General features: G+C 38.5%; 2 protein-coding genes and 1 pseudogene across 7 annotated transcripts; 2 read left to right on the forward strand and 1 right to left on the reverse strand.

The window, feature by feature from the left end:
* The first annotated feature begins 356 nt into the window (after positions 1 to 356).
* Positions 357 to 11,762, forward strand: LOC148094485 (UDP-glucuronosyltransferase 2B31-like). Of its 2 annotated transcripts, none has more exons than XM_087816668.1 (6): positions 357 to 1,095; positions 2,856 to 3,004; positions 5,581 to 5,712; positions 7,625 to 7,712; positions 8,561 to 8,780; positions 11,483 to 11,762. In XM_087816668.1, exons 1-6 carry the CDS (start codon positions 372 to 374, stop codon positions 11,760 to 11,762), a joined length of 1,593 nt encoding a protein of 530 aa, XP_087672794.1. In that variant the 5' UTR covers positions 357 to 371. The 2 variants fall into 2 exon arrangements, with proteins under 2 accessions (XP_087672794.1, XP_087672797.1); XM_087816671.1 differs by having other exon boundaries at positions 372 to 843.
* A 26,171-nt stretch (positions 11,763 to 37,933) lies between these two features.
* On the reverse strand, positions 37,934 to 71,444 carry YTHDC1 (YTH N6-methyladenosine RNA binding protein C1). Of its 5 annotated transcripts, none has more exons than XM_087827136.1 (17): positions 71,282 to 71,444; positions 61,546 to 61,647; positions 60,849 to 61,177; positions 60,330 to 60,726; positions 55,467 to 55,556; positions 54,963 to 55,016; positions 54,315 to 54,409; positions 52,531 to 52,639; positions 52,325 to 52,442; positions 48,496 to 48,580; positions 47,377 to 47,543; positions 44,781 to 44,863; positions 43,545 to 43,581; positions 43,409 to 43,472; positions 43,236 to 43,298; positions 41,513 to 41,647; positions 37,934 to 38,919 (listed from the first exon to the last, which is right to left on the reverse strand). In XM_087827136.1, the coding sequence occupies exons 1-17, from the start codon at positions 71,307 to 71,309 to the stop codon at positions 38,695 to 38,697; spliced, it is 2,181 nt and encodes a 726-aa protein (XP_087683262.1). In that variant the 5' UTR covers positions 71,310 to 71,444; the 3' UTR covers positions 37,934 to 38,694. The 5 variants fall into 5 exon arrangements, with proteins under 5 accessions (XP_087683262.1, XP_087683280.1, XP_016068694.1 ...); XM_087827154.1 differs by having other exon boundaries at positions 43,409 to 43,448; positions 71,282 to 71,443; XM_016213208.2 differs by lacking the exon at positions 71,282 to 71,444 and adding an exon at positions 70,750 to 70,807.
* Positions 71,445 to 101,835: 30,391 nt separating this feature from the next.
* Positions 101,836 to 101,924, forward strand: LOC148094486 (U6 spliceosomal RNA; annotated as a pseudogene).
* The last annotated feature ends 11,151 nt before the right edge of the window (positions 101,925 to 113,075 follow it).

The raw sequence follows: 113,075 nt of genomic DNA on the forward strand, positions 1-113,075 counted from the left end.
GATCGGTTAGTGTTTTCCTGCCATTTTAGAGACTAAATATGAGGAAAGGGGGAAGATGTCAAAACACTTGTACAATTTTAAAATGTCACAATTAAACATGAGCTAGTTTCCAAAAATAAATAAAACCTTACGTTGTGTGTGTGTTTGTGTGGAATCTAAAACTACGACAACGGAATGAGATGTTTTTGTGTCATGATTGCCTAACTATTAATCTATCTTTTGCTTTTTCCACTTGTGATCCAAATTCTATGACTGCTTTACTTTCAGGTGTAGCAGTTATATTTTAACTTTCTGATCAATTTCTCTTGGACATAAGCATGAACCATGGTAAAAGGGACCAGCCATTTGAAAAGAAACACTGCTCCACCAGGATGCCTACGAAGTGGATTTCCGTTCTGCTGCTGCTACAGCTGAGCTGTCACATTCGCCCTGGGTGGTGTGGAAAGGTGCTGGTGTGGCCCACAGAATATAGCCATTGGATGAATATGAAGACAATCCTGGATGAACTTGTCCACAGAGGTCATGAAGTAACTGTTCTGACATCTTCAGCTTCAATTCTTGTTGTTCCCAATAAGGCATCTGCTATTAAATTTGAGATTTTTCCTACATCTTTAACAAAAGATGATTTCGAATTATTTTTCATGCAGCTAATCAATAAATGGACATATGATCTACCAAAACATAGATTTTGGACACATTTTTCACTAATGCAAGAAATGTTTTGGGAAGGTTCTGAATTTGCTGAAAAGCTCTGCAAAGATGCTGTTTTAAATAGGAAACTTATGACAAAACTACAGGAATCAAGGTTTGATGTCGTTCTTGCAGACGCCGTTGGACCCTGTGGTGAGCTGCTGGCAGAACTACTTAAAATACCTTTGGTGTACAGTCTCCGCTTCTCTCCGGGCTACACAATTGAAAAGTATAGCGGAGGACTTCCATTCCCTCCGTCCTACGTACCTGTTGTCTTGTCAGGATTAAGTGATCAGATGACCTTCATGGAGAGGGTAGAAAATATGATATACGTGCTCTATTTTGACTTCTGGTTCCAAACATATAATCAGAAGAAGTGGGATCAGTTTATCAGAGAAGTACTAGGTAAGCCACATCTTTACTTGAAGTCTTAACTTTCCTAGTCCTTGGAAGGTGAGTTTATATAAATATTAACTGAACGGAATTTGTCTTTTATAAGTTAAATGATTATATAATAACATATAATGATCTTTAAATCTCACAAATCCAGGGTGTCCCAAAAAAATGTATACACACTTTTTTCTGATAGCTCAATTGATGTTTCTTTCCAAATTTAACACATTGGAATTAATAATTATTCAAAGTGTGTATATATATATATATATTTTGGGGGGGATACCCTATATTATAGAAATGCTTAAATTATGAGGTTAGTTTGAACCCTGGGTTCCACTAGTATAGAATACTCCAGGAAGTCAGAGACCCCAAATTGAAGCACTGGGGAGTTCTTTAAGCAATCACATATCCATTCTTCTTTATTTGCTTGTTAATAATAGGCTTTATTTTATGGAAGAGTTTTAGGGCCACAGCAATATTAAGTAGAGATTTCCCACATATGCCCTGACTCCTCTATTGTCAACATCCCCCATTAGAGAAGGACATTTGTTTCAACTGATGAAAATATACTGACATATCATTATTATCTAAAGTCCAAAGTTTATATTAGGGCTCACTCTTGGCGTTGTATATTCTGTGACTTTGAACAAATTTATAATATCATGTATCCACCATTATAGCATTGTACAGAGTAGTTTAACTGCCCTAAAAATCCTCTGTGCTCTGCCCATTTGTCTTACACATCAATTTTACTATAATTGTTTCATCTTTAATAAAGGTATTGGAAATTTCACTAAACATCTTCATCAAAGCACAAATGTAGATTGCGGAGTTACATATTTCTAACACAATGTCTACGGATCATTGGGGAAATTGTTTCCACTTGTTTCTCCTCATTTTTCTTATTTAAAAATTAAACTGTTTTGCCATATTACCTGAAGAATTCTTTGACAATGGAGAAATAGAATGGCTCTGTCTCAGATTAGGGAACCTACAATTTGAAGTTCCTAATAATTACATTTCTTCACTAAGTGTTTATAAATCATCTGTTTTAAAGGCCTAAAATCTTGTTGAAGGGTGGATAATTTGTTTTATGTCTATATTTTTTGAAACCTATATTTCTCCATTAAAGACAAAATGAGCCAAAATTAAGGGTGAGCACATTTATTTCCATACTTTGTGAAAATTTTCCAGCTGCTTTTTGCAAATATTTTTATTTAATACACAAATATTATTAAGCTCCTAACATGAACCAAATGCAATAGTAGCCATACTCTCAAAAACCTCACAGTTTACTTGTAAAATCTAGAAACAAGGAAGTAGCTTGCTAAATTGTAGAATCTAGACTGAGTATTCTAGGGAAAGGCATTTCTGTGTGTATAGAGGGGTTAATTGACTGAGGAGTTGAAACCTCTGTTTACATTTGCATTAGTTAATTTAGAAGCTTTACAGAGTAAACAAATGAATGTTTCATTCTTTACTGCTTAGATAAGTAATTGTTTATGATTCTGAATGTACTGATGTAACATCAGATATGGGAATCTGATGTGACAGAGAGAAAAGTCTATATTATATATATACACATATATAATGTACATGTGTGTGTTTGCGTATACATATACGTATATGTATATGTATATATTTTCAAGCCAATCACTTTTATACATCTTTGGCTATATTACTACAAGCTCCTTTCAGAAAATCACCCGGTATATTCACATTACACTACTCTCATTTTCTCTGCCTTTGTTTTTGCTTTTTCCCTTCAGGAAGACCCACCACATTATTTGAGTTAATGAGTAAAGCTGAAATGTGGCTCATTCGAACCTATTGGGATTTTGAGTTTCCCCACCCACTCTTGCCACATTTTGAATTTGTTGGAGGCCTCCACTGCAAACCTGCTAAGCCTCTGCCTAAGGTGAACCTATTCATGTTTGTTTTACTTTGTTTACTTTGCACTTCCAGTAGAAATGATTCTGTGTTCTTCATTTGGGAATATCCAATCACACTATGAGAGATATGGGAATCTGGGTAAAGTGACCTGCCAATTATACTCATATTTCTATACTGTTTCAAGAATCTGAATGATATTATCATTACAGAATAAAGAATTATACTTGGGAGACTTTGGAAATAGGGTCAGTTAAATTATGGTCTTCATTATTCAACACATAAGGAAGTGTGAATCGCTCATTCAAAGAATATTCTTAAAATGACCAGCATAGTCCAGAGATAAGTGCTGAATATACAGAGAAAGAGACATAGAAGCATGGAGCAGACTGAGGGATCTCAGAGGGAAGGTGGGGAGGGGGAGGAGGTGGGGAGAGATTAATCAGAGAACTCATATGTTTATAAGCATAACCCATGGACACAGACATTGGAATGGGGAAAGCCTGGGGGTGGGGATGGATGTGGGGTGGAGGGGATCAGTGGGGATAAAAAGGGGACACCTATAATATTTTCAACAGAAAAGATTTTAAAAAAATTAAGTATGGGGGGAGATTATTTTCATGTGAGTCAGCTATAGGAATATTCTGGAGTGCAAAATTCTCACAAATTGTTAATAGAAAACATAAGATAAAAAGAATTTTTATGCAAAAGAAAGAAAGAAAAAAGAAAGAAAGAAAGAAAGAAAGAAAGAAAGAAAGAAAGAAAGAAAGAAAGAAAGAAAGAAAGAAAGAAAGAAAGAAAGAAAGAAAGAAAGAAAGAAAGAAAGAAAGAAAGAAAGAAGAAAGAAAGAAAGAAGAAGAAAGAAAGAAAGAAAGAAAGAAAGAAAGAAAGAAAGAAAGAAAGAAAGAAAGAAAGGGAAAGAGAAGAGAGAGAGAGAGAAGAGAAAGAAAGGGAGAAAGAAGAAAGAAAGAAAGAAAGAAAGAAAGAAAGAAAGAAAGAAAGAAAGAAAGAAAGAAAGAAAGAAAGAAAGAAAGAAAGAAAGAAAGAGAGAGAGAGAGAGAGAGAGAGAGAGAAAGAGAGAGAGAGAGAGAGAGAGAGAGAGAGAGAGAGAGAGAGAGAGAGAGAGAGAGAGAAAGAAAGAAAGAAAGAAAGAAAGAAAGAAAGAAAGAAAGAAAGAAAGAAAGAAAGAAAGAGAAAGAAAGAAAGAAAGAAAGAAAGAAAGAAAGAAAGAAAGAAAGAAAGAAAGAAAGAAGAAAGAAAGAAAGAAAGAAAGAAAGAAAGAAAGAAAGAAAGAAAGAAAGAAAGAAAGAAAGAAAGAAGAAAGAAGAGAAGAAAGAAAGAAAGAAAGAAAGAAAGAAAGAAAGAAAGAAAGAAAGAAAGAAAGAAAGAAAGAAAAAAGAGAAAAGAAAAAAGAAAAGAAAAAAAAGAAAAGAAAAGAAAAGAAAAGAAAAGAAAAGAAAAGAAAAGGAAGGAAGAAAGGAGTAGACACAATTCCTACCCATAGAAACCTGGCATTCTACTTGGAAAGGCAGAATATAAGTAATAAAAATTGTGTGAAGGGTATTATAATAAGGTAAGACCAAAATGCTAGAGAACACCCAGCTGGGATTATAGAAAATATTTCGTATCGTTGATAATTATGTGGGACCTGGAAGATGTGCAGTGAAAGCAGGAAGGAATGGGAAAGAGGAAGACACTAAAGGTAAAGCAGGAAAAACAATGACAATTCCCCAGAAGTCCAATCAGGAAGAGGCTGAATAAAGAGGCAGATGACGCTGGAGAAGTGAGTTAGAGATAAGTAATTACAAGGACTTTGAAGCAGCTAATGAAAACATTTGGAAGCCAATGAAAAGGAAAAAAGGAAGAGATATGATCAGACTTCCTTTCTTAAAAAGCCCTCAAGATACAGTCACTGGATTGAATTGTACTCGGACTAGAGTGGAAAGGCAAAGAGGGGGTTGTTGCAAGAGTTCAGGCAAATAATGGAAATCTAGACATTAAAGATGTGACGACACCTACTCTTATGATATCAACTTCATATATCTATTAGGAAGAAAAAAAATTAACATGCATATGAAATACTTAAAATATCTCTGGCACATAGTGACACAGAGTAATATTAAATATTGTTACTATTGTTGTTTTTGTTACTGTTAAGAATATTATTGGCCTGGCTGGGTAGCTCAGTTGGTTAGAGCATCCTCTGGATATGCCAAGGTTGTGGATTCAATCCTAGTCAGGGCACATGCAGGAAGCAGCCAATGAGTGTATGAATAAGTAGAACAACAAATCTCTCCTTTCTCTCTCTCTCAAATCAATAAATTAAAAAAGAATATTTTTCATAACCTAATATATGTCAGCCTATAATTCCTCATTTAATAGATCAAGATTATATTTTCTATCAGAGTCACAGAGAACACATCCTGTGAAGTACTTAAAAGTAAACGTATACATAATTTGGTAATCAATTGAGCAAGTTGAAATACTACACTACACTAATAACTCCTTATAATAATTTTCTCTCTTTACTTGTTTGTAGCAATCCTTTCAATAGTGTTCACTGTGCTGTTGCTCTTTTGTGATGGTTAAATTCTTCCCTCACAGGAAATGGAAGAGTTTGCCCAGAGCTCTGGAGAAAATGGTATTGTCCTGTTTACTCTGGGGTCAATGGTCACTAACATGACGGAAGAAAGTGCGAATATGATTGCATCAGCCCTTGCCCAGATTCCTCAAAAGGTTAGATAAACTACCTTAGAGTAGAAAACTAATGAGTGTGTTAAACTCTGTAAAGCGTCTCGGATTACAGAAATTGCTACATGAAAGGTAAACTATCATGATAGCTCCAATTTATCTCAGATATCAATTTGAAAAACACAATACCCATGGCAGGTGCTAAAGCAGTACAGAGAGTATTTCTGATGGACAATAACTTTGGCATTAACACTGTGATCACAAAGAAGCATATTTAAGAGGCATAGTGTGAAGTCTGGTGTTATAATAGTATCGTAGGCAGGTAAAGATACCACCAAATTCTATCTAGTCATTTGCTCCATTTTCTTGCAGGATTCCTAGGGTTCTGTAAACACTACAGAAGTTCTCAGAATGGAGTTAAATTTTAACAGTGACATTAAACGGGGAATGACAACAGCCTGAAAGGCATGACACAGTTCAGGCTTGACAGGTAATCCAGGCCTCTCTCTCTCAGTCTTCCTGAACTTGGGGTTAGGCCTATTCAGTGTTTCAAGGCGATATTCAGAGAAACGATGCCCAGGGCTCACCAAGCTGCACCCAGGGACCCAAGCCAGCCACAGTCATTTAGGGAAAGAGAAAAAGCAGCCTGTAAAAAAGACAGAGAAAACCTCCCTGGTGGCTGGGATCTGCTAAATTCTGAAGCAGGAAGACATAAAAGAAAGGCTGCAGGTGGGCCCAGCCCACAAGGTGACCCAGTGTTTATAAATGGGCCCCAAAGCAACCCTCAGAAAAATTACTTCTCATGATTGAGGGAGAGGGAGGGAATATAAAAGAGTCCACCAGAAGCCAGCCTAGCACAGACAGTTCCAGACGCCCTCCCCACACCACACACTTCTCCATAAAGTAAGAGAAGAATCGATTATTCTAATACAGAGAATACCCTTGAAGTCCCTGGGCATTTCTGAACCACTTTCAGTTTCCTAACTAATGTAGCTCTCTCCTTATCACGCACGCTAATTGGCTGAGAACTGAAGTAATGTTAACACTCACACAGCAAACAGATGTATAATCCAGCTTAGTAGTGGACTTAGAAATTGCTTGACCATTTATAAATAATTAACCACATTAATCAGTGTTGTCAGTACACTGCGGCACATTCTGAAGTGCTAAGAGTCAATCGAATAAAATGCACCACCATCATCATATTTGATCTTTTCAACAGACAGACTATTATTTATGAAGTGCCAATGGGCTTTTCATTTCTACATTTTAAGAAAATTTTCAATCCCGGCAAGGGTGATAATACTGGATTTATACAAAAATTACCACTTGGAAGTGGTGATTAACAAGTAGCTAAACATACTCATTAAACAGAAATTATTTATTTTTAATAATAAACTGTTAAATGGCATTTAAATTAAGTGATTTAATTCTCACAAAGAGCTGATTGCATTGACTTTGTAAATCATATGATGTAAGACTGCAATAAAGTAACTTATGAAAGTAGTGAATATAAGTAAAGCACTTCTCCATCATTCAAAAAGAAATAAACAGGTTAACATTAAATCTGGAAGATGAGAGCAGGTATAATAAATAGTTAAAATCAATGTGTAGATTATTAGTAATTTGCTGGGTTTTACACTACAATTATATGACTCCCTAAAAACTTTATCTGCAAGAATTGGTCATGGATCATCGCATTTGTCGAACTCCTAAGTGTGAAATGTCACGGTTGCGCGCATTCGTGACTGAATATAAAAATAAGTGCAGGTCGCACGAGTGAGTGGTCCTGTTGCATCAGCGTGTCATTGGGCCTCATTATCTGACGTGTCTGGCCCTCATTTCCTATCTGTAACAGGCAAGGCTTTACCCAGATGCCCCTGAATCTGTTTAGAATTCTAACATGATATAACTGTAGTTTGACTCAAGAAATATGTTACTTTCTTTACCCTAACAGGTTATATGGAGATACGATGGCAAAAAGCCAGACACCTTAGGGCCAAATACTCGGCTCTATAAGTGGATCCCCCAGAATGACCTTCTTGGTAAGATTCTGGAAAACACTGAAATCGGTCAGTTCAGCCAGAATGATAAACAGGTCACTAGGAAGGACATTTATTGAACATTTCTTACTGAAAACCTCAAAAATAAAAATCAAAAATGTCCCAGTATTTATGTCCCGGTCCCAGGGGAAAAGGGTCAGCTGTAACCGTTGGCATCTTATTTCACAGTCACGTTCCTTAGGGCCACAGACCACATGCCTTTGTTTCCTGTGTAACCACCCCTCGCAGAGCACATCTCTACACTTTCCCGATTATCTCCGTCTCCTATTCTCTCCTTACACCTATCCTTTAACCCACTGCCCCTGAAAAAGATCAGCTCCTCTTGTATTACCAGTGACTCTCCATTTTCCACTGGGAAAAAGCTCAGAATCTCCTTCGGAAGTAATAAGATATTTCATTATAAAGTGCAGCCTTTCCTCCCTCTGATTCCTGTGCCACTGCCATCCCCTTGCCTTCTGCCTTGACTTCTACATATCACACTCAGTGACTTCACTACTTTATTAAGAGAGTATATTCTAACATGCCACACCACTTTTCTGTTTTACATACTTTGTTTTTTTAATCCAGAATATTTTCTTTCAGTCTGTCCACTGGCAATTTCTATTCATTTTTGAGTCACAAGAAACACTTTGATCTATGAAAGCCTTCGCTGTCTCTCCAGCAGACTTAGGTGCCTCTTCCTATGAGTTCAGAAAGACATTTTAATTCAGTCTGAAGTGCAGACCAATTTGTTACTAAATACGTTGTCTCTGTCAGTGCCTTTATTGCCCAACTCTCATTTTATTCCAAGACTTACAGTTCATAATTTGCTGACATTCACCCAATCCTAGGTCATCCAAAAACCAAAGCCTTTATAACTCATGGTGGAACCAATGGCATCTATGAGGCGATCTACCATGGGATCCCTATGGTGGGCATCCCTATGTTTGCTGATCAACCTGATAACATTGCTCGCATGCAGACCAAGGGAGCGGCTGTCAGATTGGACGTGAACACTATTTCAAGTACAGGTCTGCTCAATGCATTGAAGACAGTCATCAATGACCCTTCGTAAGTATCACATATTTTTACTTATAGATAGGTGTTTTGCCAGTGATGCATATGAGTTTTATTTTACATTTAATAGGCTAATTTTGACTTTATTAACATGATTTAACTCATCTTCAATCTACTTTTATTTTTAATCGGACATCTACTTCAGTTACATTTTAACACCATTGATTTAATAAGTAACCAAATAATGCAAAACTTTTGTAGGAAATTACAAATAGGACACATTTTAAAAATATGATAAAACCACAGACAGAAAGAATGATAAACTAGAAGAAATTGCATAAATTATATCAACTCACTATGTAAAATTTCTGAATTTATAAATCTCTTTTTGCCCCAAAACTTATCTTATTGTCATTATTTTAACAGATTTTATAATAAAATATAATTTATATATCATAAAATTTACCTGTTTAAAGTATAAAATTCAAATATATACAATTTGTTTACAGAGCTATAAAACCACCACAATAGTATAAATTTAGGACATATTTATCACACCAAAATGGAAATGTCATATGCCTTAGAAGTCACTTCTCACTCCCATCACTTGCCCACCCCCCGCTCAAGCAGCAATTAATCAACTTTCTGTCTCTAGAGATTAGCCCTTCTGGATATTTCATACAAGTGGAATCATATAATATCTGGTCTTTTCCAACTGGCTTCTCTCTTGTAGCTTTGTGCTGCTGAATAATATTTTATTGTATGAATATAACTTGTTTTATTTATCCATCTATCGGTTCAGGGGCATTTTGGTTGCTTCCACATTTTGCTATTATGAACACATATTTTTGTGTGAACATCTGTTTTATTCATTTTTGGGTAGATAACTACAAGTGGATTTGGGGTCATGTGATAATTTTATGACAGACTGCCAAAATGACGTCTAAAGGGATAGCCCCATTTTATATTCCTATCAGTTGTGTGTGAGGGTTCCAAGTCTCTACATAATTGTGAATGCTTGCTGTCATCAGTCTTTTTTTTTAACTTTTATTGTGCTTATTGGCCATTTATCTATCTTACTGTGAGAAATGTCTATTTCAATACTTCTCCAATGTTTAATTGGGTTATTTGTCTTTACATTATTGAGTTATAAGAACTCTTTATATACTATAGATACAAATACCTTATCAGAGATTTGATTTTTAAATATTTTTCCCATTCTAGGTGGTTAATTTTTCATCCTCTTATTGGTATCATTAAGCAGAAAACGTTTTAATTTTGATAAAATAAATCTTTATTGATTAAATTTGCGATACTACAAATAAAATAACATTGTGAAATGTGTAGTGCCTAGCATGCTGACCATCATTTGAGCATCTATTACTATTATCAGGATTATTATATTAAAAGGGAAACACCTAAGGGATACTTCAAAATGTATTATCAAGAAGAAAACAGTAGTACAGTTGAATTGGAAGTACTTTTAAAAGAGGAAAGAATGAATAAGAAAAGAAACAAAAAGCAATTTGGACAAATAGAAAAGAAAGGTAGGGTAAGTCAATAGATTCAAATGTAAATATGTCAGTACCTATAGTAAATTGAAACAGACTAAATCATTAAAATACAAAGATCGTCAGACTAGATTTCAAAAACTAATTGTATATACTATTTAAAACACAAGCTTACGTGTTGTTTTTCGCTCCACCTGAGGTCACCAGTCTTCCAACATCACCTTGTGTCCCTGCCTCTGCTCCTACAACTCCAGCACCAACACCAAACCTTAAGACAGTAGCAATTTCATCTCTTCCAATGCAGACAACAGGCACCCAGTCTATTACACCACAGGAAACAAATATGGCCAGCTCGTCATTGAACTCTTGACCAACAGAAGGGAATAGCACTATAAAGCATTCAGATGGTGGTTGGCAATACAATGAGCCTCACGTGTCTGGAACAAAATTCATGGATGATCGCCAGTGGGGCACTCTACCTTAGAAGCTCCTTTACTGCCCTGACACAGCTTCTTACTTTGGCTGCCATAATTCCCCAAAATAGAAGCAGCCTGAGGGTGTTGCAGGAAAAACTGTTCCAGGAGAGGAACAATGGGAACAGAAAGTGCAAAGGTGCTGACCTGAGAACACATTTGCAGCTTTGATGAATAGATCACTGTGACAACAATAGTGTGCACAGGACAAAATGGTAGAAGAGGTGGCCAGCCTATAGGGCCAAGAATAGATTTGGATTTTATTCTAAGTGTGATGAGAAGCCAGATAGGAATTTTGAGCAGGTGAGTGTCATACTCTGATGGGTTTCAAAAAAATTATTTTGGCTACAGGGTTAAAAATAGAGCTATGAAGAGAAGTACAGAGACTTGTGAGGAAGCATTTCTCCTGTCATGACACAGTTCCTCTTTAAAAACTTCCAGAGCACTATCCTAAATATGCATTACCACCATCCAACATATAGCATATAGAATGGCTCCTATCACTTCCTCTGCTAAATAAATTAAGTAAATAAAAATAAATAAATAACTTTCCCACTTTATCTTTCATCTTTACTGTTTAAAATATTTTTCAATCAGAAATTTTTAATTTAGAAGTCAAACTTTGAGACCCACATAAAAATATACTGCTACTTCTGTAATTCTAAGGTATGTATTTTAAATCATTTGTTTGACAAAAACTCTCTATGGGTTTGAATTGGTTAGGCAAATTAATTTACTTTCAGTGTTGACATCTTTTGTGTTTCTCCTTTAGATATAAAGAGAATGCAATGAGGTTATCAAGAATTCATCATGACCAGCCCATGAAACCTCTAGATCGAGCAGTCTTCTGGATCGAGTTTGTCATGCGCCACAAAGGAGCCAAACACCTGCGGCCAGCCTCCCATGACCTCACCTGGTTCCAGTACCACTCTTTGGATGTGATTGGGTTCCTGCTGGCCTGTGTGGCAACTGCCATATTTGTCATCACAAAATGTGTTCTGTCTTGTTGCCAGAAGTTTGCTAACCCAGGAAAGAAGGGGAAAAGGGAGTAGTTGTTTCTGAGGCCTGAAGCTGATATGCCCCATAGATGGGACTCCTCCACTTTATTCTAGCACAATGAAGTTGTGATTTAAGGATCCCCTCTTCCTGTGACAAAATGACTTTTCACAATTTAGCTTCTCAGATCAAAATTTGTTGTCAAGTGATTTAGATCAAAATTTATTTCCAAGTGATTTACCACCTGTTTGAACTAGAAATAGTTCATTCCAAAGAGAAAAATCTTGGAAATAATAAAAAAATAACAACGTAAATGGGCTTATATTGAACTTTATTCCTCTAATTCACAAGCAATACCAACAAAATTATTGATTCTAACAGTTTCACATATTGTGCATGTACACAAAAACATTAAGAAGTCTACTCATAGCATCCATGTCTTGCAGACACTCAGAATATTTTAACTACATTTTGGTGCAGAATTTTTTAGGTAAGGAAACTCAATCATTGGAATTCTGTGACAAGATTCACCCTTTCGTTTCATTTTGGGAGACTAGTAATGCTCCCTGGCTTTTCCTGTGCATCCAGCATCAGGATCACTTCTTACCTAAAGACATGGCGAGTCATTTGCCTTCATTCAGTTTAACTCACTTTTCAGTGGAATGTTTGTTGGATTAGAAATATAACAACTGCTATCTGCTTCCTATTATAAAATTGAGCTATTTATGAAAACCTTTATTTCACAAACTAAATTATCTCTTCCTCATGGCCTTTATTTACCCAATTGCTTTCACTCTCATATTCAGCCTTTAACAATGGATATAAAGTCTCCATTGTGGATTAAGATAGTATAGAACCTACACTCCTAAAAGGATTTATTGAATTTTCATTTTCTGTGTGTGTGTGTGTGTGTGTGTGTGTATTTCAGAATAAGATGCAGCATCACTTATCTACTGACAGAGATGGTGTGAAATTAAATGTATTTGTTGAACATAATTTGATATAATGACAATTATTCCACATGACCATACTAGATCAGCATGTCCATCTCATTCTTTTGTCTCTTTCCTCAAGACACCCTTGCCCCATTCCTCCCATAGCTCTTCTATCTAAATATTCAATTCTTTGTCATGACAAAAAAAATTTATCATTTTTATTAAACCTAGGCACACTCTGACTAGCATATCAGTAACAATGAGAAGAATACAAAAACTATGTAAGTTTTATGGAAAATTGGTTAAAACAAAACAAAGGAATCTAAAGCTCCCCCCCCCAAAACCTACATATCAGGACAACACTTTATGAACAAATTGGTCTAAGATAGGAAAATCAATTAGTAATCTTTATTAGTCAAGAAGACCATCAACAAAATCTTGCAACATTCTCCAAACTAAGGCATAAAATTTATTTTGAAAACAAATTAAAGCTTTGATGATGGGGAAAATACAGAAAAAAACTTACCATAGAATTCTCCATGCAACTCCTCTAGATAACTGACACATTTTAAAAGACAAATGGAACTAACATAGGGCTGTAGTAAATAATATTATTAAATCATGCATTGAGATTTAAATAATTTACCCTAATAGGTAACAGAAAAAGTTTGGGTATTCATTGTATAGTGAGAACTACCATAAATCTCTAACAAAAAAAATCAAACAGTCCAAACTGCATCTGTGAAAACAGATGATGAATATGAGTAGGAAATTCACAAAAGTAAAATGGTCAATAATACATACAAGACGACAAAAGCCACTGATGTTTCAGAAAACAAAAATTACGTCATGAAATTATTTTCCTACAGATAATTTTCCAAACAACTAATCTGGTTAAACTATTTTTGAGGAAGTATAATGTGTAAAGACCCTATGCCTCAACTTCCCCACCAGTGAAGCAGATAAACTAATGGTATTAACTACCTCTTAGGTATATAACTCAACAGAGATTTTTTTCCAAACATCATAAAAAAAGCACAATGAGAAGTGATAAGAGCTATTGTAAATAGTATTAAAAACTGTTTCCCATGACCATACATATTTGAGTAATAATATTAACATTATCCACCCTATGTAAGAAACAAAGAATGCCATAATGTTTTGGGATCAAATAATTTATATAATAACCATTTATTTATTCTGGGGCACATAAGCTTCAGTACCATGTAAATCTCAACCTCACTTCTCAAAAAAACAAAACATTAATTCAAAGAATCAGTAAATGTTCACGTGATTAAATGTCAAGTGGTTCTTTAAATTTAAATCCAATCAAGATTTCAAACTCTTAGAAGACATGGCTTTTTTAATTTAATTTTATTTTATTATTTTTTTTGAGAGCAGGGCTTAATTTATGACATTTTCCCCAACATAAAAAATGATTCAATTTATCTGGTAAAACAATCTTATTATGACCCTGACCAGGTGGCTCAGTTGATTGGATAGTTGTCCCATACACCACGAGGTTGCAGTTCCATCCCTGGTCAGGGCTCATACTAGAGGCGATTGATTGTTGTTTCTCTCTCACATTGATGTTTCTTTCTATCTCTCTCCCCATTCCTCTCTCTCTCTAAAAATCAATGAGGGGAGGAGCATATCCTCAGGTGAGGATTTTAAAAAGTCTTATTATAGATTAGCCACCATCTCTCATCTTTTGTCACCCCTCAACTCCCCCAACTGGGGAAGCCACCATTTATTTACCAGTATTATGGTTACTATTTGAAGCATCTACATTTATTTCAGATGACAATTTAGAGAAGCGGGAAAAAATCATGTAATTTCAGGTACTGTGAACTTAAATGTCATCTTCAACAGCAACGAATATAAAGTAACTGCTTCCCTTTTTGAACTTAGTGTTGCTCTTTTTCTTCTTCATTTTTAAATTTCAAAAGAGGTCACAGTTCTATAAAATTTGGCCAAGTGTAGGGCATTAAAAAGTTCTTATTAGAAAGTGTCAACAATCTCAGTTTTCTACCAGATGGGTAGGAGACTTAATTTAATCAGGCCTTTTGCAGCTTGGAAGAGAGGAATAGATGAAATGAGTAGGTTTCCATTCTGTGCAGTTACTCTGCTCTTTTATTGTCAATGTTGTTACACTGGGTTTAGTCTCTCTGTGGGGCCAAAGACCTCTGGCCTCACATTTTATTAAAACTGGATTCAGTGTAGCATGAAGGAGCATTAGATCTGAGGTGGCAGTAAGGTGGCAACTCATGGAAAGAAGAGGCTTTTCCCCCTTTTGTGAAGGTCATGGACATGCCAAGGGCGAGGGAATGTAGAAATATCCCAATCCCCTTAGGATGAAAGCCAAGTGAAAATGAGTACCCAAAGGTGACATTTTTACTTTAAAAGTACCAGAGTTCCCAAAAATATGTTAGGAATTTATAGGATGAGGGAATAGAAAACATTTCTTCCTTTCATTTGGGGAAAAAATTATAACAAAATTAAATGAAAGCAATGGATGCTCTTGTGCAAAGTTTTGTGTTTAGACAATCCCACCCACTAAAAAACGACATCTTTAGTCAAAAGGAAGCTTTGTTCAATTCTGTTTGGACAAGAAGCTTTTTGTGAATTTGCTCAGGAGAATAACTCATCTTTTTAACAGCAACACTCCTTGAGTAGGCTACTGTTTACCCAGATGTTATGGAAAATATTGTGCTGCTAAAGAATAATTTGCAGCATTCTTTGAATAGTTTACTCAACTTTTCAGAAAGCCTAAACAAACTAGGAATCAGAATCTTTTCCCATTAAAACCTTGTGCTTTATTAAAAAAACACACACAAAAAAAAAAAACAAAAAAAAAAAAAGAAAGAAAACTTAGAACTAGCAGACCAGCTAATCTGTAAGAAAATATCTTACAGAATTTGAATTTAGACTTTAACTATTTAGAATTCTCTATTTAACACCTAAAAAGGCAATACTTACAGCATTACAAACTTTTAATGCTCCATTAGGGCAGTTATGATTACAGAGTTTCTTTTTTAAAAAAATAAAAGGCTATTTATGATTGATATAAAAGACCTGTCCCCAATAAATTAGCTAAAAATCTGTAAAATATAAATGGATAAAGCAGAGTTTATAGACTTAGAAAGCTCTGGTTGAGATCAAAGAGCTGAGTCTTAGACTTGACATTGCTCATGGTCATTGGCATGCCTTTTTTTTAGTTGATTTGAGAGAGAGAAAGTGTGGGAGGGAGAGAGAGAGAAAGAGAGAGATTTGTTGTTCCCCTTATGTTACGCATTCATTGGTTGCTACTTGTGTGTGCCCTGACCGAGAATCAAAACCACAACTTGGCTTATTGGGACAACACTCTAACCAACAAACTACCCTGCCAGGGTCATCACTTTGCCCAATTACTTATAATTATTAATGCTATTCATAATTATCAATATAATTCACAAGGGTTTAGATATGCTTTGGCCTGTTCTAGGGTTTGGTTTAATCTGGAAGCCTAAATGCCTTGAAATATATGCATCTGTATGTTACCTTTGTGCTATAGATATTCATGAATATCTTTTCTCCAAGCATTTATTCAATAAAATAGTAAAATAACTGTCATGAATAATTAGGTTATGTTCAGTTATGTCCAAAGTACATGAGTAAAATTTTTAAAAGCTTATTTGAATTGATTAATGTGAAAAAAGTCCTCACTATGGATGTAAGAGTGATGATCTCAAGGGTAGGTAACATGCATAAACTTACACAAGGATAGAAGGAAAAAACACCACACCAGCCTCACAGAAAATGCTAAATGGAGTTCTTCAAGCTGAAATGAAAGGATGGTAATTAATTCTGAATTAATGCCCATGTAGAATGCAATGTTTACTAAAGACTAAGACAGCTCTGGCTGGGTGGCTCAGTTGGTTAGAGCATCATCCTGACACACCAAGGTTGCAGGCTTGACCCTGGTCAGGGCACATACAAGAAGCCACCAATGATGCATAAATAAGTGGAACAAGGAATCAATGTTTCTCTCCATCTCTCTGCCTTCCTTTCTCTACAATCAGGAAATTAAATAAATATATATATATATGTAAGGCAAATATGTTTTCTTCTACATTTAAGTATATTCTTTAGTATTCTTAACTATATTCTTTAACATATGTTCTTAAAACCCAACAATAAACACAAAAATTGCTGAGTAATAATAAAGAAGGGTGGGCCTTTAAAGAGATGTTTCTCCCTGCCACCACTGCCTTGCAGAGTCACTCCAGTGTTCTCTACTGATGCAGCTTAACGTCCATCTGGCTGGCAAAGGAGAAATATTTATAGGGTCCAGATTTAATATCACAAAGCTGAATTTGGAGCTGAGACAAGAAATTGAAAACTGGTACAGCACAAGACAATATTCCAAATTTCTCATTAGCATGCCAAATGCTACCTTTTTGTACCTTTGGACACTGCATCAGGTAAAATTTAGGTAAATAAGAGACATGGTTTTCTTTTAAAATGGAGTTTGTGAAAGGGGGATTATAAACAGGTGCTCAAAAAGGTAGGCTTAGAGTAGACGCATTCAGTTTGTAGCCCCACTGGTGGTAACTTCCCCCATCTCTAAATGGGTGGTCAGAATAGATGCACCGGCAGGCTGGAATCTGGGTTTCAGTATTAACTAGCTGTCTTGGTAGAGGGAGTCCCTTCTGCTGGGCTGGTGCGTAGCCTTCAGCTCTGCACCCACCACCAATCTGTTCAAACACCATCCAACCAGCACTAGAATGACCAGTTATTTGGTACCTCTCCTATAGTGTATATTAATTTTAACAATCCAAAATATGTGGAAACGCATCTCATTGATTTAATTGGCAAATCCCTAATTATTAATCTGGCCATCTTTTTGTGGTTTTGTCCATTTAAAATGTGTGTTATTTTGGGGGAGAGGGAAAGGGGTAGTGCTGTGAGAAGCAGCAGAGGCCCCTTCCCCCAGCCACAGACTCGATTTCCTCCTGAAATCCTGCGGAGCCAGCTGGGAAAAGCCAGAGAAACACACCTGAGTGCACGGAGGGCGAGTGGGGAGCACTGAGGAGACATCACGGAGTCCGGTAAGAGGGGGCGTAGGAAGGGGGAGACCCCCTGAAGCCCGTGCTGGGCGCCGAGCCCCGAGGCCTGGACGCTGCAAAGCTCCCCCCCTCGGGAGTGCGGACGGCCTCCAAAAGCGGGGACCCCACACCCGGAGCAGAGAGGGGAAGGAGCGCCCCGCGCACAGGGCAGAGGCACCTTCCCAGGAAACAGAGCCTCTGATGGCGGCCGGCGCCTTCCCGGGAGACAGAGCCTCTGATGGCGGCCGGCGCCTTCCCGGGAGACAGAGCCTCTGATGGCGGCCGGCGCCTTCCCGGGAGACAGAGCCTCTGGCGGCGGCCGGCGCCTTCCCGGGAGACAGAGCCTCTGGCGGCGGCCGGCGCCTTCCCGGGAGACAGAGCCTCTGGCGGCGGCCGGCGCCTTCCTAGGAAACAAAGCCTCTGATGGCGGCTGGCGCCTTCCCGGGAGACAGAGCCTCTGATGGCGGCCGGCGCCTTCCCGGGAGACAGAGCCTCTGATGGCGGCCGGCGCCTTCCCGGGAAACGGCCTCTGATGGCGGCCGGCGCCTTCCCGGGAGACAGAGCCTCTGATGGCGGCCGGCGCCTTCCCGGGAGACAGAGCCTTTGGCGGCGGCCGGCGCCTTCCCGGGAGACAGAGCCTCTGGCGGCGGCCGGCGCCTTCCCGGGAGACAGAGCCTCTGGCGGCGGCCGGCGCCTTCCCGGGAAACGGCCTCTGATGGCGGCCGGCGCCTTCCCAGGAAACGGCCTCTGATGGCGGCCGGCGCCTTCCGGGGAAACAGAGCCTCTGGCGGCGGCTGCGACCGGCGTCTAATGCCCGGGGTGCCGACCACAGGGAAGGCGGTCCCAAGGTCTGTGGCACCCGAGTGGTAAGGGACCAGAGGACTGTGCTGAGCACCTGCACATGGGGACCCTCTGCCTCCCTGTGGGGCACTGTGTTGAGCCCCAGAAGGCACTGAATCTGTCAGGTGTGGGGGAGGGGAGGAGCCCTCCCGCCCTGAGCTCCCATGGGAGAAGCTGGGATCTGCGACCAGCCCTGAGGGTGTCCCCCCACCCTGAGCTCCCATGGGAGAGGCTGGGATCTGCGACCAGCCCTGAGGGTGTCCCCCCGCCCTGAGCTCCCGGTGGGAGAGGCTGGGATCTGCGACCAGCCCTGAGGGTGTCCCCCCACCCTGAGCTCCCGGTGGGAGAGGCTGGGATCTGCGACCAGCCCTGAGGGTGTCCCCCCACCCTGAGCTCCCATGGGAGAAGCTGGGATCTGTGACCAGCCCTGAGGGTGTCCCCCCGCCCTGAGCTCCCGGTGGGAGAAGCTGGGATCTGCGACCAGCCCTGAGGGTGTCCCCCCCGCCCTGAGCTCCCGGTGGGAGAGGCTGGGATCTGCGACCAGCCCTGAGGGTGTCCCCCCGCCCTGAGCTCCCGGTGGGAGAGGCTGGGATCTGCGACCAGCCCTGAGGGTGTCCCCCCACCCTGAGCTCCCATGGGAGAGGCTGGGATCTGTGACCAGCCCTGAGGGTGTCCTCCCACCCTGAGCTCCCATGGGAGAGGCTGGGATCTACGACCAGCCCTGAGGGTGTCCTCCCACCCTGAGCTCCCATGGGAGAGGCTGGGATCTGCGACCAGCCCTGAGGGTGTCCTCCCACCCTGAGCTCCCATGGGAGAGGCTGGGATCTGCGACCAGCCCTGAGGGTGTCCTCCCACCCTGAGCTCCCATGGGAGAGGCTGGGATCTGCGACCAGCCCTGAGGGTGTCCTCCCACCCTGAGCTCCCATGGGAGAGGCTGGGATCTACGACCAGCCCTGAGGGTGTCCTCCCACCCTGAGCTCCCATGGGAGAGGCTGGGATCTGCGACCAGCCCTGAGGGTGTCCTCCCACCCTGAGCTCCCATGGGAGAGGCTGGGATCTGCGACCAGCCCTGAGGGTGTCCCCCCGCCCTGAGCTCCCATGGGAGAGGCTGGGGTCTGTGACCAGCCCTGAGGGGCGCCCCAGCTTTGCTGAGACCAGCGGTGCGGGGAGCTGTGGGGAGCTGACTTTGGGTCCCCTCCCCTGGGTGCCTTGGTGCGCAGGCAGCAGGACCCTGCAGGGCGGACTCTCTGCCTGGGTGTTGCTTTGTGCGTTTGCCAGTTTGATTGCGGACCTGGTTCCCACCTTCCCGGCGTGCACTGGGGGACAGACCAGTGGAGGCTGCCATTGGCGTCTCCGCAGTAGCCGGTCTGAGGGGCGGGCCTGGTGCGACCAGCCAACCAGAGCTGAGCAGGGAGGGGCGGAGCCTGCCGGCCTCTCCTGCAGCCGGGAGCACCGCCCCCAACAGGAAAGGGGCGGGTCCCGCTCACTGAGGCCCCAGATATCCCCCAGGGCACAGTCCTGAGGGGGAGGGGAGAGCAGCTCACAGGAGGACATTATAAGAATAAGACTCTCAGGGACTGTTGTTTGGGAACTGGAGGAAACGCTGAAAACCCCTGCTGGGGGCTGGGCAGGCAGAGGGCTCACCAGAATGTGTTTTTAATCGAACCCACTGAGCCCAGGCTGCTGAAACGGCCCAGACAGAAAAGGCAACAGGCTGAAATCAATCTGAAGCTGCAGCAGGACAGAGCCTGGGGAGCTAGAATCAGAGGACAGGGTAGGGACTGAGGAACTGGCGGTGGAGCAGAGACTAACTCCTGCAGAGTAAGCGCCTGACAGCGAAACCTCTAAGGGGAGTGACACCCTGAGCTACACTAGCTACCCTGCACCCTAAAGACTCTACAGAAGACTCTGGAGTAAGACCAGGCAACTACAAGGATGCGAAATAGCTGACAAGAGGAGGTGGTCCACAGAGAGCCTCAGATCAACCATCTACCTAAGGACACCAGAGCCAAACCTAGACGGCTCCTCACATTGGGTGATACACAAGCACCTCCCAGGAGAACTGAAATCAGCACACAGAACAGTGAGCCTCAGACAACATGAGCTCCCCAGAAGAAACCCACCCGATTGACTGTCTTTTCCCCCCTACCCCCTTAGGAAAAACAGAAAGAAAAAAAATTTTTTTTCTTTTTAAATCTTATAATTTTTTTTTTAATTTTTAAAATTAATTTTTTAAAAATATTCTCTTGCTTAGCTTGTTTTTTTGTTTTGTTTCTCTGTTTTGTTTTATTTGCTTTTTTTTTTTTTATCCTTCCACTATCAAGATTTTCTTGATATTCTCTGCTGAATTGCTGGGACTTTATCATTATAACCAACAAGTTTACTGCTTTTCTCAATAATTTTCCCCAAATCTGTTATTGGACTCCCTCCCTGCCTGTGCTTTATGTCTCTCTATCTCTCCTCTTGATCCATTGGCATAACTTTATTATTTTTATTCTTCTTTTCTTTTGTTTCCCTCCCTTCTGTCGTCCTGTCTTTTTGTTTGTTAGTTTCTTATTCTCTTTATTGTATTTTTATCTTTTCATTTTCAACTGTTATCCTATTCCTAGTCTCTCCCGTAATTTTTTGCTGGCCCTACTGTCAGAATCTTTTCTGGGCCCCTTTTATCTCCCAGTAGCTTCTCTATTTTTTACATTTTAGTTTAATTTATTATTACTTTTTAAATTTGCATCAGTATTAACAATATACTTTTCCCTCTCTAGCTTTACTTTTCTTTCTTTTTTTACCTATTTTTTTGGCTTTACCATTTGTGTTCTCCCTTCATTCTCTCAGTTTTATTTTCACTTGGGTTGTTTTCATTGTGATTGTCAGGATATGTTGTAAGATACCCCTTGTTTCTTGGAAGTTTAGTTGGGTATTGTCCTGCCTTGCCAGCACCTGTACAACAACTTACATGATGTGGTTGGGGCCGAGATACACAGTTAGCCAACCTGAGAAGAGAGTTCCCCCAATGATGGATCAACAACAATCTAGACCCAATCACAACAGAAAAGTCCAAAGAATCCACAAAAGGAACACCCACAAAAGGGACATGCCTAGAGCAAAGAGCTTAGAAGTATAAAGAAAACACACCTCTGGGCTCCACTGGACTCACACTACAAAATCCCTCCCCATAAAACTAGGAGACAGCAAATATATCTGATATATAGATACAAACACTAAGCCACCAAAATGGGGAGATAAAGAAACAACCCACAAACTAAAGAAAAGGAAAAATCGCCAGAGAAAGACTTCGATGAGATGGAATTAAGCACGTTATCAGAAAAAGAGTTCAGAGTAATGGTTATAAAGATGCTCATGGAAATTAATTAGAGCAAGGCACTTGATGGTAAAGTCAAGGAACTTTGTGAAAACATGAAAAAAGGGATACATATCACAAGAATCAGGCAGAAACAAAAATACTATATCTGGTAACAAGAATACACTGGAAGGAATTAAAAGCAGGCTCAATGAAGCAGAGGATAGAATAAGTGACTTAGAAGATAAGGTAGAAAAAAACAATCAGAACAGCGAAAAGAAAGAGCACTTAAAAAGCATGAGGACAGTCTAAGGGAGCTTTGGGACAACATGAAGTGAAACAACATTCACATTATAGGAGTGCCAGAGGGGGAGGAAAGAGAGCAAGGGAAAGAGAACTTGGTGGAAGAAATAATGATAGAAAACTTCCCTAGGCTGGCGAGGGAGAAAGCCACACAAGTTCAGGAAGCAAAGAGGGTTCCAAACAATAGGGACCCAGAGACCCACTCCAAGACACATCATAATTAAAATGGCAAATGTCAAGGACAAAGAGAAAATATTAAGGGCTGCCAGAGAGAGACAAGCAGTGACCTACAAGGGAACCCCCATAAGGCTGACAGCTGATTTCTCAACAGAGACTCTTCAGGCCAGAAAGGAGTGGCATGAAGTTCTCCAAGTAATGAAAAGCAAGAACATGCAACCAAGATTGCTTTATCCAACAAGGCTATCATTTAAATTTGAAGGTGAAATAAAAAGCTTCCCAGACAAAAAAAGGCTAAAGGAGTTCAGTACCATGAAACCAGCATTGCAAGAAATGCTAAAAGGACTGCTCTGAGAAAAAGAAGAAATAGCGAGAGAAAGATACACCAGCATAAAAGGGGAAAATGGCATTAAATAAGTATATAAATAGTAACCTTAAATGTAAATGGAATAAATGGTCCAATCAAAAGACATAGGGTAGCTGAATAGATAAGAAAACGGGACCCAAATATATGCTGTCTACAAGAGATCCACCTGAGAGCAAAACATTCACACAGGCTAAAAGTGAAGGGATGGAATGAAATATCCCATGCAAATGGAAAGAAAAAAAAAGCTGGAGTAGCAATACTTATTTCTGACAAATCACTACGTAATACTAAAGGGATCAATACAACTGGAGGAAATAACCCTTATAAATATATATGCACCCGATATAGGAACAACTAAATATATAAAAAAATTTCTTGGTGGACTTTAAGGGGGAGATTGACAGCAACACAATCATAGTGGGCGACTTTAACACCCCACTGTCAGCACTGGACAGATCATCAAGACAAAAAATCAACAGGGAAACAGACTTTAAATGACACACTAGATCTAATGGATTTGACATTTACAGAACATTTCATCCTAAAGCAGCAGAATACACATTCTTCTCAAGTGCTCATGGAACATTCTCAAAAATAGACCACATGTTAGGGCACAAGGCAAGTCTCTACAAATATAAGAAGATTGAAATCATATCAAGCATCTTCTTGGATCACAATGCCATGAAACTAGAAATCAACCACTATAAAAAAAACTCAAAAATATTCAAACATATGGAGGCTAAATAGCATGTTATTAAACAATGAATGGGTTACCAATGAGATCAAGGAAGAAATCAAACATTTCATGGAAAGAAACAAAAATAAACAGACAACAACCCAAGATCTATGAGACACAATAAAAGCAGTCCTGAGAGGAAAATTCATAGCATTACAGGCCCATCTCAAGAAACAAGAAAAAGCTCTAATAAACCATCTGACACAATAACTAAAAGGACTAAAATGAGAACAGCAAGAAAAGCCCCCAGGAAGTAAAAGGAAGTAAATAATAAAAATCAGAGCAGAGATTAATGACATAGAGACTAAAAAAAAAAAAAAAAAAAAATACAAAAAATCAATGAAACCAAGAGCTGGTCCTTTGAAAAGATAAATAAGATTGATGCACTTTTAGCCAGACTCACTAAGAAACAAAGAGTGAGGACCCAAATAAATAAAATCAGAAATGAAAGAGGCAATATAACAACTGACCCAACAGAAATACAAAGGATTGTAAGAAAATATTATGAGCAACTATATGCCAACAAACTGGACAACATGGGGGAAATGGACAAATTCCTAGAAGCATACAACCTTCCAAAGCTGAATCAAGAAGAGGCAGAAAACCTAAATAGGCCGATAACAACTAATGAAATTGAAGCAGTAATCAAAAAACTCCCAGCAAACAGAAGTCCTGGAACAGATGGATTTACAGGCCAGTTTTACCAAAGATTCAAGAAGAATTACACCTATTGTACTCAAACTATTCCAGAATTTCAAGAGGAGGGAAAACTTCCAAACTCTTTTTATGAGGCCAGCATCACTCTAATCCCAAAACCAGATAAAGACACTACAAAGAAAGAAAATTACAGGCCAATATCCCTGATGAACATAGATGCTAAAATCCTCACTAAAACACTAGCAAACCGGATCCAGCAAGACATTAAAAAGATCATACATCATGACCAAGTGGGATTTATTCCAGGGATGCAAGGCTGGTACAACATCTGCAAATCAATAAATGTGATACATCACATAAACAAAATGAAGGACAAAAATCATATCATATCAATAGACGCAGAAAAAGCATTCGACAAAATCCAGCATCCATTTCTGATAAAAACTCTCAGCAAAGTGGGAGTAGAGGGACCATACCTCAACATAATAAAGGCCATATACAACAGACCTACAGCCAACATCATACTCAATGGGCAAAAACTAAAACCATTTCCATTAAAAACCGGAACAAGACAGGGGTGTCCACTTTCACCACTCTTATTCAACATAGTACTGGAAGTGCTCGCCATAGCCATCAGACAGGAAGAAAACATAAAAGGTATCCAAATTGGAAAGGAGGAAGTAAAACTGTCGTTATTTGCAGATGACATGATATTGTACATAGAAACCCTAAAGACTCCATCAAAGTACTACTAGATTTAATGAAGAAATTTGGCAAGGTAGCTGGATACAAAATCAACATCTGGAAATCAGTGGCATTCTTATACACCAACAATGAACTTTCAGGGAGAGAAACTAAAAAAGCAATACCATTTACCATCGCAACCAAAAAAGTAAGATACCTAGGTGTAAACTTAACCAAGAATGTAAAAGACCTGTACTCAAAAAACTACGTGACACTGAAAAAAGAAATAGAGGAAGATTTAAATAAGTGGAAGAATATACCATGCTCATTAGTATCATTAAAATGTCCATACTACCCAAAGCAATTTATAGATTCAATGCAATTCCTATTAAAATACCAACAGCATATTTCAGACCTAGAACAAACATTTCAAAAATTTATATAGAACCAAAAAAGACCCTGAATAGCTGCAGCCATCTTGAGAAAAAAGAACAGAGTGGGAGGGATCACATTACCAGACTTCAAACTGTATTACAAAGCCACTGTAATCAAAACGGCCTGGTATTGGTACAACAACAGGCATATAGATCAATGGAACAGAACAGAGACCCCAGACATAAACCCACGCCATTATGGTCAGTTAATATTTCACAAAGGAGGCAAGAGCATACAATGGAGTAAAGAGTCTCTTCAATAAGTGGTGCTGGGAAAAATGGACAGATACATGCAATAAATAAATAAATAAATAAAACTAGACCACCAACTTTCACCATACACAAAAATAAACTCAAAATGGATAAAACACTTAAGTGTAAGTCACAAAACTATACAAATCCTGGAAGAAAACAGGCAGTAAATTCAGACATCTCATGCAGTCGCATTTTCACTGATACATCTCCTAGAGCAAGAGAAACAAAAGAAAAAATAAACATATGGGACTACATCAAACTAAAGAGCTTCTGCACAGCAAAAAACAAACAAACAAACAATAACAAAACAACAGCCTCAAAACACAAAGGAACCCCACAGTCTGGGAAAACATATTTGCCAAGGATGCATCTGATAAGCGACTAATTTCCAAAGTGTACAAAGAACTCATACTACTCAGCAAGAGGAAGACAAACAACCCAATTAAGAAATGGGCAAAGGACCTGAATAGACACTTCTCCAAAGAGGACATACGGATGGCCAAGAGACACATGAGAAAATGCTCAACGTTGCTAATCATCAGAGATGCAAATTAAAACCACAATGAGGTATCACCTCACACCTGTCAGAATGGCTCCATCAACAAGTCAACAAACGACATGTGCTGGCGAGGGTGTGGGGAAAGGGGACCCTAGTGCACTGCTGGTGGGGATGCAGACTGGGGCAGCCACTGTGGAAAACAGTATGGAGTTTCCTCAAAAAATTAAAAATGGAGCTTCCTTTTGACTCAGTGATCCCACTCCTAGGAATATACCCTAAGAATCCTGAAACACTAATCAGAAAGAATATATGCACCCTGATGTTCATAGCAGCGCAGTTTACAATAGCTAAGATCTGGAAACAGCCCAAGTGCCCGTCAGTAGGTGAGTGGATAAAAAAGCTGTGGGACATTTGCACCATGGAATACTACGCAGCTGTAAAGAAGAAGAGTCTCGTACCCTTTGGGACAGTATGGATGGACCTGGAGAATATTATGCTAAGTGAAATAAGCCAGGCAGAGAAAGACAAACATCACATGATCTCGCTTATATGTGGAATAAAGAACTTAATAAACTGATGAACAGATTCAATGACATGGAAGCATAGATGAGACTGATGAATGTCAAAGGGATGGAGGAGGGCGAGAGAGTAACCAAAGAATGGATGGGTGGAGGGGGAGAGAGTAACCAAAGAATTTATATGCATCTATGCACAACCCAAGGACACGGACAATGGTGGGGAGAGGGACTGGGGAGGGGGGTGGGACAGGGTGGAAGGGGTCATCGGTGGTAAAAAGGGACACCTCTAATATTTTGAACAAAAAAATGAAATGAAGATTAAATAAAATTATTATTTTTTTTTTCCATGCATGGCACTCTTTCTCCTGTGGTGTTTTTCTATTGACTCTTTTTAGTGTAGAAAAGTTACAAAGGATAAATTTTTTAAAAATCTAGAATCCTGGGGTCATGGATGACAGTGGCTCAGAGTGACAGGCAAAGAAAAGATCAGTAAAACTGGTAAAAATTAACCAGGAATCCTGGGTCATAGACGATGCGCTTTGAAGCCAGGTTGATCAATCCTCATGACATGCAGGTTGCAAGAGGATGGAAGGACGTAAAAGTTGAGGCAAAAAATTAATCAGATTAGAAATAGTCCAGTAAAGGTCAGGAAGACAGAAACAAGAGAGCTTTAGAAATACAGCAATTAGGAGGGCTCCAACGCAAGGCACTGGCAAATAACGCTTTAATCAGTTTACTGGAAATTCTAGATCCTTCAGGTCTAGAAGTCTCTGTCAGTCAAGATGGTCAGGAAAACAAAATTTACTAATTCTCTCTATAGCTGATCTTGTTCACCCCACTTACCCATTTATTTCATATAGTCAATTGTATATATAATCGGCGAATGTATTTCTAATTTTTAGAATTTCTAAATGGTTTTTATATTCATCTTTCTCACCTCACTTTGTTCTTGTGTTAACTGCTCTTTCGTCTCTGAATATTTTAAACATGCTTATTTTTATCTTATTTTCATTTTATTTTGTTGTCCTCTTCAAGGATATTTTTTCCATTGCTTTTCAGAAAGAGGGAAGAGGGAGAGGGGGAGAGGGAGAGAGAGGGAGAGAGAGGAAGGGGGGAGAAAGAGAGGGAGAGCGAGCGGGAGCGTGAGAGAGACATCGATGTAAGGGAGACACATGCATTGGCTCCCTCGCACACATGCCCCAACCGGGGCTGGAGATGGAGCCCGCAACCAAGGTACGTGCCCTTGGCTGGAATCGAACCCAGGACCCTTTAATCCGAGGGCCAATGCTCTAACCACTGAGCTAAACCGTCTAGGGCTAAACATACTTAATTTTTAAATCTCACTCTGATTTTTGTCTCTATCTGCAATCCTTAGCTACAAATCACCCTTTTTGTATAGTCATTTCCTCATATGGTTTTTATGAATTAATTTTCAATAGATGTTGATTTCTGGACATTCCACATGTCCCCTGCATTGAGAAAGCAACCTTCAAAATGGTTTTTCCTCTGCTACCACAGAGAGAATCACCAGGTTCCATTGAAATTTAAATTTTTTTTTTTTAGACTAAAGTCACTGCACTCTATAAATTTTGGTTCCTATGGTGAAGGCTCTTATTTTTTTTTATTCCTTTCCAAAGCCACTTTTTAAGCAGATCCCACAAACATCTATTCAAAGAATTCACTCTTACGCTAACAATTGATTGATGTACTTTCTTGGTTGTATGCTTGGCTGTGGATATTGTTCTATGCGGCCTTTTTTTCAGGACGTGTATGCAATTGGAGCAGAAGTGGGAAAGGGTTGAGTTATTTACAGTCAGCTCAGTCCACTACACTGAATGGAACTCTTAAATATGTGTTTGTGGGAGGGGCATTCCTTTTCAATTAATCATTTTTTTAAAATTTTAATGCATTAGTCAGAGACGTCTCATATACTTTAGAATTTGGGATTTAATCTGTAATGCTGCAAAGGTCAGTTTTATAAAATGTTTCAGGAGTACTTGAAAAGAATGTATGCACTCTATTTGGAACAGCAGGATTCAACAAATGAATCTTGTTACTTTTGTGGCCGAAATAATCAACCTTCAACTTTTGTTGCCAAAACCATCAACTTTCATGCTAATTTGTGCTTGGTCTATCAGTTTCTGAGGTACATTAAAATATCAAAATTTTTCTTATTTGTTAATTCTTAGTAAATTCTATCCATAGAAATGTTTCTCTGTATCACATTTAATATTGTGCATCTTTTATTCTATGTTGTTTGATATTAATAGTATTAACATCAATTTTCATTTAGTTAGTATTGGCTAAATACATATACTTATATGTGTGTGTCCCAAAAAGTGTAAACACACACTTTGAATAATTATAAAGGCAGTGTTTATTAAAATATATTTCATTTTCAATATTGAGCTATCAGCTGTTAAAGTGTGTATACATTTTTGGGGGACACCCTGTATATATATGTAATATGAAACAATTCTAGGTCACTTTGTATAAGTTATTTCTATTTTAAACAAAAATAAAAGCTGGATAAAAATATCTGAAAATCTCAGTTTCTTAATAAGTTTACTTAATTCATATTTAAATTAATGTTAATGTATTACATTAAATGTAAATGAACATATTACATTAAAAATTAGTTTGCACTTATCTGTAACAATTTAAGGTTTATTTACCATGTTTTTGTTTAATGCATTCTACTTTTTCTGCTTTGTTTTTTGTTAGAATGATCAAGATGTTTTTATTTTCTAAGCTGCCAATAAAAGTTATACACACATATATTTCCCAACTCTCCCTACGAAGAGGGCCTAGAAGCAATGATATCCCCGTAGCAATGAGCACACCTAGTATCCAGATCTTAGTTTCTAGATACTATTTCCTCAGTAAGAGGAATGATGGCTTTTTGGACAAATGAATGATTTTAGTCCTGAGGTAAGAAAAGTACAAGATGTGCATGATATATCTCATGGTATCAGAAAATAAAGTAGTACACAAAATGATGAAACACAGGTCAGAAGGACATGGGGAGAAGTAACTAAAGGAAGTCCCAGTGAGTCAAATGTGGAATGATTTCAGCAACAAAATGAATGATGACAGTTACAGATGATAACCCAGAGAACAATTTTTTTTTTTTAAATCCATACATCTATAGTGATAAAAACAAAAATAAATAAATAAATGGAGGAAAGGGGGTGTTTTGCCTCATGGTAGTCTTTTTCAATTAATAATTATAGAAATTATTAATATAAAAATCACCACTAGGCAAACACCATCTTAATATTTGTTCCAGAGGAGAATTATGTATCAATGAATACTAAAATTGGAGAGCAAAAGCATGACGATGAAAAGGATATTTACACAGTCTCAAAGTATCTCCTTACAAGATAATTTTGAAAGGAAAAATCATAACTTTACAGTGCAGAGAACTGCAGACACCTTAATCAAGTGATCAAAGTTAACATCGCCACTCATAAGATACATTAGTATCATATGCCTCCTAAAAACGTACTGAGAAGAGCGCATCAAGCATACCTGTGGTATTCTTACCAGAAATGCGTAACTTGAATTTAATAAGGAAACATCAAGAAAAACTAAATTAAGGGTCATTCTGCAAAATAACTGGCCAGTGATTCATCAAGTGTCAAAATTAAGAAAGACAAAAAATAAAAAGACCACGAGGTTATCCCAGATTAAAAGACTAAGGATATATGACAAGGAAATTCAACATCTGATCCTGGCTTGGAACCTGGTGCAGAAAAAAATTATTGAGAACAGAAAAGCCTGAGCTAGACTCTCATACTGTGGTCCCTACACCATACCTACACCCCACCTTCCTGCCCCCCCCCCCAAATTAGAGTCCTTTTCTAAAGAAATTTAGATAGTCTGGGATGAAATAAGTAACTGGAACTGATGTGAGAGACAAGTAAAGCCTTTCTCATTCTGACATTTATGGGTCCCCTTCAGTAATGTCCAGTAACATACTCCACATAAAAGTCAAAGCCAGCCACGGAGCAAGTCCTTCACAGGTACAGAGATTCCAGTGAGTCATTCTATTGCCTCATTTTTATTTTTTTTAAATGTTTTTATTGATTTTTTTTTTTTTTAAGAGGAGGAAAGGAAAGGGATAGAGAAATAGAAACATCGTTGAGACAGAAACATCATTGATCGGCTGCCTCCTGCACGGCCCTCCTGGGGATCGAACCCTTAACCCAGCATGTGCCCTGACCGGGAATCGAACTTTGACCAATTGGTTCCTGGGATGACGCTCAGCCACTAAGCCACACGAGGCCAGGCAATTGCCTCATTTTTAAATATAAACATCCAACCAGAGATCAGCAAACATTTGGAAAAAACAAAATGGCAGAGTAAGGCCAAAACTGATACACACACACACCAGAATAAACATAGTGAACAAGATAATTTTTAAAAAGAAAGTTTAATCTTATTAGTAACCTCAGAGGTAGTGAAAAATATTTCATCCATATAGAGTAATATACTGCAAAATGAAACGAGATAAGGGGTCTTGTCTACTTCGTACCTATTATACCCCATCCTCTACCTCTTCCACCAGTTTACCCTTTTTTGCTGTGGCAAGGAGCTTTACAGTTACAATGTGAGAGCACAGGCCGCTCACTTCCTGCACCATGGCGTCTTTGACATCACAGCATGCATTTGCTGAGGGAACACCCCTAACACCCAGGCATAACCTAACCATGCCCAGTAGCAGCCCTCTCCCAGCCTCGGGGGTCATTTGCAGGTATATACCAAACGGCTTCTCACTGGGTCCGTGGGCTTAATTCCAGTCGCTCACCATGACCATTAGCTGAGTAACATACTTCCTGTTTCATCGCTCCCGGACCCCTACTCCTATACCCTAGGCTTTTTCAAAATAAACTCTTGAATTCTAATTCTTTTCTCAGGCTCTGCTTCCTGAGGACACCGACAAAGTCTGCACCAAAACTGGTTCTAATTAGTAGACCTACAAGATGAGACTTGGGAATTGCGTAAGTCACTGAAACAGGCAATAACAATCTCATTGCTGGTAACATGTATGGTGATAACTCCTAGCACTCTGTAAAATCACAATTTATAAGATTCAGGGGAGCGAGGAATTGGGGTGAGGTACATGGGAAGGTAAAGTATTGACTTATGGACAGTATGGAGAACAATGATAATTATATAGTTTATAGAGTGAAAGGGCTTTATTAACAATCTTAGAACCTTATAAAAACAGGCTGTTTAGCCCTGGCCAGTGCGGCTCAATGGTTAGAGCTTCAGTGTGCACACCTCAGGGTCGCAGGTTCGATTCCTAGTCAAGGGCACATACCTGGGTTGCATTCCTCACCCCCAGTCAGGGCACATGTGGGAGGCAACCAACTGATGTGGCTCTCACATGAATGTCTCTCTCTACCCCCACCCCCCCACTCCCTTCCACTCTCTAGAATCAATGGGGGAAAAATATCCTCCAGTGAGGGTTAACAAACAAAAGAACAAAACAAAACAAAACAAACCAGGCTCAGTGTAAAGAAATACCAAAATATGCTCTAAAAGTAAAAAATGTTCATTGACAGTGTTTAGAGAGACTTTTCTTCTGCTTAGGTAGGAAAAGAGTGAGACCCTGAGGACTGGGGTGGGGGAACAAGCCTGAAAATCTTGAATTCTCAGATTCTTCTTGGTTCTGCTTCTGAGGATAGTGGAGACATTTCTATTAAGGGTCATGGTAAGGTCGCCACTGAACTTAAAGCTATGATTATCACATGGTCGTTTTGGACTCCTCATATCAGTGGGAGAGTAGGCAAAGAAAATAGTTGTCAGTGGGGACTACTGACCCTGACAACATTAAGGAACTAGGATCACAATGACATGATAGGGAAGGAAGGGCCTTATCCAAGCCCCAGGAGATGCAGAGGGGTGCCTAAAATTCAGAGGGGTGGTAACACAGTGCCGAAGGATGACTCTAAGAGTATGCTTGTGGCAACCATGACCCAAGAGTAAGGTACCTTAGGAATAAAGGTTCATGCCTTCCAATCAGACTAGCAATTTAGAACATACCAGTAGCTAGCCCTGAAAGGGAAATATGGAATTTGTAGTAGAGGAAGATGATGATGAATACTAATTATTCCCTCAGGACAAGACACAGCAGTGGCGATAAAAGCCTGTTTTTACCAACTTTTCCTTGTAACTGTTGAATTTGGCAACTATATTGAAAATTCTGATTGGACTTAAGTGAGGGCACCAAAAGAGAGCATTTCAAAGGTGAATTACATTGATCTTTTTGCCCTTCTCCTGTCTCCACTCCTCCCTCCTCACCCTTCCAACTTCCTTCAGCCAATGCACTGTCAACTAGCTTCCTTGAGGAGATAAGACACTGGCACTTTTCAGCGGCACTGCACAATCTACTTTCTGCTCCTGTCTCTCCTGTTACTATGTGGGACATCTGTGAGAAACTGCATTGATTCTCACTAAATATCAAATTAGTGCAGCGTTGTCACCATATAGGAGATAAAAGCCAGTAAATACATTCTCGCCTCTACCGTTGTTCAGGTGGACTGATCTGAGGAGTGTTCTATGTACCACTTCAGATGGCCCCAGCAGGATAGAGACCAATTATCCACAGCAATAACCAGCTCAGTCATGCACCCTGGTACTGGCTTTCCCTCCTTCCTTGTTCACTTGCCTTGTCCCACACTCCTGTTTTACAGGATCAGTTCCAGAAATAAAATACTAGTATGCAAGCCCTCCACTTGGTTTCAGCTTTCTGAGGGAAACTAGGCTAAGAGAGGTATCGTTAGGAGATAAAAATAGTTGCTAAAATTAAAATACATAAAATCAAAAGAGATGTTGAAACATGACATAAAGGAAATCTCCTTGGGAAAAAAGACATAGAAAATCAGAACAGACCCATTACAATGAATAAAATTGAAGCAATAATCAAAAAACTCCCAACAAACAAGTCCTGGGTCAGATGGCTTCACAGCTTTTTTTTTTTTTTTTTTTTTAACCAAAGATTCAAAAAACTAACACCTATTGTTCTTAAACTATTCCAAAAATCTCAAGAGGAGGAAAGACTCCCAAGTACATTTTAAGTGGTCAGCATTATCCTAATTCCAAAACCAGATAAAGACACTACCGAGAAGGGTAATTACAAGCCAATAACCCTGATAAACACAAATTAGCAAACTGGATCCAGCAATACACCACAATAAAGTGGGATTTACCCCTGGGATGCAAGGTTGGTACAATATCCACAAGTCAATTAACGAGATACAACACATAAACAAAACGAATAAAAATCATATTATCATATAAGAGATGGAGAAAAAGCTTTTGACAAAATCCAGCACCCATTTATGATAAAAACTCTCAGCAAAGTAGGAAAAGAGGGAACATACCTCAGCATAATAAAGGCCATATATGACAAACTCGCAGCTAACGTCATACTCAATGGAAAAAAGGTAAAAGCGTTTCCTTTAAGATCAGGTACAAGACAGGGATGTCCGCTTTCATCACTCTTATTTAACTTAGTATATAGTACTGGAAGTCCTAAGCACAGCAATCAGACAAGAAAATTAAATAAAAGGCATCCAAATTGGAAAGGAAAACGAAAACTATCATTATTTGCAGATGACATGATACTTTACAGAGAGAACCCCAAGAAGTCTACCAAAAACTACCACAATAAATCAATTCAGTAAAGAAGGATACAAAATAAATATTCACAAATCAGTTGCATCTTTATGCACTAATAATAAACTATCATAAAGAAAACAATCCCACTAAAAATTGTATCAAAAAGACATAAAATACCTACAAATAAATGTAACCAAGGAGGTAAAAGACCTGTACTTGAAAAATGTTAAGACACTGAAGAAAGAAATTGAAGATATAAATAAATGGAAGCATATATCCTGCTCACACTTAGGAAGAATTAACACTGGTAAAATGTCCATACTATCCAAAGCAATCTATAGATTCAAAGCAATTTCTATCAAAATACCAATGGCTTTTTTTTTTCCACAGAACTAGAATAAATAATCCAATAATTTTATATGGAGCCACAAAACACACCAATAGCCACAGCAATCTTGAGAAAGAACAAAGTTAGAGGAATCACACTACCTGATATCAAACTATACTACAAGCATGGTAGTGGCATAAAAAAAGACACATAGATCAATAGAACAGAATGAGAGCCCATAAATAAACCCGTAACTATAAGGCCAATTAATATATGACAAAGGAAGCAAGAACATACAATGGGGTAAAGACAGCCTACTCAATAAATAGTGTTGGGAATATTGAACAGATACATGCAAAAAAATAAAAATAGACCACCTTTTCACACTACACAGAAGGATAAACTCAGAATAAAGACTTAAATGTAAGACTGAAAACCATAAATTCCTAGAAGAAAATACAGGTAGTAAAATCAGGGACATTTCTCACAGCAATATTTTTTTGACATCTACTCAGGTAAGGGCAACAAAAGAAAAAATAAACAAGTAGTACTACACCACATCAAACGAAAAAGCTTTTGCACAGCAAAGGAAACTAATAATAAAATGAAAAGACAACCTAACTGAATGGGAGAACATATTCACCAATGACACATCCAATGCAAATTAGAACCACACTGAGGTATCCCCTCACAGCTGTCAGAGTGGCTATCATCAATATAGCAACAAACAATTGTTGGTGAGAATGTGGAGAAAAAAGGAAACTCTTGTGCACTGCTGGTGGGAACACAGATTGGAGGTACCACTATGGAAAAATAGGATGGGGATAACTCAAATTGAAAATGGATCTTTATTATGACCCAGTGATTCCATTTCTTGGGATATATCCAAAGTAAGCCAAAATACTAACTCAAAAGAACATATACATGTCTATTTTCATTGTGTTATTTACAACAGCCAAGATATGAAAGCAACTGAAGTGTCAATCAATATACAAGTAGGTAAAAAAGTTGTGGTATATACATACAATGGGTTATTACTCAGTAATGAAAAGAATGGAATCTTACCATTTGGGGATAGCATGGACAGACCTAGAGGGTATTCTGCTAAGTAAAATAAGTCAGTCAGAGAAAGAAAAGTACCATATGATTTCACTTATATGTGAACCCTAAAGAATGTAATAAATAAAACAGAAAGACTCATAGTTACAGAGAACAGACTGATGGTTTCCAGATGGAAGAGCACTGGGAGCCTGGGTAAAAAACATGAAGGGATTGAGAAGCACAGATTGGTAGTTACAAAATATTCATGAGCAGATACATTATAGCATAGGGAATACAGTCAATAATATTGTAATAACTATGTATGCTGTCAGGCAGGTACTTGAAATACCAGATTACTTTGTAAAGTATATATTGCCTAACCACTAGGCAATACATGGGAAACAAATACAAAATAATATTGAAGGATCTCTTACCCTTTGGGACAGCATGGAGGGACCTGGAGAGTATTATGCTAAGCGAAATTAGCCAGTCAGAGGAAGACAAGTATCACATAATCTCACTTATATGTGGAATCCTATCAACAAAATAAACTGACAAATAAAACAGATCCAGAGACAATGAAGCATGCAACAGACTGATGAATCTCAGAGAGAAGGGGGGATGGGGAGGGGAGAATCAACCAAAGAACTTATATTCATAACCTGTGGGCATAGACAATGATGGGGTGAAGGCCTAGGGAGGGGATGGAAGGGGGGAGGAAGGGGGTTAATAGGGAAAAAAGGGGGAACATCTGAAATACTTTCAACAAAGATAAATAAAATTAAGTTACTGGGTGAAGACAGGAAAAAATGTTAATGAGACACTAAGTTTCTTAACACCCTAAATACAAAACATAGGTTAACATCTAAATGATTGGACACTTGAGAAAAACTCTCCTTAGTAAGGACGCTTGAAGGAAATGTTTAATATCCTTAGAACCTAGCATCATCATTTAGAACAATTTTTTATTTTTCCCAAGAGATGAGGTAGCTTCTCCAAAAATATCCAATTATATAAAAATACGGGTAGAATCTTGGCTCTATCAGCTACTACCTTGTAATCTTGGGCAAGTTATTAGCTTCTCTGGCCTGTCTTCCTATCTGTAAAAATAGAAAGTGGGGCCCTGGCAGACATGGCTCAGCTGGTTGGGCACTGTCTTATGTACCAAAGGGTTGCTGGTTCCATTCCTGGTCAGGGCACATGCCCAGGTTTTGGGCTCGATCCCCAGTTGGGACATGCAGGAGGCAGCCGATCAATGTTTCTCTCTCCCCCCCCACTTCCCTCCCTAAAAATCAATTAAAAAAATCTTAAAAACAAAGATAGGAAGTGGGATGTTACATGAAGATGAAATATGTCAGTACAAGGAAGCACAAAGTGCCTTTGCATACTAAGTGATTAATGTGGTTTATAATTTATGATTACTATTATTTTAGAAAAATGACTAATTCTACTTACCAGCTTAACATTTTGGTGACTCCTCTACATTTTACAAATTCATCAGAGTTTAAGAACTTTAAAAACAAAACAAAACACCTTACATATTAAAACTTGTGTAACTATCTGATGAAACGATTTACCTTATATTACCAACTGGTTTAATTAAAGGCAGTGCTGAAAACAGAACCAAGGTTTCCTAACACCCAGTTTTTTTTCTGCCACATTTCAAGATTTAAAATAAATCCTTAGGCTTTATTTTTCAAATAGGTAAATAAAACTACGAGTAGTGAATGCATGGGAAAATATTCTAAATGACAGTGAGAATATAAAAGCAACCTGACAGTTTTAAATATCCTTCAAGAGTGAAGTTCCTGTGTTCCCCTGTTCAGACCAATAAATACAGATTAAATGTAAACTTGAGAGCTATTATAATACTATGAAAAGAGGAAAAAAGTGGTCAAATTTCAAATATTCCAAGGTTTAATTATTCAAGCTAAGAAAGGCCGAAATTTCAGGTATAACCTAAGAAACTGAAATGCAAAAAAAATCTTTTTTAAACTGCTTTTCTGTGTGGCTCTCTATTTTTACATGGCTTGTTAAACTGGGAGGAACTGACAGTTAACTTAGTATCTAACTAACTATAAGAGGGTTACATTTAAAAGTAGAAAAATATCCATAAATTAGTTCACTTAACAAAGATGATTACAACAGAAAACCTGAAATAAGAAATCACTCCTGTGACCAGAACAGATCCTAAAATGTTATCAGACGAATAAATGCTTAACCAAAATATCAACATAATTCCACTGTGTACCATTAGTTCTTACATTAGAAATAGAAGTAAGCTTTTAATATAATTGGCTTAGGTCAATCATTTCTGCTAAGCTACACAAAAACAGGCAAATGGGGTGCCTACAATTCCTAAACACAAACATTATTTCATGTCTTTCAATGCATACGAAAACAAACTTACATCGAGGCAAGAAAGAAATACAACAGATATTCTCAATCTTTACCAATTTATTTTATACAAAACAGTAGCAATGTAGAATATGGGAATTATCTTCTGTTGCCACACACGCAAGTTGTGAACATTCCAAGCCAATGCTTACAGTTCGGAGGGAAAGGCTAAACAATAGCATCAACCATGCTACTGAACATAGGAAATTTTTATTGAAAAAGATTAAAAATTAGATAGCAATGTCTTCATAATATTGCTCTCATCATTGAAGACTGAAGAAAAATAAAAAGTCGCTTAAGGTTAAAAAAAGGGAAAAGAAGAAACCAAGAGGCTGCTACAACACCGCCACAGTCAAGCCATCATACTTCAATAACTGCACACTCGATAGCAGCATTATCTTCACTGAACCGTGTGCAACTACACTTAGGAACACATCGAAGCAAAATATCCTGGCAGTCATCAATCAAAATTCAAAAGAAAGAAAACAAAAAAAGTAACTCTAGAATGAACACACTGTAAGTAGATGAACGTTTATGGAGAATAAATCATATCTACATTCTTGGACTATTCCATTCTGCCCCAATGAAAGTGTCAACTCAAACTGTCAACTGTGCATTTTTTGGAGGATTTGCGTTTTTCCAGTTCTTATTATACTGCATGCTTGGAACAAAGAGGGTCATAATAAATCCTTCTACACAATGAACTTTAAGTAGACAGCTGAAAATAAATTTACTACTTGTAAACACACACAAAAAAAATACAAGATTTTTTATCTTTAAACAATCAGTGCTTCCAAAGCGCATTATCTTCTGTATCGACCTCTCTCCCCTCGGTCTCTGTCCCGATCACATAATCGTTCTCTTTCTCTTTCTCTATCACGTCCTCTGTCTCGCTCTCTGTCTCTTCTGTTATCTCTGGGGCGGTCTCGCTCTCGTTCCCGATCTCTTTCACGGGGTCTACTTCTCCGACCACTGACAACAGCTTGTGTGCGACGAAGGAAATCATCCACCCTCATGTCATAATCATGCTAAAAAGGGTAAAAGAAATTGCTTAGGTATGTCAAAAATTGAATGGAATTTATGAATTCCTATACTGTAATTATTGTCTTGTAGAAAGAAAGAATCTAGAGAAATGCACTAATGCAATAATTCACAGAATGTAATTCTGACATTTAGAAACAGGACTGGTGTTTTAACTAATTAGAAACCTACAAAAGGATTACACCCATATCTCGTTGAAAAATCACTTCATGCAGTTTCTGGATGTAACTTTAATGACTTTCCCATCCAATCCCTTTAAATACGATTTAGGCCAAAGTAATCATCTACTAATGACCATAAACCACATCATGCATACAGGCTGACAACTATGCTAAATGTCATCAAAGTTTTTCTGTAACAGCTAAATCCTAATGATAATTTCCTCCTTTGATTCTACAAACTAACATGAACCAAACTCTACCCTCTTAAAGTGGAATTAGAAATTCTCACATTCCAAATTTTCTTCCAAACTAAACCATTGTCGATGACAAATATTTTATGAAATTTGATAGGATTTTAAGAAAATATGTACTTCAAATAGGATTCTGGAGTCTATTCCACACAAAGCTAATAATACATGGAAGGCTAAGGGGAATAAGGACAAAATGAACAGCTGTCTAAGGGAGCTGCAAGTTGTCACTGTCATTACTTCTAAGCTAAGCCCTTGCTCTAGCTTTCTACTCTTACTTCTCACCTTTACTTAGTGAACTTAGTCTCTTTTCCAAAGTAAATGTAAATATACAGAACAGGAGATTCAAAAACACAATTCCACATTACCTTTCATATATAATGGAAATGTGAGTATTATGTAAGCACTAGTCAGCTAGGATTCTTAAACTGTTTTACTGAATATTAAGGTCCTAACATGATATGATTTGGGGATTATCATCTCTGTTAGGACAAAGCAGTGATTTTCAACCAGTGTACCTTAAAACATGTAATATCTGACTAGTCAGGGGCACTGAGTTCTTTTCTCTTAGACTGTCAAATAAAAAAATGACAACAGCCAACATGACAAAAGTCACCCAGAGTAAATGCCCTGTCTTGAACCATAAATATATAGGTCATATAATAGAGCTGCATCTTATTGGTCACATCACATAGTAAGGTTGCATCTCATGGGAAAATTCTTGGTACCAGAAATCCTTATATGTAAGTACAGGCACCTGATTTATTTATTTTTTAAAACATATCTTTATTGATTTCAGAGAGAGGAAAGGAGGGGGAGAGAGATAGAAACATCAATGATAAGAGAGCCATTGATCAGCTGCCTAGCCTGCTACCTGGGCATGTGCCCTGACTGGGAATCGAACCCCGATCTCCTGTATCCTAGGTTGATGCTCAATCGCTGAGCCACGCCTGGCTGGGCAGCACCTGATTTTTTAAAAAGTCACTCTGGAGTAAAAAGGGTAGGTAATTACTATTATTATTACTATTATCATTATTATTTTTGTAAATCAAAGTGAGACCTATTTTTTGTCAGATCAGCAAAAAATACTGACATGCTGCAAAATTTTAGTAGTTAGTTTGTTTGCCATGAGATGAGAAAGGCTGAAAACCACTGGGATGGGGACATAAATGACCACAGATGGAAGCATCCCAAAGACAGGCCAGGCTAGGGAGCTGGCGGGCAGGCAGGCCCTCTCAAAAACGCACACTCTTCATTTAAGTGGGAGGATACAAGAATGGTTCCTTAGCCCAGTGTTGGGGGTTAGGGTTGGTGGGTGAAATCGCAAATTGTATATCCTATTTTAACAATCAAACTACCTTTCTAAGGCTACCAAACTTATATACAAAAGAATTATGCTAACAACTGCCAGGAGACAATTTCACTTTTAAAAATAAAATTACTATTAGGAAGAAAACTGATACCATTTAATAAAGTCAGCCTGACTAGTATAATAAAAACGCCAAAAACTCAAACTAGAGATTATCTTTCATTCATCTTCTTTTGAAGTGATCAAAAAAGCTTTTGTATCAACCATATCAAAATACTAGAACCAGTAACTACTAAGTACAATTTACTACTCTGATGCATTTCTTAATGTTTGTCATTTGTTAGCACCATCATAAGAATCAGAGATAGAGGTGAAACAATTCACTTGGGTACTAGCTTTAACAAAATTTGGTAGAAACAAATGACTGTATGAGGCTGGAGGTTTATCTGTTAACTAACTATACACCGTCTATCCTATGAAAATTAATTGAGTCACAATAGACAAAAAGCTTAGAAATACTATTTGCAATAATATTAATTACACAATTATAATTGAAGACACCAGTACAGAAAGGAAATATCCTAGTATACTATATACCCCTAGGACATTACCTAAGAGCTGCATGTAGGAGTTGCCTCAACTTAAGCAATTTGTGTTTGATCAGTAGAACAAATATAGTCTATCTAAATAATCCAAAGGGCTTAGCCTCTTTAAATAAAAAGAAATTGTGAATTACTCCGAAACAATCTGCAGTAAGAATATGAAACGGTTCACCATTCAATGTAATATGGTAGTTTCCACATTTATTTATCTACAGAATTCTAAGTAGTTCCCTCACACTTTTGCCTTCCCATGTACTTACAACTCGTTTGTCTCTGTATCTTGCTTCATGTGGTACTGGATGATGTCCTGAGTAAGGAGGATGAGCTTGAGGTGGTGGAGCATGGTGCTGATAGTAAGGATGGTGTGGAGGCTGTTCCATTCCAGGATAAGGAGCCTAAAAATGAATTAATTAAAAAGCCCACTTCCATAAACATGTACCAAATATCCTTATAAACAAACTAACCACTCTTAGAATTCCCCTACCCAAACCACCCATCCCAAACAATTTATACTAGCCACCTACTTTGATGGCATAAAGGTTATTCAAATACCCTTTATTTGCTTGTTGATAAACTCTAATTACACATCTTTTAAGATTTAAGATTTTATACAGTATCATTTAAATACTAAAAGAGTGATCCCTTACATACTATGAGTCGGCACTGTCCTAAGCACTTTACATATCTCATTTAATTCATGGCAACCCTTTGAGATAGGTACTATTACTCCTATTTTATAAAAGGGGACACTGAGGTACCAACTGGCTAGGTAACCTGCTTAAGATCACATTGCTAATAAAGGGGTGAAACTGGGACACGACATGAGGCATTCTGGCTCTAGAATCAGTCATTTTAACCATGATGTACAAATCTAACCTTCTAGGAGCTAATGAACTTTTAAATTGATAATAAACCAAGGGCAAATCAAATGTCACTTCCCTTGTTAGTGCCAAGATGTTATTAATATTAAATATTTTTATTTTTTAAATTTTCATACATCTCTAAAAGGAAGAAAACACCTTATAATTCATGTATCTGTATACAGTACCTTAAGTAAAACAAAAGTCAGATGAAGAGGCCACATTACAGGTCGTATTAATTTTTTCTTTTAAAGCAGGGGTGGAGAATGTCCAGCCCGCCCATGGCAAAATCATTTGGTCTGGCCTTGCCAAGGCAACCACAGGTGGGACTCGAAATTCAATAAATCTAGGAGCTTTTTTCATAGCTAATTTTTAAGTTGATAATTTTATATGGCCCACAAATGGCCTTGGCAGAAAAAAGTTTCCTCACCCGTTTTAAAATCTATTTAAATTTCCAAGTTTCTCATTTCTTGCGAATTAATGCTTCAGCTATCCTCAATACCTTAAAATATACTCCAAGAAGAATATCGTTTTCTTAAAGGAAAAAAGTAGAAATTAGGAACAGGGTTTAATTAACCTTATTTTATATGAAGAATTTACTTAACATTAGGACCAGGCACTATCCTAAACTTTACATGTATTTTTTAAGTTTAGCTTCTCAACAATCGTATTAGACTGACACTATTCCATTAAATTTTAAGCAATACAAGGATAATGTCCTTTTTGTTCACCGGTATATACCCAGAGCAAGCACAGTGCCTTGTAGAGAGTAGGTACTAAGTATTAGTTTGATGAGCCAAAGAATGAACGAATGCCTACTGAGTTTTACATTCAAGGAAAACTAAGAAAGAAATTATAAAACTTGCCCAAGGTAAGAATTGAGAAGGTAAGGTATATAAAAGCCAGGGAGAGTTTGTACCACTAGCCACTACAATAATAAACCATAAACCCTTTATCAATTATTAACACATTATTAAGCCTATTATTAACACATATCTAGTCAATTCGTTAGTCTTTACGTAAGTCTCTTAATAAGTAATTTAACAATCATATTCCACGTAAGCACTCAAAATATAAGAAACTGCAAATAAAGTTAAATAACTTGCAAAAATAGAATACAAACCATTCCTTGCCAAGGTGGTGGTGGTCCCATGTTATGAAATTCCCTCACATAATCATTGTAGGACTAAAATAAAAGATGACAATGTCAATAAGAGATAAAAATAAAATTCAGAACTACAAAATAAATCGGACCCTAATTTTATGTACATTTAATATATGAAGTGAAATGCTTACCCCATTTAAAAACACATCTCGGCGAACTCCTGAAAATCGTCTGTTGGGAATAAGATTTGTGAAACTAAATTCAGGTAATTCACAAACTAGTTCCAAGAATGCAATTCAAAACTAAGCAAGAGTGAACCCAACTTACCTATCTACTTCCTGGTATCGTGGGTCCTTTAAATACCCTGTTCAAACATCAAGCATTTTAGTATATCAAATTTATAGTTTTTATTATGGCATCATACTTAAACCTTCCTTACCACTCATCTCAATTCTTCCCATGAATATAGTGATTCTAGTAAGTGATACTATTATTATATTATTCCATTTTCAGACTTTTCTTCTCAGATTACATGATAATCTAGAAAGTAATAATTTACTGATACCACAGAATTATAAACTGCTAAAGAGATTTTCCTATTGATCTTCTAAATCCACACCCCAATTTTTGCTAAATAGAAAATTTCTTCATTCTGCACCATAAGGAATTTAAAGGCAGAGGAAGTATCTTGAGGACACTGTAACAGAATTTAAAACAAAGGTTTACCTTCTACTTCAGTATACACAGTCTTCCTAAGTCAACCACAGATACTTTTTAAAAATGCAAACTTAAAGGGAATAATAACAAAATTGAAAAAATAAAGATGGACACATTTTAAATGAAAGAACCATGGCGATAATATTCTTTTCCACCTTCTTTTCTTAAGGATTCAGCAAATTAAAACACAAAAAATTTGAGTAGCCACGTTATTGGAGAACAGCAGAATTTCACTCTGTGATATCCCTTTTTGGAGAAGAGTAAGGCTTCACAAGCCACTTGTTATGTAACAGCGCTGTAGTACTCACTAATACCAATTTCCAAAGAGCTTTAATTTCTACATATGTATCACTATTTAAAATAAATACCTTCTTGTAAGTACACTTTCCCTTTTTAAAGTTCCGTTAAGGAAAAGACTAATTTAAAAGCTGGCTTTTAGATCACAAAATATTTCCCATTCCTCTCTAAAAACATGAACTCAAAAATTTTTATTTGGAAAAATATAGCATAATTTGTTTCTAATCAAAACTACATACCACATGAAATACTAAATATCATAGGGAATAAAAAGCATAAGAAGTGTAAGAGCATCGTTTTCTCTAACTATAAATTAGCAATTTCAGGTAATTAATAGATTTATGATGAGTCACACTAGAATAGGTGAGACAACCTTAATAAAGGAGAGGAAGAATTACAAGGTGAGGATTAATAATTTCCTAAAGTTCGAATAGCCATGTCCTAGTTTTCTCACTTTTAAAACTATACATATCACAACAGAAGTTTCTGTGTTGTTGTTGTTGTTTAGTAATTTTAAGTCAAATATCTGCAGGATTATAAAATATTAACCTGGTCTCTGGTGAAACTCAGGGGCATAGTCAATCCTTGGTTTCTTTCTGCTGTTATGAATATCATAATCTTCTGGTCGACGCCTATACAAATTAGACATATTAGAAATTAAACCAAAACCTGCTGGGAGAACAAAGAGCAAAGCAAGAGTTTCTGACAGAAATAAAGAGAATCGCCCATTATTTAACACCCAATTTGTGGTAAACAAATAATCTTAAAATTTCTAAATTTTAATTCCTCAAATTACTATAAATCAATCTTTAAATGTATTGCTGGAAGTAGATACTCTCCTGCAATCCTCATGCTATGATGGGATAGGTGGAAAGAGTAATCTGCTCAACATACATAAATCACAGTTTAGTATTCTAAACAAAAGTAAATGAGCCACCCTCAAACTAATGTAAATATCCAGCTAAACAATTAATACACTTTCCCAAATAAAGTATCCGTTCAGGTGAAAAAGAAAAAAAACAAAACAAAAACAAAAAACCCTATCATCATTACACAATAGGTAACTTTAAAATCTATATATTTAAACTTACTAATGTCATTGTAGGATGTCTCAACAAAATTAAGAATTTCTTAAATATTTTTCTTCTGCTTTGCACAAAATTGTACTTTTCACATCATCATACAGAAAATTTGATACTTATTAAAAGTGACTTTACAGGAAAGCTTTGATAATACTATAAAAAATAAACTTCTGTATTTAGTAACATTTAAAAATTAAGGGAATTTCTTCCAGAGACAATACCTTAAAATAAAGCTGGCAAGTAATGGGGCAGAGTTTTAACAGAGTTCATAAAAGAAGTTCAAAGTGTCTTCTTTAGAAGGGGAAATTTTACTCTCTGGGTGTTGCTCTTTACTAAATCGTCCATAAATCTTAATGGTTAATGTAATACATCATTAAATATACTTCACTTTACTTAGCATTTAAGAGAGAGCTACACAAAATCTTTAAAAGTCCAAATTTTTTAAGTAATAAATATATTTTTACCCTTAATGTCTAATAAACTCTATCAAAAACTCTGTCAAATAACCTGGCATCACTAGTTTTCCAGCTATTTCTCTGAATATTAACTGCTTTCATTAACTTTTGAAACACAAGTTCAAGCAAACTATAAGTGCAATAACACCAAGCCCCACCCCCAACAGAATAACACAGTTGCATCTACAATAAATAAGACTATGAAAATTAAAAGCTGGTTTAAAAAATAAACATACCGCTTTCTTGTAGTTTGGGGAGTGCATTTACGACCGGTATAAAACATGATAGTAACAGTTCATATAGTAGTCCAACTACTGACTTTAAGCTGTAAGCCACATACATATATGGAGGCCCTGGCAGGCTTGAGAGAAGGTGTAGTGGTGTAATAAGTATAGTTTGCAGTCCATTGCAAAACTGAGGTAAAAACTTCAGTTGTATGTACTGTATTGCACTGGAAACCTCTTAGCTTAAAACTTCAAAAGACATCTTGGTGCTCAGTCCTCTTAGGCCAAAAATAAGGGGGCTCTGCCAGGTTTCCTCCTACCTACTTGACAGTGTCCTTTTTTTAAGCTCAAAGAAATGGGGACTCTTGTTGGATTATCTGTACCTACCACAGGATGTTTCCATCAAAAGGAAACTTAACCAAAGGTTTCATCCCATCAACCATACATCCAAGAGTCTTTAGCAGAATATTTTAGATTAGCTGTATGCAAATCTATACAGGGGAAGGTGTTGGGTAGAAGGGCTTAAATCAGTCCTTTGCAAAGACTTCTCCAATTCTGTAACAAGTTAAACCCCCTTTTCCTGGAAAATGATGTTTAGTTCATAAAGTAGTGATCAATAAGCATGGCGATCCTCTAAAAAACACTTTAAGTCCACAGGTACTGCCAGCATCTGGAAAAGTTGTAAACAGACACAGCAACAGCCCTTCTGTTTGGTTTGTTGCCGGGTCTCCCAGGGCCACTTGATCCCCTTTGGAAAGGACCTATTGTTTTCAGAAGCTCAGCAAGATGTATGAATTCACTGGGTACATGTTAGAGAATATCTGGCAATGGGGTTAACACATCACGGTGGTAAAATCTGAAACAGTCCCAATAATGCTCCTCTTGAATATCAAAATAACTTAAAATATTTATCCTCTATAATGAGGCGTCATCTTCTGAAAAAATATTAGTGATCCTTTATAAAAGTCCCATATCTCATAAGGCTTATCCAGAGACACACCTGCAAGAAAAGGCTTTTTACAAAATATTAACATTTTTTGCGAATAAAGATTTCCTCCTTTCTAGCCTGTTCTTAGCAACAAAGGCCTACCTCGTTTCAATTTTATACATTGCATTATCAGAATATCAACTAATCTAAACTGGTTATTACTTTTTAGCAAATAATTTTTTCTGTATAAGGAAAAATCCCCATTTTCCTCTTGAAAAATGACTGAGACCAAGGTGACCATGTGAAATCCTCAATGAAGCCACAAACTAGTCCATGCAGCTTGATTTGAGGATTTTCTCTTTCTTCTTTATCGCAGGGCAAACTTGACGAATCACATTCCTCCATCATGTTATTCTGATACATGTGCCTATTATCAGTCCAAAGAACGTTTCTAACCTTCCCACATCCCGGACTGGTTCTCGACGGGATGGACGTCCTCTTGATCGGGGCTGAGAATGCATTCTTCTCTTGTGACGCATTTTATGAATGACCTGATACAAGTCAATACTTTCATCAGGGGGAAATAGAAGACAAAGCTGGGTTCCACATTCGAGTTCAATTTCCTAGAATAGAAAAGTAGTAAGTTACAAGATGAAAACAAAAGAAACTTTCAATAAAGTTGTATTTTTCTTGATGTATAAGAACAAAAACAGACTGTTTTGAAAGCTTCCTTCCCAAAGTTGGTGATCAAGTGGGATTCCAATAAACTTCCTTGGAAGGTTTAAATCTTTGAAAAGTGTTTCATGTATTTAATAAAGGTAAAACTAAAAAGTGCAGAACCTCCAAAGTTAAATATACAAATGCAGTTGCTTGAAACTCTGAGACACCTGCCCTCTGCAATTTATTTATTTGTACAAAACACAGAAATATCAGGACAGTGGAGGAAAAACATGTATGTTAGTGTATGCCAACAACTTTGATAATCATAAACTGCTAAATGCACACTGAAATACATTAGATTAACTATGAAGGCATACTAACCTATGGGCTTTTACAAATTAAGTTTATTTTCCAATTATCAACATTTTCACTTATAAGCAATGAAAACTACTCCTGGTTCAAAATTACCTCAGAAAACTATGACAGTCAAAGGTTTGGGTTTATTTTAAATAACTGTACACTTTTAATTTCATTTGTGGACTTGAAAATCTCAGTACATACACTGAACTTTTTATAAAACTTCCTTCTATTCAGAAAACATAAGCAAACATGTTAATCGGCATTCCTTAAAGGTATACAAAATTCAGAATATCAGTAATAAAATAATGAAAAGCCATTTAAAATCAGGACAATTCTCTTAAAAACTTTTCCTTCAATTGTATTAATGAAAGTACCAAATAAAGCTTCTAACATCATGGAGGTCTTATTAATCAGTGATAATCACAGTAATCATAAACGTCAAATAAGAACATTTTCCCTTAATCCTGCACACAAATTCTTACACAAATGGCTTAAAATATCCTTCAATAAGGATCTCAAAAAGGGTTGATTAAAGAATCAATTCAAACAACAAACCTGTCCATCACGTCCAATCTTTACTGGTTTATGTTCATTCCAAGGATTGGTGAGATGAGCCGACTTAGTGAAAGGTAACTCACGCCTAAATACAAAGTAGTAGTAATTACATTCTTTTGCAAATCCTTTAAGGACCTTACAGTACCTTCAGCAGTATATGTTAATCATGGTTTAAATGTGACTAAAATTTAAAGAATCACTTAGACTGGTAGAGCTTATTCCCCAGAGAAGGAGCCCCTTCTGAGATGCACTCTTTCCACATTCTCCATTTTCAATGTACTCAAAAACACCTAAACCATAGTGCTTAAGAACATGAACTTGAAAACCAAGACGGTTTGGAACTTGAGTTCCAACTCTCAACATCTCAGAGCCTGAGTTTCTTCGTCTTACTAACAAGGATATCACCACCTACTTCATATTTGTTATCACCACCTACTTCATATTTGTTTTAAGTAGCTTGCAAATGAAATGACATAAAATTTTTAGTATGTTTCTTAATTCTGTGTACTCAAAAAAAAAAAAAAAAAAAAAAAAAAAGGTGTACTTTTTATTAACTGATCAACAAACAGCTAAATCTTAACCAGGTAGTTAATACCAAATAAAAATAACCCCTATCCTTGTTTCAGGGCACCTTTCACAGATCCAAGTGTCTTCTCCCTTTCAATATGGTAATTAATTATTACACATTACTCACAGAATGGCTCATAATACAAGTGTCTTATAAATCTATAAATTTGCATGTATTAATTATTCCCTTCTAGTATTCTATATAATTTTAAACAAACTCTAACTCCTCTCTGCGCCATAGGACAAAATGGTCTCACTATTTTTGTAGTTCTTATCAACCTAGCACAGTGCTGAAAGCAAACATGACATGTAATAATTACTTGTTAGTTGTCAAAGAGTAAATAAAAATCAACAGCATTTGATAAGGTTTTACCTATTTGTGCATAAAATGAGTACTGCTGAATTAAACAAATGCTTTAAAGAACTAGTATATCTACAAAAGAAACTGCTCAGCCAAAGTATATACAGAGATGAGTAAGGTAAGAGCTGTTTCCATTGCTACTCTTTTTCCCACAGCTACCCAAGAATAAAAAACAAGCACCACACAGTCACTTTGTAAGAGTTAGTACAATAGATAGGATACAAGAATTTTATCTTGTTTTTAATGTGACGGTCATATCTCTTTTGGAGAGAATCATTATCAGAACCTGCTTCCTGGAAGAAGTGACGGGTATAAGCCTGAAAGACAAGTGATTTGAGAAACGCCTTATGGAGAATGGTAAGGCAGGGCTATGACACTTAAAGCCATGAGAAGGGCTTGGAACAAAAGCAAAGTGGAGAAGAAAAAGCATAAGCAAGTAAGCTGATCTAGTGGACAAGCTATCCAACCACGTATTTTAATCTCGCGTGAACTTTCTTAAAGATGAATACTGAATGCTCAAATTTTATACAACATTTTTAACCTTACAAAAAACTCTGACACTCACAGGGAAAGAGAAATAGATCTAAAGTCATAATAACAGGAGCCATGCTCTGTGGTGGTGGGGACATCGAATGTATAAGGGAAGCGGACAGTGAGGACGAGCATGCCTACTAGGGAGTACTAACAGACTGGGTTCCTAGTCTAACACACATCTTACTTCACACATCAAAAGTAGTACGAGAGTGCACAAAACCTTAGTAAGATGAATGGGTTGAGTTTGTAGCTCTTCTGCTGCTAAATACATTTCAAGCAAGTCGGTAAAATGTTCAGTAAGTCAATGAAGAGGAATACAAAACCAATAATCTATGAATAAATTAAGCCTGCCTTCTAAAATTTAGAAACAAATTTGCTTATCAATAATTGGAAAATAATGTCAACAGAACAAGTCACATTCAAAACAAAATTTGCTGCAATTAATCTAAGACTGGGAGGTTATTTTTCTCCTATTCCTAAGAAAGTATCTTCTCCAAATATTTCCAGTGACACCAATAATGGTTCTAATCATAAAAACAAGACCAAAAAGCTTGTCCTTAGGCCTTTACCGTTTTATTCATCCAAAAAATAATAATGATGTCTATATCTCTGTGAGAAATAACTGGCACCTTGTTGTCCCTATGAACAAATTTTTAAATTTTATAAATTATCATTTAATTATAACTTAATTACAACTTTAAACAATTATAAATTTTATTTAAAAAGTCTGGGTGCAGTGGAGGAGGATTATCATCCACACTCTCACCACCCTAACATCAAAGTCCAACAGTAAAATTTTTTTCATGTGTTTTATCTTCCTATTTTGTAACGTGGACAATTATTTCTGCATATTACATTTTAGTAACAAAGCATAATTTAATTAACCAATTTCCCATATGGGAGAATTTAGATTGCTTCTAATTCTTCTCTCTAGAAAGTAATGAAAGGACGAGTAATGATGATACTTTTATGCATATAGCTTTCTGCTACTCTATTAACAATCAGTCTAATATATTATTTCCACTATATCATTGCCCACGTATTTTCAAAGTTCCTCACTGTCCCACAGTAAAGGTTTAACTCCTTAGGTTGGCTACATTACTCTTTATCTCTGCCTTTTGGTCTTCTGTTTTTTTTTTTTCTCTTTAATATCTGCTTCATAAAAAAGGTGGCTCTCTATTCTACCCACATACCACCCCCCCACCCCCCCCACCCCCGGTTTCTGTTTTCGTGTTCTTCCTTGTGTTAGTCTGCCTTCCTGAATATGAATAGCATTTTACTTTCCTTCTTATCCAACTCCATCATCCCCATCAAAATCCAACACCTAAACTAACATATAACTTACAGAACATTAGCAGGGTCTCTTTCAGGTAATTTTTATTTAACTAAAATTAATTTTATAAATAATAGATTAGCACACACCATATAAAGTTCACTTAAATAATTAGCTCTATATGTGTTTAAATCATTTTCTAGGCCTACAATGGAGCTGCTTCTGCCCAGGGTGGCATGTCAGCAAACTGAAAGTTAGATACACTTGGATAGGCTTTCTCCACCCAAACAAGGTTGACAGTGTGGAAATAGCCAATCAGGTATTTCCTACTTGTCTCTTCCTTGTTTTTCATTCTTTATCCTATAAAAGATTTCTGCCTTCTACTCCATTTTGCAGTTCTCCACAGAAGACTGTCCATTTCATGCAGTGTTATAAAGTTTTGTTTGTATCTACTCCATTTAATTCTTTAACCATTTTTTAAACAATGTACGATTATTCAGTAAGAACATAATAATGGTAATAACTCAGTGCTAAAAATAAATCTTTTTCTAATAAACATATTTAGATCTAAATGACTCCAGTTTCCAAAAGATCAAAATGCCAACTCAGCATGGTTTGCTAACTTCCTTAAAAAACACAATTCTTACAGAACTAAATTAGTCACCTCTAAAATGTTAGCAAAGTCAGAGTATTTTCCCACTCCACAGTAAATAAACATGTTAAATCACTAAAATTATATAGATATATGCCAGATAACATTCCAAACGACTGTCTAATTCATGATAAATTTATTGCTACATTACTACTACAGAGAATAAAGTACATAAAACACTTGAATAAACAAACCTTTGCACTTTGCATCCTATATTAGATTATAAAGGTAGTAAACAAGACAAGCTAAACATATTGTGATTTTTACTTTAACACTGTTCAATTTTATGATCCAAATCAGTCTAGAAGAAACCCCCCCCCCCATCCCCCCAAAATAACCAGAGAGAATGATAAATTAAAACTAAACAACTGTGGAGTTTTAACATTATTTCCAACTGGTAGCCCATTCATTCAAAACAAGGGCAACTTTAATTACAACTTACCTGCAAATCCAGTCAATTTTAAAGACACCTCCCAACATTTTGGCATTCATTCCAGCTGGAAGCACCCAATGTATAGGAGATCCTCCATGATGTGATTCCGAAGAAAGTCTTGCAAATCCTAAAGGAATCAAATCACAACATAAGATAAAAATGCTAATACAGTATAATCAATGTTTTTATATATCCAAATTATTTTTATTCTTTACCTTGAAATTTTCCACTTTCTCTGACAGAAAATATTAAGATAACACTCCTTGCAGATCTGAATGCAGCATTTAATTTCTTCTCATTTACTGGCAGCGTGGACCATACACCCTATACAAATGATATTAAGACCATACAGATTGTAATTAATGTAAATCTTCCATATTTCAGTTATATTTGCAAAAGACCAAAGTTACTGATACTGTTGTACTTTAAATTTAAGTAAGCTATAATGAAGAAAGGTCTTATTTATCAGCTGTCAAAATAATGTAATATATATATGTTTTAAACTAGGGAAAAATATGGAGAAAATCAACAATGTTAGCAAAATCATGACTATAGTAAACACATGTTGGGGGTGGGGGAGAATTCAAATCTTATGGGCTAGAATTCTATGTAATAAAAAATCACCTACAATTATTTTAATATAGCCATTTACTGTGGTAAAAACATGCTGTTTGGAGGTGAAGCACAACACATACAACATTTTTTTTGTCTTGAAAAACTATGACTAACAAAATAATTCAAAATTACCGTATTAAGTAAAAAATTTGTCATATTTCTAGCATTTCTCCGTTTTTCTACTGAAGTTCAAATCTTTATGTATCCATAGTTTCACTGAAGAGGACTGTGGTCTTTACACAGAGCCTGAACATAGTTAATTTCCGAAGCACTTAATTAATCAATTCTTTGTTCATGAAGGATTAAAAGAGAGCCCAGTCAGGCGTGGCTCAGCGGTTGAGCATCGACCTGGGATCCAGGCGATCGGGGTTCGATTCCCAGTCAGGCCACATGCCCAGGTTGTGGGCTCGATCAATGACTCTCTTATCATTGATGTTTCTATCTCTCTCTCTCCCTCTCCTTTCCTCTCTCTGAAATCAATGAAGATATATTTAAAAAAAAAACAACAGAGAGGCAATGGTAAGGTAGGCAACAGCTCTAATTCAGCTTAACCTGCTCATACAAACTAAATCTCACGCACACTAAGTGCTTAATTCTGCCTAAATCCACTCCAGCTGAAGCAAAGAATAAACATCTACTAGAGAGCTATTTGGGGTATTATTCTTTCCACATGAAAAGTTTGATGGGTAAACCTCGATTTAAGTTACAAATACAGAATGTTAACACTGATAGAAATATGGTTAGAAAAAAGTGTTTAACTTTAGTTTTTAATTTTCCAAAAAACAGAAACTGTATTCATTTTAAACCAAAAACAGAAAGATCTAACAGTTGGTGTAACAAATCTGTTTTTTGTAGCAAAAACATAAAAAGAAAATTATTATCTTACAACATCCTACAGCAACTGGGCATATCCTTTTTGTAAAGCCTGGGGTGGGCCTTTAAGCTAACTCTTTCCTTTTCCTCTAAATCCAGTGATCTTACTTCTAAAAATAAAAGAAACTCTCCATAAAGAAATGAATTCTTTTCAAGAAGATCTCAAAGTGTAAAAACAAGCATCAACATAAAGCAAAAACTGGTTAATCAAAGGAACTTGTAAAAAAAAGCAACTGAATATAGAAACACGAAAACCAACAGAAACACATCTTCTACAGTACAAAGTAAAATACACACATATCGGATATCTGACTTCTAAAATCATCTTTAAAAGAAAACTAAAATTACTATTAGGCTGCCTAACCAAGCACAAAGCAGACCCTAAAGTGGCACAGGGCTCTGGATCTTTAAAACTTTTATGAAAAATGACAGTACCTTATGTTTATCAATTTGAATTTCCCATTTAAAATTTTCAAGATTAGGATAATTTCAACAGAACTGATGCTAATACCTTAGCTTTGGCAAGAGACACATTCTCATGGTTGTTACTCTTTATGAGAAAAAATCTTGCATCTTGTAGGACATATTTGAGTTTACTCGTTTGATCTGGAAAAAAAAAAATCCAAATTGATTAATGACAGGTCATCATCACACAAAGGGGTTTAAGTTGTACTAGCTGAAATTAGCCCTTTACAACCCAGGTAAACTTTTAAAACTCATAGTCACCCATTCAACCTGTAAAGCTAAGCCACAAGACATAATAAAGCAAAGCTAAGAAAAGAACCAGCATTTTGCAAGAAGGTAAACCTAATCCAGTGATGTTCCGATATATCAGATTCATGCTTAAGCATGATAATGGCTACAAATTTTATAGAGTTCTCTCACAGATTATTCTTTTAAAGATTGATAATAGACTATTATGCTATTAAAAAAATATAGACCAACCACTGCGCCCCCAAACTGTAACATATCCTGAGATGTTTGCTATTGTTCTAAAAGATATACATACAGTAAAATAGAGCTCTATGTAAGACATTATTTTTTCATTAATATATCAGAACATTACTATATTAAAACCAACTATTAATGGAGAACCAATAAGGCAAAATAATGGCTTTATGCAGCATGCAATGAAAACAATTTCAAATTTAAATGATACCTTTTCGGACAGCACGAACGGAAGATGATAATTTCTCATGCTTCTTTTCTGAACCTGTATTTAGCCAAAGTACATTTGTTCAGATTGAGCTTTAATAGAGATAAGACAAAATTTCTACAGTCTTGTCACATAAAGTTCCCATTCAAGACAAATTATTCTTCCTGGCGCACCCACACACACAAAAAAATACTTCTCAATGTGTACGAGTGTTTTGCTTTTTGGGTTGTTTGGATTTTTTAAAAATATGTATATTTGAACAGTTTCCCACTCAGAAAACTAGTCACTGAATCATCATCTTCCAAGAAAAAAAAAAAGTGAAATTCCACTTAAGCAGTAACAGAACAGGATTAAAATAATAAGAAAAAGCTTAGTTTTCTCTAGAATTATTACACTGAACATGCCACCAACAAGATCACACTAAACTACAGCCTCCACACACTTTCTACAGCAGATTACATTAGAATCAGTCAGATATGGTCAGAAAACAAGGTAAAATGAGAATACCTGCATAGGACTCTGATGCAGAGCTTCCACTTCTATCAAAAACAATTGGAGAGATGCCTCTAGCTCTCTTTCTTTCCTTCTTTTTCTCATCTAGAAAGAATTCAAACAAGATTTTTAAAATCATCACAATATAGGTAACAAGAATGTACCATTTTTTTTTTTTTTTGCATAATCCCTAAATATTAATCATTGCTAATCTCTCTCCACTGATAACTCCATTACCTCAGAATGAGGTGTTCCATTTCAAAGACAGTGTTAAAAACTATGGACATTTTGTTGTTTCTTGCACCAATTCCAATCAAATAAAAATACATCACTGTGAACTATTTATCCTATATATAAAGGTGGTCTTTAATAAAGTTTTCCAAGAGGGGAAAAAATATGCAAAGCAAACCCAACTTTTCTTTCAATAAAATTTATTGTATTCCTGTCTATGTATTAGGTTCCACTGTTCTAGGTCCTCTTTTTTAAAAAAGGATACTATCAGTCTTCATCACAATCCCAACTCATTCTATCTTAGATGTCTAAAGAACTCCAGACCCAAAGCTACTCAACTGTAAAAAAGAAAATAAAAAAACACTGTAGTAAACTAATGACTTCGTTCTGGTGGCCACTGCTTGCTTTTGTGTCTTCCATTCCGCTTGATCATTTCCTTTCTGGATTACTGCTCTTATCTTCAAATTCAATTTAAAATTTATTCCTAAAATCTTAATGATACCCTATGTATTTCTATAAAAAAAGACAGGAATCTTCAGTAAACATAAAAGTTTGTATTACCTGTCACAGAACCATTTCAAGGTCAATTTGGAACTTTATAAACATGTAAATGAGGACCTAAAATGGAACAAGGTTCTCCTGTCTCTGTTTATTGGTATTTTAATTATACTATTAAAAGCTCCTTTAGTTTTCATCTAGGAGATAAAATAGGAATATGAAGAGAGAAAGTGCATATACATACACACACACCCACACCCACGTATGCAAACAAAGCTGAAAAATAATCATCAATGATCTTGCATACAATCTCCTATTATATGACTATAAAGTTAACTATTTTAAAAGCTTTTAATAAATTATCTCCCTTAATCCTCCTAACAAGCTCATGAAATACACAATGTCATTATTCTCACTTACAGAAAAGGAAACTCAATTTAGAGGTGGTTAAGGTAACTTGGCCAGTGTCCCACAGTTTCTGGGTGGCAGAAACTAGTTTCAAATGCATGTCCTGTAACTTGAAAGTACAAACTCTGAACTCTATTCTTATTGAGCCAATAGAAAATATATTTTACTACTATTTTTGAAAGGGGATTCTAGGTGTAAGATGGAAAATACCAAGAACATCCTAAGTTCCTTTTCCTTTAGTTTAAACATCTTTCCCTTTGTAACTTACTAACAGCTACTTCTCCAAATAGATTTAACAAGAAGCTTGTAAATGATGATGATTTTCCTCTTACAGCTGAAAGGGAGAGCAAAGCAGCACATAATGGAACAATTATAAAGCTAAGACCTTTTAAAACTAGCAATCATGGGGGCAAAATGATTATTTCCAATAAACAGCTACAGAGAAAAGCATTTATTTCCAGGCTTGCTGCCTCTGAATAATGATGCCTAACTTTGTGAATAGACTGAACCTTTTAGTATAAAATGACTGAGAACCTCATCCAAATAGGTGAGAATGGGTAGGGGTGGGGGGAAGGGAGGAGTGTGTATGTGCGTGTGTTCATCTCTTTCTAAAGCATTTCGGTTTTATTCGCCTACTACATTCTTTTCTAGTGCCTGTCACATAGCAGACACCAGATTCACTGAATCAATGAATAACACATCCATATGGGATTAAAAACATAAAACGTTGTTGAAAACTTTTTACATATTTCAGAAATCCTAGCATATATATTTTTTTAGTTTCATCATCTTTATTGTTGAAAATATTACAGATGTCCCCTTTTTACCCCCACTTATCCCCTTCACCGGGCATCCACCCCACCCCCAGGCCTAGCATATTTTAATTTTTCTTCTGAATAGTATTTAGGAGTCTAACCATTATTAATTGATCACTAAGGATGATACATCTCGTTATTTAAAACAATATATTTTTGCCCGGCCGGGCGTGGCTTGGCGGTTGAGCATCGATTGACCTAGGATCCAGGCAATAGGGGATTGATTCCCGGTCAGGGCACTTGCTCGGGTTGCAGGCTCGATCAATGACTCTCTCATCATTGATGTTTCTATCTCTCCCTCTCCTTTCCTCTCTCTGAAGTCAATAAAGATATATTAAAAATAAATAAATAAATAAATAATAAATAAATAAATGTATTTTATGGGGGTCAAATATATGGTGATGGAAGGAGACTTAATCTTTGGGGAGTGAATATACAGATGCTGTATACCTGAAATGTCTACAATGTTATTAACCAATGTTATCCAAAAAATTTAATTTTAAAAAACTTGTATGGTTCAAAGTACTAAAAGGATCTCTCACAAAGAAAATGCAGGGGGAAAAAAAAAAATAAGAGCACAAATAAAATCCTGTCCAACTGTTTTTATGTAATGTTAAATCTACCATTACCATGAGAAATCTCCAAGCATTTTTCATCTTTCTTTGTATAAGTAACTCCACTGCTCTTAAGTTTATGATCTCCTCTCCCATCTATTATTCTCAGGTCAAAAGTACAATAAAAGTCATCTAACAAGCAAATCTTTAACAACCATCAAAAGTGTGTCACTTTTGTAAAAAAGTTAGTAAAAATTCTGAGGAAAAAAATAAGGTAAAATAAACTGAAATCTAAAAAAATTCATGGCACAGAAACTAAACTGTAATCCCTTGTATTTAAAAACAGACATTGCCCAGGCAGCGTGGCTCAGGGGTTAAGCATCCACCCACGATCCAGAAGACTGAAGTTTGATTCCCAGTCAGGGCACATGCTGGAGTTGCGGGCTCAACCCCGACGTGGGAGCTGTGCAGGAGGCAGCGATCAATGACTCTCTCATCATTGATGTTTCCATCTCTCTCTCTCCCCCTCTCCCTTCCTCTCTCTGAAATCAATAAAGATATATTTTTAAAAAACCAAAATTCTAAATGTTAATAATAAAAAAATTAAAAAATAAAAATAGACATAATCAAGGAGCCTCAAATCCACCTCATTATTTCTTTTACACATTATAAAGAGAAACTACTCCATGATAAAAATAATGCTAAATATATTCTAAATACAGTCTCTAAAACATATTCCACATAAGGGATCATTGAAGGAAAATCTGCAAATTTTCCTTTAATAAAGAAAATAAACTGTTACAGGTATCTTTTTTTTAAACTAACATATATACATAATATATATTTTATATCTATATATGTGTGTATATATACAGATATATCTATATCTTCTATTAAGTTTTGAAACCAAGGTTTTATAAAACTATCAGCTACCACTCAATTTGAAATATCTTTTCTACAAAAATATAAAGTATTACTAAGTACCTTGCTACAGAAGCTTGTTAAAAATGTAGATTTCAGGTCCTACCCATTTCAATAAGTCTCCCTTGTATGACTTAAACTAGACAAACATTCAAGTCTAAGAAATAGTTTCTACCATGGACACCAAAGAGAAGATTCCTATAATAAAATGTTTCTAACACCATGGGTGTTATACACATTCTCCAAAATAAATGAACACTTATTCATACTGCCAATGCAATTTTTGGGTTCTATGCATTATTAAAAATTATCAAAGATATAGTCCGTAAGTTTTCAAAGTTTTATATGAAATCCAACTACTCATCTATTTAACTCTTTAACTTCTTGCAAAAACCTTTTTAAATTCCCTTTTAAAACTCTAGTGAGCAAAAGGCTGAAAGCACTTCAGTTGTCAATCACTAGAAAGTAGCTGGCTATCTGCTTTATTATCTACTCTAACAGGAATATGATTTACTAACAATATACCACTAAAATAATAAAATTCTGTAATAATAAATATGTAACTGTCCCATGTGTCAAAAGAATAGGATTATTCTTGTATTCCAATGTTTGGTACTTTTTGTTTATGTAGCAGATCTGGCTGCACCTTTACATAAGACAAATGTGACAGTATAATCTTCATACAGTGGCCAAAGCTCTTTGAGTACTCTGACCTCTCCTTTCTGAATATCTCCCCCAAAAGAGGCCCCTCAGCCTAGTGACTGCAACCACTTAACATTCCTACATTTACATCCCATGGACCAAATAGGGATAAAGTGGTAGGACATGAAGGAATAAAGGAATGACCCAAGATGGCTCTTACCCAATCTCTCCACAAGAATTTTATACACTTTTATTTTCCATCTTGTACCTTTACACCTAGCCCTCTGGACCCTGCACCAGTCAGTCAACACACAGATAGAAAACTGAAAGAAAAGTTTGTGTTCCCCAAAGAAAGAAATAGAGCTGTTTCAATTTCTACTGCCACATGATGAAAATCTAGAGGCATTTAACATGGAAATACTTTAATACCTACTGGGCATGTTCCATATGAATACCCTTCAAGTACATCAATGTTTACACAAAGCTGTTGCTAATATGGAAATCTAATAACTTATACCATTAAGACCTAAAATACATTTCTTTATGGAGAAACAATCCAACTTGTTCATTTATAATCTGATACAATCAAGCTGGGAAATGCCTTTACAAAAGTATGTAAATCTTATTCAAACTTACTTATAATACTCAAAAGCTTATAATTAACTATAAAAAAAAAAAATCACAAGAGAGTCTTATTAACATCCTCCATCTCCTCAAAAACTTTATAATTCAACTGAAACATGTTCAAGAATAAAACCAATTAGATCAAAACTTTTTTTAAAAGACAAGCTTTTGTATGTAGACAGTACCTGATCCATCTGTGCCTGAACCAGACCTGACAGACCCATCCGTGAAGGAAACGGACTCCGAATCAGAGTCGCTGGCCTCACTCCGCGTGTCGTAGTCGTTCCCTTCTTCCTTCTGCTCTCTCTCATCCTGCTCGTACTCCTCTTCCTCCTCCTCCTCCTCCTCCTCCTCCCCGTCTTCGTCCACCTCTTCGTCGTCCTCGGCATCGTCTTCCGCCTCCTCCTCCTCCTCCTCCGCGTCCTCCACTCCCTCCTCCTCGTTCTCAGTGTTGTTGCCCTGCTCATCGGAAGAGCCACTGCTGCCAGTTTCATGGTCAGAGCCATACTCTTCAGAGTTCACCTCATCCTTAGAAGACTGGCTCGATCTGCTTGCCCGTCTATCCACTTCAAGCCCCATTCTCTGATGTTTATAAAGAAAAAGGCAATCAGCAGTCATGTAACAGACAAGGTCAGAGTGAACAGATAGTTCTAAAGCCTCGAAAGAACTGCTCTCTGCTTTATATGTGAAATAATGTTTACTACCTCAGAACCATCTGGTGTAGGGGATTTGGCCCTCCTTTCAGGATCCCTTTTCCGGAGGGAAGGTTTTTCCGGTTGACTCTTATAAGGTTCTCTGGAGGCACTGCTTGATAGACGAATCTTCCGATCAGCTTCTAGACGCTTGTTTCTTTCAGATCTTTGATATTCCTCATTTTTATACTCTGTGACTGACTTTCCCTTTGTACTAACTATTCTTTTGTTATTGCTAATAGATGAGCTCAGTGGCTTAGAAATCAACTGTCTTGAATGAACAGAGGGCTTTTGTCGTTTGATGTCAGTAGATTCCATTCGGTCACTTTTTCTTTTTGATCCTTAAAAACACAATTTAAAATTACGTATAAAGATGTTTAAGTATTCCATTTATTTCACCAAAGATTAACAGATGCTACATATCAGAGAGTTGAAAAAAGTCTCATTTAAAATATCTTCTGAAATAACTTTATTCCAAAGTTAATGATAAAGAAAACATAGCTTTCAAACCTTGTAATAAATTCATCTATTTGAGATGTTTCACACATTTGGAAAAAAACTATTATTCATGTGGAACTGGATACCATTGTTTATGATTGTGCTTTTGCTATAAATGCCTCAAGAAACAAGCACAAAAGCAAAGTCACTTCCTTAAGAAATTAAGTCTCTATATACAATGTTATTTTAACAAAAATAATAAAAACCTTACCCTTTTTTTCGTTTTTATCTTGTTCACTCTCTGGATTATACAGTTCATCATCCTGTTCTGGTACTTCCGTCAAAATATCATCTAAAACATTAAGTTCTCCATCTGAAAGCAAGAAAATTAAGATAGGGAAAACCATTATTATTAAGCTTTTTTTTTTTTTTTGAGTACTTACTATGTTGAGGCTACAGAAGTACAAGAACGTTTATTTCAGGATGAAGACATAAGAGTAATTCCTATAAAATCATACAAAGTAAAGGACACGACACAGAGCCCTGCTACAAAGACAGGAATATACACTCCATAGAGTATGAAAGGATATATTGGGGTACAAAAAGAAAATGTTAGAACTTTTATATTTGTATCTCATCCTTTAATTTCTAGATTTTGTAACTGCTTAAAATGTGTACAAATTAGTATGGAAATACATGTGTATAACTTATAAATATACCTTTACCAAGGATTGTATACTCCCCGCAAGAGACTGACTACCAAGAGAAAAGCTGGCCGAGTCCAGCATAATCAAGTAATCAAAGTTATCATCATCAATAGTGGGTCAAATCAATATCATGGGCCTGGTATGATGCACTGAGAATAGAACAGTAATTCTGTGACAGCCCTATGAAAAATGCAAAATTTAAACCTGTATGTGAGGAAACATCAAACAAACCCAAATTAAGGGACATCCAAAACTGTCAATGTCATGAAATCAAATGAAGTACTCCAGATTAAAGGAAAGTTACACGATTAACTGAATACATCCCTTGGTCTGAAACATAGCTGGGAAACTAATAAACTCTAAATATGGTTGGTAAATTATAATAAGTATCATTGTTAATTTCCTGATTTTGATAGTAAGTACTACAGTTAAGTAAGTAGGTCCTAATTTTTAGGGAATACTTAAGTTTTTAGGGGCAAACAAGCATCATGTCTGCAATTGACAGTTCAGAAAAAAACTGTCTGCATGCATATATCCACATATATGGGGGGGAGGAGGGAGAGAATGTGAGAGAGAGTGAATATGAATTAAAGAGAAAGACAAATGTGGTAAAATGGTAACATTTGTGGAATATGGCTGAAAAGTACAAGAAAATTTATACTATTCTTATAGCTATTCTGTTTGTCTGAAATAATGTTAAAATAAAGTTAAAAAAATTGATGTGCTACACAATCAAAAACATTTGAGGCTGCTGGTATGGCCCTATAAAAGCATAACTTGTTCAGCCCAGCCAGCATGTCTCATTGGTTGAGCATCGATGGGCCTATGACCCAGGAGATCAAAGTTCAATGCCAGGTAAAGGCACAAGCCTGGGTTGTGGGCTTGATCCCCAGTAGAGGGCGTGCAGGAGGCAGCCGATCAATCACTCTCTCTCATTACTGATATTTCTCTCTCTCTCCTCCTCTCCCTTCCTCTCTCTGAAATCAATAAAAACATATTTACCAAAAAATAAAAGTGTAACTACTTTTATTAAATAGTAAAAGTTTATTTTATTAAATAAATAAAAGGAAACTACTGCTGTAACTGACATACTATTCAACAACTATGAAAACTAAGAATTTGGTTTTGTCACCCCATTCTCACCCTCACTCTGTCCAACAGGACAAAGTAAATCTTAGAAATACAGGCAAATATTTACATTAAACTGATTTTTTTAAAATGGACTTAATCTAATGGTAAAGGTTTTCAACAGTAAGCATTCCAGCATTAAAAATATTTTTCTCAAATTTAGGGTGTGGCAAAGAGAAGTGTAAAGTCATGCAAACTAATGACATAGAACAATTATATTTACGGCTCCAGCCAAAAAGCAAAGCCCCTCAAAGAACAGGCAAGGGTTATTAACCTGAGGTCTATAAGTAGATTATATGGGATTCAAATTTCCCCAAAGGGTGACAGAAATCAATAACTGAAGAGAGAACAGTTAATGTAGGCGTGATAAGAAAAAAAAGCAAGGTTAGGTAGGATACAAAAAAGGTAACATTTGGAGTTAGACACAGTTGCTATTTAAGTACATCTGAAAATTACATATTCCTGGAATGGCACAGCAATTTATTTCTTTGATGGTAAAATGTTTATCTGTACTTTACCATTTTTCTAAAATAAATACATACTATATGGATTTTTAAATATTTATTTACTTACTCTTTTAAAAGTTATTTAAAATCAAAATATGCCAACCAAAAGGCTTCTCTCACCTTCTGGATTCACTATTTTCACTAGAAGGAAATTCTCTCAAGATCTGAATGGTGGCAAACATAATTATAGACTTTATATTATAAATAAAAAATGAAAACATATAATTTGATAGAAGAAAAGTCCAAGTTTTCCAGATATTTAATAATTCTTCGGTAAAAGCTCTTTAGTCAGTTAAAAAAAAAAAGTGAGTCCCAAGAAATCTTGACAGAAAACATTTGTAGAAACAAAAAGAAATAATGTAAAACTATCACCAACAAAATAGGCAAGTAAGCAAATACAGTGCTACTTCTTTTCATATTACTAGTTCTTAATTAGAAATACAAACTCAAAAGCTTAAACCTTCACATGAAATTATACATTTATTTGTGCTAAATCTAACCGAATGAGAAAACTATGCAGTTTCATTTAAATCAGCTTATTTTTCAGACATGCTTAAATCATGGTTTCCCTACTATTAAAAGGTGAATTTTTGTTTTAAAAAGTTGTAACAAATAATAAGTAAACTTCAGAGATTAACTGCAGTTTTAGAAAGCACCTACAAACTCTTAAAAAACAAATATTAAACAATGCTTTCTTTTTAAACACTGTAATTTTCGCATATATCATTTGAAACACATAAGGTATGTTTTATCATTCATTCCTTTGCAGATAAAGAAATAGCAGCTCATAAATTCAAGTTGACCAAATTCACTTGTCTAGAAACAGATATGGGTCTAGAGTTCAGGCTTTCTAAATCTAGGGTTAAATTAGATAGGGAACATTAAAAATACCTTTAAACAAAGCGTAAGGAAACAACAAAAATGCAAATTATTAAAAGGCAGTGTGCACCAGATTAATTTCAAATTAGTGCACCAGAAAGCTCTGTATTACCAACATTATATAGCATCTAAAATTTACTTTAAGATCAACCACAGCACCCTACTTAATGGTCCACACATTTTTATCTGTATTACAGTTCATAACAACAATCAGCTGTGGTTTTATTATAATATTGGCAAACTAAGTAAGACCTGCAGGACAAGTTCAGCACGAGACTTGTTTTTGACCAACAAGAAAAGAAAGGTTTCTGTTATTTTTAAGGTTCTGTTAAAAAAAATAAAAATGGTAAAGAAAAACATATGACAAAGACCTTATGTGACCCACATAAAGCCTAAAATATTATTTACTATCTGGCCCTTTACAAAAGTTTGCCAACTCTGATATAAATGACCACTTTTTTTTTTAAAGATTTTTTTTATTATTATTGATTTTTAGAGAGAGTTAGGGAAGGGAGAGAAACATCAATGTGAGAGCCGAACATCGACTGGCTGCCTCCTACAGGCCCACTACTAGGGAAGATGGTGCCTGCAACCCTGCATGTGTCCTGACCTGGAATCTAACTGGTGACCTTTCAGTGCAAGGGATGATACCCAACCAACTGAGCCACACCAACCAGGGCTAAATGACCACATTTTATGCTACTTTTCTTCATCATTGAAACTACTTACTAATTTACTGATATATGATACATAGAGAAAAGATATTTGGATTTGGAACTAAGGAAATCCAGGTTATCATTTAAGAGCTAGATATCCTTGGGAAAATCCCAGTCTGAGCTCTAGTTTCTTCATCTCTGATAAGAGGCATTTAGAATAAAAATATCAGTATTTGGAGAAACTGGAGGGCAACTATCTGAATCTTCTGGTGAGTTTTTCAGCCTGTAGGCCTTCTCCTATTACAACCTGTAGGCCTTTTCCTATTACTATCAGATTCTAATAAACCTTGCTTGCCACAAACCATTTGTTAATGACTAGGGTAAGTCCATGATATACAAAATCTAGTCTAAAACAAAACAAAATCTTTTTTTCAATAAGAAAAATAAATATATGTTCTGGTTATCTATTGATGTATAACATGCTACCACAAAATTTGGTGTTTTAAAACAATACAATCATTTATTATTATTACTTATGGTTCTGGAGCTCAACCTAGGCAGGTCTCTCATATGGCCACAGTTAAGAGTCCAGGGCTAGAATCATCTGAAGTCTTGCTCATTCTACATGTCCGGCTGGCACCTACGCTGGGAAGACTCTAAAGAGCTGGGGCATCTAGGCATTTCCTTCTGTGGTCACTCTCCCCCATGGCAGCTTCAGGGTAGGCAGGCCTCTTATATGGTGGTTTAGAGCTCTGAAGATGTACAGACCCCAACAGAGAAAGAGCCAGGCAAAAGCTCAGCAACATTACCACAGTATTTTATTCACAAGCAATCACAAAGTCTACCCAAATTCAGAGATCTAAGACTCCACCTACTGTTGGAAGAGGTGTCAAATTCTTTGAAGATGTTTTCAAAACTACCATCTATGTTGTTTTGCTTAAAAGTAAGGATTTAAATTATAAATAAAGGTGTGTTTTTAAAACCCAAAATCTGGTTTTAAAAGGTGAGTTTATAGTATTGGTTTATAAAGCTAACTTAAGCTGCTTCCTCTAAACCCCCCCCTTCACTGGCTAGAAAAAGTACACTTAGTGTATATTTTAATTCATTTTTTCAATTTAGAATTAGTCATGATAGTAAAGATTATTTTAATATTTTCAGAAGCCACTGCTATTACAGACCAATCACTGGCGTATCCTTTTTGAAAAAATTAACTCTTTTGAGAAATAAAGTAACATCCACAAATTCTCTATGATGACTTTAAATTACTTTAATAAATGCTTTAAATCACTCTCTGTCCTGAAATTTAACTTTATTATTCCGCATAGAAATATGGATATATTAAATTACTTCATAGTAGTTTGACAGAGGAACCCATCTAAGATTATTAAAGAAAATGAAAAAAGGATAGCAAATGCCAGGTTAAGAATAGTTCTATGAACATACAACTCACATGCTATAAAATAACTCTAATGCAGTATTTCTATGATAAAGCACTTCACAGTAAGTTTTGGTAAATCTATATAAAGAACTATACAGTCCTATAAAAATAATTTTAAAACCTCAACAACTGTTTAAGATGCCGTAACAACATGTTTTTCACATGTCAGTGCAATAAATTAGCTCAAAAGAAACACAAAATGCTTCATTAAATAGTACATTCCCATTTACAGCTAAAATTCAAATCCATCCAAAAGTTATACACTAACAGACAATAAGATGAATCTAGCTCTTGGACACTTTCTTTTTGAAAACGCTAAAGACTTAAAATAAAATTCCAAACCCTACATTTTTAAAGGACTATTTGATCATTAGGGGCCCAGATTCTGACCTGAAAACTGCCAGCTGGAGCAGTCTTAATAGTGTTCTAATTTTAAAATACAGACAAGGTAACATACGTGAAGGTCTGGCATGAGAAAATCTGGGTTTATGCCTAGTAAATCAGTGTATTTAATACTGCCTGAATATGGACCATGCTTGCTCCTTTATTTATTTCTCAACATATAATCACCATCATCTATTGTATTAAACAACTACTTTATCTGCCTGACCCTAGTATGCACATAAGCCTGCAACTCCTAAATAACACTGATGCCAAGTAACTGCAAGTCAATTAGAGGTTCAGTTCAATAAATACTGAGGCACAGGGACACCAAACTCCAGTTTTAGTATACATGGTACTTTGTGAAAGAGTAGTAGTGCTAAAGGGGATAATTCTACTCAACTCCAGTGGATTAACTGCCTTGACAGAATGTAAGCATCACATTGTCAGATCTTCCAAATTTTCAAGAGAATTCCCAAATTCAGATTTTTATTTGGTATTGTCTGACTTTTAAATGTTGCCTCAATTAAAAACACAACAGGTTGCTGCTAGCTCGAGTCTTCTGTGGAAGTGTAATCATCTCTGAATGTTTTGCATTCACAATATATGATGTATATGGACTTCATTTAATGCTCACTGGGGCAAGCTATCAAGATCTTAGTTTTTGCAAACTATGAGATAAAGGTACAGATTCAGAGGTACAGGAGGCAAAACAAGGAAATAAAAAGAATCATCATTTTCAGAGCTGTTCAAAAACTGACAAGATGTGAGCAGTAACAAGGCTTGAGTTTTGTTAATTGACTGGGGGATTTTTGTTTGAGATAAACATGGGAACTTAAAAGCCTAACTGGCTTTCAAAGTAGTTTAACCTTCAGAAGGTTACGTATGTAACAATTCCAAAATGAAACCCACAGAAGAATTTAAATGACTTGACTAAAATCTCACAACTCTGAATCCAAATGTAGTGCTCTTTCCACTCTGATCTTGGAATTCCTGGCCCAGGAAGGTCACAAACTCTAGGGATATCAGTGTAGAAAATTAACCTGTATCTGAGACACAGTCCTTTTTTTTTTTTAAAAAACCCCAGAAGCATCTAGGTCAGCAGATACAAAGTACTATTTATTTCAGGGTCCAGCATCAGATTAAGACCTAGAGTATTTAAATAAAGAAAACTGGCGGGTAAGTATACTCTACATTTTGTTTTCCAACACAGGGCGCCAGAGTACACTATAGTTTTTATTTTAATTCATTTAATATAGTTTTAGTGGGGCTTGGCAGTGGAACAAGATTTCCTGAAACTTATTCTGTTACATTTTACATTAGACGGTCTCTCAGTCACTTTTTTTGTCACTCGAAACTGTCAATCCTCTAAATGAAGTGTAGAGATTTGGATTTCCCATCCCATCCATATTTCTTGTCTTCCAAAAAGCATACAATTAAAGTCTAAGGAGAGCATTTTTAATTTTTTATTACACTTCTATTATGGATAATACAAATACGTTGGAATACCAAACACACCCTATACTTCAAGAAAGTTAATCTTATCCTAAGAATATACTATAGGGAGGGCTATAGTATGCATATACATATGTGTGTGTACACATAACCGCCTGTACATATTTATATGTACTTGACTGCATGAGTGTGCGTGTACATATATAATTCAAACTCTGAAACTCTTAGATTTGGACATCAATAGTAAAAGTCACATAACTACTTAGTTATTAATGAATTCCAACTTGTAATGATTTACAACCACACAATTACTGTACACCAGGAACGTGGTGAACAAGACATATTCCTGACCCTCATGGAGCTTCCAGTTTGGTAATGTAGAAAACATGTTACTTACAAAAATGGTAATTCATGATCCACATTTTCGATATATTAAACTTTGATAACTATTCTTTGGAGAGAATGTTAAAAGCTTAAGAAATAAAATGTATACAAGATGTTTACTTCCTCATAGAAAAACGGCATTTAACATCAGTTCTAACGTCACAAACATTCCAACTTCTTTCAAATATACTTTTTGGGCAAATAACCACCACAAGAATCAGAAGGAACTGGCAATCTGTACAGTTACATAGGCTTCAGCTTCTAAGTATGGGTACTGCAGAAGCATTATAGAGCTTAATTTCTCTTTTTATTATGTAGCTGATGTGCAAAGCCCAATAACCAAAGGACTCTATGACTAAAAATCTTTTAACTGTGATTAATAGCAAGTTTCTGCAGTTTAAACTCATTTATCAAAATCTTACACCACTTATGAAATCATTTAGAAGGGACCTAAAGCTTATGACATGTCTAAGATTCTTACAAGGCTTATCTTTATAATTTCCCAATATTTCATGTAAGATGACAGACAATAGGTAGCTTCACCACTTTTTCTTGTTCCAGGATGAGAAGGAAGAGTCAAGCATCGATTCTAATTCTGGCTATTACTTTAGCTGTGTAACATGATCAAATGAGACACCCTGGGCCTCAATTTCCTTATTTGCAAAATGGGTTATTCTAGAAAGCTTCCCATTCCAAAATTAAATAAGCAATTCCAGTAGGTTTGTATTTGCTAGCTTTCCCAGTAAACTCGAAACACTCATCTTTGATCTATACTATAAAGATAAGCACTTATATCAAAAGTTTTAAAACAGGTAAATTCAATTATGGAAATTTAGTTTAAAAAATTCATAAATGTGAGGCGTTTCAGAAGATGGACAATTTATTCTAAGTACTACTATTAAGTAACACTACTACTTCCCAATTATAGTTAAAAGTATATGTATGTGGACTCTATTTCCATCAATAAATGCATTTCCAAAACAAAATACTTAAAACATTGCCCACTCTTCCTCCTCAATGTACATATTGCTATATCTACTCTATTACTGACTTATAACTATGTTTCAACAATGAATTGACAGTAGAGTATTTGGTTCATCTCACCCACCAAAACCGCCATGCGCTCCCCAAACAGCTCACAGATTAAACTGACACAATCAAATGTTGACTGAATTATTGATTAAAATAACGTTGTTAATAGCTGACTTTACCGCTAATCAAAAGCAGTTTCCTTTATTCACTAACACTATGCAATCCTATGTTCCCATTCCTTCTGGATTTCTCAAAAAAGTAGGGATGGAAATTTTTTAGGATTCAGTTAAGGGAGGAAAATTAAACTACTATATCCTAATCATTCAACTGCTTTAGGACAGGAACAATATCTTAAACATATTCCCACCCACCCCGCTTCCCTTCCTTGACCCTATCCTGGGGCAGTTTATTGCAGCATGAAGACTTCTTTCCCTGAAGAAAAATTAGAAAAGAGCACAGGACTAATGCAACTTGACTCTAGAGCCCACTTAACAAATCTCCACCCCAAATTAATTAGGCACACAGAAGGGCAGATCTGTGACATACAGGACAGCAAATGTGCCATATTTTTACCAACTATAACCTTGCTAAAACTACCACGGAATCGTAGGGTTGTAAAAGAACTTAAGGCAGCATCTAATCTGGACCACTCTGCAGACACGTACTGATCCAGAACCTACATCGACATCTCCAGGGCCTGGGAGGTCGGGATTTCTGGACATGACAGTCCATCCTGACCCCATCAGTTCTGCCTGTATTTTGCTGTAATGTTCTCCCTCCAGCTCTACAAATCACACCCGTTTGTTCCTGGCCGTACCCTCTGGGAGCTGCGCACAACGTGTTTCTTCCGTAAGAACAGTAGCCAGGAATTTTTTTTTTTTTTCCGTAGGGCCTAAATCATGTAATTACCTTTTCGAACATCGTTATCTTCCATAACAATTATTCGAGGAGCCCAACTGGCGATTCTTCCCACTTCGCCTGCTGCACGGGCACAGCCAGGAGTTGCCCGCACACACTTCCCGGGGCCGGTGAGCACCCAGCCCCTGTGCGGCCCGCTACCGGCGCCCACTTACCGGGCTGCCGGCCGCGATCGCGGCGCTACGGGTTTTCGAAATGTAGCCTCACAGAAGGCGCTGTTCCCCAAACCGCATCACACCCGCATGGTCCTAGCCGGAGCGTACCCCAGGGCCGCACCTCAGCACGGGCCTCCCGCAGCCGCGCCCAGGGCGACGGGGCGGAACGTGAAGCGGGACGAGGGCCCGGGAAGCCCTAGGCCGGGGACGCCGGGTCCCACGCGGGCCCAGGCCCCGCAGGCCGCTCTCCGCCGAGGCGCCCGGGGTCTCGGCCGGGCCGCGGGCCCCAACCCCCGCCCGGCAGCCGAGGGCCGCCGCCGCCCCGCTCCCGAGCCCCGCCTCCGCCCGTCACCTTCCCCGGCGCTCACCTTTCTCCTCCCGGCTGTCGGCCGCCATTGCTCCGCTCCTGTTTCCGCTGCTGCTGCCGCCGCCGCCGCCGCCGTCAGCTCGACGCGGCTCGCGCGTGGGCCGCAGCCGCGGCAGCGGGAGCCCCGGCACGTCCGTCAGTCCGTCCGCCGGGCTGCGCGCTTCACGCCTGGGCCGGTCCCGCTCGCCTCTCTCGACTCGCCCTCGTCCTCCCCCTGTCTCCTTCTCCCTTCTCCCCTTCCCGCCTAGGCCCAGCCTTCCCGTTGGGGTTCGGGGACGGGAGGGGGGTGAAGGGGGAGGGATGGGAAACAGATGGCGACGGCGGGCGGCGCTAAAATGGAGCCTGCTTCCTGCGTGAAACAATCCGCTCCCAAGATGCCCTGCGCTGTTTACGCTCCCGTCCTCCCGGGCGACGTCACAGTGCGGAGAGGGGCGGGGCGGCGACGCGGGCGAGGGAGCGTGACGTAACGTCGGCGTGCCGCCCCGCCCCCGCCGCCGGAGGCCAGGGTGAGTCTCGCCGGGGAGGGGTCGCCCGAGTGGTTTGCCTGCCGCCTGCCGCCCGGAGGGCAGGGGGGCTCAGGAGGGGCTCGGGGGGGCTCGGGGTTCTCGCCCCGAGCCTGCTGGCGGGCCGCCCAGCCTGCGGGCAGAGGCGCCTCCCGCGGGCCCCCCGCGCCGCCCCTTGGGGCCCGGTGTGCTCCCGGGCTGCTGTCCCGCGCCCTCGGCGGCCGCGCGGTGCGGGCTGCGCGCGTCCCCGGGGCCACCGCTTCAGTTATTTGGGGGAAGGAGCTCTAACGCATTTTAGTGCTGCACTCTAATTCACGCGATAAATTTGATCTAAACATTTATCGAGGCTCTGGGGTGCACAGTGGATTGAAACAGACTATTAAGAAATTGAAACTATAGAAGTGACCAAAAATTACTTAGCTACGTAAAATAGTAAAATACGCAAGAAAAGTTTTAAGTTCGTTTTCCAAAGGAATGAAAATGTAATTTTGTTTCACTGCTCCATAACTGTGTTTACAAGGGAAAGAAAATTTGAAGGAAAAAAAGTTACATTGTTACATGAAGACAAATAGTTACGTGCAGGGAGTGAGTCTGTCGTGTCTCCGTGCTTGGTGGGCATTGTAACAAGTGAAAACCTAATTGAACTCGGTGGGAAGATTGTAAGCGGTGGGAAAACACGAAGGGAGAATTGTTTGGAGCCATCTGGAAGGTTTTCAAGGAAAAGAGAAGGAAAATCAGTTCAGTGACTATAAAACCCAACTATGTATTGGATGCTTAGGAATTAAGGCTTAACAGGACAGTACTTCTGCCTTTAAGAGACAAGTTAACAGGAAATTACTGTGTAAGAATAATAGCTGAAAACTGTGTGTTCCTACTCTGTGCAGGTACTGTTCTGAGCGCTTGGTCTACACAATGGGATTTGACCTTCCAAAAACCCAATTAAATTATATTTTACATAAAGGGAAAGTGAAGTAATATGAAATTAAGTGCGCACGGTGGGGAGTGTAAGTAACATAGTTCAGTTCCAGGTTATTTGGCTCCAGTGGGCCCACCCTCTAGATACTACCTGTTCCCTCAGGTAGAGCAAGCTCAGGATGTCATTGGAACCCTGAGGGGCTGTCACTCAGCCTGGGGAGGGGGTGCAGAACAGAGTCAAGGAAAGCTTTCTGGAGAAGGGAAAGACAAAGCCTAGTTGAGAATAAAGTTTAGGTGAAGGGGAGACAGGATAGGGGTGAAGAGCAGGACTGTTTTCATGTTTTAAAAAAAGGGTGAAGGGGGTCTTAGGTTCAATTCAGGTTGATAGTCAATGGTTAGGTAAGAAGAGGCTGAATCAGTAAAATTGTTCTAATATTTCTACTTATTAATTCAATTAGTATTTATCAAATCCTTATTCAGTCCCAAATATTGTTATAGGCACTGGAGTTAATGTGTTTATATGTATGTGTATGTATATGTGTGTGTGTATGTTTGTGTATCTGTAGTTAGGGAGACAAGGCGTAAGTAAATAAATTAAAAATCATGATGAATTCTATGAAAGAAGATGCTAATATGGCCGGGGGGGTGGGGGGTGCTTTTTATGTAGGAAAACTAAAGGCTGTCTGAGGAGGGGAGGTTGAGACTGATACCTAGAAAAAGGTGGAGGTAAGAGTCTTCCAGGCAGAGAACAGCATGTACAAATGCTCCTGGGGAGAAAGAGGCCCTCATGTGGTCAAGGATCTAAGGAGAATGCCAATGAGTTGGAGCCCAGATCTTGAGTGAGAGGGCAAGTGCCTGAGATAATATTTGAGGAACAGGCCACATCTTAGGAGTAAAGACCTAATCAAGACCCAGCTTAAAACAAAAACTGCAAGATCTGCAGAGGGACAGGATTTCAAGGCTAAGCCCACTGGAGGATGGGAATGGAAAGTATCTTGGGCTTTTCACAGATCCACACCTGTAAAATGTAAAACCAAGCCTACACAAGTTCAAAGTGACCAGCATTCCTCATAGGAAGAAAACAAAACCTAGACTCTCTGAAACATAGTTTCACAATATTCAATATTCATCAGGCCAGGGCCAGGTCATATAGCACAGGTTGCAAACTGGTTCCTACTGACCTAAGACTTTCCTTCAACTAGCAGTATTGTGTACTCTTATTGAAGTTGAATGCCTTTGATCAGTTTATGCCTTTTTCACTGAGTCTTGGCCTTCACCATCCCTCTCAATTGCCTTACCCTGGGTGAATATTACGGATTGAAGCTTATATCTATCAAGTGTGTGGATTCAGGGGGGAAAAAAAGGCAGTTGGATTTTGTTGCCCTGGAAAGGTTATTCAGAGCAAGGAGCAAAGGAAACATAATCCACAGTCTTTGAGAATATCATTGTAGGGAAGGCAAACGAACAATATGAGCCTAGAACATCTTGTCATACCAGAAAGAAGTGATCAAAAAGTGCTAGGGTCTTATCAAAATGACTCAAAAGAGTTGCTAACTAAACTCTCCCACTGGACAAATATGAGATATTTGGACCTTCTGTAAAGGTAAAACAGCATTGGATTGAAACATATCAAATATATTTTATTCCAAGAATTTATAATAGTTCAAATTTTTTTTTCAGCCCCCTTTGAGTGATTTTAGGGAACAGTTCATTATTTTGAAAACTGGTAAGCAAAAAGAAATCATTATTTACCTGTCTTTTCTATTAGAATTATATCTCGGGGTTACCAAGCAAGTAGGTGATGAAGGGAAGTTTCTCTTTATGAAAGTATTCCAGCTAATACATGGCCAGGGTGAAGTAATGATAGAACTAGGACATCATCACTGTATATCCATTAATGAAATACAGATCAAAGCAATGGTGGTTAACGGCTGCTAATTAATATAACAAAAAAGACAACCAAATGTTATGTGAAGAATTATCCCACCCAAATGCCAGTAGTGCTCATGCTGAGAAATCATGCTCTGGGGCATGGGCAAAGCACAGGTGAATATGTTGAGCAATTCCACACGGATATCATTAGCAAAATCCACACAATAGGAAATTATGGAATGAACAAGCCAGTGTCTTTTTGTTTGTTTGTTTGTTTGTTTTGTTTTGTTTTTAAATATATCTTTATTGATTTCAGAGAGAGGAAAGGACAGGAAGAGAGAGAGATAGAAACATCAATGATGAGAGAGTCATTGATCGAGCCCGCAACCCGGGCATGTGCCCTGACCGGGAATCAAACCTCAGTCGCCTGGATCCTAGGTCGACGCTCAACCGCTGAGCCATGCCTGGCTGGGCACAAGCCAGTGTCTTTAACAACAAATTGCAAGAAAGGAGGAAAGAAAGCCGGAGGAGTATATATACAATCAATGTCTGTCTCTCACATCTACGTTTTTCCTCTCTCTCCCTCTCCCTCTGCCACTCCCTCCCTCCCTTCCACTCTCTCAAAAAATCAATGGAAAAAATATCCTTGGGTGAGGATTATAAAAAATAAATAATTTATGAGAAATTTAAAAAGTATAAACCAATTGCAGCACATGAATATTATGGGTTGAATTGTATCCCACAAATGTGTTGAAGACCTAACCTACAGTACCTTGGAATGTAACCTTATTTGGATATAGAGTTGTTTCAGTTGTAACTAAGATAAGGTCATAGTGGAGTACGGTGGACCCTTAATCCAATATGATTAGTGTTCTTTTCTTTTAATATGTTTCTTTATTGATTTCAGAGAGAGGAAAAAAGAGAGAAACATCAATGATGACAGTCATGGATCGGCTGCCTCCTGCCCGCCCCCTACTGGGGATCGAGTCCGAAACCCAGGCATGTGCTCTGACTGGGAATCGCACCATGACCTCCTGGTTCATAGGTTGACGCTCAACCACTGAGCCACGCCAACCAGGCTGATTAGGGTTCTTATAAGAGAGAAGGGAGAGCAAGAGGCATAAAGGAAAATACAGCCATGTGACAGTGGAGGCAGAGATTAGAGTGATGCAGCCAAGGAATGCAAAGGATTGCCAGCAAAAACCAGAAGCTAAACAAGGCAAGGAGGATTCTTCCTACAGGTGTCCGAAGGAACACAGCACTGTCCACACCTTAGTTTCAGACTTCTATCTTTAGAACTGTAAAATAATGAATTTCTATTGTTTTAAGCCACCTGTTTCTCGTACTTTGTTACAGCAGTCACATGAGACTAATACTATGAACCTTATTTGGGTACCAACATGAACACACATGCACACGCTCTTACACATGTACATATCAGCAAGCTTTGAACACTGAGTGAATGTCTGATGACTTTGAAAGAACTGTTAATTTTTTTGAGTTGTAATATGTTTTTAAAAAGGAATGTTTAAAAGGAAGAAAAAATATAAAAGGAATGTTTATAATTTGATACTAAAATATTTGTAGAAGTAATGATAAGAAATCTGGAATTTGCATCAAAATAAACTGGTAGAGGGAAGGATGATACGGGTAGGGGTTGTAGATGAAATAAATTTTGCCCATGAGTGGAACTGGGTCATGTATATATGAATAGACATACTCTCCTTTCTATTTTTTAAAAATATTTGAGATTTTCTTTAATAATTTTAAAGAAAGGAAGAGCAAGAGAAACCAGCCAAGAAAATTCTGGTGCTATCAGAATGGCATTTTCCCTATTCCATATTTATCCTGTCAGTACTAAGAAGTAATTAAAAATAAGCTTTAATGTAAATATAATTATATATTTAAATTTTTGTTATTAAAATAAGGTTATACTTTTTAAAAACACATGTTTTAAAAATGTTCTTTTATTTATGTTGTTTAAAAAGGAAAGTTGTGGAGGTTATAAAGAATTGAACTCTAGATTTATTGGACATTGGTTTATTCAAGTAAATTATTGTGTAGTGATAAAGAGCAAAGACTTTGCAGTCACAATGAGCCAGTACAAACTCTGGATCTGCCACTCACTAGCATGAGGCTTCAGAGAAATTAACCTCTAGTCTATACTGTCTTTATAAATAAGGGTTTAGAAATTATTTTCAAAGGATTGCTTTAATTTTAAAAGGGTTAGAAAAAGGCATTTAAGTGTTCAGTCAGTCGGAGCTACTGTTACTTTTATTATTTCAGTAGTTCAGGAAAGATGGGTTGTTCTACCAATTATCATCGGTAGTACTAGAAGATGTAGTACTAAAAAACTAGATATTTGGCTTAGTTATGGATGCAAATAATTTCTTGAGTAAAGATGGGTAAACTAAAAATGTACATCCAAAAATTGTGTTCAGACCTCAGGGATCATCACAATATTGTTTTAAAATACAATACAGCTTCTGAAGAGGGGAAAGTTCCTTTTAAACTGATGGTAATGAATTGTAAATTGAGATTAAAAGAGTTTAGGTAGCAATGAAAAGTGCCCAGAAGTATCCGTGTACAGAGTAGAACTATGAAAGGATTACCAGGTTTCAGCTCTTATTACGGTGATATCAGAACAGAGACACTAAAGGACAAAGCTAGGGAAAGAGCAGTGGTAGGGAACTGTGGAGATCTAGCCCTTCTAGGGAGACGCCTCATCAATATCTTGTAGTACGCCTGATAACCAGCTGAGACACCAAAAAGGCCACACCATAAGAATAAGGATTTTGGCCTAAAGTTTAATCATGACTTACTCTATGACTGAAACGAACACCCAGCAAGATCCACAGGGAAAACAAAATTTGAAGGTTGAGAAACAACTTGGGCTTGCCCTGGCCAGTGTGGCTCAGTTGGATGAGCACCACCCCATGCGCCCAAAGGGCACATACCCAGGTTGCCGGTTCAGTCCCTGTAAGGGAGGCAGCCAATCGAAGTTACCACAGATCTTCACCTATTGAGCATAAACATCCTGCAAGCTGGACCTGGGCCGGAATAGATTGCTCCCCACAACCCTCCTTTAGAGATTGTATGATCATAATCAATGTTCATCCTGACGTAAATCGGCACCCCAACCCTGCTCTGGCTTAGTCCCGGTTCCTGGAACAGGCCATTGTCGTCATCTGGTCAAGCCTGTAGTTTCCCTAACCCGGTAGCATTAACATACTGGTACCCAGGACTGGCCCCTCCACCTGCCCCGCCTTCTACCCAATATGATTCTTTGGTGCCTGTCAAGAGGCTTGGAGGATATCCACTTGGTCTTGCAGCCCCCAAAACGCACCTTGTATGTAGATTTGCCTTAATAAACTCTGCCAGACGGGAGTGGCCTTCCCCTTCCTTCAGTCTGTCCCCGCCATCGGCTTACGGAGGTAGATTTTCAGTCTCAGGGTTTTCCCCTAGGTCTGCCTGTGCTAACACTTGGCCTTCACATTCCATCCCATCTGTTTACTGCCTGTGTGAACCACTGTAGGCTAATGGGCGAGCTAACGTGGTTGGACCTGATTTGCTGTTCCTGACGCTGTACCCAGGCCTGGTAAGCATGAGGTCTTTCTGTAAAATAACGCACCAAGCGGTCTAGCATAGTAGCAGAAAATAATAGCAGGGGAGGTGCAAACTTTCAGTTATATGATGACTACATTCGGGAAATTTAATTTACATCATGGTGACTATAGTACTGTATTATATACTTGAAACGTGCTCGCCCGGCCGGGCGTGGCTCAGCGGTTGAGCGTCGACCTAGGATCCAGGCGATCAGGGTTCGATTCCCGGTCAGGGCACATGTCCGTGTTGCGGGCTCGATCAATGACTCTCTCATCATTGATGTTTCTGTCTCTCTCTCTCCCTCTCCTTTCCTCTCTCAGAAATCAATAAAGATATATTTTAAAAAAAGAAACGTGCTGAGGGTAAATCTAAGTGTTCTCGTTACATCCAAAAAATGGTAACTGTGTGAGGTGATGGATGTGCATATTCACTTGCTCATGGTAATCATTTCACAGTGTGTATGTATAGCACATCTTTCACTTTAAGTGTATACATTTTCTATTTGTCAATAGAGCTGGAAAAAAGTTAAAAAAATAAAGAGGGATTGTTTGTAGTGTAGCTGCTCCTCTCTGAAGAACATCTGTCGAGGACCTACACCTCTCAAGGGCAACTAGACCTTCCTGGCCTGACCAGAGAAGAGGGTAAATGATGGGAAACCTGGGGAGGAGAGCAGAAGGCTAGAAGAGGGAATTGAAGGAAAGCCTTAGAGAAGGGAACCTGCAGAACCCACCTGAAGGAGGTTTAAAGATAACTTGATGCGAATCATTGATCCTTGAACAACATGGGTTGAACTGTTTGGGGCCACTTATATGTGAACTTTTTTCTATAAGTACCTGTACTGTTTTCGACTCTTAGTTGGGAGCCTGCTGATGCAGGGGGCGGGGGGACTGTGTGCAGTGGTCTATGCCATTTTATATAAGGAACCTGGGCATCCTGGAACCAGTCCCCAACAGGCGGGGAGGGACAACTACGTTTTTTTGGGGGGAAGTCAAAAGCTATACCTGGCCTGGTCAGCGTGGCTCAGTGGTTGAGCAGCGACCCATGAACCCGGAGGTCAGGGTTCGAGTCCAGGTTAGAGCACATGCCCGGGTTGCTGGCTCCATCCCCAGTAGGAGATGTTCAGGAGGCAGCCGATCAATGACTCATCATTGATGTTTCTATCACACTCTGCCTCTCCTTTCCTCTCAAAAAAAAAAAAAAAAAAAAGAAGCTATACCTGAATTTTCAACTGGGGAGATTGGTGCCCCAGCCCCTGCCGTATGCAGGGATCAGCTGCATACCACAGTAGACACTGCTGAACTAGTGAGTGCGGTGCCAGAGTTTTTGGTGTCTTAAAATAAAACAATATTTGACTAGCACATTTTCTGGCCTTTTTATTATCCCAATGAATCAAAATTAAAGTAGGCTATCACTCAGGGAAGCAGTGTCTGCCTTATCTTAGGAACAGGATACCTTCTCACACCCTTGAAACAGCCATGTGGGTCATGCCCACAAAACTTGCTGGGTGACAGGCTTGGTCTTTTGTGCCTGACCCAGGGACTACAAGCCACACCAGCTGTGGCTTCCAGAGTGCTTAAACTCAAGAACTTCTCCTCAGTTAATGGGGGGTGGGAGTGGGGTGGCTACTGGCAATGCTTGGTCTTTTTTACGGAGAATGAAAAGGTAGTAAAAATCTGTTGACAGGTCGCTGTCTGTCCTGAGACCCATAAGGCTCAGCCCAGAGATGGGAGTCATTGTAATACTGACAGGTTCTAAAAGACCCTTCAAAGCAGTGTTACCTGGTACTTTTTCCATCTTCTGATGAGACCTTTATCTTTGAAATATAATCAGCTACTGGTTATTTTTCCTTCACCTGTCCTTTCCTTTCTAGTTCCATTGCCACCACCCCACACTGACTTCTTCCCACCTGGTTGATCAGCTTCCTAGTTGATCCACCTTATCAAGTCTAAAACCATCAGAATATTCTTCCTAAAATATTGCAATCATGTTACTTCCCTGTTCAATGTATATAAGTAACTTTCAGGTTGTCCAGATAAATGATCAAGCCTTAGACAGATTTTCCACATTTGGCACCACCTAACTTTTCATTGCTATCTCCCACTTATGCCTAATCAAATGATCTCACTGAATTAAGTTTGTCTTCTCTCTGCTGAATACACTGTATTATTCTTTATCATATTTACAGATTTTCCTCATGTTACTTCTGCCTAGAATCTCATTTCTCCTGTTTCTCATTAACTGCTACTTCCACTCGATAATCCGTGCCATGTGCTCACAGTTCCTTTTGAGCTGTACCGTATATATTACCCACGTTTCTTATATGACCTGGCTGCCCTGGCCGTTGCTTAGTGGGTTGGGGTCAGACTTCTGTCTCAGAAACCTACGGCCTGGCTTAGGGCGAGAGCTCTGTCCAGCAGGAATACCCTGCTTTAGCTGGTTACTGGCCTACCAAGTTAGGTCCCCTCTTTTGAGGGTGAGCCATTAAACAGTAAGGCAGGCAGAAGTGGAGAGAACCAGAAAGAGAAGCCAGAGGCCATAAATAAAAGCAAGTCATGGGGTTAAGAACAGGATTAAAGTGCTGTTAGTGACATGAAGGGAAGCTAAAGTAAAGAATGAATCACAGTAAGTCACCGCAGTGATGGATTGATTCCGGGAGAAGGAACTAAGAGATTCCCACTTCTGAGAGAGATTTGCTGCAGTTGCTATTTATTCAACAGAAGTCTGTGGAACAATCAGAGCTATTTCTGCATCTTAAATCACCTTCCAGTTGTTCAGTTTTTCACGGCACTTGCCTAAAAGTCTGAATTGGGCACCTCACTGCTCCCTATAAGGAGTCCAACATGCTTCTCACTTGCAAAGAAAAGGCCTTTCTACTGTTCCTTAATTGACTTTCATTTTAATCAATTTTCTATAAGAATGTACACCTGTATAAAGAAAACTATATGTTTGTTTTTGTTTTTTTTTAAGATATCACCGAGCCTGCTTCAGCGACCACTGCCTGCTCTGTAGTCCCATGACATTTCCTGTCTGCTCCTCGCAGAGACTCTTCTCCTTGTGGCTGCCTGTGTACATGGCTGTCCATTCTGATATCTGTCTGTCCAAGCTCACCGTCACCTCCTGGGGAACAACAACTTATTGTTAAAACCAACTTCCGGCCCTGGCCGGGTAGCTCAGTTGGTTAGAGCATCGTCTCGATACGCCAAGGTTGTGGGTTTGGGCACATACAAGAAGAAACCAATGACTGCGTAAATAAGTGGACCAACAAATCATTGTTTCTCTCTCTCTCAAATCAATAAATAAAAATTAAGAAAAAACCACCTCCTTATTTTTTGAATCAAAATTGGGATGCGTATAATTTGAGTGCCCAAATGGTACAATCATATAAAGTGTTTATGAGAAAAAATAGCAAAAAGTTTTTTAATCTTTTGAAAAGTGAGAAATATATGATCGTTACAGCATCTATTGGTTTTTTCTCCCTTAGTACTAACAAGGTAATAGCTGTTCTACAAGTATTTATGGAAGCAAACATGAAAAATAAACTTAAAAAGCTGTTTTGGGTAATTGTTTGAGATTCTGACTTGAAAATCTAAATTGAGTACAGGGCGACCATACTGAGGCTCTAGATAACACATGGGTGAGGGTTTTCATATATGCACGTCTGTACTGGGAGAGTTAGGAAAACGGGAGATGAAGGAAACAGACATGTAGACAATAAGGTACAGACATGAGCTATATTAAGCCATGAGAAGACACAGAGGAAACAAATGCATATTACTGAGTGAAAGGAGCCAATCTGAAAAGGCCACATACTGTATCTTTCCAAATATATGATATTTTGGAAAAGGTAAAACTATGGAGATAGTAAAAAGATCAGGGGTTGGAGGTGCAGTAAGAATGAATAGGTAGAACACAAAGGATTTTTAGAGCAATGAAACTATTTGATACTGTTATGATGGATATGTATCATTTTACATTTTGCCAAACTCATACATTGTACAAAACCAAGAGTGAACCCAAGTGTAAACATGAACTTTGGATGATAATGATGAGTCCATGTAGGTTCAGTTGTAGCAAATGCACCACTCTGGTGGGGTGTTGATAATGAGGAAGGCTGGGCATGGGGGAGCGGGGTGTATGAGAAACCTCTGTACCCTCCTCTCAATTTTGCTGTGAGCCTAAAACTGCCCTAAAAAAATAAAATCCTAAAAAACAATAACAAAAACACACACACACAAAAACCTCAAACGTAATTAGGAGACTTTTTACTTGTGTAATTGGATTTAAATTTTACCAGACTCTGAAGATGCTTTCAGGCCAAATTTCCAGGAACATGGTAGAAATGTTGCAGACTAACTAGAACACAGATTGCAGCCACTACATTTGTGTGTGTGTGACTATGCACGTCTCAGAAGGACCTCAACGCAAGCTGAGTTCCTGGAAATAGTTTCCATTTAAACTGACTCATTGGACCAGAACAACCAGTTCATATGCCACCGCAAGTAGAGAAAGGTGTAATAAAGAGAAGGAAAGAATGAAAGGCACTTAAAAGCTGAGTAGTTAACTTCACACTTAGTGAATCATTGCATTTGTTTTTCAAGGGCTACCCAACATTTTAGAAAAAGAAAAGGTAGAAAGCGGACGTAAGGTTGCAATTAGTATGTGCAAGGCTTTGGTAAAATGTTTAGTCTATGTGCCTTATCTGTCCACTTTAAGTCTTAATTTTATCCAGAAGTAGGCCAATCTACCTCCTCCTTCCTCCCCTCCCTGTTTCCTTGTTTTTGTTGTTCCCCCAGAAGTATTTACTGATCATCTATTACACGACAGGCACTGATTTTAGACATTGGTTTCTGTGCCAGAAAAATGAGTTTAAACTTAATCGTCTTCATCAGGAGTTCTCAGACCTGCATCTTCCATTGGGTAGAGGATTCTCAGGAATGTGGCAGGCAGGTAGGCAGAAGGACCATGGGCCAGGTAGGTACAGAAGATCACCAGGGCAGAGAGCCCCGGGTGCCTAGCAAGAGGCAAAACTGGGAAAACAAGAACCTGGCCCCCAGGGTAACCTTTCCTCCCCAGCATATCTCTAGTCATGCGGTTTAGACGCCCTGACCTTTCATATCACTGGCCATGTGTTTTGGACCCTCCCCTGACCTTTCCTCCCCTGGCATGCTGCTGGTCATGCAAGTTAGATCCCCTTAGAGGAAGAATGTACAAAGGGGTGGGAGAATAGCCCTTAGGTATTGAGCCCCCAGCACAATGAGATTCTGGCCCCCATCAAATACATCTAGGCCTCAGTTGCGTTTGATCCGGGCCGGGAAAAGCAGTAAAACCAATCACGTGATGCCCCGGCTGACCTCAGGACCAGCTGCAATGACTAATGACCCCCGGCCCTGGCGCCAACCAGTCAGTAGAAGCCATGCCCCTGAAAGGACACACCTGGGAAGCTGATGCATATTCTATTGGGATCTGCCCCTGAGACCTCCAGACAAACACCCTCACCACCAGGGCTCCTGCTCTTCTCTCCTTCCAGCCGCAGTGCCTTTCCCCACCCCCTTCTCCCAGGTGTGCTTTCCTTGCCTCTTTCTTTCTCCTAAGCTCCAAGGGCCCTTCTTTTGCTATAACTTGTTTCCTGAACCCATTTCTTCTACAGCTCACTTCTTCTGCCTCTCTGATTTTCTAAATAAACTTTCTCTTACAGTTTGAGTTTTGGATCTGAATTCTTTCTTAGCCAGAACTCAAGAACTGAGGTTGTAAACCAAAGTCCCGCCTGACTCCACGGGTCTAACACCTGGTGCCGTTTTGCTATCAACGGGAACTATTAATAAAAATGCAGATTCCTGATCTTAAACCCAGAGCCAGATTTAGGAGTCTATTACAGGCCTGGGAATCTGCTATTTTAACCAGCATCTCAAGTGATTCAAGAAAATAACACGATTGAATTTACGTTTAAAAAATATAACTATCAATCTCTATGCATCTAATAATTTGGTTTGCAGGCACTCCAACTCTGCAGAGTTTTCTCTCTCTTTAAGAACTCTGCAGTCAGGCTCTGCTCTCATTTAGACTCTGCTACTTTGCTACTGGTCAAAGTAACCACTCTGTGAGAGTATGTGGGAATCAGAATTTCTACCTCAGACAGTTACGTGCAAATTTAGCAAGAAAAAGCACGTGTAGTATCTGGCACATAGCAGTAAGTGCTCAAAAAAAAAAATTATTACTGTCAGCATCGGTGGTGGTGGTGGTAGTTTTGCAATGGCTTCTTTTTAGAGGGAAGGGGAATAGGACATGAAGTTTACTCACAACAAATGATCAGGCTCTTGGTGCACGACTAGATAAATGATTGCTTCAAAAGAGTTGTAACTGCTTTTATTACCTAGAAATCAGGCAAAAATCATTGTGTTAGTACTGTTAAAAAGAAAACTCCAGGGCCTGGCCGGCAAGGCTCAGTGGTCGACCCATGAACCAGGAGTCAGGGTTCGATTCCAGGTCAGGGCACATGCCTGGGTTGAGGGCTCGATCCCCAGTAGGGGGCGGGCAGGAGGCAGCCCATGGATGATTCTGTTTCTCTCTCCCTCTGAAATCAATAAAAACATTTTTAAAAAGAAAAGAAAAAAAAACCACAAGTCCAAAATGGCATCATTTATGCTAACAGCCCATGATAGCAAACCTAGATTGAATGCCTGATCTAACTTCGGTTTCAGCCTCTCCCAGAAATGTAATCTTGATTAACCAGTCTGGGATTTTCTGATCAAGCACCACGAAGGGTATGTCACATAGGCTCACTTTATCCCCTATGGAAAGAAGAGGCGATCTGCAGGATAAAGAGCCTTCCTCCCTCTAAAAAAATTTAAAAACAAAATGTCCTGGCCTCAAATAAACCTTTCTTTTTTTTCACTTTTAGCTCCCTTGCCACACCTCGCTGCTTATAAAAACCTTCCACTTTGTACAGCCCCTCCTAGTTATATGGGTGCTGCCTGATTCATGAATTACTTAATAAAGCCAATTAGATCTTCACATTTACTCAGTTTTGAGTTTTTTGTTTTTGTTTTTACAGTACTAATTTATTTTACACTTTCCACGTGTTAACATTCCATTCCCGGGTACTATGTGCTACCGTTGTTGCTGCTCTGAACTTTCCTTCTCACTGCTTCTTTTGAAAGAACCAAATGAAAAGAAAGGACCACTTTTGGTCTCAGGACCTATTTTCTTTGGGGGGAAGGGGAATGGGTAAGGGATTTAAATGACGCAGATTGCCTCCTTTTCTACCGGGGATTGAAAGGGCCCATGTAACAGATGACTGGTGCTCGGCCAGAAAATTTCAGAAGGCTGATTAAGATTATGTTTCTGGGAGAGGTTGAAGTTGCAATTAGATTGGGTGTTAAATCTAGGCTTGGTATCACGGGCTTTTAGCGTGAATGACGCCATTTGGGACCTGTGGTTATCTTTAATAAGAGGAAAGGCAGAAGCAAGGAAATTAATTGATTGGCAATAGCTTAAAGCCTCCTTGGCTGTTGGTGGTGGTTGTCTCGGGTGTTGACTCGGTAGCCCTGAGGCATTTACAGGCTTAGGTCCTGGTTTGCTTTTACAGGCTGACAGGTATTTAGAGCCACCGCAGCCTAAGGGCCTCCCCGTTTAATTAATTTAACAGGCTAAGGGAAGCGGTGCCATCCATATCAGAGGGGCAAGAAATCCCTGTCCTGTTTCCTTCCTCTTGTAAAGAATGGGAACAAAAGCAAAAAGCACTCGATTAAATGTTCAGGAGAAAAAAAATGGAAACCACCTTCCCAGTTTCGCCCTCCTCCCCCAGAACTGCCCGAGCTGTTGAAACCTGCAGGAACACAGGAGTGTGCCACTCGCGTGGTTCGAGTCGACTTCGCCTGAATATTAGTCTGCTTTCGTTGGTAACTGGGTTTCATGTGAGAACATACGCTTTCCGGGGAAATTAGGTAGAACAGGGACACAACGGCGGCTAAGATGAAAGCACAAGCAGAAATCTGTGTAGGGCTGTTTAAAAAAAAATCACTTTTAACTTTCTCTACAACCACGTTGAACTCACATGGGCTTAACTGCTTTCTGGAGAAGACACAGAGGCCCTTTAAGAAAACAGGTTTTGGCCCAAGTAATGATTAGGTTATAGATCAGCAAAAACCAAATTGGCCAGTAAAAACAAAAGTTGCAGAACTTAATCCTATATTATTATTACTAAATATTAATTTTGCCCATGAGATTGTTAAATTAACGGGTCACATCCCATCGTAGGGACGCGCTAGGGGATGTGGTCGGGCAGGCGGTCCTACCCAGTTCGCGGGGAAATGAGTTCACCGCTGGAGCCCCAGCGCGGAGAGGCTGGAAGTCGCCGAGTGGGACGACCTGAGCTCCAGGAACGACTTCCCCGGCGGACACACGCCCGCGCCCCGCGCCCCGCGCCCCGCGCCCTGCCAGCCTCGCCCGGGCTGCACCAGCACCGCGGATGGCACGGACCGCGGGTGGCGCGGGCGCCCTGCCAGCCTCGCCCGGGCTGCACCAGCACCGCGGATGGCACGGACCGCGGGTGGCGCGGGCGCCCTGCCAGCCTCGCCCGGGCTGCACCAGCACCGCGGATGGCGCGGACCGCGGATGGCACGGACCGCGGATGGCACGGGCGCCCTGCCAGCCTCGCCCGGGCTGCACCAGCACCGCGGATGCCCAGTCCGCCGCCTGACTGGTGGAGCCGGACCCACGGAAACCCTGGCGGCGGGCGGCGGGGAAGGCAGCCTTTACCTCTCACCCTCGAGGCCACAGAGTGCTTTAAAAGGACTGGAATGCAAGTAGAGCATTTATTACAATCTACTTGACCGTTTCTTACATTTTTTATTTTCAGGTGGTTACATTTAGGTGGTGCTTATATTTTTCTTTATGAGAAATACATTTCTAGAAGTGGAACCTCGGAGTGAAACTATGGATACTTTAAAGGCTGTTTTTTTTTTTTCTTTTATAATTACAGCAAAATTGCCCTCTTGAAAACTCATACCAGTTTATATTCTTTCCAGCCATCCTTGTTCCATATTATTGATCATGGTTAATGCATTTGTTTACTCTTTTTGTTTTTAAAGGAAAATGACACATCATTTAAACACTTAGAATTTCTTTTGCCAATGAGTTTGAACGTTTTAATTCTCACACAGGTGAATTATAATCAAGTCTTTAGACTACCCCTTTTCTCAGTATTTCTCAGAAATACATTTATTTATTTTTAAAATATGTTTTTATTGATTTCAGAGAGAGGAAAGGAGAGGGAGAGAGAGAGACAATGAGAGAGTCACTGATCGCCCCCTAGGCCAGGTGATCTCAGCAATACATTTAAATATTATCTCAAATGATGGGAAACTTTATGGTTGTTTTGTCTTCCATGTATAATTATTACTAGTAAAATAAATAACTTAAGATCTAGTGGGTCCTATATTGGTAGCAGACAGTCCTCTTTAGGTCTTTCAAATAAATACCAAGGAAACTGTTCTTTTACTGTCTCCAAAATTAAACTTAGTTGAAGTCCATAGGCCTTAGCTTAAAAGATTATGTAACTTGCCCGGCTGGGCCTGGCTCGGCGGTTGAGGGTTGACCTAGGATCCAGGAGACCGAGGTTCGATTCCCCCTCGGGCACATGCCCGGGTTGCGGGCTCCATCTCCAGTTGGGGGCGTGCAGGAGGCAGCCGATCAGTGACGACTTTCTCACCATTGATGTTTCTCTCTCTCTCTCCCTCTCCCTTCCTCTCTCTGAAATCAATAAAGACATATTAAAAAAAGAAAGAAAAGATTATGTAACTTGATTATGATGCAGCCAATTCAATTTAGGTGCAAATGCTAGACTTGAGTTGTGTCTGAATATTTATCAGTATAATTTTATAAGTTCTGTGAGTTACTTGTGCATGGGCCCAGGCTCTGACTGTCTTGCCGCCCACAACAAGAGCCTCCGTAAGGAAGAGCACTATGACTCAGGGAGGTTTGAAGGGTCCAAAAATACAGCTGTCATTCTGTCTTCTGGAATCTGCTGAAGGAGCCACTGTCCTTCCCTGATTTAATGTGGCCAGATGAATTCTCACGGAACCCTCGAACTGTTAGAACAACAGTTGCCATATCTTTTTCTTCTAGAAGGTAACATGGACAGCATCCAGACTGAATCATTAAGAGCTTGATTCATTAATTGATGTACTGTTTCTGGGCTAAAGATCCTGCTTTATCTTCCCAAATAAGTATAGGGAGATTTAGAGGAGGCATTAAGAGAAGGCTTGTTTTATTCATATTTAATGAATCAGAGCAAAATAACTTATTCTAAATTCACCTTTGAAACTAGAATATTGATTTTTCACCAGGATTAGACAAGACTCCATGGACATACGAATTATACTTGAATAGCTACCTTTAAAGGCTGTTTACAAGACCGTAAACGGTCATCAGTCTCCATCTAGTGGCAAGATAGGTTAATTGAAAGCAAGTTCCTAAGGAAAAATATTTTGACACTTGAGTGTTAGAGCCAAATATTTTCAAAGAGAACAGTAAGTATTGTTGTATCAAATAAATCTCACCACTGTTTTGTTAAAATTTAATATAAATAAAAACCCTGTGTAAAATAATCAGTGACTGTAATTTTATATTATGTCAGGTCATCTAATTGGGAAATTAAAAGAATACCCTTGTTGGATGATAAAAAAGAATATCCCTAACTACAGGCCTTTTTAAAAAACATTCTTATTGATTTTTAGAGAGAGAGAAACATTGATGTGACAGTGCAACATCGATTGGCTACCTTCTGCACTCCCTGACCAGGAATCGAACCAGCAGACTTTCAGTGCACTGGACGGCGCCCAACCAACTGAGCCACATTGGTCAGGGCTACAGGCCTTTTCTGGAAAGCATTTATTCTTAACATTGTAAACATTTTATGATCTTAAAAATCTTATTGTTCTTAAGAACATGCTGAATTATTTTTAAATTGTTGCAGGGAGAAGATTCATTTATTTATTTAAATATCATTTTATTTTTTCCATCAACAGGGAGAGGAATTAGAGACTATGTTGCCAATAAATTTAGAGCAAATCAGCATCAGAATTGGGTCATTGTGTTGCTGGAAACGGGACCTGGCTCTCAGCAGGTCTGCCTAGGGCTAGCTGGTAGTGTGTGGGATCTTGACTTTGTGCAGGAACAATTTCACAACATGAGTCCAGGTAAATTTTATTTATTTATTTATTTATTTATTTATTTATTTATTTATTTATTTATTTATTTATTTTTATTTATTTATTTATTCATTCATTCAAAATATATCTTTATTGATTTCAGAGAGAGGAAGGGGGATGGAGAGAGAGAGTGAGAAACATCAATGATGAGAGAGTCGTTATTGATTTGCTGCCTCCTGCATCCCCGGCATGTGCCCTGACCCAGAATCAAAGAAAACGAGATCTCCTGGATCCTAGGTTGATACTCAACCACTGAACCATGCCCGTGCGGGCCCAGGTGAATTTTGGAGGATGTGTATTAAAGCTGGGGAACAATGAAACAAGGAAGGGCTGGGAAAATGAGCCTAGGCTGGGTTGCTCTGGCTCACTAAGAAGTCAGAGATAAGGGGACTTTGGGGACAGGCTCGGGGGGTTGCCCAGGATGAACTGACACTGCCCATTGCTGACCCAGTTGCAAGCCTCATGGTGTTCCTTAGAGTTTAGGAGATCCATGCTAGTGGGGAAAAAAGGGGTGGGTGGGCTGGGGCATGCTCCTGGGAGGGAGAGCACAGCTGGGTTCTTTGTCTAGGGGCTTTCATCGCTCTCTTGCAGGCCAGAATCTTAGGGGAGGTCTTAGGGGAATGTTTCAACAGAATATTCATAGTTTTCTAAGTGTGCTCCTTCAGCGCCATGGTCTTCACTGACTGGTCAGTGTCAGGGCAGGGGGATCCTTAGTCATTGCAGCTGGTCCTGGTATTGCCCACCTGGTTTTGCTGCTTTTCTGGGTCTGGAGCTGAAATACAACTGAGGCCTTTGTGTTATTTGTAGGGAGGTGACCTTCTGTATCTGCTGTAAATTGCTGTCAGTTTGTCCAGCTTTGTTTCTCACTTTCCCTATTCCACCTGTCCTGGCTTACTGGTCTGTCTCAACAGGGAGATAAATTCAGTCCTTTATCTGTGCTTATTTATATTCCTAGTGTTCAGAGCTTTCAAAGTGTATTGTATACTATGAGTGTTAAAATAATAAACATCCTAGTCTTTAAAGAGTCTGTGATACATTTCAACAAGAACTGTAAAGCTCCTACAGTGGACTCAGGAGTGGGCACATAAAGATGAGTCCATTGCAGCCCCTACTCTCAAGGAGCGAACCTTCAGTTCTTAAGGGGGACTACTGATTCCTGCTGCTGAACTAAAGGGATTCGTTTGCCTGTGTGAATCAAAGCCCAATAAAACTCAAACAGGAGTTTGCTGCAAAGAAAATAAACATTTATTTTAGAAAATGGCATTAAGCCTAGAGACACAGGAGAGCTGACACTGTAGACTTGGCTCCCCGATGGGACAGATCATATATGGGGAAAAATTACTAATCATGGTGACCAAGGGAGTTTGGACCATGGGCTCTATTGATTGGTTGGGGCCAGGGCACAGAGTAGATCATTGTATCAGATCCGATGTAAGCCATGGTGTCCTTTGGTCTGGTTTTGTGAGGGTGTGGTCTAGGATAGTCTGATTTAATTGGCCTGAGGCTAAAATACAGCTGAGGTCAAGATGTTATCTTCAGCTCGCTCCCTGGAGCACACCTGTGCCTGTCCCTTCCCCCTCTTCTCCCCTCTCAGGCATGCATCTCCTAAACTCTAAGGATTCCCACAAGACTTGCAACCAGTGGATTAGTGGGCAGCAGCAGCTTCTCCAGAGCTAACTCCCTGAACCTGTCCCCAAGGCCCCCTTTTCTCTGAGTCTCCGTGAACTGACAGCAGCCCACCTTGGCTCGCTTCTTTCCCATAATGTTCCTAGAGAGCCAAAGCAGCTCCACCTAATCTCTCTCCTATTAATTCTTCTATCCTAAGCCCTTCCTTGTTTCACTGTCCTCAGCTTTAATAAGCATACTCTCAGGGGGAAAAAATGTTATCTTCAGCTTGACCCAAAACTCTGTTGCCCTGATCAACAGACCTGAGCCTTTTTTCTTCTTTTTTTTCAATCCTTACCCAAGTATATTTTTTCCTTTGCTTTTCAGAGAAAGTGGAAAGGGGAGTGGAGAAACAGAAACATTGATGTGAGAGAGACACATCAATTGGTGGTCTCCCTCACACACCCGACTGGGCTGAGGCTAGGTACGTGCACTTGGCCAGTATCAAACTCAGGACCCTTCAGTCTGCAGGTCAATGCTCTAACCACTGGGCAAAACTGGCTAGGGAGAGGCTTTATTCTTAAAACAGTTTGACACTGACCAGAATATGATGTCCTAAGGGATTAAGGTCTAAGGGAGTGGACGTGCAGCATGTCATGTTGCTATTAGACTGGACAAAGCTAGCGTGAATTAAGGTAATTGTCATGTTAAATAAATGAAGTTCCTGTGAAGTTACCTTCTACGCCCAATTCCAAAGTGTGGTTTTTTTCCCCCATACCACCAAGCAACTCTCTGACACCAGTGGGGCATCCTACAATTCAACTCAATTCTGACACTTATCTATCCAGAGATAACATCAAATTCCATAGGTTAAGATCTCAGTCCTAGAGAGATTGCGCTCCACTTCAGATGCTAATTACAAGTTCAGGTTGTTACCTCTGCTTCTGACCCACTGGCTGTGAATCCAGGATTTCCACAACTCCTCCCTATGTTTGATTAATTTGCTAGAACAGTCCACAGAACTGAGGAAATCTGTTTATTTGCCAGATTACTAATTTATTATAAATGTTGTTGAAGAATATGAATTAACAGCCAGAAGAAGAGATCCATAGGCTGAGGTCCTGAACAAAGTAGCTTCTGTTCTAGAGATTGGGGCCTGGCACAGTGGCACATGGAAATGTTCTGATCCAGCAATCTGAAGGCTTCATTACAGAGGCATACCTTATTAAATCATCAGCTGGTGATTGAACTCAATCTCTAGCCACTATTCTCTCCCCAGAGACTAAAGGGTTTAATCCTATCATCACAAAGTTGGTTCTCCAGGCAACCTGCCTCCACACTTCCATGATTTAGAGGCTTTCCAAAAGTCATCATTAACACAACAAGAGACACCTTTATGGCTGTCATCACTCAGGAAATTCCAAGGGTTTCAGGAGCTCTGTGACAGGAACATGGACAGACCAAATATATATTTCTTATTATAAATCACAATATCACAAGGACCCTCAGACACATAAAGATACTGTTATAATCCAGTGAAATAGTTTGCATAGTGGTTAAGAGAATCAACTCTTAAACATTCTTAAACCAGATTATCTGGATTCAAAACCACCTATTTAATTTACTGGGTACATGACCTTTGATGAGCTATTTATCATTCATGTGTCCAATTGGGGTTATAACAGAACCTTTCACATAGAGTTAGTTTGAAGTTTGAGTTAATATATCTAAAAACCTAGAACAACGTCTAGCACATAGTAAACACTATATGCATGATTAACTATGATTATAATAGAAGAATCTAGGATATACTCTGGAAGCAAGGAGGAGGGATAGGCTAATTTAGTCTGCAGAGTGGAAAAGAACCTTGGAGGGGCTGAACTTTGCAGACCAAGGGGGAGAGATGGGCATTAAACCATGTGAAAATTAATAAAGGAGACCTCAGCTAAGGTTGAGGGAGCTCTCACGCCCTACCACTAATCAGAGGTTGCCCCAAACAGAAACAGACTGCCTTGCATCTGCAGCAGGCCCAGCCAACTAGGGACTGGCACAACCCAGCCACTGAAAAGCCCCTATACTTAGAATTCCCAGTCTCCTCCAAGGGATTTTTTGTTATAACAGCTCCTCCTAACTTCCCCTTTCCTCTACAAAAGAATGTTTCTCTCTTTATTCTCTGGATTTGCTTATGCTTTTGCCATAGCTCATGTGTGCCAAATTGCAATTCTCTACTATTCCTGAATGAAGCCCTTTTGCTGGTGAAATAACTTTATTTTTAAGCCAGCAATCATCTTTAAGGCATTTTGCAGACTGTGTAAGGATTTAGAGCATGACTGGTTTGGATGAATCCTTTAGCATAAACTCATCATTCAGAGGACGAATCCACGCCAAATGAGTATTTATGCCTCTTGGAGTCATATGTAAAAAGTTGGATCTGACTAGAAGCTCCTTTATTGCATTCAGCTTAATGCTCACAATTTATAATCGTTATAAGTTTAAATCCTTACTCAGAGCACAGAAGAGGACTGACTCTCACTTAAGAAATTTTCTTTCCATGTTACTGGTTTTAAGACTTGCTCACTTAGTAATAACTAAGGATTTTGTGGTAGTTTCTTAGAAATGAGTCAATGATATTAACTCCAATGACAGGCCAAAAGGTGTCTAAATCACACATCAGACTTTCAGCTGACTATTTTAGCAAAAAGAGTACAAAAGATAAGACAACTTCTAAGAGGTCTTTTCCAGGTAAGAATGAAAGGATTTGCCAACCCACTGAAAAATGTCTGCCTCTTCTCTGTATAAAAATGATTCTTCACCTTCTGAAAATGAGAGAACTGTTAATCTCTTGAGAGAGATTAAGAGATTTTCAAATTTTCATGTTTTACTATGATATGAATGAGGCTGCACAGCACTTTGTAGACTAAAAACAAAGGTTTCCAGTTTTCAGCGTTTGCCCCAGGGCTTTGCAACCAAAGCACCGCCCTGCTTCTTTTTGGGGTGACTACACCCTCTCTTCTTCAGGCATTAGTCTCTCCTGTATGTGTACAAGCATTTGTCTCTGACAAAGTTTCATTGTCAGGGAATTTCTAGATAGGGATCTCTGAGTTAAAATTCCAAATTATATGCATCCACCCATCCTTATTTTATAATTACTCTCTTGGGGCTTTTAAAAAATAAATACACACATCAACAGTTTCACAACTGCTCCAGTGAGTGGCAAGATTAGTAGGCAAACTCTCAGAGAAATTATCTGTCCACAGTTATTAATGTGCATTGTTAAAACATTTAAATGTTGGCATGACGAACCAAGGGGCCAAGCTCAAAGATTCCATCAACACGATGTTGTTGACTTGGCACTTCAGAACTAAATCAAATGGGTTTTAAGGTCTATTTCCTTAGCTGTATGCTGCCTGCTTTGGGGGTTTTTCTCGTAAAGAACATCATGCAGTATTTAGGGGGAACATTAAGAAATTTTCGCTTTAGGAGCCACAGCTAAAGTTACAACCTGGGAGCTGCTTTGTTATATCTTTATATGATAACTAGTCTAACTAGTCATCAGCATTTTTTTCTCTGTTAATTTCATGTTGGTCAAATATATGCCAGAATGAAATTCAAAGACAAGGTTTTCCTGCACACACACACACACACACACACACACTCATTTACTATGAAACAATTGAACAACGTCATAGACTAATAGAATTGAGAAAGACCATAGAAATGTTGATTTTACTAATGAACAGACTGTGTATTTGGTTCAGGAGGTGCAGTGACTTGCACATTCTGGTTGTGTAGAGCTGTAAATTTCCTTAAGTTATTCCTGAGCCCTTATACCTCAACTTCTAATTAAAATTAACATCATTTAAGTGATCAGAGAGTTGACTGGAAGATACTTGGCACTGTGAATAAGTTGGGCTTGCTTTCTCCATTCCAAACCCTTTCTCGCTTTTTTCTTACTGGCCTGGTGGAAGGGAGCAGCTGGTGTAGCATCTCACTTAATAGGAGTGTGAGCTTGTCTAGGTCTGAACCGGAGCTTACCCAGCTGGGCACAGAACAGCCTCCTATATTGTTGACATAATATTTTTGCACTTGTTGATTTATTGTTTTTTATATTGTATTTAAGTCTTTTTTTTTAACTGTACTTGTGTCCTATATTCCATTTTTATATGCTCCTTAGTACTCGGGCTATAAAAATGAGTTTCATCCCCAAGGTCTTTTTAGAAATGAAATAATTATTACTTTTTCTTATTATGTATTTATTTGCAAACATTTGGGGGAAAAAATTAAATAGGAAAAAACCGCTTGTATGAGAGATAATCATATTTTTGGAGGAAAAAGAAACTTTGTATTTGTTCTTAATCTATAAATAGTAATAATGTTCATTGCAGAGCTAGAGATAATACTGATGGTAAAAAAGAAGTTAAAAAAATTATCTAAACTTTAGGTAAAAAATCCAGTGTTACATTATTGTTTTTTATATTGTTACTCTCTGTGTATATGTGTGCATGTGTGTGTTTAGTTGAGTGGTTTATTTTCAGAGTTGGAATAGGATAAGAAATATATTTTATACCCTTTTTATTTCATTTAATGCTAATTACAGACATTTCTTCATTCTTTAAATGGGCCTCGAGGTCATGATTTTTAGTAATTACATAATAGTCAAACAGATGGAAATAACATAGTTATCTTACTATTCTCTAAGTGACACAAGTTTAGGTTATTTTTCCATTTTACTATATAAATAATGCTGTAATGAACATTCATATACATAAATATTTATGTTTCTCTCTGATTTTTTTTTAGGCCAAATTTCTTGAAATGGTATGGCTAAATAAAGATAACTTAAGGTTTTAACATATATTTTTGAATATATTAACAAATTGCTTTCCCAAAATGTTGTACCAGTTTTAAACTCACCAAGTTTTATTTATTTATTTAATTTTATTTATTATTGGAATGACATTGGTTCACAAAACCATCCAGGTTCCAAGTGTACAACTCAACAAAACATCACGTGCTCTGCCTCATGGGCCCCTGGCCCCAAGCAAAGGCCCCTCTGTCCCCATTTACCCCTCTTGGCTCTCTTCCACCTCTCCCTCTGGCTATCACTGCTATTTGTGTCTATATACACGGTGACCCCAAAGTGTGTACACACACTTTAAATAATCATAAAGGCAGTGTTTATTAAAATACATTTCATTTTTAAAATTGAGCTATCAGCTGTTAAAGTGTGTGTGTGTACATTTTGGGGGGATATATATCTAATCCCTTCACCTTTTTTTCAACCAGCCCACCAACCCCCCTCCTCTCTGACTAGTGTCAGTCTATGTATCTAGGCCTCTGTTTCTAATATGTTTATTAAATTATTTTGTTGATTCGATTCCACATATAACTGAGATCATTTGGTATTTGTCTCTCTCTGACTGGCTTATTTCACTGAGCATAATATTCTCCAGGTTCATCCATGCTGTCGCAAAAGGTAAGATTTCCCTCTTTTTTAATGGCCAAATACTATTCCATTGTGTAAATATACCACAGCTTTTTTATCCACTCATTTACTGGTGGGCCTAGGTACCTTATTTTTTTCTTGCAATAGTAAATGGAATTGTTTTCTTAATTTCTCTTTGTGATAGTTCATTACTTGTTTATAAAAAATGCTATCAACTCTGTGTATTAATTTTGTATCCTGCTACCAAATTCACTTATCAATTCTAGTAGTTTTTTGGTGGAGTCTTTATATAATATCATGTCATCTGAGAATAATGACAGTTTACTTTCTCCTTTCCAATGTGGATGCCTTTTATTTCTTCTTGTCTGATGGCTGTTGCTAGAACTTCCAGTACTATGTTGAATAAGAGTGGTGCAAGTGGACATCCCTGTCTTGTTCCTGTTCTTAAGAAAAATGCTTTTAGTTTTTGCCCATTGAGTATGATGGTGGGCGTTGGTTTGTCATATATGGTCTTCATTATGTTGAGATATGATCCCTCTATTCCCACTTTGCTGAGAGCTTTTATCATAAATGGATGCTGGGTTTTATAAAATATTTTTCTGTATTTATTAATATAATCATGTACTTTCTATCCTTCATTTTGTTTATGTGATGTATCACATTTATTGATTTGTGAATATTGTACCAACTCTGCATACCTGGAATAAATGCAATTTGTTCATGGTGTATGATCTTTTTAATGTATTGCTGGATCCAGTTTGCTAATATTTTGTTGAGGATTTTAACATCCATGTTCATGACAGATATTGGCCTATAATTTTTCTTTCTCTGTAGTGTCTTTATCTTGTTTTGGAATTAGGATAATGCTAGCCTCGTAAAATAAGCTTGAGAGTCTTCCCTCCTATTGAAATTTGGAATAGTTAAAGAAGAATAGCTGTTAGTTCTTTGAATCTTTGGTAAAACTCACCTGTGAAGCCATTTGGTCCAGGACTTTTGTTTGCTGGGAGTTTTTTGATTAGTGCTTCAATTTCATTAGTTGTAATTGGTCAACTCAGATTTTCTGATTCTTCATGATTTAGTTTTGGAAGATCATGTTTCTAGAAATTTATCTACGTCGCCTAGGTTGTCCAATTTATTGGCATATAGATGTTTATAATATTTTCTTATAATCCTTTGTATTTCTGTGGTGTCAGTTGTTACTTCTCCATTTTCATTTCTGATTTTATTCATTTGGGTTCTCTCTCTTTTTTTACTTGATGAGTCTGGTTAAAAGTTTGTCAATCTTGTTTATCTTTTCAAGCAACTAGTTCTTGGTTTCATTGATATTTTTGTATCCTTTTTTAGTCCCTATATCATTTATTTCCGCTCTAACCTTTATTATTTCCATCCTTCTACTTTGAGCTTTGCTTGTTTTTCTTTCTCTAGTTCTTTAGGTGTAGGGTTAGATTGTGCATTTGAGACTTTTCTTGCTTCTTGAGGTAGACCTGTAATGCTATGAACTTCCTTCTCAGGACTGCTTTCTCTGTGTCCCGTATATTTTGGGTTGTGTGTTCATTTTCTTTTGTCTCCAGTTAACTTTTGATTTCTTCTTTGGCCTCACTGTTAACCCTTCAATTGTTTAATAACATTTTATTTAGCCTCCATGTGTTTGTGTTTTTGAGGGTTTTTTTTTTTTATTGTAATTGAGTTCTAGTTTTATACCATTGTGTTCAGAGGAGATGCTTGATATTATTTCAATCTTACTGAATTTATTAAGGTTTATCTCATATCCTGGTTGTTTCCATTTCATTTAATTCTTTTTTCTGGGGATTTCTCTTGTTCTTTCATTTGGGGCATATTTCTTTGTCTCCAAATTGTGTCTGCCTTTTTGTGTTGACACTGTATTAAGTAGATCTGCTTTGATTCCAAGCTTGTTATGAGGGCTTTCTGATGTAGGTACCTTGTGATTCTCAGTGGCACAATCTTCTAGATCACCTAACCTAGATGCTTTTTTTTTTTTTTAAATATATCTTTATTGATTTCAGAGAGAGGAAAGGAGAGGGAGAGAGAGAGACAGAAACATCAATGATGAGAGAGTCATTGGGGATGGAGCCCGCAACCCGGGCATGTGCCCTGACCGGGAATCAAACCCCGATCGCCTGGATCCTAGTTCGACGTTCAACGGCTGAGCCACTCCCGGCCGGGCGCTAGATGCTTCTTGTGTGAGTTTTTTGTGTGGGTTATGTGCTCCCTCCTGTTGTAGTTGAATCTTGAATGCTGTTGGCTTGTTTTGGGTGGAGTTAGCCCTCAGGCTGACTGACTATAAGGATGGACCTTATTCACTGTGTATGATTTGCTCTTCAGGGTTTTCTCCCTCCCTCTCTCCCACTCAAGGCAGTGTTGTTCCCAGCAGTGTCTGGTGTCTGCTAGAGTCTCCCTTAGGCTATGTCTTTTGTGTGGCTAGTAGGGTCGAGCTCTGGTGAGGTTTGAAGCCTGCCACTGGTTGTGTTGGTTCTGGGTCCACTTGGATAGGGTCCAGGGCAGGTTGGTGTCAGACAATGTGTGTAAACAGCCTTGGGCTAGCTGTCTGGAGCTACCATGCTATTCACTGATTATGGTTGTGTCTATTGGGCCTGGGTTTGCATGGGAGGGGCCAAGCTGTGTTCAAGTGTTGGCTTCCTGCAGCTCTGAGCTGGAGGTGGTTCAGTAGAAAGGCCTGAGGCTCTCTGAGGTTGGTGTCTACCTGTTAGCTACTTCACCAACCCTTGTGGTTGCCTGGACTTCCTCCAGAGCCTTTTGAAGAAAGACTGTAGAGTGGGCCCAATAAGCCATGCCCCACTGCCCCTTCCACATGGTGCAACCTCTGTAGAGCGGGGCAAATGGGTTGGGAGGACAGGGCTAGTGGGTTCCCTACTTGGGAGCAGCATGGTCAGGCATTCAGTTGGGAGAATGTGGCCCCTACTCCAGAGCCATACCACTCAGCCTCTGCTACAGTCTCCAACTATAGCTTCCCCAGGAGGAGTGCACCACTGGTTCAGGTTGGGTGCAGCCAGCTGTCCCCACTGCAGGAGCAAGCTTAGTAGGGCATGGTCAACAGGGACTTGGGAAGACAGACACAGACACTCTTCTGTTGTGGGGGGTGGGGGGGTGGGGGGGGTGCTGGCTTAGCCCACTGGAGGGGAGCAAACTGTATGCCTTACCTTAGCTGTGTAGTCACGCTTGCTCGAGCTCCAGGCTGAGGGAGATGCACTCTGAAGGTCCCAGCTCTGGAGCCCAGGTGAGTGCGCAAGAGCAAACTCCTGTGAGTTGGCCCTTTATTAGAGCACCTAGGATTCTAGCAGACTCCTACCTCTTCCCAGCAGGCAGAGTCCCTGCTGATTTTCACTGCCAGATGCTATGCAGTCTCCACTTCTTGGCCCTGGTGCTCTGGGTTGGGGGTCCTGGCATGGAGTTGAGACCGCATGCTCCTCTGGGGAGACTTTTGTAGCTGAGATATCCTTCTGGCTTCTCAGCTGCTGCACATGGGTGCAGGGGTCAGCGCTCTCTGCATCTTCACCCTTCTTACCAGTTTCTATGCAGCTTCTTATAAATCCTTGGATATAATATGCCTGTCCAGTTGTCCTTTAGTTGGTCATTCAGGTTGATTGCTCCCTAATTTAGCTGTAAATACAGTTTCACACCCAGAAGAGGTGAGTGTAGCTGCCACCTACTCCAAAGCCATCTTAAAATTCCAAGTTTCTAATTTGTCCTTACTGTTCACAACATTGAACATTTTTATTCCTTTTAATACTTAATGCAAATTGGTAAATAATGCTAAGTTTTTATTTTTATTATAATATCTCTACCCTTTGTAGATCTTCTATGAATTGCCAATTATTTACTTATTTTTTCTATTGACTATGCTCATCTTTTATTTTTTTTAGCAGTTCAAAAATAATTTTTTATTAAGGGCATTAATACTTTGTCATATGCATTGTAAATATTTCTCCTTTTTATAACTTGCCTTCTCATCTGGTTTGCATGGTTTTAGGAGTAGATTGTGGTGTTAGTCACCATGTTGTGAGGAGATATGAGGCAGAGACATATGATTGGCTTGGGAAGAACTGATTGATTTGGGAGCATAAAAGGTAGTTTTTGTCTTGGATTAGAATGAAATTAATTAGTTTACTCTCTTAGACAATGATATAATTTTGGCGATATAGCTTCTATTATAGTCATGTGCCACTTAACAATGAGAATACACTCTGAGAAATGCATCATTAGATGATATGTGCAAACATCACAGAGTATACTATACACAGACCTACATGGTACAGTCTACTACTGTAATTGTATGTGCCATACTTTTATACAACTGTTAGTGCAGTAGGTTTGTTTACAACAACATGTGAGTAATGTGTCTGCTATGACATTATGGCAGCTACGACATCACTAGGTGATGGGAATTTGTCAGCTTCATTATAATCCTATGGGGCCACTGTAATATATGCAGTCTGTTGTTTATTGAAACATTATTATGTGACGTACATGACTATATTTCTAACTCTCAAAACTAACTTAAACTGATATCACCATACTTAAGTGACAGAACCATTTATGTGGCAAAAGTAGGTTTATAAACCAGGTTTGTCCAAAGCCAAGGTCAATTCTTATGACTACACCACACTCCTTCTAAGGCTTATGTAAGTATTCTTTCATCCGCATGCTTCTTCAATATGTTTTTAAGTGCCGTCTTTGTAGTCCATACAGTTGATGTTCCATAAACTCACCATGATTGAGTTTATTTCTCAATTGCATAGATGAGAACACAAAGGAACAGAAAGAATAAGTATCTCATTCAAGATTTCCCAGTTAATAAAACTGACCCAGGCAAAGGGGAGTAGGCCAAGAATAGTCAGACCTATTCTATCAATCTTTTCATCTTGTGTTTCTTCCATTGCTTTTTATGCCTAGAAAGTCCTTCTCTGCCTAGAGATGAAAAATAATCAGTTATGTTTTTTTCTAATTGTTTCTGGTGCTTGTCTGTGCATTTATACTTCACTCAAAATAATCTGGAATATATTTTGGTGAGATAAATGTTAGAGGTTTTTTCCTAAGGGAAGGACTTGATGAAATGATTCAAAGTTTTATCTGGAAGAATATACGGCAATAACAGCTGACCAATATTTGAAAAGAAGAGTAATGGAACAGGAAACTAATATTATCAGAAATTAAAAAAAGATAATTATGCAATAATTAAATCAGTACACACTGTTTTAAGAAAAAAAAATTAAGTCTGTTCAGTGTAAAGAAACAATTGAAATAATCTGAAAATCTATTTTTTCCCCTCAAAGAGCATATTAGTTTATTAATTTGGGATTTGATAATTTTTCAGATCTAAATCATATAAAAATAATAAAAATCCTAATAAGCTTACTGCTTGCTTCCATAGCATATATACTAAAATTGGAACCTCACAGATTAAGATTAGCATGGTCCCTGCAAAGCCATGAAATATTCCCTGTTTTTCAGGTATGCTCAATGAGTATCGTACATCAATAAAGCTGAAAACAAAAAGTGCAAGTCCAAAAGTTTTCTCATAACAAGGCTTTTCCTTAACTGTGGGACTGAAATAATCCTTTTGACATGGTAAAATTGCTATAGCTATAACCATAGGTGTCATAGCAGATGGCTGCAGAGGCTCCTGACCTGAGGAGCACACACACTCATGGGCTATGGTGATAACTGATAACTTCTAAGTTTTCTTGTTTCCTCTTTCTTCAGCCTTTCCACTTGTTTTTGCATACTCTTTAAAATTATACATACTAATTGGAAAAAAATTGAGAAAGAAAGATAGAATGTAGATCAATTAGTTATAAAAAAAAAATAACCCAGACTGTGCAGAAAATAAAAACAGAAATGAATCATTTCAAAATATCATTGGATTAATGTTTTTTCCTGGACTGGGTTAAGTCACAAGACCATAGTGTAAATACTTCTAGGAATATATATTTGCTGCATGAATAAGTAAGTGAACCAATAGTTTAGTGTGTTCCAGGTTCTTTGTTGGCCTTTAAGTGGATAATCTCACTGAGTCCTCAGAGTGAAAAGAATGGGAAACGTAACCTGATAAAGAGACTCTTGTTGATCTCATGGCAGGACCCAGGTCACAGGTTCCACAGACTCAGGAGACTGTGACAGTCCTTCCTGAAGTGAGCAATGTAAGGAAGACATTATAGAAACATTCAATAGACAATAAAGTGTGTGAAGGGGACGGTCAATACTAGCAGATAACTTGGAATAAGCACATCAATGAAGTGAGCTAAAATTGGGAAGCTCTGATATAGTATTAAAGATGGCATCAGGCCCAGCCACGTGGCTCAGTTGGTTGAGGATCACCCTATAAACCAGAAAGCTGGTGGGTTCGATTCTGGGTCAGGGCACACACCTAGGTTGTGGGTTCAATCCACGTCGGGGCACATACGGGAGGCAATTAATCGATGATTCTCTCTCACCTGGATGTTTTTCTCTCCCTCCCTCTCTCTCCCTTTCACTCTCTCTAAAATCAATAAAATATCCTCAGGTGAGGATTAAAAAATAATAATAATTAAAAAAAATAAAGGATGGCATTAGGAGTAAATGGCTAATACAGTGGGAAAGACTAGACAGAGAAGGGAATGAAATTCAGATGATGACCGGCAGGGAGGAGACGATCAGGGTAAAATGACTTATGAACAGGAAAGAAATCTGCTTTAGGACTGACGCCATGGACTCCGACCTACAGCCAGGTTTATATTGAGACCTATGAACACTGGTACAGGGCTGAAATTAAAGGCATACATGCAGGCTGACAGGCCACTCTGATGTCTAGCTCTGGGATTTTCTCTAGTTTCCACTCAATGCCCCATTCTCCTTAAAGCCCACCCCCAAAGCCAATAGTTTCTCTGACACTGCCTTCCAGAAACTGGGGTCTCCCCTTCAGAGTTGGGGTTTTCACTAGCTGAGAATTCACTGAGGTAGTCCGATTGCTGCCGGGACCTCTGCTTATTGCCTCCTGACAGACTGCCTGCCTGCCATGTCCACGCACTTTCTGTTACATTTTTGTAACCCGGATACGAATGTTTCCTTGCTGCTATTCTTTCCATGTACATAGTATGTTTTACTTTGCTTCTCTGAGCACTTGTGTGCTGCTGGGTCTGCCCCTAATGTCTTTAGTAAGAGCTGGTGCTGGACCTACATTCTGGAGTGTCCCAATGGTTAACAAATCTTGGTTCTCATTCATTCATTCATCAAACATCACTTATACTCCCACTGTGTGTTAATCTGTACTTGAGATATAATGATAGAAATAACCATGGAAGGACACAGGAACTCTCATATACTGCTGATGGGAATATAAATAGGTAAACTACACTGAGGAGTAATTTGGCAATATTTTATAAAGTTGCACATGGACATTCCCTATTATCCAGCTATTTTCTGCCTCAGTTTGTACTTATAAAAACTCCTGTTTCTCTGCATTTACTTCCTTTGTTTCTTTTATTTATAAGATGCTATATAGATTATATAAAATTTATAACCAGTAGATAATATGTATAGGTACTTTTCATAATTATAAAGTGAATTAAAAATTATTCACATAAATAGAATGGATTTGTTAAAAATAATCCAACACAGGGAAGCTTTGATATCCTTCCCTTGATATTGCCTGACAGTCTTTGGGGTCTCTATAACATTGCATGGCTCAGTTCACAAATGACTCTCTAGTGGCTCTCCAGCAAACACAAAATTCCACATCTCTTTGGAAAATAATACTCAGCTGGAGCTTCACCTCGTATGTTTGCATGGTTCCTTCCAAGCAGAAGACACCCACTCCACCTCTACGTTACATCCAATCCCAGTGTTACAACTCCTGTCAAAATTCTCAGCCTTCAACTCCAATGCAGCCAGTCCTTTCAAATGCAAATACAACAGCACAAACTTTTACAGTGTCAGTTGTTTAAAGTACAGAATTCTCTTCTATACAATTCTATCATACATACACGCGAAATATTCATAGGGATTAAACATTTATGACAACAGGGGAAAATAGAAGGCTTAAGGTGTGCTCTCTACGAGAAGATGTGACCCACATCCCAAATCAGTGATACTCTCTAGTGGCTACAAAACATGGCACTGCTTTTTAATTTTTTTTAAATTCTCACCAAGGATATTTTCTCCATTGCCTTTCAGAGAGAGTGGAAGGGGGAGAGAGAGAGAACATCGATGTGAGAGAGACACATCGATTGGTTGCCTCTTGCACGTGCCCTGACCAGGGCCGGGGACAAGCCTGCAACTGAGGTATGTGCCCTTGGCCAAAATCGAACCTGGGACCCTTCAGTCTTCAGGCTGTCTCTCTAACCTCTGAGCCAAACTGACTAGGGCCATGACACTGTTTTTAATTTTCCCCCTTATCTACTACTTTCAAAAGAAAAGTGCTTGCTTTATGTTCTATGTAGAGCCAAAGCCTTTCCCATCCTGCTGGACGACAGGATTATTACCTTTGCTGTTTACTAGGTGGCCACTCTGCCTCTACCCCAGGCATTGCTGGCCCCACTCCTGCCCAGACACTGTCCTTGTCATTCTCCACGAGATGGTTGAAACTCTGCTAGGGCCTTGGCAAAGCTTGAGAGGCATAGGAGTCACAAACTCAAATGTCAGCAGAGGTCTGGTCACTACTGGAAATGTGTGAAGACTGTATAGTGTAAGAAAAGTGGCGTAGCATTTGGTTTTAATGTCAGGAAATTGCAGGCAATGTGAGAGTGGTGGGGACTGGCCAGCACACGCCTCACTTAAAAGGAGCAGCTGCTATTTAGAGCCAACTGATTGTTGGCCCATGTGAACAAGACTTAGTTTCACCAGATCTGATTTTGCAAGAAAAGTCTGAAACATATTTTTAAGTGAAACCTTAATTTTTAATACTGGTACCTGATTTTTTTTTTTTTTAATGACATTGCCATGGCCAAACCAAACATTTCTGTGGGACTATGGGACACTAGTTTATAATCATCGACTAACAGCCACTACTACAAGTAGCTAGTCTTAGAACCCATAGCCCAACTACACTTCCAAGTCCCCAAACGACAACCATCGGACTTCCATGTGGCATGTGCAAACCCGCCCCCCTCCACACACATTGCATGTGAGTGAGAATTCTTCTTATCAGGGGAAAGTACACAACCTTACCACTAATAGGGTCTGGCTCCACCAACTTACTCAAAACAGTCACAGTTTGCACAATTCCATCTCCAGTAACAGTTTATGTGAAAGGGCTACGTTATATTCCAGGTATCACTGCACAAAACGCAATACAGTTTGCTATTAGTTTTGCCTTCAGGATGAGGCAAAGAAAAGTTGCAGCTGCACATATAATATGATTTGATCTCTTTCCCTCCTGGGAGAAAATTCTTGAACAAAGATTATAAAAACAGCTTTCAAAAAAATAGTAATTTTCAGGTAGAGAACAAACTGAATTCAGATTTAAGGGAAACTGTCTTCAACTCTGTGGAGGCAGTTTGCTAGTAAACCAATTTACATTACGCATCAGGACACTTAAGCCCAAAGTCAGACTTCTGCTAGGGGGCTAATTCCCTATATTCAGGACTATCCTCAAAAATAATGAAAAGCTGCCTGGCTGGTGTGGCTCAGGGGCTGAGCATTGACCTATGAAGCAGGCGGTCACGGTTCCATTCCCCATCAGGGCACATACCACGTGTGGGCTCGATTCCCAGCAGGGAGCGGGCAGGAGGCAGCAGATCAATGACTCTCTCATCATTGATGTTTCTATCTCTCCCTCTCCCTCTCCCTCTCCCTCTCCCTCTCCCTCTCCCTCTCCCTCTCCCTCTCCCTCTCCCTCTCCCTCTCCCTCTCCCTCTCCCTCTCCCTCTCCCTCTCCCTCTCCCTCTCCCTCTCCCTCTCCCTCTCCCTCTCCCTCTCCCTCTCCCTCTCCCTCTCCCTCTCCCTCTCCCTCTCCCTCTCCCTCTCCCTCTCCCTCTCCGCCTCTCTCCCTCTCCCTCTCCCTCTCCCTCTCCCTCTCCCTCTCCCTCTCCCTCTCCCTCTCCCTTCCTCTCTCTGAAATCAATAAAAACATATTTTAAAAAAAAGAATGATGAAAAGCTCCTTGTGCACAAGTGTAAAAGAGCCTGCCCAATTTCCACACTAGAACGCAGAAAAACCACATGCCACTTTCTCATGGAAGCTTCTCCTCCTTCAAAATTGAAAGTTCACTCTCCACTAAATAGTCCAGGAACCTTGACTGAAGGCAAAACAAATCTAATAAAAGAAATATATTGTGTCATTTGTTTTGCACAATAACCCTGGAGTAAAAAGATATTCTCATTTTATAAAAATGGGTTTAGGCATGTTTAGTAAAACTTGCCCTGTGTCACACAACTAGTAAATTGCAGGGCTGAGATTTAAACTTAAAGAGGTGAGGTGACTCTTTTATTTCTTTTGATTTATTATTGACACATTGTAGCCTAACAGTCTAAAAGAACATATAATCTTGTGTGTTACTAAAAATTTTAACCTGCCCTAACCAAAGTTTAAGTGGTTTTTGAATGAGCCAATTTGGGAGAGGCCCTGACTCAAGTCTGGCATGCATGTGGGGTTGTAGTAGGATGGGCCTTACAAATAAGGGAATTGGGCTAGAGTCATGAGCCTTCCAATTAATTTAAAATATAGATCATCCTTTGTAAGGTGATGGGAGGCACAAGGGAATGGGCAGAAAATAAGCGTATTAACCAAAGGAACAAACTGAGTGTGGCTTCCAAAGGATCTTTTTAATTGCAGAGAAGCTAAAGAAAATATTTATATGTAGTAGGCAATTGGCAGGAGGTCTATGGATTGGATCAGCTATATGCTATACCTAAAATATGACTTAAACATATTTAAATAATATTAAACTAAATGCATACAGAGCTAGAAAATCAGACTATCAAATTCTCAGTTATTGCCTGGCCGGGGGTGGTTCAGCGGTTGAGCGTCGACCTGGGATCCAGGCGATCGGGGTTTGATTCCCAGTCAGGGCACATGCCCGGGTTGTGGGCTCGATCAATGACTCTCTCATCATTGATGTTTCTGTCTCTCTCTCTCCCTCTCCTTTCCTCTCTCTGAAATCAATAAAGATATATTTAAAAAAAATAAAAATAAAAATAAAAAAATTCTCAGTTATTGTTTTCTCTAAAAGTGGCTTTGTTTACTTAATAATTAGACTAGGCATAGAATTTCAGGTTCAATGTATTTTCTTCACTCAATATTTGGCTCAGGTGTTTCAATGCACACAGTATGCTGGTGAAAAGTCTCTTTGTTTGTTTTTTATCCTGTAAATTACCTGTCTTTTCCTTCTAGTAGCATCCGGATTTTCCTCTTTAACTTGATAGTCTAAGATTTCACCATCATGTTTTTGTGTTTTTAATTTTGCATGGCATTCACTGGCCCTTTGTGAGGTTTTATGTCTCTGTGCAGTTCTTGAAAATTCTAGGCAATTACATCCTAAAATAGTTCTTCTCCCACATTCTCTCTAAATCTACTGAAGGATGTTATGCTTGGTGGGGTAATTTGATGACTGTCTTTTGGACTATGAGTGCTCTCCGTTCCTCCTAGTGTCGCCAGCCATCTGGGACAGTGCTCTGTTTATCTGCGGTGTCCCAAGTGCCCATGTCCATCTTTCCTGGCTGGAGGCAGATACCACTATTTGCCTTACAGGAGGGGAAGGAGAGAGAAATGCAGGGGTTGATCTGCCTGGCTTCTTCCCTTGTGAGACTCCAACAGATCATCCCGCCAGTTGCTTCTGGGTCGGGTTCCTCTAGATTTCATTATCTTACAGGCATGGAGCACTTGTGTTGCTGGTCTCACTTGCTAGCTTAAAACTTTCCTAAGGGAATCCTGGACTGTGACCTCTCTCTTGTCTGTATTTTTCAAAGGTTAATTACTGTTTCTGTAGTTCTTTAAGTTCTTATTTGTTTGTTTTTTACTATGGCTATGTTTATGTATTTTTTAAAATATAGTTTCCTTAATTTCTATGAATTTAGTGTGGGAGGGGAGATTACATCAAATGTTTACCACTTCCACCCTTTCATTCATCAATATGTGTGTTTTGTACTTAATATTATCGTCAAATAATTATCCATGGAATTATCTCAGAAATCAAACTGAAAAAAGTTAGAATATTCCCTTGTATTCCATATTTACTCCATACAAATTTACCTCAGTCCTCATTTCCCAATTCTGCCCATTTCCCCCCAAAACATACATGTGCACACACATTCACATCATCCACTTAGCACACGAATACACATATATTACAGGTAGATTTACTGTGGTTTGAAGACATAACCCTCATTAAAATGATGGTGGAAAAGCAATTAGGCAAACCAGGAGGTGTGGTTGACAGTATTTAAAACAGTTGACTTGAAAGAGTATTAGTCGTGATTGTGGAAGAGATGGTGAAGCATTCATTCAAATTTTGTTATTTATTTACAGCTTGATAATATTTTCTCTTTTAATGTCTTCTGATGCTGAAATATTAAGGTTTAGGGGAAATAATCTTTATCTTTAGGCCAAGTAACAGACCTAAGAGGCAAAGTTTTTCTTGTTTTGTTTTGTTTCCAAAAGCATTATTTTGAAAGTTATTAATTCAATGGATCCATTATTAAAAACCCTTCTTTTTAACTGTAGGTATTTGGCATGGAGAGTTTAGCTCTGTGTTGACTTGCTTCTGCATTTGTGAAGTTTTATTTCTACGTTCTCTTCAGTTTTTAAATATCAAAAACAAATTAGAAATGGACGCTGTATGAGAGTGTCTTCTGAGTTTTTACCAACTGAATCTGTACTTGGCTGGAAGAGGCTCTTATTTTAAAAAGAAATAGTACCTGTCCTCATAGCTATTATTCTACATACAATTAAGTGCCTTTTTAAAGCTCCTATCCTGTAACCTCTCAAAATAATAACAAATAAAAACTTTTATCATTTGATTACTTTAAATCCTTAAGTAGATCATACCTTAGACAAAATGTCTACTATTGGTAAGAAGAATGAGCTTTTCATAGGTATGATATCAAGAACTGACAAATAATATAAAATAATGGAGAAGACACATAAGTGATTTCCAGAAAAAAATATTATAGATTTGTATTTCTTGTGCTTTGAATATTTTGATAAATAGCTTAAGGAGAGGTTCTCAACTATCAGGCTGTTTATGAAAAGAGCCACTCACCATCCTTATGGTTCTATGAATATGCATGGAAAGTCCTGTTTGGAAGGACTTATGCCCTCCCCCCCTTTTTTTTATGCTTCTATTTTACTTAGACTTCTTAACTTGATTCCCCATGGGTCTCAGGAATGCTGCCCTCCTTCATTCTCAGATCTTTTCCCATTCCTTTAGCTAATTTCTCATTTGTTTTCTATCTTCATAACTAATGGAGAGCTTCTAAATTTTTGGCATGTTCAAACCTCCTACTTTTGTTCTCAGCATACCTCAGACCAACTTCTGCCTCACAGATCTTCTGCCTTGAAAGTCACTGCTAAAGTCCCCTTTGCCTGATCCAACAATCTCTTTTTGATTCTCTTTATGGCCTCAGGTCTATAGCCAGACTGCCTGTCTTAATCTAGCTCCACTATTTACTAACTGAGAGGCTTTGAGCACCTTACTTATCTTCTCTAGGCCTCAATTTCTTCATCTGTAAAATGGGGCTAACAGGTTTGTTGTTAGAGTCAAATGAAGTAATACATATAAAGAATTTAGAATTTAGCACACAGTAAGTTCTCAGAAAATGGTAGCCATTATTGTTGTGATTATAAACTTTTCTCATTCATTTGTTCAATAACATCCTGAATTCCTACTACATGCTAGGCCCAAGGTGCCTTGGGGAGGAAGTGATGGGGTGTGTGGCATAAAGTAATTAAGAAAAGGTAGGTAGGGGCCAGATCTTTTTTGGCCTTGAAAAAGATAGCAAGGATATGAAATCTTTTCCTAAAGCCAGTAGGAAATTTTAAAAGAATATTAAGGAGCCCGGCCGGGTGTGGCTCAGCGGTTGAGCATCGACCTAGGATCCAGGCAACCAGGGTTCGATTCCCGGTCAGGGCACATGCCCGGGTTGCGGGCTGTAACCAATCAATGACTCTCATCATTGATGTTTCTACCTCTCTCTCTCCATCTCCTTTCCTCTCTCTGAAATCAATAAAGATATATTAAAAAAAAAAAAAGAATATTAAGGAGAAGAAAGGCTAGAATAATCTATAGTTTAAAGAAGATACTGTGGAGAATAAGGAGGGGCACAAATACACACAGGAAGGATGCAGACAAAATCGTGTTGACTTGCTTTGGCTCAGAATAAAGGAAGGCTGGTTAATTTTATTCTCTTTAGACATCTATGCCTTCTGAAATTTTCACAATGGACTAATACCATTTTTTAATAATAAAAGAGAACATATTAAAAATTCTGATACACTATAATAGGTATTATAGCTAAGGAAAATACAGATTAGGAAGGACACCTAACCCAGGCTAAAGGAGAACAGCTATCTAGAGAAAGTGAAAGATGAGTTGAGCGCTGCTGCAGCCAGACCAAGAAAGGGAGAAGAGTTGGCCTTTGGAATCAAAGGCAGAACATTTATGAAGATACGCTGATTAAAGAGAAGATGGCTCAGGGTGCAAAGTATGCCATGACCAATGATGTGGTTCAAGAGGTCGGCAGGAAAAGGGTATTAGACATTATGCTAATTAATTCAGAATTTATTTGTGTGATAAATTTTTGAATTATTAAAAAATTTGAACTCCTTACGCAGGTAACTGTCATAATCTCAACCAAATGAGAACTAACAAATATATAAAGTGAGGGATTTATGAATGATGAAAACTAAAATGTAAAAGCAGCCAACCTGAGATGATGAGAGAGAAGTGAGGACCCTTGAATCCCTGCCCGGGAAAGTGGCTGCCCTTGGTAAGTACTGAAGAAGCAGGTTTAAACCATTACCTCTTGTCTCAGTTCTCAAACTGTTGCTCTCCTTACCTAAAGTGAAAGCATCATTGAGTAGGGACCTTGACTGTGCTATTAATTTTCGCCAGCAGCACTGAGAGTGGCAGATACATGGTAGCATGCAAGAAATATTTGTTGAGTAAATAATTCTTCACATTGAGGCCAAATTGCTTGTGGATATAGTAGCAAAATACCAGGATATCCAAGTGTGTTGGATATTTTTTTAGGCTTTTAGGAATGTAATTCAGAAGATACACTAATATTTGACTTTAAGAATGTAATACAAGAGAGAGATTAATTTGCAGGGAAGCTGGCCCACTGAAAAGTAGATATGGAAACACAGGACAAGCATATCCTTGGGCTTCCAGTTGGGTTTGCTAACGGGGAGGGAGAGAAGTGGATCAGAGGGAGGGAAAAGGAGAAGCCAGGATCTTCATCTCCTCATTCCTTTTCTGCAAAATTGCCTTCTGTGTCCCTCATCTGAAGATCACTGCTCATCTCAAGCCAAATCACTCTGCGTGACTCTCTCCCTCCCTCCTTTTGTAACTGGCCTTGGGGCAATAGCTCAGCTGCTATAAAACCGGGTTCCTAAATAATACCTTGTAATTCCCTAAATCTATTACACTTTAGTAAAGAGTTTCGTTGTAAACAATTCCTTCTTGAAAATATTTTATTTACTTGTGCTATCTATTTCTTCTTGGGGCCCTAATTGGTAGGACAGTAAAACTCATTGTCTAACCCAGACAGGTTTTTTAAAAAAAATTATCTTTATTGCGGCAAGTATTACAAATTTCCTCCCCATTGAGCCCCTCCACTCCACACCCCCCTCCACCTCCCAGACCCTCACTGCACTATGTGTCCATGGGTTATGCATATATGCATATAACTTCTTTGGTTAATCTTTCCCTCACCCGGAGATGGGTATTTTGAAACTTCACACCAGAGTCTGACTTGACTGTACTGAAAGAAATTGTACAGATGTACAGAAAGCTTAGACTTGAACACTGACCTCAGGACGTTGCCAGTGAAGGTCTAATAGACATGGCTGTGCAATTTCCTGTTGGGGAGGGGAAGGTGTTTTAGGTGGCACATGGATCGTCCTTGATGGGGACATTTTTGGAGCTATAGGTATGTCTTTGGATATATTCTAGGCAGTTGAAGAGTAAATTGTAGTGACTATCCACCGTGTTTCTATTTTATGCCAATAATTTTTCCTTTAATTTTCTGTTTCTAAAATAATCTGGATTAGGACCCTCACCAATTTAGCAGCATTATTTTATTAGAACAAAAAGGTATAATAAGACATAAATTGAACTGTCTGTGCAAGAAATCTAAAGTGATATGAGTATTTGAGATTTTAACAAAGCATTTATGTTAAGTAAAGGCAAATGGCCAGGGAAGTAGCACAGATGCAAATTCAGTACAGCGCTGATATTTGCAATATTTATAGTGTAACCATATCATTTTTATCATGATATGGTATTGCTATGACTATTTATTGATGTGACTCTTCATATATGAACCATTGCTCCTTTTCACATTTTCTTCACCCATCAATTGGGTTTCTTCAATAATAGAGAGGAATACTATGGCTAACAGAGAAATTATTGTCTATTCTCTTTAGATAATCCTAGTCTTACTCTGGTAATACTCTATCTTTTTT

The sequence above is a fragment of the Miniopterus natalensis genome, chromosome 1, assembly GCF_054644295.1.
Source record: "Miniopterus natalensis isolate mMinNat1 chromosome 1, mMinNat1.hap1, whole genome shotgun sequence".
NCBI lineage: Eukaryota > Metazoa > Chordata > Mammalia > Chiroptera > Miniopteridae > Miniopterus > Miniopterus natalensis.

Coding starts and splice junctions, on each gene's coding strand:
- LOC148094485 (XM_087816668.1), top strand. CDS start 372: ATGCCTACGAAGTGGATTTCCGTTCTGCTGCTGCTACAGCTGAGCTGT. Junction 1,096..2,855: donor GTTTATCAGAGAAGTACTAG/GTAAGCCACATC, acceptor TTTTCCCTTCAG/GAAGACCCACCACATTATTT. Junction 7,713..8,560: donor CCCCCAGAATGACCTTCTTG/GTAAGATTCTGG, acceptor ACCCAATCCTAG/GTCATCCAAAAACCAAAGCC.
- YTHDC1 (XM_016213207.2), bottom strand. CDS start 61,681: ATGGTTTTCCCTATCTTAATTTTCTTGCTTTCAGATGGAGAACTTAAT. Junction 60,727..60,848: donor CTACACCAGATGGTTCTGAG/GTAGTAAACATT, acceptor TATAAACATCAG/AGAATGGGGCTTGAAGTGGA. Junction 52,443..52,530: donor AGAAAGTGGAAAATTTCAAG/GTAAAGAATAAA, acceptor TGATTCCTTTAG/GATTTGCAAGACTTTCTTCG.